The 144,179-nt window shown below is 42.1% G+C and overlaps 1 protein-coding gene and 1 long non-coding RNA gene across 8 annotated transcripts; one reads left to right on the top strand and one right to left on the bottom strand.

Annotated features, from left to right (window-relative positions):
• Positions 1-54,521: 54,521 nt before the first annotated feature.
• LOC148033559 (uncharacterized) lies at positions 54,522-129,322 on the top strand. Of its 7 annotated transcripts, none has more exons than XR_015691318.1 (4): positions 54,571-55,132; positions 56,937-57,065; positions 120,991-121,079; positions 124,278-125,175. It is a non-coding gene; the product is annotated as an uncharacterized LOC148033559 (long non-coding RNA). The 7 variants fall into 7 exon arrangements; XR_015691317.1 differs by lacking the exon at positions 124,278-125,175 and adding an exon at positions 121,243-124,245 and having other exon boundaries at positions 54,572-55,132; XR_015691322.1 differs by lacking the exons at positions 56,937-57,065; positions 124,278-125,175 and adding an exon at positions 129,074-129,322 and having other exon boundaries at positions 54,589-55,132.
• Positions 55,465-56,964, bottom strand: LOC148033560 (uncharacterized). The gene is made up of 7 exons (XM_087680929.1): positions 56,912-56,964; positions 56,688-56,782; positions 56,455-56,616; positions 56,115-56,292; positions 55,907-56,028; positions 55,648-55,780; positions 55,465-55,568 (listed from the first exon to the last, which is right to left on the bottom strand). Exons 1-7 carry the CDS (start codon positions 56,949-56,951, stop codon positions 55,465-55,467), a joined length of 834 nt encoding a protein of 277 aa, XP_087537055.1. The 5' UTR covers positions 56,952-56,964.
• Positions 129,323-144,179: the final 14,857 nt, after the last annotated feature.

Here is a 144,179-nt window from a genome sequence, read left to right as displayed (position 1 = left end):
ACATCATCATCAAAACGAATAACGAGAACGATGACCTAGAGTTACGTCTTACCCAATTTACGCTGTTTTAGGGGAACGGAATGGAACTATGCCTTATGGCAGAGAGGTTGAGCTTTGCATCCCTCTCGTTTCCCATTCTCCTTGAACCAAGTGTAGCGTGAATCCGCTTCGGACCTGGCGTTTCTGCGTAAAGTAGTTCGCTCGGGTCTGATGCTAGTTACTGTTAGCTAATGACCAAACAGGAAAACCCTAATTCCGGTCGATCCTAAGTGGGAAACGGCCAGGATACTTTCGCTACGTGGCAGACGCAGGAAGACCTAGATCGCAAAACCCGTACATTCCATGGGAGTGCCGGGCGGAGTTTTCTAGACATCCTTTCCGATGGACTGCTAAGGCGTGTCCTGGATGATACTAGGGGACACGTTACAAGTTGGTATCAGAGCCGACCAACAACGGAATTGTTTTTATGAGATCTCAATAAAATGAAGTAAAGAAATTGTTGCTATCCAAACATTTTCTCATCTTCAAATGCTGTCTTGCAGAACTATGAAGCGTGGAACAAGTTTTTGGTATTTCCGGTCATGTTTATGACTGCAATGCATTCTTCGCTTTATAGACAAAGAATTGGGATGATGAACATCCTGGAGCAGATTTATAATCCATCACCTTTATACATAGAACGAAGATGGACGGGGTCTTCAGGAATCTACTATATAGCCGCCCACCGGTTTGCTTTTATCTACAGACCAACCTAAAGAGGATCAAGTGGTTGGAAGACTTGAAAGTCGTGAAGCTGTTCATTTTTGTGGAAGCTCACGTAAATTCGACTTTACATATTCAAGGTCGGAGGGTTGAAATGAACTCATATGTATATGAGGAAGTAACCCGTGTAATCCCAGCCGACAGGATTAAAGTGTTGGGCCGCCATGAGAAGTATGGATTCTGACGGAAAGGGTATCCTGAACTTCCAATGAACTATCTATTCCTAAAGATCCATGACCCAAAACCCTACTATTACACAGTTCCTGTAGATAAATGCAATACAACGTTGTTCTCCCCAAACTGAATGTAATGATTGGATTATCATCACACGAAACGTTGTATAAGGCTATGCCCATGTAAATACAAATAAAGACTTCTTTTTATCAATATCTGGTTGTGCATAAGAGTTGTTAAAAAGTTAAGTAGCTACATTGTTTACGAGATAGTTGAACTAAAAATGAAAGATAAGCTAACGTCGATTATCATATAATAACGTTAAGAAAACTTTTAACCAGGCATAACCCCAGGTACAGGCTCCAAATTCGCCTCCTACATCAAGTACTGCTGTGACCCAAGAGAAGAAGTTTCTCCTCAAGCAGATAAAGCCACCCGAGTTTGACGGGAGAGGCAAATTCATCCAGTCTGATGCTGAAATTTGGATTGAATCCATGGAGGATTACTTTGAAGCAGTTGGTACTGCACCTACCAATCAGGTCATGCTCGCCAAGTTAAAACTCACCGGCGAAGCCAGACTTTGGTGGAAGCAATGGTGCAGGGATCAAGGGATTTCAGAGGGTTCCATTACCTCGGAGAAGTTGAAGAAAGTCGTGCAAGGAAGATATTTACCACCTGCATATCATACATAGAAAATGAATGAGTTCTACGAGCTAAAATAGCTAGGACTCACTCTTGACGCATACTACTCTAAATTCGTCTCACTTTTAAAGTATGCGCCACAGATGGACATGACGCAGCAGGTGTCCAAAATGACCTCCTATTAAGAGGAGGTTCATGCAAAGAATGCATATTTAGAATCGGAAATGTTACAATTAGCATAGGACTATTGACCATCATTAATTCATTATTTCTTTGTTTTGTGTATGATTCATTCATAGTCATTACTTTGACAAATCATAGGCCAATAACTTTACAAAAGGCGCTATGTTTCTATAACTAATGTCAACCAAAGTACAAAAGGCTCACTCTCTTTCTTTGTCTCTGTGTGTCTCTCTTATCTCTCTAGAAATGTTAGTGATGTTAAGTCCAAAGATTCCACTTCAGATTCAAGCGACCGCTACTCCATCTTCATCAAAGAAGGAGAACCCTAAGGGCTAGTCACACTTCTTCTCTTTTAAATGCTTTACTTTCCTTGCAATCTCAAGTGTACCAAGAGTTGTAGTGGATGAGTATGTTGGTGGTCCTTTCATTGCAATGGTGATGGAGTGGTATATCACTACAAGGATATGAGGCTATAGCGATGGGCCTTAGCAATGACAAATAGCGGCGTCGCTATTTGCATTGCAATTGCGACACTAATAGCGATGGTAGCCAGAGCAAAAATGCGGACCAAAACCCGAGCGTGTCATTTTTCGCGCATTCACGAAAGAGAGAGCGAGAGGGAGAGCGACCATCTTCCTGAGAGGGAGAGAAAGAGAAAAAGAAGGCTTCTCACCGCCATCGTGTCATTGCTTCCCGCCGGCGCCGTTCGTGAAGAAGAGGAGGAGGTGTATGGAGGGTGAAGAGGAGCCGCCGTCGCGAAGAGGAGCCGCCAAACCCTTTTTTGAGTATTTACGGCGAGTGCATTGTCCATTCTTGCTTTGCTTTTGTGTTTTCTCTCTGTCTCTCTCTCTCTCTCTCTCTTACTTGTTTTTGGTATAATTCTTGTATATTGAGAGAGGGAGAGGAAATGAGAGAGAAAGAGAGGGAGAGGGGGAGGGGGAGGGGGAGGGAAAGAAAATGAGAGAGGGAGAGAGAGTTTTCTCTCTCTCTTTTACTTGTTTTTGGTGTAATCCGTGTATTGAGAGAGGAAGAGGAAATGAGAGAGAAAGAGAGGGAGAGGGAGGGAGAGAAAATGAGACAGAGAGAGAGGGAGAGGGAGGGAGAGAGAGAGAGAAAGAGAGGGAGAGGGAGAGGGAGAGGGGGAGGGAGAGAAAATGAGAGAGGGAGAGGAAGTTTTCTCTTTCTCTTTTACTTGTTTTTGATATAATTTGTGCGTATTGAGAAAGGGAGAGGAAATGAGAGAAAGAAAGGGAGAGGGAGAGGGAGGGAGAGGAAATAGGAGAGGGAGGGAGAGGAAATGAGAGAGGGAGGAAATGGGAAAGGAAGAGGGAGGGAGAGGGAGAGGGAGGGAGAGAGAAAGAGAGGGGGAGGGAGAAGAAATGAGAGAGGTAGAGGAGATAGAAAAAAATGAGAGAAGGAGAGGAGAGGGAAAAAGAGAGAAAAGATGTTAAACATAATAGGGAAAGAGAGAAAGAGATGGTGAGGGTGAGTGTGAGGGAGGGAGAGGAAATGAGAGAGAGAGAGGAAGAGAGAAAAGGAAATGAGAGAGGGAGAGGAGAGACAAAAAGAAATGAGAGAGAGAGAGAGAGAGGAAGAGAGCAAAAGGAAATGAGAGAGGGAGAGGAGAGAGAAAAAATGAGAGAAGGAGAGGAGAGAGAAAAAGAGAGAAAAGATGTTAAACATAATAGAGAAAAAGAGAAAGAGAGGGTGAGGGAGGGAGAGGAAATGAGAGAGGGAGAGGAGAGAGAAAAAGTGAGAAAAATCATTAAACCTAATAGGGAAAGAGAGAAAGAGAGGGTGACGGTGAGGGTGAGGGAGGGAGAGGAAATGAGAGGGAGAGAAAGAGAAAAAAGAAAATGAGAGAGGGAGAGGAGAGAGAAAAAAATGAGAGAGGGAGAGGAGAGAGAAAAAGAGAGAAAAATCATTAATCCTAATAGGGAAAGAGAGAAAGAGAGTGTGAGGGTGAGGGAGGGAGAGGAAATGAGAGAGGGAGAGAAAAAGAGAAAAGGAAATGAGAGAGGGAGAGAAAGAGAGAAAAGGAAATAAGACCTTACAATAAGCTCATCCTAGGCTCATAGGGGTTAGGCCGATCCTCAACAAATCTAAGGGATATATGGCTAGAGAACCCTAGCACACTTGTGCCTCCTAGCATAATGTTCTTCCTACAAAGAGACCTCTCCTACATGGGGCTTGTCCTAGCCTCCACCATGCTCAAACTATCCCCTTGGTGAAGGGATCTAGCCACTAACCTTGGGGGAGGTTTAGTGTGTAACCAAATATCCACCTATGAGGGCACAATAACTTTTGTAGAAGTATAAAATGACGGCAATCAACCTTTCAGTTAGAAAAACATTCATTTTTCATAACATAAATCCAAAAATAGCTTTGGATATTTCATAAAAATCAATTTCTTCTTAAAAAGACAAATACAAAAAACTAAAACAGCATCATTCATATGCTTCACAAAAACTAAAACAACATCACCACAAGATCTCTTAGAAAACTCATCTTCAACTATCAATTTTAATTTAAAAATATAATATAAAATCACTTACAAGGAAGGATACTCTTTTATCATTAATCCTCTTTCATCCTTAGAATAGTCTTATAAATAAATTTCTGCTCTAACAAGCATATATTTGAGCATAATAACTATTTTAAGGTTTTCCATGAGTAGTAGTAGTATATATGCAACCATCAAGCTAGAGATCATGCTTTGGTATCTGTGGAGATCCTAATCTCATGCCCTCATAGAGATTGTAGTGTGCAATAGTGTGGAGAGAAGGTTGGTGAGTTATAAATAGTAAAGGGAAATTCTATTGACGATGGAGAGAAGATGAGGTGAATCACCAATTCTATTCTTAGTGAGTGCAACCTACCCATAGTATGGCATCCATGATCGATTGAAATCAGTAAGACTTTGAAATCCTACCTCGAGTATTATAACTATTGTTTTGTGGTGGATTTTCTTGCCATAGTTCATGGTCAATTTGTGCTTGTGTTCTGAATGATGTGTTGGCTATGGGTGTCAAATGCTCTAGTCGGATTTCTCTCTCTTTCTCCTCTCTCTTCTCTCAACCCTTCTCTCTCCCTCAATCTTCCCTATTTCTCTCTTTGTATACTCTCCCTAAATCCTTCTCTCTCCCCCTATCTCTTTTCTCTCTCTCTATCTCTCTTTCTCTTTCTACCTCTCTCACTTTTCTCCTCTTCTTCTCTAACTTTACTCTCTCCCTAACTCTTGTCTCTATCTTCATCTCTATATAAGTAGTCATAGTCATGGTCGTGGTCGTGGTCGTGGTTGTGGCCGTGGTCGTGGTCTTTGTGGTGGTGGTGGTCGTGGTCGTGGTCGTGATCGTAGTCGTGGTCATAGTCGTAGTCGTAGTCGTGGTCATGGTCGTGGTCGTGGTCATGGTCGTTGTCATGGTCATGGTCGTGGTTGTGGTTATAGTCGTGGTTGTGGTTGTGGTCGTGGTCGTGGTCGTGGTCATGGTCATGGTCGTGGTCGTGGTCGTGGTCGTGGTCGTGGTCGTGGTCGTGGTCGTGGTCATGGTCATGGTCTATATAAGTAGTCATAGTCATAGTCGTCGTCGTCGTCGTGGTTGTGGTTGTGGTCGTGGTCGTGGTCATGGTCGTGGTCCTAGTCGTAGTCATAGTCGTGGTCATGGTCGTGGTCATGGTCATGGTCATGGTTGTGGTCGTGGTCATGGTTGTGGTCATGGTCGTAGTCATGGTCATGGTCGTCGTGGTCATCGTCGTGGTTGTGGTCGTGGTCGTGGTCGTGGTCGTGGTCGTGGTCGTGGTCGTGGTCATGGTCGTGGTCGTGGTCGTGGTCGTGGTCGTGGTCGTGGTTGTGGTCGTGGTCGTGGTCGTGGTCGTAGTCGTAGTCATGGTCCTAGTCGTGGTCGTGGTCGTGGTCGTAGTCGTAGTCATGGTCCTAGTCGTGGTCGTGGTCATGGTCATGGTCCTAGTCCTGGTCATGGTCATGGTCGTGGCCATGGTTGTGGTCATGGTCATAGTCCTGGTCGTGGTCGTCGTGGTCGTGGTCATGGTTGTGGTTGTGGTCGTGGTCGTGGTCGTATTCGTGGTCATGGTCATAGTCATGGTTGTAGTCATAGTCGTGGTCATAGTCGTAGTCGTAGTCGTGGTTGTCGTAGTCATAGTCGTAGTCATAGTCGTGGTCATGGTCATAGTCATAGTCATATTCATGGTCGTGGTCGTAGTCATAGTGGTAGTCGTGGTCGTAGTCATAGTTGTAGTCATGGTCATGGTTGTGGTCGTTATAGTCGTAGTCACAGTCATGGTCATGGTCGTGGTCTTCATCGTAGTCGTGGTCGTGGTCTTCATTGTAGTCGTAGCCGTGATCGTTAAAGAAAATAAGAGAGGGGGAGGAAGAGAAAAAAAAAGAAGGAACGAGAGAGAGGGAGAGGAAATACATACAGCATAATAAAGAAAGAGAAAAAGAGAGAGAGATGGAAGGAGAGGAGAACAATTTAAGAAAGAAAAAAAGAATGATAACAAAAACAAATTGTTTGTCTTAACATAGACAAAATGGAAAATGATGAAGGTCTTGTTGTTCAAGATCTTGAGGCATATCTTAATCAGTATGTCCCATGTCCTTGCTCTCAATGCAAGTTGGCAATTAGAGGAAAACATCGATTGTCTATAAAACACATATGACGCTTCGGTGAGTTTCAATTTGAGATCATTGATGAGGTGATTGCGGATTTTCAGCAAACGGTATGAAAAGTTTATATCAATCATGCATTGTACTCGCAAGCTAATTGAATACTATATACAAGAAGATTGGGTGTGGCTGGCAAATTTTCTATCCAAGGAGGTGACGTCTCGTCCCAAGGAGAAGTGCACCCTTTGCGACCAACTAGAAGAGTTCATGGGCGTGCGATGGATGGAGTGCTTGAGTCAATCCACCACTTGCAAGGCACTACCCAATCTATACCGTCATTGCCAGAGGAGACAGGCAGCCTTCCAGACCTACATACAATCTTGGAGCCTTAGATGGAGGCAATCATCTATGCATTGATTCCCATGGATGTCGAGACTTCTGATCTGCTTAGTGAGGAAGCATCCATACCATTATATGATGGGTGCCGAGTATCTTCCTTGAATACACTGCTTGCACTCCTAGGTGTGCAAGCAAAATATGGGTGGAGCGATGTGAGTGTGACGGAGCTGTTCAGGTACCTTGTACATATGCTTTGTTGATTTATTTTCAGTACTATTATTAAAAATATTTGTGATTTTTCAAGGTATTTTATGATTTTTTTCAAGTTATTAAAATATCATATATTTCCACCTGTAAATACCATACCTGAGTCTCGTGATGATGCACGACATGTTTTACGAAAGCTTGGCATGGACTACAACAGCATCCATGTATGTATCAATGATTGCATACTCTTTCGAGGAGAATACGAGACTATGAGACATTTCTAAAGTGTGGTGCTCACAGGTATCGATAAGACTTGCAAGGGCAAACCATCCCTCAAAAATTTCTCAGATACTTTTCGCTTATCCCCCGCATAGACCACATGTTTTGTATGTCTGGTATGGCGAGCTTGACAACGTGGCATGCGTAGAATAGGTCCACAGATGGAGTTCAGCAAATTCACGCACATGGAGCCACATTGACTCTACCTTCCCTGGCTTTGTCCGAGAGCCAAGGAATCTTCGGCTCAGTCTTGCAATGGATGGCGTGAACCCATTCGGTGTACGCTCAACTTCTTACAGTGTGTAGCCTATAGTCCTTGTCAACTACAATATCCCTCCATGGCTTTTTACGAAGAAAGGACATCTCATCCTTTGCTTACTCGTCCCCAACTGCTACACAGTCAAAAATATGGACGTGTATCTTCGTCCATTAGTTGATGAGCTTAAGATTTTGTGGGAGGGGGTCACTATGCAAGATATGAGCAAGCGTGATGGTCAACAGTACGCCAATATTCGAGCCATTCTCATGTGGACGATGCATGACTTTCCGGGATTCGAAGAGTGCTCAAGTAAATAGGCTTCCGTTCTCATTGGTAATATCTATATTTTATCTCGTTCAAGTTTTTATTCACTGGATAGAGGTGTTGGAATAGGTCTCCTTACCTCAGGTTATCATGCATGTCCATTGTGCGGGCCAGAGTTAGACTCCCTAAGGTCAGGAACCATGAAGAAGATGGTATATCAAGGATACGATGCTTTCTTGTCAGAGGGTCATGAACTCAGGGAAGTTTTTCTTGGATGACCTCTAACACGTATGAATGCCGCAAGCTGGTACGAGGTGAAAATGGTCCACGCGGAGTCACATCCAAACGGAATACGACGGTTCTCAGTTTTCTACGAGTTGCCATATTGGACCCACTTAGAGATCAACCACTTGTTGGATCCCATGCATATTTTCAAGAATGTGGGCAGCTTGCTATGGGACCACATCATAGGAAAGAGAGACACTATAGGGGCGCGAATGGATTTGAAGGAGGTAGGCAAGATGGAGACGCTTTGGCCACAGTCGAGTGTTGATGGTCGCGTGCAGCTATCTCGCGCTTCTTGGATTTTGTCCAGTAAAGAACAGCGCATTGTGAAGCAAGCAGTCAAGTCTATCCACACTCCGACGGGTATGATGCGTTCTCTCAGGTCTACATTTTCTAAAGACGACCAATTATCAGGGCTAAATCCCATGACTGGCATAAGATATGTTAGGTTTGTACTACGAATGGATTGTAATTGGCGTGCGCATTTTGCTATTTGGAGTGTAGCCATTGTTCATAATGCTTTCTCATTTGTGGCAATTTGTACTACCGATCGCGATTGCATGATACCTTACTCCAGAAATACATAGGGCCATTTACAGGTTGTCAACTTTGGTGCAATGAATCTCACAGAAGGAGATTAAGATGTCCTCTATTGAATCCGCGAGGCGGGGAGTAGTGGAGACGGTCTGTCTCTTTGAGAAATACGTGCCTACGAGCATGCTCATGATATAAATCCACCTTCTTGTACATCTTGTAGATGAAGTGGAGATTGCTGGACCTGTCCATACGCGATGGATGTTCTTCTTGGAGTGCTTCATGAAAACCCTGAAAGGATATGTGCGATAACAAGCTCGGCCAGAAGGTAGCATGGCTGAAGGTCTGTTGGTGTTTAAGGCGCTAGTGCATATTTCACAATGGCTACCAATGGTGGATCCAGACAGCAAAATGCTGTGGTCACTGAAGGACGATGATAGACTGACTAGAGATGTGGTGGTTGGAAATGGGATAGAAAAAAGAATGGATGCTGCAATGGAGGAGAACGTGAATCGCTTTTGTATATTGCAGCATGCCTCTATGGAGACATGGCTCGCCGAGTATCAGATCGCTAAGCAAGATCGAGAGGAAGCGCGATCTAAATTTCGACATAGTACGCGCCATTGACCAATTCGATATCCCGAGGGCATGGAGGAGATGTCGTGGTTCATGTCAACGCGATGGTTGCATGGAGCATTGAGCACAGCATCTCGCAAAGGGGCAGAGGTCTCAATGGAGGAGTGCGAATTCTTGAGGGGATGTAGTCCAAAGGTGATGACGTGTTTAGGATTTTTTCATATCTATATTTTATATGCAACAACTAATTTGAGTATTTCAATGTACAGTACAAAATATATAGTGTAGCATGGTTGCGCAGATGGCATTTTCGCGTGGAGCATATTGACAAAATGCACTCCACAATGGACTGTGGTATCATGGCAAGGTTCGAGCAAGAGAGCCGACGACGAGCAACGGATCCAAACACGGTTATAGATGAGATGGAGTATTTTGGAAACTTGCAAAGTATTGTTACGGTGGATTACTGTAGCTTCTCCAAGATACTATTTGATGTGCAGTGGTTCAAAGTGGTACTTGAAGGAGCTCGAGCAACAATTCTAACGAGGTCCATCTTGATTTCTCAAAATAGATTCCGAAAAAAATGGACGAATTTGCACGACACCTTTGTGTTGTCGGCCCATTGTGAACAGGTGCATGAACTCATTTGTTTGTTAATTATATTACGGCATGGTACATGTCACAATAGTTTAATCTCTCTTGTACATGTTTGTGAGCAGGTAATCTTCTATCCAAACCCATGATAACCTCGATGGTGGTATGTTATACTTTCAGCTCCTGGAAGGTCAAGAGTATATGATCAAAGCGATATTCTGAGCATAGATAAGGACAATATGCAAATAGAGGGGTCAATATTGTAAGGGGTGGAGACCACCGAAAGCTTGGAGCATGTAGAGGAGCCAGCATCAGCTAACAATGATGGAAATATAGGAGTCCAAGAATTCTTTGAGAATGAGATAGACTCATCCTTTTGTGGTGACATGTCTATCGACCTTCCAGTGTATGCGGAGTTGTGTTAAGAGATTGACATGGGACCATAGAATACTTCATACTTGGAGCATCCACTTACTCAATTCGTTGACTAATCGCTTATAAGGGTACATAAGATATGCATTTTAAGTGAGATCATTTTTTAAGGATTTATATTACCGTGCTTTGTCGGCTAACCGGGACCACCCAATCGTAGGACGGACCCATGGCCCATCCTCCGCACTTTCCTCGGTTTTTTTTAGTTATGTAATTATCTAACACATTAATTTGACATATAACAATCAGCTTCTTTAATTAACCTTGTTAAGCACTGGTTCCTTCACGTAATCTTATCACGTGACATAGAAAAACAACATCAAGCAAGTTCTTTTAACATTTCATCATTTTATCTTTGAAATATAAGGAGTTCCGCTCGTAGGCTTGTCCATAATCTGCCCAAAGGCTAACCAGTAATCTCCAGGGATCACTATTTCAAGCTTCCGCCCGTCAACTAGTATGCGGGCCTCGAGATCCAATCCCGAGTCACGTTAGCCTCTTGTGCAGGACCCGGAAGGCGAGGGATTTACGGCCAGAGCCCCCCTGGCACCCAAGCGTCCTCCTACTCCAAGTAGAGCTTAACGGAAAGACCTCTCGCAGCGGGTTCGGTCCACGTTCTCGGCGCGGTCAACAACCCTCTTGGTTAGGGTCAGGCAGGCAGTCGGGGGTAACTGAAGCTGCCTCTCCCTTCAGGCCTTTCAACCTGAAGTATAGGTACTCATTTAATTTGTAATTCATAATTCAAACAGATCCCTAAAATCTCTAGCAAGCACAAACATTTCCATTAATCAACCCAGTTGTATGGCAAACCGCTAAGGAAGTGTTCTTTCCTTTTTGAGTGTATCAGCACTCGTTCCCAAGGTGTCTTGTAAATTGGCAAGATCCTTTTACATTCCGGTGTTAGGGCATACCCAACTTGGTTAACCCTAAAGTGCTTTAGATATGCTGGTTTCCGGTTTACAACTTTCCTTATTTAGAAGGATATCCAAAAATACGTCTTGTTGCAAGATAACTTGCGTAAGGATCTGCCGTCCTTGATGACAGTTTTTCCATTTTCTCCTTGTGAATCAATCACAAGACTAAATGATTTCATACATGTTGCGCAAGTCCTGCGATGGAATAATCTGTTTAGATTCTTTAAGTTGACGTATGTCAGGCCTAGGGTTTCTTCATTTAAGAACCTTAGGGACAAACCCTAGTTTCTTATATTTATGAATTTATTGTCCCTACGGTAAGGAAAGTAGTCAAGTGTTTAGGATATGAATGTTTCTATGTTTAGATTGGTTTAGTTAACTTTTGGAAGGTAATATTAATCGTCTTGTCACGGTTTTACTATCCTTGTGACAATTTACTTTCCCAATCAATACAGTTTAATTTGGCATATAGCATAATGCCAAGGTGATACAAAGAGCGACAATACTCTTTGGGACAAAAAGGCCTAGCTGTGAAATTGGTGTATACACACTTTATTAGTCCCAAGTCCTCAAATAGCAAGGGAAAAGTGTTAATAGAGTGTCATCCAGCAATCCCCTTTTACATTTTCTTTCCAAATGAGTTCGTATATCTAATTTTTATACTTGTTAATTCCTAACATTTAACTTTCGTTTTCTTTAAAGATGAACTCATGCCAAATAACAACAATTTCCTTGCTAAGATGTGCAACTAGCAAAGATAACTCCCTAGTAATTTGAGCATCGAAAGAAACCTTTCTTGAATTTAGCCATTTACCATGAATCGTTGCGAAAGGAATAAGACTAATGGTGCAAGATATAATTTCTACACTTTAGGAATATATTACTATAGTAAATGGTTAATCTTGCTTGTAATTTTATAATGCTTGATGCAATTTGAAGAAAGCTAAATTCTATACATCGTCATTCCTAAGCTAAATTCCTTTGTTACAAATAACTCGAACAAATATATCCTATCCTTAACTTTTTTCCTTTGCATGATCGACTTAAAACCGAATTAAAACCAAGAGAAAAAAAACCTGGTTTTGGGGTGAGATATCCACATGGATACCGGGAGATGACCCTCCCGCAGCTACACCTTGGACTTTCTTAGAAAGCATCGTAGATGTCGTCTTTCCGTCGTGGAAGTAGCTTTACAATTCCTTTTGAAATTCCACCATGACTCCCTTTTGCAATAACTTGCACCATCCGTCGAAAGTAGTTTTAGAAGGCTTCTTCCTTGAAGTAGGGAATTCGGAAGGGGGTGATTCACAATCTTTTGCGGATAAGACCCATTAAAGCCATAGGAGGGGCTTAATGGCCTTGTAAAACTCGCACAAACAAGGAATAAAATAAAAGTGTGGAATCCCTTGCGAGGGTTTTTGAGTGGGAAAGGGAGGTGTTAAAAAGACCCTCAACACTCTCTTTCCTTTTACAAGTGGGGGAAAACAAAAAAACAAAGCCCCAAGGGTATTTTGCATGGGGAAAGGAAAGGGCTAAGGGGGAGCCCTTAGGGGGGATTTGAGATACGGGGGAGGGAAATAAGGCCCTTTAAGGGAGAACTTACAACAACAAAAAACTATAGGGAAAAAGCTTTTGAGGGGGTGGAAAAAGGGGCCTAGGGGTTTAAAACATGGGGGGGGGGGGGGGGGGGGGGGGGGGCGAAGTAGCTTTAAAGACTATAGGTAAGGGCCTAAGGACCCTTAGGGAAAATTTCGAGGGAGGGGGGTTTCAAGAGCACAAAGGAAGGGGGGGTTAAGAGAAATTTTAAAACACGGGGAAGGGGGTTTCAAGAGCCACAGGAAGGGGGGGCTTGGAAGGTTTTAAGACACGGGGGGGGGGGGGGGGGGGGGGGGGGGGGAAGGGGCTTTATCGCACCCACATGAACAAGAGCCTACAAGGGCAATTTATGGGGGGAAAGATGTAATATAAAGGCTTAAATAGGCCACATGAAGGGGGGCCTATTAAGGGCTTTAGAAGCTTCCCCAAGAAGCTTCTAAAGCTTCTGGGGGCCACATGGGAGGAAGGAAATAATGAATCAACGGCCGCGTGCTAAACGGACCGGGGCGGACTGCGACAGTAGATGGCGATGTGGTGGAGGGCAGATGTCGGCGTGATGATTGGCAGTGGCGACTTTCCTCCTCCCTCACGACCACACAGCAGCAACATCTCCACTCTTTACCTCTCGATGGCAGAGTATCCTCTCAGCCTGCACCCTCTGTAGCTCTCTTCTCACACGGCTCAGCCCTCCTTTAAATAGTGGAGGGGAGGGGGATCTTTTCTCCCGGCGTGTCATCACGCATGGTCCCCCTCCCTCCATAAGGCTCCACCAAGGAGCTTATAGCTCCTTCTATTCCCCTCCCCCTCCAGCTCGTCAATCGGCTGGAGGGATAAGGGGGGAATTAAAAAAATTTCCATAAAACCCATTCATTTCTTTAACGCGGAATATTACATTCTCTCCCCCTTGGAGGAATCGAGATGTCCTCATCTCGAGATAAACTGGGGATATTGATGGTTGAGAGAGCTTTCATCTATCCAAGTGGCATCCTCTTCGGGATAATCTTTCCACTGGACAAGGCATTCTTTCAAGGTTCTAGATCTTAACTGTCTTTCCCTAACATCTAAGATCCTTTCTGGCCTTAGTTCAAGGACTCCTTGACTAGACATTACAATTTGTTGGTCATCAAGTACATGATTAGGATTGGGTACATATTTTTTCAATAGGCTGATATGGAATACATTGTGAACCTTTAGGTTGTCAGGGAGTTGCAATCTATAAGCATTGGGTCCTAGGCATTTGAGGATTTTATACGGCCCACAATACCTTGGACTTAGCTTCTTGCATTCTCCTAGGGATAGAGAACTCTTTTTAGGGCGTACCCGAATGAAGACCATGTCTCCTTCTTCGAAGACTCTTTCTTGACGTTTCAAATCTGCATATGCCTTTTGTCTATCCTTGGCCCCTTGTATGTCTTGTCTTATTGACCTTATTTGATCATCCATGTCCTCCAACATTTGTCTTGAAGCTTCAACTCTTAGGGTTGGATCAGAAAAGTTTAGGGGACTTCGACAATCATGACCATACAATGCCTGGAAAGGGGTCATTTGAATGCTCTGCTGGTAAGAAGCATTGTAGGCAAATTCAACCAAAGGCAAGTATTGAATCCACCTCTTAGGTTCTCGACAGCAGTATGCCCTAAGCATATCCTCGATGACTTGATTTACTCGCTCTGTTTGGCCATCTGTTTGGGGATGGTAGGCAGTGCTAAAACAGAGTTGAGTCCCAATAGCTTCAAAGATAGCTCTCCAGAAGTGTGATGTGAAGAGAGAATCTCGATCGCTAATGATTCTTCTAGGTAACCCATGTAGCTTGAATATCTCCTTGATAAACAATCTTGCAATGTCGGAGGCTTTATAGTTTGTCTTTACTGGAATCAGGTGTGCAACCTTGGTAAGCATGTCAACCACAACCATAATGGAATTGTATCCTCCTTGGACTTGGGGTAAGCCCACAACAAAATCCATACTGATGAATTCCCATTTCATTTGGGGAATGTCAAGCGGTTGCAGTTTCCCTGGCATCATGATATGTTCGGCTTTGATACGTTGGCAAGACAAACACACAGTGACATACTTGAGAACGTCACCTTTAAGCCTCTCCCAATGATAGCTCTTCCTAACTGCATTAAGAGTTTTAGCATAGCCAGGATGTCCTGAAAAAGGAGAATCATGAGCTTCCCATAATATCTTCTGCTTAAGTGACTGGCTTGCTGGTATACACAGCCTTGTTCTGTAGTAGACAAGTCCATTATCAATGGAAAATTCCTGATACTTAGCTTGCAACTTCTGATTCTGCTCCTTGGTAGATATTTCCTTTATCATTGTTTGGTAGGCCAAATCATGGCATGCTTCCTCTCTAGCTAGTTCAAGTATAGGGTTGTTTGGCATAGATACCTTTGTAGCCAGAGATCTGGCCGTTGATGGATTCTGCAAGATTAGGGAATTTAGGAATGCCTTGCGACTGAGTGCATCGACAACTACATTCTCTTTCCCTGGTCGGTACTTGATTTCAAAATCATATTCCTCCAATACTTCAATCCACCGACGTTGTCTCATGTTGAGCTCGTTCTGGGTAAAAATCCATTTCAGACTCTTATGATCGGTTACTAGAGTAAACTTGTTACCCAATAGGTAGTGTCTCCAAAGCTTTAGAGCATGGATGACAGCTAGTAATTCCAGATCATGCGTGGCATAATTCTTTTCAGGCTAACCGGGACCACCCAACCGTAGGACGGATCCATGGCCCATCCTCCGCACTTTCCTCGGTTTTTTTTAGTTATGTAATTATCTAACACATTAATTTGACATATAACAATCAGCTTCTTTAATTAACCTTGTTAAGCACCGGTTCTTCACGTAATCTTATCACGTGACATAGAAAAATAACATCAAGCAAGTTCTTTTAACATTTCATCATTTTATCTTTGAAATACAAGGAGTTCCGCTCGTAGGCTTGTCCATAATCTGCCCGAAGGCTAACCAGTAATCTCCAGGGATCACTATTCCAAGCTTCTGCCCGTCAACTAGTATGCGGGCCTCGAGATCCAATCCCGAGTCATGTTAGCCTCTTGTGCAGGACCCGGAAGGCGAGGGATTTACGGCCAGAGCCCCCCCTGGCACCCAAGCGTTCTCCTACTCCAAGTAGAGCTTAACGGAAAGACCTCTCGCGGCGGGTTCAGCCCACGTTCCCGGCGCGGTCAACAACCCTCTTGGTTAGGGTCAGGCAGGCAGTCGAGGGTAACTGAAGCTGCCTCTCCCAACAGGCCTTTCAACCTGAAGTATAGGTACTCATTTAATTTGTAATTCATAATTCAAACAGAGCCCTAAAATCTCTAGCAAGCACAAACATTTCCATTAATCAACCCAGTTGTATGGCAAACCGCTAAGGAAGTGTTCTTTCCTTTTTGAGTGTATCAGCACTCGTTCCCAAGGTGTCTTGTAAATTGGCAAGATCCTTTTACATTCCGGTGTTAGGGCATACCCAACTTGGTTAACCCTAAAGTGCTTTAGATATGCTAGTTTCCGGTTTACAACTTTCCTTATTTAGAAGGAATCCAAAAATGCGTCTTGTTGCAAGATAACTTGTGTAAGGATCTGCCATCCTTGATGAGGGTTTTTCCCTTTTCTCCTTGTGAATCAATCACAAGACTAAATGATTTCATACATGTTGCGCAAGCTTCCTGAGAGGGAGAGAAAGAGAAAAAGAAGGCTTCTCACCGCCACCGCTGCCATTGCTTCCCGCCGCCGCCATTCTTGAAGAAGAGGAGGAGGTGTATGGAGGGTGAAGAGGAGCCGCCAAACCCTTTTTTGAGTCTTTACGGTGAGTGCATTGTCCATTCTTGTTTACTTTTTTGTTTTCTCTTTCTCTCTCTCTTTTACTTGTTTTTTGTATAATTCTTGTATATTGAGAGAGGGAGAGGAAATGAGAGAGAAATAAAGGGAGAGGGAGAGAAAATGAGAGAGGGAGAGGGAGAGGGAGGAAATGGGAGAGAAAGGGAGAGAGAAAGACAGGGAGAGGGGGAGGGGGAGGGGGAGGGGGAGGGGGAGGGAAAGAAAATGAGAGAGGGAGAGGGAGTTGTCTCTCTCTCTTTTACTTGTTTTTGGTATAATCCGTGTATTGAGAGAGGGAGAGGAAATGAGAGAGAAAGAGAGGGAGAGGGAGGGAGAGGAAATGAGAGAGGGAGAGGGAGAGGGAGGGAGAGAGAGAGAAAGAGAGGGAGAGGGAGAGGGGGAGGGGAAGGGAGAGAAAATGAGAGAGGGAGAGGAAGTTTTCTCTCTCTTTTACTTGTTTTTGATATAATTTGTGTGTATTGAGAAAGGGAGAGGAAATGAGAGAAAGAAAGGGAGAGGGAGAGGAAATGGGAGAGGGAGGGAGAGGAAATGAGAGAGGGAGGAAATGGGAAAGGAAGAGGGAGGGAGAGGGAGAGGGAGGGAGAGAGAAAGAGAGGGGGAGGGAGAAGAAATGAGAGAGGTAGAGGAGAGAAAAAAATGAGAGAAGGAGAGGAGAGGGAAAAAGAGAGAAAAGATGTTAAACATAATAGGGAAAGAGAGAAAGAGATGGTGAGGGTGAGGGTGAGGGAGGGAGAGGAAATGAGAGAGAGAGAGAGAGAGGAAGAGAGAAAAGGAAATGAGAGAGGGAGAGGAGAGACAAAAAGAAATGAGAGAGGGAGAGGAGAGAGAAAAAGGGAGGAAAAACATTAAACATAATAGGGGAAGAGAGAAAGAGAGGGTGAGGGTGAGGGAGGGAGAAGAAATGAGAGAGGGAGAGGAATAGAGCAAAAGGAAATGAGAGAGGGAGAGGAGAGAGAAAAAAAGAGAGAAGGAGAGGAGAGAGAAAAGATGTTAAACATAATAGAGAAAGAGAGAAAGAGAGGGTGAGGGAGGGAGAGGAAATGAGAGAGAGAGAGAGAGAGGAGAGAGAAAAAGTGAGAAAAATCATTAAACCTAATAGGAAAAGAGAGAAAGAGAGGGTGAGGGTGAGGGTGAGGGAGGGAGAGAAAGAGAGAAAAGAAAATGAGAGGGGGAAAGGAGAGAGAAAAAAATGAGAGAGGGAGAGGAGAGAGAAAAAGAGTGAAAAATCATTAATCCTAATAGGGAAAGAGAGAAAGAGAGTGTGAGGGTGAGGGAGGGAGAGGAAATGAGAGAGGGAGAGAAAGAGAGAAAAGGAAATAAGACCTTACAATAAGCTCATCCTAGGCTCATAGGGGTTAGGCCGATCCTCAACAAATCTAAGGGATATATGGCTAGAGAACCCTAGCACACTTGTGCCTCCTAGCATAATGTTCTTCCTACAAAGAGACCTCTCCTACATGGGGCTTGTCCTAGTCTCCACCATGCTCAAACTATCCCCTTGGTGAAGGGATCTAGCTACTAACCTTGGGGGAGGTTTAGTGTGTAACCAAATATCCACCTATGAGGGCACAATAACTTTTGTAGAAGTATAAAATGATGGCAATCAACCTTTCAGTTAGAAAAACATTCATTTTTCATAACGTAAATCCAAAAATAACTTTGGATATTCCATAAAAATCAATTTCTTCTTAAAAAGACAAACAAAAAACTAAAACAGCATCATTCATATGCTTCGCAAAAACTAAAACAACATCACCACAAGATCTCTTAGGAAACTCATCTTCAATTATCAATTTTAATTTAAAAATACAAAATAAAATCACTTACAAGGAAGGATACTCTTTTATCATTAACCCTCTTTCATCCTTAGAATAGTCTTATAAACAAATTTCTGCTCTAACAAGCATATATTTGAGCATAATAACTATTTTAAGGTTTTCCATGAGTAGTAGTAGTATATATGCAACCATCAAGCTAGAGATCATGCTTTGGTATCTGTGGAGATCCTAATCTCATGCCCTCATAGAGATTGTAGTGTGCAATAGTGTGGAGAGAAGGTGGGTGAGTTATAAATAGTAAAGGGAAATTCTATTGACGATGGAGAGAAGATGAGGTGAATCACCAATTCTATTCTTAGTGAGTGCAACCTACCCATAGTATGGCATCCATGATCGATTGAAATCAGTAAGACTTTGAAATCCTACTTCAAGTATTATAACTATATGTTTTGTGGTGGATTTTCTTGCCGTAGTTCATGGTCAATTTGTGCTTGTGTTCTCAACGATGTGTTGGCTATGGGTGTCAAATGCTCTAGTCGGATTTCTCTCTCTTTCTCCTCTCTCTTCTCTCAACCCTTCTCTCTCCCTCAATCTTCCCTCTTTCTCTCTTCGTATACTCTTCCTAAATCCTTCTCTCTCCCCCTATCTTTTTCTCTCTCTCTATCTCTCTTTCTATTTCTACCTCTCTCACTTTTCTCCTCTTCTTCTCTAACTTTACTCTCTCCCTAACTCTTGTCTCTCTCTTCATCTCTATATAAGTAGTCATAGTCATAGTCATAGTCGTGGTCGTGGTCGTGGTTGTGGTCGTGGTGGTGGTGGTTATAGTCGTAGTTCTGGTCCTAGTCGTAGTCATGGTCATGGTCGTGGTCGTGGTCGTGGTCGTGGTCGTGGTCGTGGTCGTGGTCGTAGTCGTGGTCGTGGTCGTGGTCGTGGTCGTGGTCGTGGTCGTGGTCGTGGTCGTGGTCGTGGTCTATATAAGCAGTCATAGTCATAGTCATGGTCATCATTGTAGTTATGGTTGTGGTCGTGGTCGTGGTCGTGGTCCTAGTCATAGTCGTGGTCCTATTCATAGTCATGGTCATGGTTGTGCTCGTGGTCATGGTCATGGTCGTGGTCGTAGTCATGGTTGTGGTCATGGTCATAGTCGTGGTCTTGGTCATTGTGGTCGTGGTCGTGGTCGTCGTCGTGGTTGTGATTGTGGTCGTGGTCGTGGTCATGGTCGTAGTCGTAGTCGTGGTCGTAGTCGTGGTCGTAGTTGTGGTCGTGGTCGTGGTCATGGTCGTAGTCATGGTCATGGTCATGGTCGTGGTCATGGTTGTGGTCATGGTCGTAGTCTTGGTCGTGGTCGTCGTGGTCATGGTCGTGGTTGTGGTTGTGGTCGTGGTCGTGGTCGTGGTCGTGGTCGTATTCGTGGTCATGGTCATAGTCATGGTTGTAGTCGCAGTCATGGTCGTAGTCGTAGTCGTAGTCGTGGTCATGGTCGTGGTTGTCGTAGTCGTAGTCGTAGTCATAGTCGTGGTTGTGGTCATAGTCGTAGTCATATTCATGGTCGTGGTCGTAGTCATAGTCGTAGTCGTCGTTGTAGTCATGGTCGAGGTCGTGGTCGTTATAGTCGTAGTCACAGTCATGGTCGTGGTCGTGGTCTTCATCGTGGTCGTGGTCGTGGTCTTTATTGTAGTCGTAGCCGTGATCGTTAAAGAAAATAAGAGAGGGGGAGGAAGAGAAAAAAGAAGAAGGAACGAGAGAGAGGGAGAGGAAATACATACAGCATAATAAAGAAAGAGAAAAAGAGAGAGAGATGGAAGGAGAGGAGAACAATTTAAGAAAGAAAAAAAGAATGATAACAAAAACAAATTATTTGTCTTAACATAGACAAAATGGAAAATGATGAAGGTCTTGTTGTTCAAGATCGTGAGGCGTATCTTAATCAGTATGTCCCATGTCCTTGCTCTCAATGCAAGTTGGCAATTAGATTCAAATATCGATTGTCTATAAAACACGTATGACGCTTCGGTGAGTTTTAATTTGAGATCATTGATCAGGTGATTGCGAATTTTCAGCAAACGGTATGAAAAGTTTATATCAATCATGCATTGTACTCGCAAGCTAATTGAATACTATATGCAAGAAGATTGGGTGTGGCTGGCAAATTTTCTATCCAGGGAGGTGACGTCTCGTCCCAAGGAGAAGTGCACCCTTTGCGACCAATTAGAAGAGTTCATGGGCATGCGATGGATGGAGTGCATGAGCCAATCCACCACTTGCAAGGCACTACCCAATCTATACTGTCATTGCCAGAGGAGACAGGCAGCCTTCCAGATCTACCTACAATCTTGGAGCCTAAGATGGAGGCAATCATCAATGCATTGATTCCCATGGATGTCGAGACTTCTGATCTGCTTAGTGAGAAAGCATCCATACCATTATATGATGGGTGTAGAGTATCTTCCTTGAATACACTGCTTGCACTCCTAAGTGTGTAAGCAAAATATGGGTGGAGCGATGCGAGTGTGACGGAGCTGTTCAAGTACCTTGTACATACGCTTTGTTGATTTATTCTCAGCACTATTATTAAAAACATTTGTGATTTTTCAAGGTATTTTATGATTTTTTTCAAGTTATTAAAATATCATATATTACCACCTATAAATACCATAATTGAGTCTCGTGATGATGCACGACATGTTTTACAAAAGCTTGGCATGGACTACAACAGCATCCATGTATGTATCAATGATTGCATACTGTTTCGAGGAGAATACGAGACTATGGAGACATGTCCAAAGTGTGGTACTCACATGTATCGATTTGCGACCAATTAGAAGAGTTCATGGGCATGCGATGGATGGAGTGCATGAGCCAATCCACCACTTGCAAGGCACTACCTAATCTATATTGTCATTGCCAGAGGAGACATGCAGCCTTCCAGACCTACCTACAATCTTGGAGTATCAGATGGAGGTAATCATCGATGCATTGATTCCCATGGATGTCGAGACTTCTGATCTGCTTAGTGAGGAAGCATCCATACCATTATATGATGGGTGCCGAGTATCTTCCTTGAATACACTGCTTGTACTTCTAAGTGTGCAAGCAAAATACGGGTGGAGCAATGCGAGTGTGACAGAGCTGTTCAGGTACCTTGTACATATGCTTCATTGATTTATTTTCAGCACTATTATTAAAAATATTTGTGATTTTTCAAGGTATTTTATGATTTTTTTCAAGTTATTAAAATATCATATATTACCACCTGTAAATACCATACCTAAGTCTCGTGATGATGCACGACATGTTTTACGAAAGCTTGGCATGGACTACAATAGCATCCATGTATGTTTCAATGATTGCATACTGTTTGGAAGAGAATACGAGACTATGGAGACATGTCCAAAGTGTGGTGCTCACAGGTATCGATAAGACTTGCAAGGGCAAACCATCCCTCAAAAATTTCTCAGATACTTTTCGCTTATCCCCCGCATAGACCACATGTTTCGTATGTTCGGTATGGCGAGCTTGACAATGTGGCATGTGCAGAATAGGTCCACCGATGGAGTTTAGCAAATTCACGCACATGGAGCCACATTGACTCTACCTTCCCTGGCTTTGTTCGAGAGCCAAGGAATCTTCGACTCAGTCTTGCAATGGATGGCCTGAACCCATTCGGTCTATGCTCAACTTCTTACAGTGTGTGGCCTATAGTCCTTGTCAACTACAATATCCCTCCATGGCTTTTTACGAAGAAAGGACATCTCATCCTTTGCTTACTCATCCCCAACTGCTACACAGTCAAAAATATGGACGTGTATCTTTGTCCATTAGTCGATGAGCTTAAAATTTTGTGGGAGGAGGGGGTCACTGTGCAAGATATGAGCAAGCGTGATGGTCGACGGTACGCCAATATTCGAGCCATTCTCATGTGGACGATGCATGACTTTCTGGGATTCGAAGAGTGCTCAAGTAAATAGGCTTCCGTTCTCGTTGGTAATATCTATATTTTATCTCGTTCAAGTTTTTATTCACTGGATAGAGGTGTTGGAATAGGTTTGGTTACCTCAGGTTATCATGCATGTCCATTGTGCGGGCCACAGTTAGACTCCCGAAGGTCATGAACCATGAAGAAGATGGTATATCAAGGATACGCTGCTTTCTTGTCAGAGGGTCATGAACTCAAGGAAGTTTTTCTTGGATGACCTCCAACACGTATGAATGCCGCAAGTTGGTACGAGGTGAAAATGGTCCACGCGGAGTCACATCCAAATGGAATACGGCGGTTCTCAGTTTTCTACGAGTTGCCACGACACAACATATATGCACGTGCTTTTAGGTCAGTGGGTTTGCAATTGCAAAATAATCCCGTGCAAGAACTAAGAATGAGTATTTTTGGTATTCAAAGAACCAGTAAACAATACTCTGCTCCTGCAGCAACTGAGGTTGCAGCTATCATGCCAGGGCAGGGTGACGAGGGTACTATTGATCGTCGGGATATTCATGTTTACACCCGGGGTGGTCGATATTGTTTAGGTGCGAAAGAGAAGAAGTTGCGAGACAAGTCAAAGAATTATTGGACATGGGATTCATTGAGCCTAGTACTTCGCCGTATGCTTCCCCTATGTTATTGGTCAAAAAGAAGGATGGATCTTTCAGGATGTGCATAGATTACAGGGATCTTAATAAGATCACCGTGAAGAACATGTACCCTATTCCGTGCATAGATGACTTGCTGGATGAGCTCAAGGGGGCTAAGTACTTTACAAAGATAGATTTGAGGTCAGTCTATCACCAGATCTGCATGAGGGTAGGGGATGAAGTCAAAACACCGTTTCAGACTGATAGGGGGCTTTACCATTTCTTGGTCATGCCTTTTGGGTTAACTAATGCGCAGGCCACCTTTCAGAGTTTAAAGAAAAAAATACTTCAGCCCTTTCTTTTCAGATTTGTGATGGTCTTCTTTGATGACATCCTCATCTATAGTAGATCACTGAGGGATCACCTTTGGCATATGAAGCAGGTGTTTGATGTATTGAGACAGCACATGCTTTTTGTCAAAGAAACAAAATGTTCTTTCATGCAGACGGAGGTGGAATACTTGGGGCACATCGTTAGTGAAGATGGAATTAGGGCTGATCCTAAGAAAGTGCAATGTATTAAAGACTGGCCCACACCTGCAAATACCGTCTCTCATCATTCTATCGCAGATTCATTAGGCATTATGCCACTATTGCAGCTCCCATTTGCTGTGGGGTATATCTACACGTGAACTGTCTCTTTATCCCATGAGATCTCAGAAAATCACTGAACTCATTCGAGAGGTACTCTCCCCCTCCATCTGACCTCAAGCACTTTACTTTCAAGCATGTTTCTCTTTCAACTACAGCCTTGAAAGTTCTAAAGTGCTCAAACACTTCACTCTTTTCCTTCATAAAATATAACCATAGCTTTCTAGAACAATCATCAATGAACATGACAAAGTATGAACTGCCTCCAAGAGATACATTTTGTGTAGGCCCCCAAATGTCTGTATGCACAACATCAAGGATATTTCCGCTTACATCTCTGTCATGTGAAAAGGGTTTTCTTGCCTACTTACCAAACTGACATGCTTCGCATACCTTATGAAATTCTGCAACTCTAAATGTAGGCAAACCTGCACCCTTTGGACTACATTAATTTCAGCCTTTGTACATTTGTATGTCCAATGTGTTTATGCCAAATTTCAATATCTGCAACAACACCTTTTCCTTTAGTGTACATAGCAGCATTCATAGTAGAAATTCGAGCATCCAGAGTAAACATACGTCCATCTCTACTTCCCTTTGCTACCAACCTGTTGTCATTAAAGTCTTCTACAAAGCAGCCCTTTGCATTAAATCTGACTTGCAGCCCTTGCTCTACCATTTGACCAACCGACACCAAGTTCTTTGTAATAGATGGCACATGTAATACATCTGAAAGACTCTTTGTCTTACCATCATGCAAGGACAAGGGAACTTTTCCAATGTGTGAAATTGGGTGGCATGAATCATCACCCGTCTACACGTAACCAGTATTTTGCAAATCCTGCATCTCTTCAAACCATTCTGCATGGTTGATCATATGATTGGATGCACCTGAATCAATATACCAAACATCATCATGTGTTCCCTTTCCTGTAACAGCATTCAGCATATGCTGCATAACAAACAGACATTCATTTTTGTCTTCATTCTGCCGTGAAGATGATGCATAGTTTCCTTGCTGCAACTTACCACTGTGAATATCATCTTTCTTAGCATAACATTGAGCTACAATATGACCTGTTTTGCCACAGTAGTGACACACAATACCAGAGTTGTTAGAGCCTCTGTTCTGCCATCCACCTCTTCCTCTAAAGCTCCCCCTGCCTCTAAAGTTACCACGACCTCCTGAAACATACATATCTCCAAATTGCTGTTTCAATCTGTTTTGCTGGTTGTCACTACCACGTCCTGTACCACGGCCTCTTGAAGAGAACCTGCCACATCTCCTTCCTGAACTGGAGTAGAAAGCTTGAATCTGTTCACCACTTCTTTCAGATGTCTCACTTTGCATGTTGATCTCTTCAGTGATCATAAGGGAGACCAACTCGTCGAAATCTGGAAATGGCTTTCTGACATATACGGAAGTTACAAAAGACTTCCAAGCCTTTTCATTGTTAAGTCCACCCAAGGTAGACGACACCAAATCATCATCATCGGGCATTGCATCAATCGCTACCAATGCATCTGCAATGCTCCTTACCTTCAGTGCATACTCATTGATAGACATCTTCCCTTTCTTCAATGTATTCAACTCTTGCTTGAGTTGAATCTTTCGTGCCTTTGTATTTACAGAAAACATACTTTCAAGTATGGTCCAAGCTGCATATGAATTCTCTGCATTTCTAATATGTCCCAACATATTATTGTCAATTACTGTAGACATCCAATACATGACCTTCTTGTCTTTTGCATTCCATTCCTTCCGTGCCTTTGTCTCTTCTTCAGTTGGAGGATCACTCACCTCCGGCTCCTTTTCTTCACCTGAAACAAACTCGTAGAGGCTTTTTCCAATAAGGAAGTTCGTGACATGGAACTTTCATGAAGGGTAGTTATTCTTGTCGAGCTTCTCAATGATGGGGCTTCCACTATTCTCTGCCGTTATCACAAAACTAATACCAAACAGTAAGCAAATCTTCTGCAACCCTCGACTTGTAGTGCACAACAATACACCAGACAGCCTTTTTCACTGTCTGCTCAACAATACATGCAATCTGCAACCTGCTTGTAGATAAACCTTACATTTTCTTCCTGCAAACACCTCAATAATTACAGATTCGCAATTTGTAACATGTGCACCCACTTTCGGTCAAAAAAATCGAAATCACAGTGTACCCTGAAACTGTTGTCCACAACCTTGCGGCTCTAAAACGGGGCCTGAAACAGCCTCAAATGCCCAAAATAACTGCGGGCAAACCCTAAAGGGCTTATCTGCAAAATACACAATGCTGTTTCCGCATACCAAATCTCACTGCAATATGAGATTTTTGCTTTGCCTTGCTTCCGATGCCTCCACAGGCACTATCCAAGAGAGAGAGTGGAAGAATGGGAGAGCTTCTTACCCGTTGCTTGCTTACTCGAACCTTGCTTCTTCTCCTTGACTTCAACCTTCGAAATCAGCCTCTCTCAATGGCGCGGCTGTGATACCATGTCAAGAATCGCGTGGTGGGGGGACTTGCTCAAGATGCTGCACCGAACACACACAGAATGCACAAGGAGAAGCTCACTCAAGAGACAAGAAGAGAGATGGAGGCCAAAACGTTTTCTTGCTGGTTTCTTCTTCTTCTACCACACTCTTTACAATGTATACAAAGTATAGATAAGATACAACATAAAGAAAAATGGCCTACTAAGTCAAACAATCATAACCGACTACACTAGTCGACTGGCACTATAACTATGCCAGCTATGAATAGGTGTAACAACCTGAATATAATAAGTAATAAGTCAGTGGCCATGTGAGAGTCATAATGACCACCGACGTGCTAAGTATAGACGTGTGGACCCATCTAACCAGGCGGTCCATCATCAATGTCCGCATGTGTTGAGCTTGTCATCTCAACATGATGATGTTGAAGTGTTATGGAGTGTAAATAAAAGGTTGCAGATGTGTCAGTAGCCATGAAGAGTGTCACGGCTTCCCAACTTTGAAATGCATATAGATTGTTATTAAATTAAACGTGTAAGTACTCGATTGTATCATTTTATGATGAATCTTTCGTGCATAATTTGAAAAATGGTTTCAAATGATTGAATATAATTTCTAGTACTTGAAAACTCAAAATTCTTGATTGGTTCTTGCTATTTGTATAATTAAAATGAAAATTGAGAAAACCCGCAATGTGAGAATTGTGGGATTTTGGAAAATTTGAGAGTTTTATGAGTTTTCATGATTCTTTTAGTATTCATATGGGATCATATGAAGTATAATGCTGGTTCTTGGTTTATGCAAGCTCTATATGTTTGAAAATTAAAAAACCATTAATAAGTACTAAAATAATTAATAAATAAAAAATAATTTATGCACAAAAAAATTATAGATATGTTTGTGAACATATGATGGGGCTAGGGCATGAGGTTTAGCCTAATTTTATCTCCATTATTTATGTTAAAGTACATATTTGTTATTTTTTATATACAAACAATATATAAAAAATACTCTTTACATCTACTAATGAAGGCAAAACCATAAATGGTAGGGAGAAAGGGTTGTGGGGAATTAAGAATCCATATACGTGGTATCATGAGAATCACTTTGTGGAAACCACTTTGCATTTGCATTCTATACACGTGGTATCATGAGAATCACCTCCTCAATGCATAACACTTGTTTACAAATATTCGACCCAATTTGAATGCGAGGTTCTCTAAGCTGTAGGTTTAGATGGTCATTTTCTTGGGGCTGATTTGATAAGGATTGAATTATCTCCTAAAACGAATATCAAAAGAGAGGGCTATATTTTCATGTGCTCTATGTTGGAATGGCACAACCTGGGGCTATCCTTGGGGTGTAGGAGAGCCGTAGTGGAGCCATAACAATTAGCTAGGGGTTACTCCCTATGTATGTGTGATACAAGGTGCTAGACATCGTTATGTTTGGGAAGTCCAATTGCTTGGAGTCAGGAAGGGCATCACATTAGACTGCGCTTTAGAAATAGTACCTACAATTGCATTCTTTGGTTAAATCTATTCATAATGGAAATGTGCTCCTGGTTGAGAGATTGTGGGATTGTTTGGGTGAGTTTAGGAGGTGGCTAGAGCCTTAGAGCTAGTATTGGGTCCATTTTTGGTCCCAACACACTTAATGTAGGATAATGATTATGCTAAGGGAAAAGACTCTTGCTTAGCACTATAAGTATATGTGTTTTTTCTTCAAGCATCTTAGGATTTTCAGTAGAAGGTTATTGGGACCAACCAACAGTGGCTCTAGGGCTCTAGCTAGGCCTCCTTTACTCATCCAAAAAACCCCATAGTCTCATACCCAAGAACATATAGACATTATGAATTGATTTATTTAAAAAACACATTTGTAGATATAATATCTAGATTGTAGTTCAACGTGATGCACTTCTCGACTCCAATCAAAGAGAGTACCCAATCATATATGTGGATAATACCTCGTAATATAAACAAATGGAGCACCCCATAGCTTATCCCTGTGGCCCCACAATGGCTCTTCTACACTCTAGGGATCGGCCCCAGGATGTGCCATCTCAACATATAACACATATGCACAAAGTCCACTCTTCATAATATTTATTCCAAAAGATAATATATTCCTTACCAAATCAGTGCCCAAGGAAATGATTATACCTAACCTATAGTATAGGGAGTCTCACACTCATCGTTGGTCAATAGTTTGAAACAAAGTGCTATGCATCCAGGAGATAGTTCTCTTTATACCATGTCAACGCAATGCAATGTAAAATGGATGACTTTGAGTGCACCAATATTTTACTTAAACAAAATCAACATTGTGGATGTGCTCAAACATTTTTTTCGTGATTTTCTTTCACTAACAATTTTGCAGCGATTATAAGGTAGTGCTTAGAAGACTACTCCATGCCAATGTATATTTTAAAATAACATCAAAACCTATATGAAAAGTGGAACAAATAAATTATATTTTGAACCATATTCAACACATAAAACCCTCCCTCCCTATCATATAGGATTTTGCTTGTGATGAGTACGTTAAGAGGTGTTTCCATGTACATTTCTTCATAATAGAAGCAATAAATACACACTCAAACATATAAATGGGAATAAGATGAAGCAAATTCTCATACCCTAGCTCCAATATACTTATACAAATATAGCCCTATTTTTTATAATTTTTTACGTGTGATATCTAATTTTTTCTCAATTAAAACTTCTTTTTCTCTATTTTTATAATTATTTATAATTAACATTAAATTTTTTAGATTTTTTAATATAAACAACTTATTAAGAATACTAAGATTCATTATTACTTCTCATTTCTCTCCATGGGAACACAATTTGCCATGATAAAACTCATAAAATTGATGATTTAACATAAAATCATACTATTGTGTGTTCCCACTGATTCAGATGATGATTACATACTTGCAGCTTCTTCATGCAATGCCTTATAGACTTTTGAGATACATTCTATGTATGCGAAGTGTTGGCTCTTGGATTTGGGTGCATCCTTTCATGTGACACCCTGTAGAGATTGGTTTTATACCTATGGTACCATGTCTGGTTCTGTGCATCTTGGTGATGACATGTCTCTTGACATTGTGGGCATTGGAGATGTTAGGCTGCAGTTTCCTTTTGGCAGTTCTTTTGTTTTGCATGATGTATGCCATGTACCTGCGTTGACTCGCATCCTTATGTCAGCTGAACAACTTGATGATGTAGGGTATTTTGTGTCTTTTGGAGACTCTGCATGGAAGATTACTCATGGCAGGCTTGTACTTGCAAGTGGTGCCAAGTTTGGCAGCCTCTATCCCTTACTTATATCTAGAGCTACATTGGATAATGTTTTGTCTGTGGGTTCTATTCCCCATGTATCCCTTTGGCATGCTCGTTTGGGACATATGTCTGTTAAATGAATGAAAATGCTCCGTGCTTTGCAGTATCTTCCGCCTTTTGACTCTTCACATTTTGATCCTTGTGATCATTGTTTGTATGGCAGGAAGACTAGAAATATGCATAAAAAGTCTGGTAAGAAATGCATGGGTGAGCCCTTAGCTCTTGTGCACTCAGATGTATGTGGTTAAACGCATGAATAGGACCATTTAGGAAAGGGTCCGTAGTATGCTTAGCCAGGCTGGCTTACCGCAACACTTTTGGGCTAAGGCAGTTACTACTATAGTGTATCTCATTAATAGGTCACCTAGCAGTGGCATTGACTTTTAGGTTGCAGAGGAGGTATGGGTAGGCAAGCCCCCCTCTTATGATCATTTGTGTGTCTTTAGATGTGAGGCATTCTGCCATGTGCCCAAGGACAAACCCAATAAGCTGGATCCTAAACGTGTCAAATGCATTTTCATTGGCTATGGAGATGCAGGAGAGATGGGTTATTGTCTATGGGATCTGTAGGTGCGAAAAGTGATCCAGAACCATGATGTCTTCTTTCATGAGGACAAAATGCATATGCAGCCTGATAAAGTGGTTAAGGTATGCATAGTTATCTTTCAGGAGGAGCCACTTGCTCCTGTTCAACCCGCTCCACGGCCAACTAGACAATGTGCAACATCACCTGATGCTCATGGCCCAGATGCTAGACATGCTGATGTTAGACAGGATGCCAGTCAGATAGTAGAGCCTGGGTTGAGGCATTCTACTAGAGATAGACGACCTCCTAACCGTTTTGCACCCTCTATGGATTATGTACTAGTTACAGATGTAGGAGAGACTCTCACTTATGCTGAGGCTATGCACAGGGGTGATTGTCACTCTTGGGAGAGGGCTATGCAGTCTGAGTTTGACTCATTGCATAAGAATCAGACTTGGGATTTGGTTTCCTTGCCTCAAGGTGAGAAGGCTTTGACATGCAAGTGAGTGTACAAGCTGAAAAGTACCCCTGGACACCCTCAGTTGGCATACAATGCTCGATTGGTTGCTAAGGGTTTTAAGCAAGAGCATGGTGTTGACTTTGATGAATTCTTTTCTCCTGTGGTCAAGATGACCACCCTACGCTTAGTCTTGGCCTTGGTTGCACAGCTTGACCTGGACTTGTATCAGATGGATGTCAAGATGACTTTTCTACATGGGGATTTGCATGATGAGATTTACATGGAGTAGCCTAAGGGCTTTGCAGACCCTGGTAGGACCACCTAGTGTGCAAGCTAAAGAAGATTCTATATGGCTTGAAGCATGCACCTAGGGAATGGTACCATAAGTTTGATGCATTCATGTAGTCACAGGGCTACAGCCGCAGTGCCATGGATTTGTGCTTGTACACGAAGAAAGCCCGTGACGGTTCTTTACTGATTTTGGTACTCTATGTGGATGACATGCTTTTAGCAGGGACAGCTCATGAGGAGATAGATGCTCTTAAGGCTCAACTCAAGAAGAGCTTTGAGATGAAAGATCTGGGACATGCCTCTCATATACTTGGTATGCACATTACATGTGATCCATCTCAGGGACTACTCTATTTGTCACAGAGGGAGTACATTCATAAAGTCCTTGAGCGCTTCCGCATGTAGGATGTTAAGCCTATTGGCTATCCATTACCTTCTCATGTGAAGGTTTCACAGGCCAATTGTCCACAAATAGATGAACAGAGGGTTGAGATGGCCAAGATTCCCTATGCATCAGCCGTGGGCAGTCTTATGTATGCTATGATAGCCACCCATCCAGATATTGCTTTTGTAGCTGGGGTTGTGGCACGTTATATGGCTACACCTGGCAAGAAACATTGGGATGTCGTGAAGGGTATCATGAGGTACCTGAAGGGCACAACAGATAGTGTCTTTGTTATGGCAGCCAAGATATATGAGTCGTGGGGTACATTGACTCTGATTATGTAGGACATGCAGATAGTAGGAATTCCACTTCTGGCTATGTGTTCACTTATGCTGGAGGGGCTATCTCTTGGATGTCTAGGCCGCAGAAGTGTATGACCCTTTCTACTACAGAGGCCGAGTATATTGTAGCCACAAAGGCTTGCAAGGAGGCTATCTTATTAGGCTGTTTGCTTGCAGACCTTGGTATGATAGATGCTATGCCTACACTGCATTCAGATTCTATGAATGCCATTCAGTTGGCCAAGAATCTAGTCTTCCATGCGAAGATGAAACATATTGAGGTGAGGTATCACTTCATTCGTGAGGTCATTGAGGATAGGTCTGTTGACCTTGTCAAGATTCTAATTGAGTAGAATCCTATAGACTTGCTCACGAAGAGCCTCACTACTGAGCGCTTTGTCTTCCTCAGGGGATTGATGGGCATTGGATGAGATGGCATCTTTTTCCTCATCCTGTTGTACATGTGTACATGTTGTACTGTCTTTTCTTTTTTCTCTCTCACTAGGGCAGATTCGCCTTTAAGTGGGAGGTTGTTGGGGGTAAAGGCGCCTCCATCTAGCCGCTTGTGTATTACTACACTGACAGTACCCGCCACTGCACACTACAGGTGGTGGACGCCTGTCACAGTCACTTATTCTTTATTCTTTTAGTGACAGTTTGAATAAAGGAAGGCCTGGCCACACATTGTGGTTGTTGGAGTTCCCACTTTTGTGTGTCTCTCTCTCTTGGCTCTTGCTCTCCATCCGCCATAGCTCTCACCGCCAAGATACTTCCTCATGGGTTCCACTTCTCTTTCAAAGGATTCTATGACCTTATTTAAAAGGTGTGTCCCACGGTTGGACACCAGTTCTCTAGGTGGACCAAAATGGCAAAAAATTGTTCCATCATAAGACTAGTAGTTCTCTTGGCATTGTCCTTCATTGTAGCTCAAGATTTAGACCATTTTGTAAAGTAGTTTGTCACCACAATGATATAATGCTTCTATGTAGTAGATGAAGGATGCACATGTCCAACAAATCAATACCCCACTTCTCAAAGGGAAAAGCCACAAGAATAGGATTAAGCAATCGTTTAGTTTCATGTCTCAAACAGACATCACAATGTTTAATATAGGCAAAAGCATCTTGAAAAACCATATGTCACCAATAGTTAGCATGTAAAGCTTTTTGGGTGGTGAGCCATCGAATAAAATGGCCTCCACATATTGAATCATGACATTCCTCTAGAAGAAATGATATCTCATCACGTACCACACAATGATGATAAGTCTCATTCACATCTTTCCTATATAAGACATCTGGTATTATTAAAAAGCAAAGTACTTGCTACTTAATATTACTCTTCTCAAATTTAAAAAGAGTTTTTGCTAGGTTTCTTGTTGATAGATAATGCATGATAGATGCATACCATGATCGAATATAGGCTACATCAATTTTATATAAGTCCTCGCAGTCACACTAATATCAGCCCACTCTTCCTTAGGCTCACCAAAAGCTACTAGATACTCTACGATACCCTACAACTTTGGTGGCTTGCTCCTAATCTCATAGTTAAACTTCTACAAAGAGATCAATCACTTGGCTAGGTGATTAGGGGGTTAAAGCTTATTCAGTAATAAGCACAATCTCTTTGCCTTGGTGAAAAACACCATGTTCTCATAAAGAATATAGTGTTTGAACTTCTTGGTGATGAACACCATAGCTAAGCACACCTTCTCCAAATAGATGTAACAAAATTCTGAAACTCCCAACTTCCAGCTTGCAAATGCAATAGGATGATGAAGTTGTGCCTCCCAAATTTGGCATAGGAAACAACTAATACTATGCCTTATCACATCCGTGAATATATAGAAAATCTCATATCTTTTTGGAGCTTTTAAAATTGCCGCTTTAGATAATTCAAAAACATGGTTGTGAGATGAAAGATTCATCAAGGGCTATGAAAGTTCAGCCAATGCACTAATGAATCGATGATAGTACCCCATGGATGAAAAAAAATCGTGAACTTCCTTGGGCAAGTGGGTAGGCTTGCCCCACAATAACAACCACCTTTTTAGGGTCAATGGCAATACCAATCGCACTCACAACATGACCCAATATCAAACCATAAGGCACCCTAAATATACACTTTCGAGGATTCAACTCTATGCAACACTCACGACATCACTCGAAGCATGCATGTAGAACAATCAATTGTCTATGATAGGCCATGGTAGCTACCCCCAAATTGTCTATGAAAATTGTTTACTGCAGCACAGAGGAACGGAAAATGGAGCAGAAGTGCGGGAAAAATGGAAGAAGGAGATAACCAAAAAGGCAAAGGACAAAGGAAGGAAAAGGCGCCTTAGATGGAGGTCAGACCCTGAAAATTTGAATGACGGTGTCACTTTGAGAAAAGAAAAGAGTAAAAGCATGCCATTAAATATGAAGGCGCTCCCGAATCCTTGTAAAAAGAGCGCCGGGCTCACTCCTGTGAAAATTGTATGCATTAGTGGGAATGGCATAAGTTAGAACAGTGGGGAATAGGAAAAGAGGGCCTAGGCTAATGGCCGGCCATGTAAAAAGTGGGGATGACCGTCCAAAAAGTAGGGCGTGTATATAAAGTTCAAAAGTGAATGAGAAGTTCATTCTTGTGGGTGGCTAAAGCTTCTTCTTCTTCTTCCTCTCTTGTTTCTTGCATTCTTGCTTGTGCTTGAGTGAGGGAGTGTGGGAGTGTGAGGGAGTGAGGGATCGTGGAGAAGAAGCTCCTCATCTTCTCTCTTCATCTTCTCTTCTTCCCTTCTCTTCTCTTCTCTTGCGCGGCTATGGAGGATGGAGCTTGACGGAGGGGACTTGAGGTTACTTGAGCTTGCCACAAGGATCATGGAGCTATCGGAGTGCAAGAGAGAGAAGGGAACTCAATTGAGCATCAAGGTAAGCTCACTACACCCGTAAAGTAGGCATTGCGCGTCGGTTATGTGAGAGGTAGCCATGGCCGCTCGGCTTGAAACTCTTGATCAATAAGCTGTCCATAGGTCTCGGGGTAGAGCTTCGTAGCTCCACTCCATTTTGGTTCCATTGCCGAGATTGACGGAATTGAGTCTTGAGTGCCGTGTACATCAAATTGAGCAAAGAAGTAGGGTTTGCAGCCTGAACTAGTGCTCGAGATAGTTAGGAGATTTAGGAGGTTTTAATCCCTAGAGCAAGTAAGTATTTTGATTTGTTGTTGAATATTAGAGTAGGACCATCGATCTCTATCTCTATTTTTTATTTCTATTGCATTAGGTTAAGATTAGGATAGGAAAATAAGGAAAATAGAAGGGTTTTGCTGCTGCTGGAGATAGGAAATAGGGGCACAGATTGAGACTTCTAGCTGAAAGAGTGTGCGGGATTAATTCCTGAGTTTACAACAGCCTAGGATGGGGTAATAAGGGGCCCAGGGAGCCAGGGAACACCACATGTGACATTCTGCCTTCTGAGAAGAGAGAGAGCTTGAGAGCCAGGGAGAGAGCAAGAGAGAGAGAGAGCTGTAGGGAGATCGCAAAGTGTTGGTCGATTCGAGCGCCACATTGCTTCTAGGTATGCCAGGCAGTTCCCTCTATTGATTTGCATCTATTTGGAAGGCATGACACGATTCGGTGGAGTAGACGTTGACCTTGAGGCATCCCGCGCAACCTGCGGGCCATCATCCACGCCGTCAGACCAGCCCCCGTTCGAGTTCCAGAATAGGATTGCCCGATTTCTAGAGTCAGACCGTCCGACTTCGAAAATCGGACCACTTTTCTGATCTGATCTTCGGAATCGGACCAGCTCGAAAATCAAACCACTTTTTCGATCCGATTGCCAGAATCGGACCAGCTCGTCCGATTGCTAGAATTGGACCCGGTGTCAAAGTCGGACCACGTGTCCTAGTCTCGGACTTGGTCCACTCGACCCATTGCAGTAGTCGAACCTCCCCCATCTGACTAGGGAAGTCAGACCTAAGTAAAATTTGACCACCTTGTCCGAGTCCCAGGATCGGACCAGCCCGTTTGATTCCCAGAATCAGACCAGTCCGTCTGATTCCCAGAATCGGACCAATTCACCAGAATTTTAATAGTAGGTTTTTAAACCTGTCCCACAGTCCTGGCCACCTTGGTCACATCTCTAATCCCCTAGGGAACCCAGTTTAACCTCAGAAGCTAGAGGCCAGACAGGATAACCGAAGATTCACCCCAAACAACTAGACACTGGAGCAGACCAAATTTGGAATTTGATGTGACGTTCGGCGACCAGCCAACCAACCAACCCTAAAGCAGAATAGAGAATGTAGCAAGGTCTTTCAGTAAAACTTTAGATCAGACAGAACATGCGCTTAGAACCACATCAGGCTACGAACGTGAGGGGTAGAGTGGAGTCTGCATTGAGCATTTCATGCATCCTCACCTCACCTTTTGATTTCATTACCTAAGGTGCACTACAAGGAAATGAAAAGCCTATTTTTGCATTGAGCACTAGAAAGCACGAAGCAGAAGTTGTGGATAAGATTGATGATTGCTTCCAATAACAAGGAGCTCATCAAGAAACATAATAACATCAAGGAACCCACTACTAGGAGAAGATCCCAAAACGTAGCTGGCTACTAGAAAGCCCCATCAGTAGGACCCTAAGAGGACATGAAGATTCGGAAGGTGACAACATAGAGGATTGGACGCTGCCGGAGTTACTCAAATTGATCGATGACCTTGTGGAGCTGGAAGTGGGGGCAATGTCAGGATCACAAGGCGGATAAGGAGAGGACTGACTGGACTTGGGAGAATTCCTAGTCATAGTGCAGGAGTTAGTCAATGAGTATGACTTGTTGACTAGGACGGTAGTTCAGGGTAGGCCAGTAGAGGAAGTAGTAGCAACCCTAGAAGAGGAAAGAAAGGCGATCAGAAGGGTGCTAGAGAGCATGATTGCCTATAACCACGAGCAAAAGGCTAGGAAACTCCAACAAGATATAGACATGTACGAGGCCCGTGCTAGCCCTAGCTGGAGCAGCCAAAGCAGGACCAAATGCAGAGAGAGAGCAAGTAGTAGAGGCTGACTTATCATTGAGTGAACTTGTAGCCAGGCGGCTCATGGACAACACGTCCGCTGAGCAGAGCACAATAGCCTTAGCCACAGCATTACTCTCGGGATTAGGGGTCATGCAAGGGGCAATCTAGGATCCCTGTTGTAGCAAAGCAACTAGACAAGTATGAACCTAGCAATGACCCATATAGCTTTGTGGAGCAGTTCAAACAAGTCTGCGAAGCAAACGGTCTCACGGACCTTGCACAACACTCTCAAGCCTTTAGGCTGTGTTTAGGTGATAAGGGGAGAATTTGGTACACTAGTCTAGATGCAGCCGAGCGCACAAACTTTGCGCATCTTAAAGACAATTTTATCAAGAGGTTCTCTGAGGCAAGGTACTCTGACAACCTCATCGTCCGGTTGATGAATGTCAGTCAGAGGGAAAAGGAAGACGTAAGAGACTATGTCACTCATGTGCATAGCCTCTTCAAGAGGATCCCAACCAATGAGCGACCTAACGAAGAGGCTATGTCTACCGTGTTTATAAATGGAATCCAAAGCAAGGAGCTTTACAAGGCCTTGGCTAGTAACTCCACCCTACTCCTCTCTCCTCCTCAGCAGCACCTGTGAAACCACCAACAGCGGCCCTCGCTCCTCCCGCCTCGGCTTCCTCCACCCAAGAGAAAACCAGCAAGTTGCCATTTTCAGAAGAAGAGCATGTAAAATATGGCCTTTCTATGGAAACAAGGGCCTTTAACCAGTTCAAGTTCAAGCATGTCTTGAACTTGGAGGATGTTGCCATGGAGGAACAAGCAGTAAAGCACATTGTCGAACAATGCCATCTACAAAAGTACATGGAGGCAGTTGGCCAAGCCATCGACTACAAGAAGTGCATAGAGTTCCTCTGAACCTTTGATAGGAACCACGGCACCGTGACAGTGCAGGGAAGAGAAGAAACCCGCCAAGTCCAGATCAAGTTAACCCTAGAGTTGGTGGAGAAAGCATTGGTCCTAGCTAATAAGGTGGAAAGGCAACTGAAGAAAGGTGTGTATGCCATGTTAGGAATGGACAAGGTGATGGTCCACACAAATGATAGCATCAGCTTGGCAGACATCCCCGACCCTGAAATCCAGCTCCAGGCCAAAATGATGCACGCATTGTTCTCCAGCCATAGGTACAATTCAATAATGAGCCCAATCAACATGCCTATGCTAGAGAGCATTGCAGTAAGATCCCTTGAAATAGTGAACCTAAATGGTTTTGTGTGGAAGACCATTGAGTCTTCAACAAAAGCATTGGCAACAGGAGGAAGACTTGCAGGAGGAGAGCCCCTTGCTACCAAGGTGAAAAGAAAAGTATCATCTTCAAAGGCCTCTACCATCAGATTTAGTGGAGTTTTGACAACTATAATAAGGGAAGCATTGAGGGAAGGACAAGATGAAGAAGAAGGAATTGGAGAAACACTAGAGAGGTCACCTCCCCACCACAAACATCTCCAGTGAAAGGACAGTTAGTGATGACAAGGAAGGAGAACGAGAAATGCAAAGTGGCCAATGAAAACCCAAAAAACCATAGAAGAAGGATTCGCAAGAGAAGATCGAGAAGGAAAGTAGGAATAAAGAAAAAGTAGACTTACAAAAAGCTAAAAGAGAGTCTAAGAAGGAAGAGGAAGAGATGAAGAAGAAAGGAAAGGAGAAGTCAGAGAGGTTGAAGGAAGAATCAAGAAAATCTAAGGAGGAGAGAAAAAGGAAGGCAGCTGAAGAAGAGGAAGAGTTGAAAAGGAAGGAAGATGAAGACATGGCTCTAGCAATACATCTATCTATAGAGTAGCTATGCAGCCTGGATGAGTTGGGTGCTATGAGCCCATCTAGAGATGAAAGCCCAATCTCAAGCACACAAGTGCCAGAGATCATGCAACCCGCGATGAAAGAAGGCAAGGGCAAGGCCCTAATCGATTCCACCCCTACTCTCATAGTGCACGCCACTCCCACAATCATATCCACACCAAGCTTCACGGCCAAAGTGGATGCTAGCAACCTCGTGGCTTGGGTATAGTACTTCATTAATAAGGAAATGGCCCAAGGAATGAGAGAGGGTACCCCCATAATAGGAACTAAAAGACCGGCAGTAGAGCAGATGCCGAGTCTAGGCAGGATCCCAAGAGACAGAAGGGGGAAACCTCCACGACCTCCATTCCCACGACAAAGCTGCCACCTATAGACTAAGATGAATGCGTCAAGGAGCTCCTCTCACAACAATTGGAGAAGGCAAAGGAAGATAAGAAGACGGTAGTGGCTGAACTAGGGGCAGAAAAGGAGGCTATGGCTGCATCCCACAATTAGAGAAAACTCATCAAGTAGCCATGTGTCAAAGGGAGATAAGTGAGCTAAAGGAGCAATTGCAAGCCAAGGATGAAGCAGAAACCGATTGGCATGCAAGGCCAGATGAAGATACTCAAGTCCTAGTGAGCCTGAGATGCCATAATGACGAGCTCGTTGGGCTCTATGAAGACCTACAAGGGGAGATGGAAAAAGTCCATAAAGCCATAGAAGAGTTAGAGGAGGCAAGAGAGGAAAGGGCACGTAGGTACCGAGAAGAGATAGATAATTTGAGAAAATAGGCAACCTCGGAGCAAGAGAAGCAACAGAGGCTGAAAAGAGAGATTGAAGATCAAGTGTAGAGGTTGATGATATTGGCTCAAAGGCAAGGAGAAAGCCTTGAGGATATGAAGAAGAGAGTGGAGGACTGGGCGAACCATAATGAGAGAAGAGTCAAAACTTTGGCTCACCATCTAGCTTAGGTAAAAAAGGACAAAGTGCTAGTTGAGAGTAGAGTAGAGGCCGCCCAAGTGAGTTTCGAAGCCCAACAACACACCTTCCTGAACACACTACTGAATGTCACTCAAACAGAGGAAGGGGAGGTCATTGACTCCATAAAGAAGAAGCTAGGGATTGCACACATGGGCCTGAGAGCAGGCATGCAGATGCCAACACAACCCGTGGGTGTTAGCCTTGGCCTTGAGGAGCAACAAAACTATCTATTGCAAGCAGGCTTGACCCCACAAGAAGTCAATGCATTAGGGTTCACTGAGGGGGCACAACAGGAAGACCAGAGGAGAAGAGGCTAGCACAAGCTTTGACATGGGATGTCACGAAGAAGAACTTGTCCCACAGCCTCCTTTCCCACTCCCAGGAGAACAACAGTAATAAGTAGACACCTCTGCTAAAAGAAAAGCAGAGCTTAAGAGGAAGAGACAATGGATGGTGGAGCAAGCAAAGCAAAGATTGAATGCCAAGCCAGAAGTGGTGCCAACCCCGCCTATCCCACCAAGCCAAGACAACTACCTATCAAGCTTTAATGCTGAACTTGTGATATGGGAGCAATAGGAGATCGCTAGGTTCGACTTTAATTTCTGATTCCCCGCCAACTTGCGTAGAGTAATGCTAGTGAAGGTGGTGGAAGAGGTGATTAATGTTGGAAGTAGGCTAGGAGACAAATGGATCTCACAAGAGAGTAGAATCCCACCCTATGGGGGACTGAGGATGCAAATTTTTAACAAGATAAAGTGAAGGGCTATGAGTGCCAACCCACATGGAGGAGGCACATTTTTTATGTAAATATAGATGCCTAGATGGCTTTTTGTAGCACCCTACCCTTCAAGAGGAATAACCCTACCTTCATGCCATATCTGAGAAGGGTAGGAGTGGATTTCAACCCAACCATCCACAGCCAATACAACTTTCCATGAATCTGTAATACCAATGCTACTAAACCCGAAGAGGCCCTCATTTTCATGCCAGAGGACCTATATGATTCAATAGCCCACTTCATTGATGAATTCTCTTTATGTCCTATCCCACCTTCATCACGACCTGTAATTATCTTAGATTGCTTATGATACTACTTAAACATGATGCCATGCCACAAGAGCATCGCCTTACACCTCTCTTTTTTGATCCCAATGGAATAGACAGCTATGCCATGGCAAGATTGATGATGTGAGTTGCTCTACTTCCTTCATTTTGCTTAGTCCTCTTGGAAGATATGAATGATGGCCACTTCACATGCATTGCAATCATCAATTTCTTTCCACTACCACTCTCCAAGTATGCCTAAACCTCAAACGGTACATGCAGACTAGCAATTCCTTAGTAAATCTCGTGAGTCCCCAACTCCACCCTCTCTCAACACAAATGACAAAGATTAGCTCTTGTCATGACTATGTAATTCAAAAACAAAAAGAGAATAAAAATGAAAAGAGAAGGAAATCATAAGAGAAAGCAGTTAGCTCCACATTGGCCACAACCAGTGCAATTAGGGGTCCTCAAGTTAGAAACATTTTGTGGCTTCGGTCGGCTGGCTTCAGCCGTCCTTAACCCCCTAGCCCATTTTGATTCCCCACTTCATACTTATTAGGGCACCTCAAGGGTAGGACTTTTAGACCTCTCTCCTTAAGTAGTGCATCGCACGTACAATGATGCACAAACTGGGTCCTCAAGTGTGGGACAACACCCACACTTACCTATGTTCGACCCAACTCCCACTTCCACTAGCACGAGCACAATGCACCATAAGGTAAGGTAGACACTCCCCATAAGTAGCACACTTCTCCTCTTTTCAGGTAAATACAAATGTTGCAAACCACCAACATTGAAGGCCCCGCCATTTACTCTATATACCCTCGACCTTCAACAACGCAACCATTTGTCAAAGCTTCTTACTTAGTGGTAATCCACACAAGGTCCCACCATCAACTCGAGAACCACCCTTCACAAAACCAAGCCCTTATCAACTAAGACCCGCAAGTGCCATGGGACTGAACTCATCTGGGAGGGGGGAAATGTTAACCTCAATTCGAGACAGAGAAGAAAGAAGTCAAGAATGCAGATGCAATGGAAGAAGCAAGATGGAGAACATCCAAAAGCACAAGGTCGGCCTCAAAAATCAAGTTAAAGGAAAAGGTGCATTTTTAAATGCAAGGCACCCCTAAAACTTTTGTAAAAGAGCGCCATGCTCCCTCTTGTGTAGATTGTAAAAGGTAGACATGCATAGATAAAGAGATAGGGCAAATAGAAGGGAATGGGAAAAGATGACCTTGCCATAGTGGCCAGCCATATAAAAAAGGGGATGGTGCCCAATGGATTTAAGACATGTATAAAAGCCAAAAAGTGAATAGAGAAGCTCATTCTTTGGTGCATAGAAAAGTGGACTCATCTTCTTCTCTTCTTTCCTTCTCCTTCTTGCTTGATCGTGTGTGCTTGACAAAGGGAGTGTAAGAGTGTGAGGGAGTGAGTGTGTGAGTGTGTGAGGGTGAGGGATCTTGGAGGTGAAACTCTCCATCACCTCTTCTCTTCTTCCCTTCTCTTCTCTTCTCTTGTCTCGCATGCGGCTATGGAGGATGGAGCTTGGAGGTGGAGGCTCGAGGATGCTTGAGATCGCATCTCGAATCATGGAGCTATCGGTGTGCTTAAGGGAGGAGGCAACTCATTTGGGCATTGAGGTAAGCTCACTACACCCCGGTAGGATCAAAGATGCGTCGACTAGGTAAGAGACAACCATAGGTATTTACTTGAAATGCTTGAACAATAAGCAGTCGGTGGGTCTTGGCGGTTGAGCGTGAGCTCACCTCTACAACTGGAGTCATCATTGTTCCAAAAAGAATTAATAATCTAGCCACTATCCATGCTAAAAATTCTAGAACGAGTCATTGATAAAATCTAATAATCCTATTAGGTATTCAAAAATGCATTGAGACTATAGCCTACCTATAGAAGTAACACTACAAGGAAATGGGCAAATAGCAATGGCTGTTTGCGACGAAAAATAGCAGTGTCACTATTTGTGTTGCTAACAACAATGCAAATAGCAACACCGTTTTTGAGAAAAAAAAATGTCGAAAACCCGAGTGTGACATTTGCTGCAAACAATTTCAAGAGAGAGTGAAAGAGAGAGCAAGAGAGATCGTGGCTTAGAGAGGGAGAGGGAGAGGGGGAGAAAGGGGGAAAGACAGAGAAGAAGAGCTTACCGCTGCTGCCATCTACCACTGTATGCAAAGAAGAGGGAGAAGTGCACAAGAGAGAAATAAGGCACATCGCGAAGAGGAGACGAAGAATCCATCCTTGAGTCTTTGCGGTAGGTACATTGCCTCTTCCTGCTTTATTCTTGTGTTTTCTCTTTTCTTTTATTTGTTTTTCTTTGTAATGAGATGCATTGAAAGAGAAAGAGAGAAAAGGAGAAGAAGGAAGGAAAAAAAAAGAGAAAATGAGAGAGAGAAAAAAGAGGAAAGATAACAAAGAAAGAGAGAGAGAAACGGAGGGAGAGAGGAGAATGAGTGAGAGAAAAGAGGGGGCAGAGAGAAACAAAGAGAGAGGCAAGAAAAAAAGAAAAAGAGAGAAAGAAAGAGAGGGGAGAGAAAAAAAATGGAGAGTGAAGGGAGAGGTGGATAAAAGGGTGAGGTAAATAGAGGAATGAGAGTGAAAAAAAAAAAGAGAGAGCTAGAAAGAGAAGAGGAGAAAAAAGGACAGAAAGAAGGAGAAAAAGAGAGATAGAGAAAACAACAAATAGAGTGAGAAGGAGAGAGAAAAACAGAAATAGCGAGAGAATTAGAGAGAACAAAATGGTAGAAAAATAAAGGCAAAGGGAAAAGAGAGGCAGAAAGAGGGGTGGGAAGAGAGTGTCTTTCAATGTCCTGTTTTATGATTTTTTATTTTCTATCTTTGATTTTGATTGTAACAAGATGCGTCGAGTGTGAGTGGAGAGGAAACGAGAGAAACATAGAGAAAAGAAGGGGGGGAAAGAAAAGAGATAAGAAACATTCATAGAGAGAGAGGGGGAGAGAGAAATAAAGAAGAATGAAGGAAATCAATAAAAAAAAGAGAAAGAGAAAGAGAATGTGAAAGGTGGAAAGATATAAATAAGGAGGAAGGGAGGCAAAAAAAAGGGATGAGAGAGAGAGAGAGAGAGAGAGAGAAAGAAAGAAAGTTATATTAACGTCTTCTAAAGACCAAAACTGGCCTATGAGACAAACTGTGATACAACTGATGAGGTCCAGCTATCCAAAATAAAAGTGCTGAATGAAAAGCTAAAAACTGGAAACTGAAAATACGGTGCTGTGAGTGTGATAAGTGTCGTATATGTGTCTGTGCGTATGTAGCTCTGGTACTCCAGATAATGGCTACAAAAGGGGAACAAATGTCGGCTGTGATAGGGGAACAAATGTCGGTTGTGATAAAGTGGTGCGATGTGTATATGTAACAGATGCAGGGAGATATACTATCCTGGGATGTAGTAGCAGTCGTCGAAGTCGCTAATAGCAAGTGATCCCTCCTGGATGCAGGATGTGGTACATCGGCGATGGAGAAAGAGCAAATTGGAGATCTGAGATCCAATGTGTCGAGTGTCGTCGGATCTCAGTCTGCTGTCGATGTAGATCAAGAATCCTCCGGATCTCCTGTCGGTGTGGCTGTGGGGTTCGAAACACCCGGATCCTCGTGCGGCGTCGGGTACGCTGGTCCTCAGCCTGCTGTAGTGTGAGCCCGGAGGTCTGGCTGGAGGCTGGTATAGTAGCTCTCACTCTGTCTATCTGAAAGAACTGTGTAATAGTCATCTGGGTGGGCCCCTCTCTGACTGGGACCCGCTGTGTGCTCTGCTCTCTGATGTGCCATGCCTCTCCCAGAAAACGGCCAAATGATCTCTGATCCATATCAGTCATACATCCCTGAAGTGAGCTGCTCAATGTGTATCTAGATCTCAACTTTGAGTATGACGGGCATCTGAGAACAAAATGCTCCTCACTCTCCACCTCTGATCTGCAAAGGGGGCGTATCCTCTCCTCCCGTGGGATGCCACTGGCTCTGCCACTCTCAATCATAAGCTGATGTGATGATACCCTGAGCTGTCCAATAAGAACTCTCAATCGATGTGGCATATAGATCTGCATATATCTCGGAATCTCTATGAATCCCTGCTCTGATATGCTCAAGAACTGTGTATAATAATGTGCCATCTTCGATGGCAGTGGCTGTGCAGGGCTGACCCATGTCCTCTGTATATAAATATGCCATATCTCCTGTCTGATAACTCTGTTCCTCTCAGAGAGAGAGAGGGTGTAAGTGGGAGCCTGAGTATCATATAGAAGAGGTGGGAGTCTATCAATGTCCAGCCCATGTCTGTCAAACCAAGCTCTAGTCTGTGCATACCATGATGTGGTATCCCCCGCTCGAGCCATCTCCTGAGATGCCATATATGCTCTATATGCAATGCGATCTCTGTCCATATCCTAAAATCTGTGTAGGAAGCAGATTGTCTGAAATAATGCCTCGACTAGCATGGGCGGTGTGGCAAGCTCTGCTCGCACAATGTCATGTGGGATTGAGGCCTTGCTGCGAATCAATCTAGATATCATGATCACTTGAGGTCTCTCCATCAATGTCCATACATAATCGGCAAGGCCTGGCCCCCATATAACTGCTCCATGCATCAGTGCTGGAGTGACTAGAGTATCAAAGAGCCACCCCTTGGTGCGGGGCTCCTGGAAATGTGCCTGATAACACTGTCACTCCATAAGAGCCAATGCTGAGTATCCTCTAGTGAGGCGATCACGAGCTGCCTGTGTCATTGAGAAAGTCCCTGAAGCTGCTGTAAAGGTGACTCCCAAATATACATATGATCCAGTGACCTCAATACTCCCTCCTGCTGCCATGAAAATACTCTGTCTGCGTATCTGAGCTGATGTATGGAATATAAGAACCTTGGTTTTACCAAGGTTCACTGTCATGCCTCTCTGTATGCAAAAATCATCCAATGCTAATAAATGCTGCTGTAATCCCTGAGCTGAGTCTCCAACACAATGTCATCTGCATATAGTAAGATATGAACTGTGGCTCCACTGAGATCTATACCTCCACTGGCTCGCTGTTGAATAAACTCTGCTATCTCATTAATGTATGGCCCAAATAGAATCGGTGAGAGTGGGCATCCTTGTTTCACACCAATGGTGCTCACAAGGGGATCTGATATACCTCCCGGACATCTGACTCTCCCAATAACCCGCTCATATAGTGCATAAATACCCCACATCATGTCATCATCCACCCCCAGATCAAGTAGGCGTCTGAAAAGCCTCTCTCTCGGAACCATGTCAAAGGCTTTGCGGAAATCCACAAAGCAACAGTACAATCTCTGTTTCTTCACTCGTGTCTGGTCGATCAGACAACGGAGAGAGAGAGAGAGAGAGAGATAAAAAGGGTATAGATAAAGACAGAGGGACATGGAGAGAAAAGGAACGAATAAAGAGAGATGGAGGGAGGCAAACAAATAAAGGGAACGAGAGAGAAAGAGGAGTAGAGATTAAAATGAAGGAAGATCATAAATGAGGGTAACAAAAACCTATTGTTTGTTGTAAGATAGAGCAAATGGAGAATGATGATGGTCATGATGTTTAAGATCGTGAGGCATATCTTAATCAGTGTGTCGTCCCGTGTCCTTGCTCTCAATGCAAGCTGGCAATTAGATGAAAGTGTAACTTGTCTATAGAACATGTACGATGCTTTGACGAGTTCCAATCGGAGATCATTGATTAGGCGATCTCAAACTTTGAGTAAATAGTAAGAAAAGTGTGTATCCATCATGCCTTACATTCACAAAGTAATTGAATATCATATACAAAAACATTAGACATGCCCGTAAAATTTATACATGGAGGTGATGCCGCATCCCAAGGAGAACTACACATATTGCAACCAGTTAAAAGAATTCATGGGCGTGCGATGGATGGAGTGTTGCAAGGCACAACTCAATCTACACCCTTGATACCAAAGAAGACAGTTTGCCTTTCGGACCTTCCTCCAATCTTGAAGCCTGAGATGGAGGCAATGATCAATGCATTGATGCCCATGGATGTCAAGTCATCTAATTTGCTAAGAGAGGAAGCATCCATACCATTATATGATGGGTGCCGAGTATCTCATCTGAAGACATTGCTTGCGCTCTTAAGTGTGCAAGCAAAATATAGGTGGAGCGATGCGAGTGTGATCGAGTTGTTTAGGTACATTCTACATACGCTCCGTTGATCTTTTTGACTCCATTATAAAAACCACTTGTTGTACTTTTTCAAAGTGTTTTATGATTTTTTTTCAAGTTGCTAAAGTATCATATATTACCACTTGGAAACACAATGCCTGAGTCTCGTGATGATACGTGACTGGTATTACGAAAGATTGGCATGGAGGACTACAACGTCATCCATGTATGTGTCAACGATTACATATTGTTTCGAGTAGACTACAAGACTATGGAGACATGTCCAAAGTGTGGTGCTCACAAGTATCGACAAGACTTGCAAGGGCAAACCATCCCTCAGAAAGTTCTTAGACACATTCCACTTATATCGCATATATATAACATGTTTTGTACGTCAAGCATGGAGAGTTCAACAATGTGGCATGCACAGAATAGATCCACAGATGGAGTCCAATGAATATCAATGAATTCATTTGCATGGAGCTACATTGACTCTACCTTTTCACGCTTTGCAGGAGAGCCAAGGAATCTTCGGCTCGGTTTTGCTATGGATGGCGTGAACCCATTTGGTCTTCACTCAACTTCTTACAATGTGTGGCCTGTAGTCCTTGTTAACTACAACATCCGCCATGGCTTTCTACAAAGAAAGGACACATGATCCTTATCTTGCTCATCCCTAAGCACTACAAAGTCAAGAATATTGAAGTCTATCTCTGTCCATTAGTTGATGAGCTCAAGATTTTGTGGGAGGAGGGGGTCACCATGGAAGATATGAGCAAGCGCAATGGTTGATAGTCCGCCAATATACGAGGCATTTTCATGTGGACCATGCATGACTATTCGGGATTCAAGAAGCACTCATGTAAGTAGGCTTCCATTCTCGTTGGTGATATCTAACATAGCGCATTCAAGTTTGTGTTGACTAAACAGGGGTGTTGGTATAGGTCTAGTTACCTCAGGTTATCATGCATGTCCATTGTGTGGGCCACAGTTAGACTCATGAAGGTCATGAACCATGAAGAAGATGGTATATCAATGACACACTGCTTTCTTGCTGGAGGGTCATGAACTAAGGGGGGTTTTCTTGGACGACCTCCAACACAAATGAACACCCAAAGCTGGTATGAGTTGAAAATAGTCCACATGGAGTCACACTCAAACAAAATGCGACGATTCTCAATTTTCTACGAGTTGCCGTATTGGACTCACTTACAGATCAACCATTTGTTGGATCCCATCTATATTTTCAAGAATGTGGGTAGCTTATTATGAAACCACATCACTAAAAGGAGAGACACTGTAGGGGCAGGAATGGATTTGAAGGAGGTAGGCAAGATGGAGGTGCTTTGGCCACAGTCGAAGAGCATTGATGGTCACTTGCAACTACCTCGTGCTCCTTAGGTCCTGTCCACTAAAGAAGAGCACGGATTATCATGTCTATCCGCACCTCGACATGTATGATATGTTCCCTTAGATCCGCTTTCTCTAAAGACGACCAACTATCAGGGCTAAAATTCCATGATTGGCATAAGATATATTAGGTTTGTATTGGCCTCGATTGTAAGTAGCTTGCGTATTTGCTATTTAGTGTCTAGTCCATGTTCGTAATGCTTCTTCATTTGTGACAGTTTGTACTATTGATCGTGATCGTGGAGTGCCTCACTCCAAAAATACACAAGGTAATTTATAAGTTGTCAAATTTAGTGTAATGGATCTCACAAAAGGAGATCAAGACATCTTCTATTGAATCTGCAAGGCAGAGAGTAGTGGAGACGATCTGTCTCTTTGAGAAGTACCTATCCACCAGCATGCTCATGATATAAACTCACCTCCTGGTGCATCTTGTAGATGAAGTGGAGATTGTGGGACCCATCCATATGCGATGGATGTTCTTCTTGGAGTGCTTCATGAAAATCCTGAAGGGCTTTGTGCGACAATGAGCTCAGCCAGAAGTTAGCATGGCTAAAGGTCGGCTAGTGTCAGAGGTGTTAATATATATTTCACAATGGCTATCGATGGTGGATTCAAACAATAGTATGCTATGGTGCTGAAGGACGATGACAGACTAACCAGAGATGCGGTGGTTGAAAATAGGGTAGAAAAATGGATAGATGTTGCAATGGAGAAGAAAGTGAATCATTTTTGTATGTTATATCATGCATCTGTGGAGAAGTGGCTCTCCAGGTACAAGCAGGCCAAGAAAGATCAGGAAGAAGTACGATCAGAATTTCGATGCAGTAGTATATGCCATTGATCGATTCGACATCCTAAGGGCGTAGGAGGAGATGCCACGATTTATGTCTATGCATTAGTTACATGGAGCTTTGATCGCAGCTTCTCACGAAGGAATAGAGGTCTACTAAGGAGCGGGAATTCTCGAGGGGATGCAGTCCAAATGTGACTGCATGTTTTATAAGATATCGTATCTAGATTTTATATGCGATAACTAATCTAACCGTTTCAATGCACAATACAAAATCTATAGTGCGACATGGTCACATGTGCGATATTTTCGCGCTGAGCGCATCGACAAAATGCGCTCCACGATGGATTGTGGTGTCATGGCAAAGTTTGAGCAAGAGAGCTGACAATAGGCCATGGATCCAAACATCGTTATAAATGAGATGCAGTATTTTGGAAACTTGCAAAGTGTTATCTTAGTGGATTATTGTAGCTTCTCCATGATCATATTCAATGTATAGTGGTTCAATGTGGTATTGGAAGGAGCTAGGGCAACCATTCAATGAGGTCCATCTAAATTTCTGAAAATAGATTCCAATAAAAGATGGATGGATTTGTACGACACGTTTGTCTTGCTGGCCCATTGTAAACAAGTGCATGATCTATTTTTAAATTTTTTTTCACAACACGGAATAGTCACAAATGTTGATTCACTATTGTATATGATATTGAACATGTAATTTTCTATCCAAACCCTCGACAATCTCAATGATGGTATGTTGTATTGTTAGCTCCTTGGAGCATGAGTGTATGATGAAAGCAATGTTCCTAGCATATAGACGAGGAGAGTATGTAAGTGGAGGGGTCGATATTGCAGAGGGTGGAGGTCGAAGAGGACTTGGAGTGTGTAGAGGAGGCAAACACAGATAAGGATGACTGAAAGACAAGAGGCTAGAAATTATTTGAGAACGAAGTGAACTCCTCCTTCTATGGTGACCTATCTATAGACCTTCCAGTGTATGTGGAGTTGTGCTAGGAGATTGACATGAGACCATAGGCTAGGTCATACTTACTGCATCCGCCTACTCGATTCGTTGATGAATTGCTTTTAAGGGTACTTTAGAATATGCATTTTATTTAGCATCATTTTTTTAGAGTTATATTACTGTGATTTACTTAAATCTTTATATTAATTATGCTAACATTATTTTTTGTCTGTGTGCAGGTTACCTTTGATGATATTTGGAGAGCAGAATGAGTCAAGGAATGAGCAACGAGGAGTTGGAGGAGATATTCGCACATATGTCTCCAGATTAGATGGCCCGATTTAGGGATATGGCAGACCAAGAGCTATCTCGGGCACCATTAGGACGTTCCATGAGATCTATTTCAACACGCTTTGACGCTTTGGTTTCCATAGACGAGGTTGATGCTCTAAACTGGGCCCGGATGGAGAGAGCAGTTCTGGGGGGTGCTGCAAAGATATGGATGTTGTAAGCATGCGGTGGTTTCGGATAGGGATGCTACTCCTTGCTCTCGTACATGTTTTAGAGAGGGTGGCTCAAGTGGGTATTGCGGAGGTACCAATGTAGTGTTTTCGTCTCATCGTTCTAATGGATACTTATCACCTCCAGGATTTGTCACATCTGTAGGGACATCTACTCCAGTGACTCCCCATCCGCAGGTGGCACCCCTATGGGTGCCACTCTGAGAGATACTACCCCCGTGGGTACACCAGATATATAGGGGTCTCCTGGTTATGCCCAAGAGCGTAGTCGTAGGGGTATGGATACATTGTAGATGACAGGATAGATGTTGTGATCATGAATGATGAGGGGTGATGTCTCGCATGAGAGAGTTGTGCCAATAAGTTTTTAGGCACAACGTCTTGGACCATTGGAAGAATATATTCAAGGGGAGCAAGGACTATATAGTGGCATCCTTACACGAGGAGTTTCTGGTACCTACTGCGATAGACTGATTTTCCACTGGGTGGATGATGGAGTGTATGTGTGCATACATGTCACATAGACAATTGGACGCATTCAAGGCACTCAAGAGTGGCAGCTTAAAAGCGCGAGTGGCTAGACGCAGATGATTAGCGAAAACTTAGGAAGGAGGCTACAAATTCTCCAGGACGTTGGCGACAGCACAATGGGAGGCAGCGAGGGCACAATTGGAGGTAGGGGTCGTGCATCATCTGGGGAGTGGCAGCCATAGGACTTATCTAGAGAACTTTGTAAGTTTTTCTTTTATTCTTTTCGCTTTCTTATTTATAATATCACTTGGACTAACAATCGTGTTTCTAACAATTGTATTCTGTTTTCTTTGCAGCATTCCATCACAAACCGCGATCCTACTGACTTGGAGACTCGATATGTAGAGAGCTACGATCTCATTGCACTCATCGATAGACTATACGCAATCGATGGCCTAGTAAGTCAATCATCTTTCTTGTCCATAGTTACTATTTTTTTTAAATGCATTATGTATGGTGAACTGAAGTATAGTTGTTCATTTTGTAGAGTGCGTCCGATGCTCCTTTGTGTCATGAGAGATGAGCTTTTTGATGTCGAGGATTTGTAGCTCACAGTTGGATTCGTGGAGCGTACATCCTCTTCTCTTTTGGTCCCATGATCTGTGCAGGCATCTTCCATGTACTATTCCTTAGATGTACTTATCACTCTTTGTATAAAATCGTATCTTGCGATAATTATAGATAGAATTTTCATGTTTGTTTTGGCTCTCCTCTCTCTCCATGGTTCCATGTAATGTCATGAGTTTTCATCACTAATCTTACACTTATTTTATGAATTATCACTGTTGTGGGTTCAAGTATATTTTGAGCTCATCTTGACAACCATTGTGTACCCAATATGTAATACTTTTGTAGAATATTATACATCACATGGTGCTATATGTGGCAAGGCAGCTTGCTACCCTGTCACAATTTTTTTAAATTTGTAACCATTGCTATTAGTGTTACTATTTTCTCTGCACGCGTCGCTATTGTCGTCATTATCCATGTCGCAAAATGTCACTATTTGCGTGTCGCAAATGCAACTCAAACAGTGATGCAAATAACGATGGTTTCTGCGACGATTTTGTAGAGACGTTATACGACGCTTTTAGCGATGGGGACAAATTTTTTTATGAACATTTGCATCGCTTTGAATGTCGATACGAGGCATGTATCTTATAGTGTAATACAATCGTGGTTTGATAGATTCTATCGTTAGACTCACTTATAAAGATAGCTCTATTATGACTTCCAATTGAAAAAGAGAAGACTAAAAATGTTGAAAAGCATCCAAAGTGTAATTCAATTTCAAGATTTATATTCAACTTGTTGGATATATCTTCTCATTTGTAAATTTATAATCCATTCCATACTACTTTATTGAAACCTTTCCTATAACTTCATTTGTTAAAGATCCACCATTGTTTGAGAAATACATAAAAATTTTGATACTTGACAATTATTAACCATGACTAGTTGACAACTAGAATTGGAAATAAGGATTGTAGGTATCTAGTGAAATATAAAAATCATTTTGTTGAAGGATCTTGGTCGATTCAAAAGTAAGTGCTAACTACGACTTATGTCCATCAAATAAATGCCTACAACTCACAATCATATTAAATATATCCTAGGGCACATATTCACTCCATGAGGTAGCATTTTGTGTAAAATCTATGGAATCTCATTTTCATAGGAAAGTATAGATTTACCACATGAGGCAGCATTAGCATGTGATTGGCCACTCTAGCATTTTTCTTTCTTTTATCAATTGTGGAAACATTTTTTAAAAAACCCCTCAAAAACGTTATGAAATTATTAAATTTACAATATTTTACCACAATTCACTATGAAAATATGATATTTTATATGGATTTTATCTATTTGCCATAAGATTTGTGATTTGTTATACATAGCATCGCATGTGACATCGGTCGCATTATGCTTGGTAAATAGGTAGAAGGATACTAAAATATTTTGTATTGTAGTGAGTAGATTATTAGACAGAGTTATGTGGACTAAAATTTTTGTAGAAGTGCATTTTATGGATAGGAATTAATTATGATTCAATGCTTTATAGCGTGGAATTAATATATTTTTATGCTTCTCTTAGTGCAAGGAAATTACAAGTGCTCATGCACAATTTATTTGTTTGGACATAATTATTTTGTAAGGCCTAAGAGGCTTGACTATTATTTTTGTAAACCTTAGTTTAGGTGTATTTACTAGGAGTTAGAATTATTGAAGCAAAAGCATGGCATTCATGTAAGAAAAGCAAAGGCCCAAAAAGAGGATGCTTTTCAATGTTATTTTCGAGTACAAACTCTTAACACAATTATAAATACATGCATGGAAGAGGTGTTTATCCATACATGGGGCACAGGAGGCTGATTATACCCTATCTTGTGTAGTACATGCTTTTCTCACTTATCTTATCTATTGTTATTTGTGTTTCTTTCAATTTTGAGTTAATGATTTGTTGTTGTATGGTGAAGATGCTCAATGCCCCAAATTAGTGATGAATTTAGGAATACTTTTGGATGTATCTTCATTCAAAAGTAATGAGATGGCATCTTCTGATTGGTGGAAGAGGGAGTCAAACTTCTCATAGAATCATGGCATTAAAGCTTTTCTCTCGTGGTCATAGATAATCACATTTATGTAGATGTTTTTTAGAACATAGAAATCCATATCGAGAACCATGGGAAAGGTATGAAGTAAATAAGATCGTCAATACAAATGCCATGGTGCCAACTATGTGGTTGTAATGCCCATTTTCTATGAATATGAAAAAATTAAGGGTAGGTCCAATATCTTATGCCTTTTTTAAGTTGCTCAATGAAGTACATCCCTATGTAGTATGTACTAAGCTTGAAATGGGTTTGGAAAGTTGAAGCAATAGGATGCGTGTAGGATGCTTCCAATCTTACATGAATGAAAAACACACCAAATATTTTAGGAAGCGTTTTATTATGGCTAATTTGGCACATTTTAAAGTTGCTCAATATGAGTGCTATATGTGTGCCACAACATTTTCTTGCAAATCAAATCATGAAGTGGCATGGCGTGTTGTGCAATGGTGAAATGGATCCAAAAGTATGGTGTGAAATGCTTCACAATGAGATGAATGTGTGTATGACTAAATGTGCACATCATTATGAAATATGAAGCATGTAACACTTTGTAATGAATTAGAGTCTTGCCACGTGTTTAGCCACTACTTGCATTTGAAAGTAAAGATAACTATAATTTTAGTAAGTAGGAGAGAAAAAGGGCACGCCACACAAAGAGAATTTGACCTATTTGACATCTAAAATGTATGGCAGGTCTACATGTGGCTGTACTCTTTATTGAGAGTGAAGCAAAGTTATCCATAACCCAAACTAGCAAAGGGCTTGCTACAATAGCTACTCAATCTATTAGAGAGCTTATGACAGAACACATCTATATTGCAAATGAGTAGCTAGTTCACTTGGTAAGTTGAAGTTAAAACGTTAGGGTTTGATGGACGTCCACCCTGTCCAAGGGTCTCCAATTCGTCCAACGAATGGCAAAATAATACGAAACTTTTCATTGGATTGGCAACTTCGAAATTTGCCAATCTATAAGGAAGTGTAAAGACTTTGGGTAAATGTCTATGGATGGGCAATAATAAGGAATACATGTCCAAAGTCGAAAGCAATTCCAAATATACAACATCATATAACAAGAAAATGATACATTAGTTGTAATTGCATTGGATATGTCTCTCACGTTATTTGCTTCATATAATAATATGCCATCAAGCAACAGGAACATCAATACAAACTATATCTGCTGAACACTTTCAACTGTTATAATTGTGGTTTACATTTTTTTGTTATATGCTTATGTGTATAACTATAATAGTATGAAAAACATAAATTTTCAATGATTATCAATGGATTGACAAGGATCAAATTTGTCATGCTAGTGAGAATCGCAACCATGGCCGCATGTCAAATACTAATGCTTTGTGACATCGTCCAGCTACGCCAACAACGGTAGGCCCGACCGAGCACGGTGTCCCACGTGCTCTTATACTGCTTTTGTCTTTTTTCTACCTGGGGAACCCGTCTACATCTGGGCTCCTTGGCGCAGAGCAATGTTTCCATAGGGCTCCGCCTGTTCCACTCGGATGAACTGGTTTGATGCCAGAACTACACGATAACAGAAGAGTGAATGAGGACAGGACAACATAACAACTGAAGAAGATACCGGGGATGACTAATATGAGGTGTACCACAGATGTGGTAGAAAAGCTTGGCGGCCTGCGTTCTGTCGAGGCCGATGGTGAGGGCATCTGAGGAAATGTCGTCTTCCGGCTGCTGGCTGTATTGCTCCCTCAGATACCTGATCAAGAGCGACCGCAGTTAGTTTACTAGTTGCGATGGACTAGGGCAGCTGAATAGACATGTCTCACCGAAGTATGGATGAGCTAAGTCTGTCAATCGGTTGCAACTGTGGACGAAGAGGTTCCTGAGACGGCCCTGTTTCCTGCAGCTCTGCATGGAGCCTACTGTTAGGGTTTGTCACCATATCCTTCTCACATATATTTATTTGCTTCTTTCTTTGTGAGAGAATTACATTCAAGAATTCACAAAATTTGTACGGTTTAGGATTTCAATGATTAAGTTTGGGTTTCTCACCAAACTGGCTAAGAGTGGCTGCTAGAAGGCCTCCATCTGTAACTGCATTATAATCTGGAGCGATGGTCTCTTTTAAGTAATCCTCTGGCAGCAGCTCCAAGTTAGGTGATAACCCTTCCGTACTGTGTGATCTCCTTTTCCTGATTGGAAACACAAGCAATGACAGGTTACAGACTCGTCTCTCCTGCATTTGTTCTACCTATCGTTGGTTTACCTTGTCCCATTCCTTGGGAAGTCTGGTTCTCTGTCTAGTGAAAGACGCCCTGATCCAGGGGTTATCAATCCAAGTGAATTCTTTGACTTTCCACTTTGGCCTGCTAAGCAACAAGCTATAAGTTTGGTTTTCTGCTGTTCTTTGCGCATCTAAAAATTCAAAGTTACAAGTTGACACACCTGAAAGCATGGGTGTCAGGCCCAATCGGTTAATCAAAAAGTCATCTTGGTTAGTACGATCAGGTGTATGGAGTGCAGATCTCAGCTTCTCAATAGATCCATACTCTTTATATTTCGGTCCTTGCATTCTGCCCTGCGCGTAAGGAAGATAAGTCAAAGCTTTGCATTTCTAACGTTTGGCCAAGTGGCTGATAATGATATAGTGTTGTCATTTCAGCACTGTTTGATACTCTCATGTTGTGGTGAGGAATGCACTTACAACTTCCATATCATCAACATTTTCCAGTTCAGGCAGATTAGTATCTTGGAAGTTTTGATCTTGATCATCCCTGCCCTCATTTGGGTGTCCAAATGATAGTCTTCTTGCTTGCTTGGGTGGTTCTACAATCATGTTGAAACAGCAATAAGATATAGTCTAGTATTTTTCCTGATTTGGATTCTAAGTCTGAACCTCAGTGCTACCTTACCAGATGAATCAGTTTCTGCAGATGGTGTTCTTTTTCTTTTATCCATCTTCATATTCCATAGCTGTAGCAGTGGGGGTGCCCAAGTTGATTCAATGCCAGATTTTACACTCCGGGACAATGAGGATGATGGAAAGAGGAATAGCTTTTCAGTAATTTCATATTTCTGAACTTTACAGCCCTGAGAAAAACATTTCGTAAACTGCAACGTTACTGTGGACAATAGTAATCTGATAATATATGCAAGCTTCATTGCAGTGTCTTCATGCAACATTGCAAATACAGCTCAATGCTGCCCAGGTTTTTTGGTACAAAATGGACCTTTGCCTTATTGATAGTTTACCTTTGTTCCATTTTGAGTAGACTTTCTAATGTCATCAGCCTCTCTCAGCCATGTATTGAATATTTGAGCTGGGATTTCAGTAAAGTCCATATCTAGTAGTGCTTTCTGTCTAGTTCTCCTGCGATTTCTTGCCTTATGTTTCTGGGTCCATATTGAAATGCACTTGACCAAGTAAATTTCTCTGCTGTAAAACATGAGTGAATAGTGAGGTTGAGATGTGTCAAGAAACTCACTGTTCCTCTATCTACAGCTTCAGTCTGAGCTGCTTCTGCAGTGCTTTGTTGTACCTCTTCATCCAAGGCAACATGAATTTCCGGGGGCATCTCATCTGTGCATTCAAAGCAAGATGGACCCACCATGTGCTTCATAATTCATTTTTCTGTAACTCACTTTTATTGAAACTGAAAATTCAAGCACTATGTCCAAATTGACAAGAGCCTAGAATCCTGTCAACAACCTTGAATTTGCAACTCTGGACACAGGTCTTCCATGATCATGTCATTTGGTGGTGGGATACGGTCATCGTTGTCGCCCCTACACAGAGCTTTCTTGTCAGTTGATTGAGGGATGGAAATTTACCAAGCTTTTAGCTGTGTAAATCCTCGTCAAAGGTTTGAGCTTACCCAACAACTTCTTCAGGTTGTAAGAGGTCTTCTTGGATAGTGATTTTTTCTTGATCAACTTGAACACGAAAACTTATCTTGTAAATGCTATTAAAGGCACAATAAATATAATAATTCTGACATATTGCGTTCTACTGGGCTGAATATAGATCCAGCAGGATTGAGCATAGATACCTTGAAATTGAAAGGTTTCTGGACTTTGATGCTCATGATGTGCTTTTGGGAGAAAAATGAAATCTTCGTTCTGCAAGATAGTACCTTAACTATGTCAGGTCAAGGAGTTTAGATTTTTACACATCAAGGTTATTAAAAAAATTGTTGGGTAAATTTCCTGATTATAGAAGCTGTTACTGGCTTTTAGAATCAGTCACAAGATGACCTGTTCCTAGTTGAATTTTCTAAAGAGACTGATACTATGCAGTGTTATCTTTATAGAGAAACCTTAAACAACAAGATCTGCAAACAAATACACATTTCTTTTGGGAGTTAACTTGGAAACCCAAGACACATTGGAGTGAAGGCTTGATAAGAAACATTGACTGGTAAAAAGGCGCAAATCTGCAACTGCCATCTGGCACAACTCATCTTGGTGCCATAGCTTATATCGTGTGTATAATTTGATGATCTCTGTACAGTAGATTGACAAAAGCAGGGTCTCAAATTTGTTGGAACTATATTGGACCACCAGAACACATGAAAAACATGGATTAAAATATGACATTGATTGATGAATGATGTGGATTTGCAAGTGCTCTGTTTAAATTCCACTTCACCAAAAAGGATGTTGAATGCAGTTGCTTGTTTTTAACCTGTTTTCATTGCCTTCTCTTATCATTTGTGAGCATAATGAAGGGTTTGTTTCATACATGGAGCTGTCAAGAGAGAGATTGCACTAATTTACTGTTCTTGTTCTGCTTCATTTCTTCTTCATCTTCTTGTAATGGATGTGCCACATTAGCTCTTTTTATTGCCATTTATGGTCTGCTTATTTTCAAGTGCATTGCTGTAATCAGTCCAGTTTTCTGCAAAAATGTACCCTTCATGGTCATATATGTACATGACAACGTACTGCTTTATATGTACACTCAGCTTTATTGTTCTGAAGTGTACCAGGCTCCAATTTAGAGGCATCTTGCTTCTCCAGCTCTAGCGGGGGGGGGGGGGGGTGTTCTCTTTCTAGTTTGTGAAGTCATGATGAATCTTACATCTTGAAAAGACCCAAATTATTCTTTGGGAGAAGGAGGTGGGGTTATCAAAGCACGATTGAAAGGCTGCCTAGCTGGCTGACTTAGGTGGGCTTGAAATCATTCAGATCTCAGCCACCTCTTTGATTAAGAGTATTTCTTCAGAGAGATGTCTTACTTCTTGAGATCTCCTGGGGGAGTCCTCTTTCCAATTTGTATATTTGAATTTGTATAATCCTGTGATTCTTATCATTTCAGAAGATCTAGATTGTTTTTCAAGTAGAAGGAGATGGATTAGTCACTGGCTACAAAGCGTGATGCAAATTCTACCCACCAAGATGAAGCAAATCTCAATCACTTTTCCAATAGAGGAAAATTTGAGAGTGTCCAACAATGTGCAATTTTAGTAGTTAGATTAGCATGACAAAGTCTTCCTTTAGGTAGTTATCTCTACCTGTCCTCGATGAGAGGCTATAGCCTACAGTATGCGACTCTCATAAGATGAACAATAGAAAGCACTAGATGCCATTGTACTTGGCAACTTGCAAGCAATTGGAGACTCAATAGCTTCTATAATTTGCTAGCAGTAGTAGCTAGTAGAAGACTAGATGAGTAGTAGTTTGTGGGAATGTGTACTCAAGGACAAGTTGGAGTCTCGGTGGGGGAGCGAGTGAAACACTTGGTGTTAAGGTATGCTAGGGTTTGCTCGGAGAAAACACAGAATCTATGAACACGACTAAAACAAAATAACTTAGACAAAAATGCAAAGACGCAAATAGAGAAGAAAGATAACTTAGAAGCAAATGAATGAATGGTGTAAATGAATGAAGGTGTGTACAAGATGCTCAAAGGTAGAGCTGTCCAACAATTGAAGACTCTCATGGGAGTGGTTTGAGGGAGTAGTTGGAGAGTGATGTTCATTAGAGATGGATCTCGAGGGATGTGGCCATGTCACGTGGATGTGTACTTTTAATGCTTAGCTTCAGCATTATTAAGTTGCGCACATGTGAAGTGTAAGTCAGTTAAGTCATGTTGATGGTCTAAGTACCCGAAGTGAGTAGTAGGTGACACTGGTAATACTTTATTCGTAGAAAGTTATGTTGGACAGATACTTGTGGGTGCGTGATGTTAGTTTGGGTCTAGGCCATTAATTGGACCATCAGATGTCGAGTGATGACATTAAGGGGCTAGGCATTAACTATATAAATTAATACTAGTCCAAGGCCAATTAAGATTGGGGCAATTAAAGATGCTAGTGTCAACAAACAGTTGGAAACGCAGCAATAGAGAGAGCACTAGATGGCTAGGTGGTAGCAGGATGTAGGTTGCTAGTAGCTAAAGGAGATGTGGCAGTTAAACTTGCAAAAATGGGATATAGTAAGTGGGTTGGGCAGAATCGTATTTATATTCGTGGATTGTCCCAAAGTTTGGGTGTTTGCTTATGGAGTAAAAAACTTTGGTAGTCTTTGAGTTTTGGGGTTGTCTTAAGGAGCTAATGAAGACTTATTGTGTAATGTATCTGGTTTAGCTTAACACCCCCTCGCAAGCCCAAAACTAGAACTAGGAAGGGATTGCAAGCATAGCTCACCTTGTGTTTTTACCTTGAGATGTCTTACTCCAAAGTAGCCAAATCAATGGGGCATTGGTCAATGGGTGCATGTTGGTTGCTCAAGAACCTACCAATGCTATAAAGGTAATGGTTATCTTACCTTAGGAGTCCAAAGGGCCATTGTAGAGAGGTCAAAACATTGTACAAAATGTGCTCGTCAGCTGCGGTCCACCTGGACTTGCAAAGATGATGCAAAACCAATTTGAACTTTTTTATTTGGATTGATTTATTGTGCCAACCACTTGTCCAAGGTGTTGATGACAAAGAGGAAAAAATGGTGAAGAGATATGGAGGAATGGTGGTAAAAGAATTGTCGGTATGAACAACTGAGGATTGGCTCAAGGGTGCTGTGCATAATGAGATGCATAGACGAATGCTACATGATGAGAAGGTGCATGCAGCAAGATGCCACTTGGATAGTGTTCCTCGTGGGGAAATTGTTCACTTGGCCAAGCGCCCAAAGATGATGGTGATTGTGCAATGCAAAAGGTGAGTATGTAGGGAAGGGAGATTAATGTTGAAGACAAATACCGAAAACTTGTAGATGGAAATGAAGGATAGGATTCCCCTCTCAACCATGGATGTTGATGTTGAAGGAAGGAGAGGAACTTGATGCCAATCTTCATGTGGTGTTGAGAACCATGAAGAAGGATGAAGATAAAGCACCCCAGTTGGAGGAGCTAGGGAGAAGTAGCCGCTGTGGTAGCATTAAGAGATGCTGAAAGATCTGCATTGGGAGGTGAAACCTCCACGTTGGTAGAAGAGCAAGTCTCAAATTAGAACGAAACCACAAAGGAATGGAAAGCAACCCTTGTTTCCAGTTGAGGAAGAATTGGTGCAAACCTGCATGTGAGTTTTAGATTGAAATACAAAACCTAGCAAAAGAGATTAGAATTTGCATAACAAAATTTCATAGTGAGATGCTTTGGTGCAAAGTAAAACAAGAGTAAAGCTAAAATGAATGATGATGGACAAAGTAAAGGAATTTGGGAATGTAGTGGAAGACAAAGGAAGAACAACCCTAAAGCAAGTGGGCTCTAGACAGATTAGCATATGGGCTTGACTCATTAGCCTAAGGAACTAAAAGTTCTAAATTAAAGCTAGACAAGCTTAGAATACTTGAAGGGTGCTAGCTTAAGTGTTTGGGTATGAGATTAGATTTAATGCTTGAGCAGGCCGTTCGAAAGCTCGGGCAACTGAATGTGAATATTTAGTGCTGACTGGTCACTAAATATCAGTGAACCAGAATAGGATTTTTGCATGCAAGTTGAAAGTGTGAACTTCCATTTTCAGCTATTTCTTTTCATGAGTTGTTGCATGTAAACTAGAAGAGCCATTTTGGGCTGTATGCAAGCTTAGAAAGCATTTTGAAGTAGGGAAGGTCAATCATGGCTTTGTAGAACTGAGGATCATCGTTGAAGTTTGGCGGAACAGCAGTTAGACCTTCATGAGAGCATTTGGGTGCACGTCATCTTCTCTTTCACATCAACTTACTCTTTGGATTAGATCAGGGCTGTTTGCCATTTTCTCTCTCCTTTGGCATTGATTTGCTGATTTGGATTGGATTAAGGGTATGTACCATTTTCTCTCTTCTTTAGTGGCATCATTTTTGTTGAACAAAGCAAATTATGAAAAAAGATGGGGGAGAGAGAGGAAGCTTGAGTTCTTGCAAAACACAAAACACATAGAGAATGCACACAAGATAGGAAGCTGAAAACCTTAGTCTTTCTTTTTCTTCTTCTCCACTATAATAGCCTATAAGAATAGGAGAGAGTACAACATACAGAATATACAAGCGGTCGATAGTGTGAACATGCTAAGTAGAAAGATACCTAAATAGATATGCCATAGCTTGGATAGGTGGACTAATTGATGTCTAGTTGTAAAGTATCATTGGAATAATATGTTGATGCATGTACTAACCATGTTAGTGATATGAATGCAGAAATAGTCACCCAGGTACATGAGTGTTAGCTCATTTGAGCTTGACATCTCAACACTCCCCCTTAAGCTTAACTCCATGATTTGTACTCCAAGTAAGCTTCAAAATTGTCGAAGCTTTTTTGCTCATCAAGCTTTAGTAAAGATATTTGCAACTTGCTCCTGTGTGCTCACATATATGAGATCGATGCCACTTGCCAAGACTCGCTTTCTGATGAAATGGTAATGAATCTCAATGTGTTTCATGTGAGCATAAAATACTAGGTTGCTTGTCAACTGTATGTTGCTCATATTGTCATAATTATAGTCACAAGTGATGGGGGATGGGGACGGCTGAAAATAGGGGATAGGAAATGGGGGACCGGGATGGCATTAAAAACATTCAGAATATACTTAAAAATTAATAAATTTTTAACTTTACATTTGTCCAAAATGTGCAACATCAAAGTAACATACAAAAGTGTAACTTTAACACTAATTTACAAAAATAACTGTTAACAATGAGCACAATACAAATAGCTCAGGGGACCATCCCCCAAGGCAAGTGCGAAGCTCATTAATTTTTAAATTTAATAATACAGTAAAAATAAGTTGTAGAGAATGCTAAGTACATAATTTTTAATGTCATGACTCATTTGGCAAGTTAACATTGATAATGAAATTTCAATGAGTACAAAATTGAAAGATATAAAAGCGGGACGTGAGTTAAGTAGAAGTCTACTTTGATAAATTCAAAATGTCAAATGACAAAAAGAGTCTAGAATATTGCAAATCAAAATGACATATCATAAATGCCAAGGCCCAATATGCATGGAAGTTGGAGCAAAGACAAATCAAAATGGGCCATCAATCATGCCATGGCTGCAAGCATCACTGAAAAACCTCCTCGTCACGATGATCATTCTCATCCTCATCTTGATGGTGCTCCTCTAGCTCTTTTGTCTGCTGCACTTTCCACTCTACAAAAGGAACTACTTTTGCAATCATTTCTACCATGCATATGTAAGTTGGCACTCACAAAAACCCATAGTTACCTGGAATGGGTAATGGGACCCGACACTCACAAAAACCCATAGTTACTTGGAATGAGTAATGGGACCCCCTGGAATGGAGGGAGTGTCCAAGGGCAGGGAATGGGAACGAGGGGAACAACACATATCTTAAGTGCCCCCAATATGCCTTGCATAACCCAAATTACCCCAATAGCCCCCTGATCTGGGTTTTTTACAACCCGGATTATTACCACAAAATTTGGCCAAAGCCCCTATCTAGAGCTTACCATATTACTTTGGGTTTACTCTTTAAGCACTAGGTATGTTACATTGCTTCTCGATTATGATAACTCTAGCAAATGGGGGGAACAAGTTCTTAGGAGGCATGTCAATGTAAAGGGTAAAAGGGATGGTTATCTTAGTGAAGATGAAAATGGATTACACCTAGGAGTTGAGTGAATGCATAGATTTTTTCAAAGGACTAGCCTCCAACTACACATGGGCTCCGTCTGCATCACTAAGATTTGGAATCTATCACTCTCATTAGAGGACACCTCACCCTAGCACACAAGTCAATATCCACATCATGGTGTCATTTGGATCTTGCACAAAAGCTTACAAGCATGGATCCCTTTTGTCACATGCTTATATGTATTTATATACATATGGGAGACTAAAGTCAAAGCAGCTTTTAGAAGCCGTTTTTTATAATCTCAATAACTCCCAAGGAAAAGCGTATTTCAAGAAAATTCCTGCGATACCCGATCGGTTTCGACCTGGTCTACAAAGTTGCAGAAGAAACTTTTTTCAAATTCCTCACGGATTTGAAGTTACGAAGGCGCAGACTGTTGGCTACATGCAATTTTCTTCTCTCTTTCACCACACCAACTTTCCACTCTATCCTTCTTGTAAATATCCCTCTCTTCTCATCTTCTCATTCCATGTAGCATAATGGCAAGCTTCTTCTACCTCTTCTCCTCTTGTCTCCCTCTCCTCTCATCTCTCTCTCTTATATTCCAATATGGTGTCTAGTACATATATTCTCTCTTGTAAATTTGTGTCTTGATTCTCTTGATTCTCTTTGAGAAAAGGGATGTCCTAGCCCATCCTCCCTTTGGCTAGGTGGTGCACCTCTTTAGTTCTCTTAGTGGGATTGGAGGTTGGATGGGTAAGAGGCAACCCGTTCATTATTTCAGCCCTCACCCCCCAATGCTAGAAATCGCCCAAATTGCCTTAAATGCCTCGATATTGACTCAAATTGCTCTCAATGCCCCAAAAATGCCACAGATTTTCAAATTCCCCGAATGTCCCTCTAATTGCCCCAATATTCCTCAATGCTCCAAATTGACCCAAATGTCCCAAAATTGACTGATTACCCCCATAGCTCCAAATTACCTTGAATTGCCCCAAATGCCCCAATTATCCCAATTTCCCTTGAAATTAGACAATATAAATGGATGATTACGTTGGAATAGAGGATATAATAATGCATCAAATTTGAACTTCACATGGACTCATGATTGGCTTGTGGCTTGTTCTTGACACTTTGAATCTTCAACCCGAGAGAGAGAGAGAGAGAGAGAGAGAGAGAGAGAGAGAGAGATTAGTTTTACGAAAAAAAGAGAGAGATTAGTGCGTGCACGTTAGGCAATGGAGATGGGTGAACGTGTGGTAGAAGGAGTGTGACACAAGCAAGAAGAAAAAACTAGAAAAATGTCAAATTTTGGTTAGCAGGCCTGTAATGGCCTTTCCAAACAGGGAATGGCAGGGGGAACGACAACGAACGTTCCCTGGTGGTTTCAACTCCTTGGAGGGTTTGAAATGCGTTAGGCCATTTCTACAGGCCGGTACGGCCGTTCCCTGTTTCAATGCAAAAACCAAATCATTTGCCTTTTGTGTGCCAAGGCGATTCCTTTTTTCATGCGATATGGCTATAGGAGCTCCACAATTGCTCCAAACAAGATGAACTAATTGCTTGACTAAGTACGTGAATGGCCAAATCTTGTAGGTCAAATCGATCAGTACCAAAATCCTCCCACCGTAATGCTGCCTTTGCTCCAATCTTAAAACGGTCCACAAGTGCATTTGGACAGCCAAAAGAGCCCTCTAGCTTTCTATACTGCGCTAGCTGATTTCTAAATTTTCTCCTCGTATTAACATCATTCACCATTCTCTTTGGGATAGCCCTCTCTTTGTCTTTCATTTGATCACTACCTTGAAACTTTGGATCCAACACAAATGCTACTGCATGCAAGGGGGAATAGTAGAAATTGTTGGGAATAAAGGGTCACCGTGCCTTTTACGGTGTTCAGGCGTGCACGCACCCTTACACATATACTTTATACATATTATCAAAACCTTAAGTGGTACACTTCGTCATTGTACCCTCACAGTGAGTGTCGTGCTCTCTTTCCTCACTCTCTATCTGCACTCACTCCCTCTCTCACTGTGCATATCTTAGCTGGACTGTCTCGATCCTTGCATACTCGTCAATAAACTGGTATCAGAGCGCAAGTAGTGTACGCCTCTAAGGCAAGTTAGGTGTGAGCTGGACAGCTAATAGGCTGATCAAAGTGCATGTTTCTCATGCGAAGTAGGCAGTCGGGAGTAGGTCGACATTGTTAGCATAGTATTTGTCAGCTCATGTGTGAGTCTGAGCTTGATCTGGGCTGGGCATTTTTATTAGGTATTTTAGGTTTTTTCTGGTGTGGCATTTTATGCCAGTGGAGCATTTTTATGCATGAGTCGGCCAGTATTAATGCTGTCCGACCAGCATTATTGCTCCCCACTTTTTCAGCCTATTTATACTCAGTGCTCCTCCTTAGTCAGTATCATCATCTTCACCATCTGCAGACTCTGTGGAGAGAGGAGCCAGAGCTAGAGCCAGTGCCAGTGCTAGTGCCCACACAGCCAGTGACTCACTGTTGTATGCGATTGTCTCGTGTTCAGATATATGGATTCCATTTCCCGTGCATACATCTGAGTTCTCATCTGTATCGTGTTCTTTTCTTTTCTTTTCTCTTTTTGTCTTGTGTTTCAGCAGTTTATTTCAGCACATGTTTATGCTTCCACCGCTGCTCCACTTCTGACATGGTATCAGTTTTCAGGATGTGTGTTTCTGCTGTGTTTTATTGCTGATTTCAGGACTGTTTTGTACCCTTGCTGATCAGGCGACTGCTGTCGCAGCCAGGCGACCTATTTTGGGGCTGTTTTCAGCCTGCGTTTTTTGCAGTTTTGTTATCGCCTGCTGCCTACGCATCCTCTGCTGCCTGCGTTTTTCATCTGCAGCTGCTGGCGACAGTTTTCTACTTGTTTTTCTCCAGTTTACAGCCTGCGTTTTGCTGATTCAGCATCTCTTGTGGTTGGGTGACTGTTACTTCAGGCCGTTTTTGCTGTTTTTGGCAGATTTTGACTGATTTTTTGACTTTCTGCACAGATTTTGTCTTCTATTGATTAGACTTTGGGTTATATTGCATGTGAACTCTCATTTTCTGCAGCCTGTGCTTGTGTTTTGGCTGTGTTTCCTCTCTCAATTCCGTCTCTTCTCTACTTCTCTTCTTATCCTCTCCATATGGCTCCTCCGTGCACTTCCACTGATGATAAGTTACATGGACCTGATTATCTCACATGGAGTGTTGTCATGAAAGCTTGGTTTGTGCAGAAGCGGTTATGGTACATCGTTTGTGGAGCTATTGCTCGACCTCTCCGTCCTTTTCCTCTTCTTGAAGACTTTGATGAGGACAACCATGAGGAAGCGGTGCTCACATGGGACTCGGACGATGCTCGTGCTTACTCGGCGTTGCTTCGGTGTATTTCTAAAGCGGTCTTACCGGCGGTTACCTCGTGTAGGATATCTCCTGAAGTATGGCAGAAGTTGCAGCAGATGTACGAGGCGACCTTCCACCATGCGGGCAATCACACTTTATGGCCAGCTCCAGCAGATGAAGTTTGAGCCGAAAGATACTATTCAGTCTTTTCTTCTTCGTGATACATAGGTACAGGACCAGCTTCGGCACATGCAATCTGCTCTTCCCGAGGCGCATCTCGTTGGGACGGTCCTCTACAAGCTCCCCCCGGAGTTTGATGGAGTGGCCAATGCTTTGCGGGCGCAGACATCATCGACTCCTGTCAGTTTTACACATATGATCTCGATGCTTCTTGAGCATGAGACATCCTTGAGATTACAGGGGCGGCTTCCGGCACATTATGGAGGCGAGGCTTATGTAGCTTCAGAGAGGGGTGATGGGAAGAAGAAGTCGAAGGCCCGGTGTTACCACTGTGGCAAGAAGGGACATTTGCGGGAGGACTGCAAGACGTTAACGGCTTTCAGGAAGAAGGAGCAGAAGACGAAGCGGGATGTTGACTCTACCGATGAGTCCTCTCCTTCATCAGACTCCGACTCAGATCCTCCGACCAAAGTGAAGTCCAAGGCGCGGAAGGGATCCTCTTCTTCGGATTGCGGGAAGGGCTTGGTGCCCCCTTCCTCGGCTGCTTTCTAGTGGTGGTGATGAGGTCATCCCTCACGACTCTCTTGTGCCAGAGAGGGAGTGTGAGTGGGTGTTCAGATGGGGCAGCGGTGCCTCATCTATACTTTTATACAGGTGCACAGGTTCCAGAGAGGGACGTCCCTGACGCATTGACTTCAGTCTGGCGGACTCAAATCCTGGAGTTGGGATTGACATCCAGGTTCATGATGAGCTGGTTATCTGACAGAGAGCGGGAGGCTTTCGTCTGGAGCTCACATGAGGGGACACTTTGGCGGTCTGGCCAAAGGCGGGGAATCCATGGTCACCTATGTTCAGGGGCATTTTTGACAGGATGGTCTTGTATGCTACTGCGAGACATTGGTGATGGACACAGAGACATGCTATGATCTTCTCTATTTTCAGGTGTTTGGTACGATCGACATCAACATCACGTTCTCTCCGAGGCACCTTGGTGGTGGCTTGATCACCCACTGCTTGGGTATCCATGGTTCTACTTGGTGGTTCTATGTTGTATAGTTTTTGATCCCTTTTCATTGTACTATTGTATTGTATCAGATCACCCATGATCTGAGAGAGGGTGTTAGCAGAGTATTTGTCAGCTCATGTGTGAGTCTGAGCTTGATCTGGGCTGGGCATTTTTATTAGGTATTTTAGGTTTTTTCTGGTGTGGCATTTTATGCCAGTGGAGCATTTTTATGCACCAGTCGGCCAGCATTAATGCTGTTCGACCAGCATTATTGCTCCCCACTTTTTCAGTCTATTTATACTCAGTGCTCCTCCTTAGTCAGTATCATCATCTTCACCATCTGCAGACTCTGTGGAGAGAGGAGCCAGAGCCAGTACCAGTGCCCACACAGCCAGTGACTCACTGTTGTATGTGACTGTCTCGTGTTCAGATATATGGATTCCATTTCCCGTGCATACATCTGAGTTCTCATCTATATCATGTTCTTTTCTTTTCTTTTCTCTTTTTGTCTTGTGTTTCAGCAGTTTATTTCAGCACATGTTTATGCTTCCACCGCTGCTCCACTTCTGACAGACATGATTGGTCAGGTAGCTCATGAGTAGGCAACTGCCTGATGAAGGCAGTCAACACGCACATGACCAACGGGCGTAGATCTCGGGCTGGTCAATCGACACGCCAGCTGCAACCAAGCAAGCCTAGTGAGTAGGCCCTTGATAGATGAAGTGATGGGTGCAGGTCCAACAGGGCATGAGGGCCACGATTGGCGCAAGTGAAGGTGCACGGTCAACGTTTCGACAATTTTGAATTTTCGTCATTTTTTAAATTTATCTCATGCAATTTATTCCTTCCTAGTGACGGGCGTTTGCATGTCCATGCATAGTGTGCAATTTTGACCCAAAAAATTGGGGCTTTTCCTGGAGTTGGGGATTTTGATGTGGGACAAGACAATGTGACTCAAAAATTGCAAATTTGGTGCACATTTGCTCGAGAAATTTGGGGCTTTTCGCATTAGTGAATTTTTTTCAATTTTATTGAAACTTGTGAACACAAGACCCAAGAAAATTGGGGCTTTTGCAGAATTTCGTCAATTTGTGCAAGAATTGCCTGGTATATGCACTTAGGTACATGTATTGATGCAATTTGGGCAGATTTCCTTTTGAAAATTTGGGGCTTTTGACCGAAATTGTCAAATTTGTGCCCGAGAATGCATTTGGAGCAGAAATTGCAGCAGAAATTTGGGGATTTCACATATAATTGGTGCATTGGCCTATAAATCTGGCTGTAATTGATTGTGGAGTGCAGTAGCAGATATTCTTTAATTCTGGAAATCAATTTGCAGATCTAAGATTTCTGCAATTTCTTGATTTTCACTGCTGGTTGGTACTTGCAGTGTACCGTGGTCATTTGTGTGACATTTGGGCTTGCATTTGCTGACTTTTGAGTCAATTTAGTGCTGCAATCCATGGCTGGAAACAGTGACAGCAACAACCTTTTGCACATCAAGAAGCTTGAGGGTGCACACAATTTTGCAATATGGCGAAAATTGTGCTACAATGTCTTGGTGCATAAGAAACAGGTGAATCCCATAAAAGCGAAGGGAATAAGACCAGTAGGTATGGAACAAGAAGAGTGGGATGATTTGGACGAGTTTGCACACTCTACCATAGAGCTCTCAATGTCAGACATCTTGCTCTTTAACATTGAGAACCTGAATTCTGCATATGCAATGTGGCAAAGACTCGAAGAGTTGTATGCTTAGAAAAGTGCAGCCCGCAAGGTTTATTGGCTGAAAAAGTTGATGGACCTTCACATGAAGGAAGGTACAACCATGTTTGTACATTTGAATGAGTTCAACGGAATTTTCAGTCATTTGATTGCTTTGGATTTCCACATTGATGATGAGTTCAAGGCTACTTTCTTGCAATGTACTTTGCTTGAAAGTTGGGATCCTTTCAGTTCAGCTTTGAGTAACTCAAATGCTCAACTGTTATATTCTGATGTGGAGAGTTCTTTACTGATGGATGAATTCAACAAGCAAAATAATTCAGCAAACAAGTCTTCTAATGCATTGCACACTAGGGGCAGATTTCGGCAAAAGGGCAATGTTAAAAATAGAGCATTTAGCAAGTCTCATGGCAAAAATGTGGAGTGTCATCATTGTGGCAAGAAAGGATACTATGAACAGGATTGTTTGCAATTGAAGAAAGAGAAAGACAAAAGCAAAAACACTAAAGATAGCAAGGCTGAGAAAAAGGACATCCAACTTGCAAAGAAAAGTAGTTTAAAAATAGAGGAGGTAAATGTAGTCACTCAAGAGAGTGACATTGATGGTGGTGTACTTGCTTCTTCTTTGAGTGCACATGTATTGATTGTAGACTCTGATGATGACATGCACACTTGGATACTTGATTTAGGTGTGTCTTTTCATGTTACACGACATCATGAGTGGTTTTCTGACTACAATGGTGGTGCACATGGTGTTGTTCACTTGGGACATAACTATGCATGTAGAATCGTAGGGTATTGGCAGTGTAAAATTGGAATTTCAGCATGGCTCCGTGTTTGTTTTGCATAATGTGAGGCATGTATCTCAGCTCAAGAAGAGCTTGATAAGCACAAGGTAGCTAGATGATGAAGGCTATCACACCACCTTTGGGGATAGCAAATGGAAAATTTGTAAGGGCTTTCCCATTGTTGCCAAGGGCTCCAAAAGGGATACTTTGTATCCTTTGCATATATCTAGCGTGCACGACGCCATAACTGAGTAGCCAAGTGTTTCTTTGTGGCATAGCTGGTTGGGACACATGAGTCAAATTGGAATGAAAGTGCTTTCTCGTTTGGGTTATTTTGCCGCCTTTGAGGTATGCTAATTTTGAACAATGTAATCATTGTATTTATGGTAAGCATGCTCAAATAAAACATAAAAATTCTTTCTCTAAAGTCTTCACCCTTAGAGTTGGTACATTCAGATGTATGTTAGATGCCAGGGTTATTTGTAGGGAGAAATAAGTATTTCATTACTTTTGTTGATGATGCCACACACAAAGTATGGGTTTATCCATCTGTCGTAAAGATGAGGCCTTGGATAAATTTAAAAAATTATTGGCACTCGTTGAAAATCAAGCCAGCAAGACATTAAAGTGTCTTTGCTCTAACGATGGTGATGAATATGTGTTCAAAGCCTTTGAGGACTTTTATGACAGCAAAGGGATTAAAAGGGAGCTCATCGCCCCTCACAATCCACCCCAAAATGGTATTGTAGAGCATATGAACCGGATCATTTAAGATAGGGTCCGTACAATGCTATCACATGTTGCTTTACCACATGGATTTTGGAAAGAGGTTGTTATGACAGCCTTACACTTGATTAAGTATGCTCACTTTAGAGTGTTTGGTTACGAGGCATTTGTGCACATTCGCAAAGAAGAATGTAGCAAACTTAAGCCAAAGTCCTATAAATGTATTTTCCTAGGATATGGTGATGAAGGTGAAATGGGGTATAGGTTATGGGATTCGGAAAATAGAAAAATTGTACGTAGCAATGATGTTATCTTTTGGGAAGATCACATGCACAAACAACTTGAAAAGATTGAGGAAGTCAGAAGGGTTGTATTCAGGGAAGATGTATCGATAGGACAACAAAGGATGCTTGATAGCAGATAATACCTGCTCTAAATGTCCATGAAAATGTGGGAAATATTGCTGAAAATGATCAACAAGATATTGCCTATGATGTGTCACAAATTTAGCAAAAACAGATGCTTGTGGAACAACCAAAACCAGTTGTATAACATGTTGAACTTGCAGAACAACAAGCTGTTAATGCAGATTCTCGATCGTTGGGTCCATAGGTCAACCAAAATACAAAGATTGCCAGGTAGGTTTGTTCTTAGTGTCAATTATGTGGCTGATTATGTCATGTTGATAGAGTGTGGTGAGCCATTATACTTCCAAGAAGCAATGGATAGAAAAGATAGTAAGAAATGGCATAAGGCTATGCAGTTAGAGATGGAATCTCTCATGAAAAATGACACTTGGGATTTGGTGCATTTGCCTAAAGGGTAGAAAGTGCTACCATGCAAATGGGTTTACAAAATGAAAGTCACTTTTGGTTCTTTGTTGGGTGTAAAGGCCCTTTCACTACTCGTGTATATATTTACTTGTACATGTGAACACACCCTTGTGGGTGTAAGTGTACCATATCCCAATTATAAATACATTATTTTATTCTTTGTGTGTACCACATTGGTACACACCCATCTCGAGTCTCCACTCCTTGTACACTTGCTACTGCTGAATACACCTCCTTTGTTGACACTGGTACACACCCATCTCGAGTCTCCACACTCTTTGCACACTCTCTCCTCCCATCTCGAGTCTCCACTCTATGTACACTCGCTACTGCTGAATACACCTCCTTTGTTGACACTGGTACACACCCATCTCGAGTCTCCACTCTCTTTGTACACTCTCTAATGCTGAATACACCTCCTTTAGGCTTTGTTGCGCACACTACCTAGGTACTTCCGCTCACCCTTCAAACTGGTATCAGAGTTGTAGCAAGAGTGCTCGCACGGAGTCATCGTCGGCTTGTCATTGTTCAGCCTGTTCAAGAGTCAGTCGTTTCGACCAATCTACAGTTAAATGATTGCAGATGGCAGTTGGCGTGAGCTGCAGGTTAGTTATGACAGTGTCTTTTGGTGTCAGTTTGCCCCTAGGACCATTAATTGGCCATTAAGTGTCAGTGGTGACACTAGGGACTAGGCATTAATTAATGGATTAATGCTTGTCCAAGGGTTAATTAATGCATGGGACCACTTTGGGTTGCAAATGGCCTAGCCAATTAATTTTTGGATGGGCAATGTTAATTTTTTGGGCATGGATTAAGGGTTGAATTAATTTTCAGAATTAATTAATTTTGAAAATTAATTAAATGACTGGAAATTGTTGAAAATGGATTAAGAAAGCTGCCACTTGGCAAAACTTTCCCATGCAAGTGGGGGAAAGGCTAAATAGGGTTGAAGGGAGAGGGAAATCTCGTTTTTTCATTTTGGAGCTGTTGGAACGAGGTGTTGGACTGTGGCTGCCAGATTTTGGGGCCATTTCCCAGCCATTGGAGACTATTTTGGTGATGGAGATTGCATATTCTTGACCTTGGGAAGTTGGCAATTGCTGCTGATGCACTTTCTCCTGAAGATCACAGTCTCTGATGCTCCTATTTTGTTGGTGCATCTGTTTGGGGTTGGTACAGCAGGGCAGCAGCTGATTTTGATTAGTTCTTCGCGACAAATCTCAAAATTTTCTCTCTTTACAGCATTCTCTCATTTGCTTCAGCCTATGCTCAGCCATTCTCAGCAATTCTCAGCCATTTGGAGGAGATTTCAGCCATTTTTGGTGGGCTGATCTGTAATTTCTGCAGTGAACCCTAATTTACAGCAAAAATTAGGGTTTAGCAGCTACCTTGGGATCCGTGCCAGAGATCAAAGGCTCAAGAGACTGAAATCAGCAGTTGATAATTGAAGATTATCAAGGGATTTCAGGAGCTAGCCCGTCCCGAATTGATTTGGGGCAGCATTTGGCCAGCCAAGGGTCAAATTGGAGAAAAAGTCCTGGGTGAATCAGGGAGCAAATGACCCAAAAGGCTTGCTGGTCATTTATGACAGCAAGAGCAATTGGTTAGCAGGAGGAGATTGAAGAATCTCGATTTGTACTCGTTCCAATTGAATGAAAGCTAAAGAAATACCGCAAGGGGCTGTTTGGGGTGTGAGAGTACGCAACGAAAGAAGAAACACGAACACAGAGGGAGAGAGAGAGAAAGCAGAAAATGAAGGAAGAAAATCTGCACTGACTGAAATGAATGCTGAATACACTGAAATACATTGAAATGGATTGATCAGTCCCTGCACGCAGCCCGTGTTGAGATATCGAGCTCCACTCGTGATACGCCAGGGTGACCGTTGTGCATTTATGTCACCGACGTGTCAGTTGCAGATGCGGTTGGTACACCGCCCATGAATAATAGCTACATGATAGCTATCCTTATCTACTCTAGTTCGTGGCTCAGTTAGTATGCCACCTTAGTTAGTTGAGTTTGGTTTGAGAAGTGGAATAAGGATGCTAAGAAGCCATGCCTTTCAGCCGAATTAGATGGCGATCAGCTCTAAGTGTAACTTCTCCCAAGTCTTACCGACATTGATGATAAAAATACCATCAGAACGCCTTTACCACACGTATCGCTCCATCTGAAAGTCACAATTCTTGGTGCTGAGATGCACATCAGCGGCGAGCATGAGCTGGATGTCGGATTCCTTCTGAGAGAGCACAATGGTGGCAGTCGTGGCAGCATCTTACGAGCAATCTTGGTTTGTCAAAGAGACGATCTGCACACCATGTCAAGATTGTGGGAGAGAAGGAAGGAGTCTCACTTGAAGCTTTCTTGCTTGCACAATGGGGGAGCAAGGAGCTCAAGAAAGCAAGCCAAGCTCGCGGTGTTCTGGTAAGAGGAGCAGTGTTGCTTTCATTTTCTGTCTTTGGGAGCAAATCTCTGCAGGTAGCACAGTCGGGAATTGCAAGAGTGCATTGTCTCAGGTTGAGACGCCCTTCGCAGTGAAGCAAGAGGGCAGTATATGCTGCGGGCGAGGGCTTTAGCCCTCGGCGACCTTGTTTTTTTGATTTGAGGCCATTTCGGGGCCTGTTTTGGAGGCGGAAGTTTTCTGCACGCACTCAGGAAAAGGCCCAGTTTTATGCTGTGCAGCCACTGCTCTACAGGTCGGTGAAAAGTTACTGTAGAAATTGCATCGTATGCTTGTGCGCAGAGACGTTGGGAGTTACAGAATCATCCCTGTTGCCTGTTGATGCAAAATCGTCACTAGGAAGTGACTGTGTGGTCAAATACCACTTTCGCCAGTTTTGCAGATTTGCCCTTGTGAGGGTGAAGCTGTGTTTTTTGCAGTATTCTGTAATGGCGTCTGATTCTCTTTCACAGATTGTAACTGAAAAGCTTGACAAGAACAACTTCCAAGCATGGAAGTTTAGAATGACAGCAGAAGTTTGAGATGAAGGATTTGGGAGAGCTGCGTTATTTCTTGGGCATTGAGGTGATTAGATCACCAAGTGGGATACAGCTCTTGCAGAGGCAGTATGGATTGGACATGCTGTCCAAATATGGGATGACAGGCTGTAAGTCTATTTCAGTTCCTTTGGAGCAGAATGTGAAGCTGAGCGCAGATACAGGTGAGCTTCTGGAAGACCCTACTATGTACAGACGCATAGTAGGAAGTTTGATTTATATGACTATTACCAGGCCAGATTTGAGCTATGCTGTTGGATTGGTAAGTCAGTTTATGCAGGCTCCAAGGAAACCGCATTTGGATGCGGCTAGACGCATACTCAGGTATGTGAAGTCCACATTGCAGTATGGACTATTTTATGAGACGGGGGTTCAGATACAGTTACATGGATACAATGATGCTGATTGGGCTGGTAGTATTTTTGATAGACGATCTACCAGTGGATATGTGTTCTCTTTTGGGAGTGCTGCAGTCACTTGGAGCAGCAAGAAACAGCCTACAGTTGCCTTGTCGAGCACAGAGGCCGAGTACAGGGGTGCAGCAATGGCTGCATGTGAGGTAGATTGGTTGCATAAGCTACTTTATGATATGCATCAGTCTACAGATGGGCCAGTTGTCATTTATTGTGATAACATGAGCAGTATACACTTGGCAAATAACCCAGTCTATCATGCTAGAACAAAGCACATTGAGGTGCATTATCACTATGCGCGGGAGAGGGTTTTACTAGGTCTTATTGATCTAGTTTATGTCAGCACAGAGGATCAGGTAGCTGACATATTCACGAAGGCATTGGGCGCAGAGAAGCTGCGCAAGTTCAGAGACCTGCTTGGTGTGCAGGAATTGGGATTGAGCTCGAGGGGGAGTGTTGAGATATCGAGCTCCACTCGTGATACGCCAGGGTGACCGTTGTGCATTTATGTCACCGACGTGTCAGTTGCAGATGCGGTTGGTACACCGCCCATGAATAATAGCTACATGATAGCTATCCTTATCTACTCTAGTTCGTGGCTCAGTTAGTATGCCACCTTAGTTAGTTGAGTTTGGTTTGAGACCCATATATAGGGTTCTTCTATTTCTTTGTACTAGAGTTTTTTTGGCTTACACAACTAAGAAGAGGAAAACTGTTTTCAGCCTCCATCTCTGTGTGTATTCCCCCATTGTGCAAGCAAGAAAGCTTCAAGTGAGACTCCTTCCTTCTCTCCCACAATCTTGACAGCCCGAAGCGTCAGTGAGGGCACCAGATCAGGCTGATTATGACGGCAGCACCGAAGACGGAGGAAGATGACGGAGTCGGAGTGTGCACCTGCCAAAGAAGGAGGGAAGATGATAATACAACTGACTGCCAAGTGGACTGATCAGTCCCTGCACGCAGCCCGAAGCGTTAGTGAGGGCACCAGATCAGGCTGATGATGACGGCAGCACCGAAGACGGAGGAAGATGACGGAGTCGGAGTGTGCACCTGCCAAAGAAGGAGGGAAGATGATAATACAACTGACTGCCAAGTGGAAAATGGCTATAAATAGCCAAAAAACCCAAAAACTGGCCGACCTGAAATTTGAGGCCATAAATATGTTCGACCAGCATTTAATGCTGGTAAAAATGCCAGGAATGCTTAGAAAAATCCCGCAAAGGGTGGACAATGTCCGGCAGGTGAGGCAGGCTGAAGAATGCAGAAACTGCCCCAGGAAATGCACATAAAATCCCGATTGGAGGAGAAAATGCACTGAAATGCAATAAACTGAGTGCTCTAAAATGAGCTACCTTCTCCGTCAAAACAAGTGATAGACAAGTTAGAGCTCCTAAAGTCCTTGTCTGACTCAGTCTGAGGCTCACAGGCAGGAGATGACAAGGCATGACAAACATGACTGCTAACATGGGACTGGTACAGCAGGGCAGCAGCTGATTTTGATCAGTTCTTCGCGACAAATCTCAGAATTTTCTCTCTTTACAGCATTGTCTCATCTCCTTTAGCCTATGCTCAACCATTCTCAGCAATTCTCAGCCATTTGGAGGAGATTTCAGCCATTTTTTGGTGGGCTGATCTGTAATTTCTGCAGTAAACCCTAATTTACAGCAGAAATTAGGGTTTAGCAGCCACCTTGGGATCTGTGCCAGAGATTGAAGGCTCAAGGGACTGAAATCAGCAGCCGATAATTGAAGATTATCAAGGGATTTCAGGAGCCAGCCCATCTCGAATTGATTTGGGGCAGCATTTGGCCAGCCAAGGGTCAAATTGGAGAAGACATCCTGGGTGAATCAAGGGGCAAATGACCCAAAAGGTGTGCTGGTCATTTATGACAGCAAGAGCAATTGGTTAGCAGGAGGAGATTGAAGAATCTCGAGTTGTACTCCTTCCAATTGAATGAAAGCTAAATAAATACTGCAAGGGGCATCAATTTTGGGGCGAGCAGGGTGTCTACTGTCCAAGGATGTTATGGTAAAGTGTGCATTTCATTTTATGTGCATTTATTTATTGCTGTAATTAAGTGCTTAATCAGGTTAAACCACCCTATTCCGAGAAGGAAGGCTGGTTTTAGTGGGCGTGTGGGAAAGAAGTCTAATCGGTGAATTTGCTGCAGGTTATTGCTGTTCGAAGGGGAGGAAGGCTGCGTTTGAGGCCTTTCATTGCAGATTTTACTTTTTCATCACCTCTGGCGGGTGAAGAAGGTTTGGGCAGTGGAGAAACCAGCCCTAGAAGGCTGCGTTTACACGGTCAAAGGGGGCTGATTTTGCGTTTGTGAAGGTATTGCAGGTTAACATGTCTATGGAGACTGATTTGGAGTTCTAGGCGATAATGGACAGGAAGGTGCATGTCCTACCAGCTCTTCCATTAGATCAAAAGCTTGATGGTGACAATTACTGCATCTGGTGGGTGATGATGTTGGCCATTTTGGAGTCTTATGATTTAGCGGAACTGGTGATGGAGGAGATTAACAGGCCCTTGGTGAGGGATGAGTCCAAACTCTCTTCCAATACTTGTGTGGAGTTGACCAAGGCCCAATCTCATTGGGATAAACTGAATGCCAGGATTTGATCTTTTTTGTTTCTATCTTGCACCACAGCCGTGATAGCTCACATCGAGTACTTGACGGTGGCTCGTGAGATATGGTTGGAGCTCAATCAGATGTACAATTGGATGACCCTGATGAAGAGGGTTTCTTTGGAGGTGCAGATGCGGACCTTGTTCGTGAATAAGTCTTTTTCGCTTTGGGAACACATTAACAAGCTTCGGCAGTTTCAGATGTACGTTCAAAATGCGAGGAAGCCTATTTTCTTCGAAGACATGGCGATTACATTACTGTCCCAGTTGCCGCCACGATTCGGTACTTTTTATTCCGCCCTTATTGCCTCAGGGTGGGAGTCGACTCTTCGGTGGGAAGAGTTGGTTCCTATGGTCTTGGACCAAGAGGAACAATTGAAGGGAGAGAATGCTTTCAAATTAGAGGCATTGGTTGGTCAAGCCTCTCAGAAGAAGGGGAAGAACCAAAAGAAGAAGGAGGAGGACAATAAATCCAAGAAGGACAAGGAGAAGGAATCGACTTGCCATATTTGTGGTAAGACCAGTCAACTGGAAGAAGGATTGCCCTGATAAAGACAAGAAGGGCACGAAGGATTCTAGAGTGGTGGCTGCACCCTCATCAGTTGCTTTTCTACACTTAGCAGTCATTGAGGACTCTACATCGAAGACTTCTAGCAATGATAGCTCCCCAGGCTCGAGAGTGGATTGTGGACAGTGGTGCCTCTTGGCACATGACTCCTTCTTTCGACAGGCTTGGGGTATCATTTGCTTTTGGTCCATAAGATTTATGCTCTTGGTCTCTTGGTGGAGTTTGACAGTGATACTGTTCGCATCCTTGATCGTGGATCAAGGAAGGTTCTCTTTGTAGGGTATGAGGAGGATGGCATCTACAAGTTGAAGTCTTCCCTAGCTCTTACCTCTCTTCTTCTTACTTCTCAGACACAGTCCGAGCTATGGCGTGCTCGGTTTGGCCACTTGGACTACGAGTACCTTCGGAAGGCGTCGCGAGTGTCGTTTTTCCAAGATTGCCGGACATAGTGGTGAGCCATTAGCTATGTGTCTCTTGCATACGTGGGAAACTGCATCGGGATGTGATTCCCAATAAAGCTTCTAGGCGGTCTACTTCACCCATGGAGCTTGTATCTACGGATCTTTGTGGCCTGATGAGGACCGAGTCCTTGAAGGGGAGCTTGTACTTCATGTTGATCGTAGATGACTACAGTAGGATGACTTAGGTCTATTTCTTGACTTTGAAGTCGGAGGCTTTCTCTCACTTCAAGGATTGGCTTCTCTTTGAGGAGAACCGTTCTGGCCGGCAAGTGAAGACCTTGCGTTTAGACAAGGGAGGTGAATTTATGTCTAATAAGTTTGCTTGTTTTTGTGTAGATAGGAGCATTCACTAGGAGTTTGCTAACACGAACACTCCCCAAGAGAATGGCATTTTGGAGCGGAAGAACTGAAGTGTGATCGAGATGGCGCACACCATGATGGAGCACTGACAGACACCTCAATTTTTGTGGGCCGAGGCAGTGGCTACTGCAGTTCACATCCTCAATCAATCTGCCACTTCGGCCGTTGACAGGATGACACCTTTTGAGGGTTACTTCGGGACTAAGCCTGATGTCTCTTATTTCGAGATCTTTGGGTGTGACGCTTATGTGTACATTCCAAAGACGTAGTGTGACAAGTTCGAGGCGGTTTCTTGGCGACAGGTTTTTGTTGGCTACAGCTCTCAGTCCCAAGGTTATCGTTTGTTAGATCCCATCAAGCGGGATGTCTATACGAGCCGAGACGTGCGGTTTGTGGAAGTTCCGGCCATAGAGAGGGGTGAGGAGTACTCCATCCTTGGAGATTCAGGGGAGAGTTGGGCTCCTGAGACAGTTCCTTTGGAGCTAGAGTCTCTTGATGTAGATTCTTCTTCTGATTCAGAGTCTTCTCTTCCATCGGCCATCCCCGAGGAGCTTCCGCCGGTGGATGTTCCTGAGGCTTTAGCAGATGGAGAGTGATGGGGAGAGGTTCGTCCTCCTCCTCGTTGGGCCCATGACACACTTCGAGATTCAGGGATTGAGGGGGTACCTGAGGAGTGGAAACCGGAGGATGGACCACGGGGGTCACGGAGGAATCAGACACATTCTTCGGAGCTTGTTTGCTCCAACTCTTGTTTGTTGACCCGTGTTATACAGGATTGTGAGCCCACTTCTGTGAAGGAGGCTTTGCAGTCTGACCATTGGTGAAAGGCCATGGAAGCCAAGTTGGAGGCTATTGAGAATGGCACTTGGTCTCTTGTGCCTCGTCCCTCTCACAAGAAGGTGATTGGTGTCAAGTGGGTCTTCAAGACCAAGTACCTTAGCGATGGTTCTTTGGACAAGCATAAGGCTCGCCTTGTTGCTAAAGGTTTTGCTCAGTGCCCAGGCATTGATTTCCATGATATTTTTGCCCCCATTGCTCATACGGCGACTATTCGAGCTGTTCTTGCCTTGGTTGGCCATAGGCGATGGCCTGTCTATTAGTTGGATGTAAAGTCAGCCTTTCTGAATGATGACTTGTAGGAGGAGATCCAGGTTGAGCAGCCTACTGGATTTGGATCCTCAGATGGGAAAGTTTACAGGTTGAAGAAGGCCTTGTATGGCCTCAAGCAGGGTCCGCGTGCATGGAACGAGAAGATTGACTCGTTTCTTCAGTCGAAGTTGGGATATCGGCGCTCCAAGGCCGATCCGCAGCTTTATGTGCACACTTCGGAGGTTGGTCGTGTATTGTTTGTGTTGTATGTTGATGATTTGATTCTGACAGGGGATCATGCACAGAAGGTTTGAGAGACCAAGACAGCTTTACATCAGGCATTCGAGATGATGGATTTGGGGCTTCTCCATTTCTTCTTGGGTCACGAGATTTATCAATCTCAGAGGGGGATTTTCATCTCTCAGCAGAGGTACATTCAGGAGCTCTTGGTGACTTTTGAGATGGAGATTTGTCGGCCCATTACTACTCCTATGGATCCGATTTGGAAGGCCACCACTTCATACTCAGATTCTCCCAAGATGGATGCTTCACGCTACCGTCAGTTGATTGGATCCTTGATTTGTCTTCTCAACACCTGTGTTGATCTTTGTTTTGTTGTGGGTCTTTTGGCAGGGTTCATGACTGAACCCCAATAGGTGCATTGGCAGGCTGCCCTGAGGATCCTTCAATATTTGAGGGGGACCTTTGACTTAGGGATTTCTTATCCCGCAGGTACAGATGCTTCCGATCTAGTTCTTGCAGGGCGACTGTTTTACCTTGGATACAGGTGTTATCTCTTGGAGTAGCAAGAAGCAGCCCATGGTAGCTCGTAGCCCTTTCTTCTATTGAGGCGGAGTATCGGGTTGCGTCTTCCACCACATGTGAGGTTGTGTGGCTTCGGAGATTGTTGGAGGAGCTTGGTTGCCCCCAGACTCGTCCTACTCTTCTGCGGTGCGACAATGAGAGTTGCATTGCCTTGGTACGAATCCTATATTCCATGCCCGGACGAAACACATTGAGATCGAGTATCACTTCATTCGGAAGAAGCTTCTGGATGGGACCATTGATGTGGAATATTGCAAGATGGGGATAATCTTTCAGATTTGTTTACGAAGGCGCTTCCCCAAGCTCTTCTTCGGTAGCATTCCAGATCCCTCAGTCTTTTGACCCGTCCAGGATCTGAGAGGGGGTGTTAGACAGTCATTTCCTGGACAGTCGTACAGCAGAGGACATGTCAGTAGTCGGACAGTTTACTGTCTGCGCAGGCAGCGTACAGGCGCCATGTGGCACAGCAGGTACATGCGCCACTTTTTATGGGTAGTTGAAAAGATTCTGCATTTTTTGAGGTGCAGTTGGCTGCATTTAATGCAGCCGACCTGCTGCTGTGATTCCTTTTTTCTTGGCTATTTATAGCCAGCCCCTGTGGCACACTCAGTCAGTTATTCACTCATTTCAGATTCTGGTCTTGAGATCTGTTGGCTGAGACAGCGGGCTGACGGAGATCGAGGTCATCAAGTCGGAGACATATGTAGATATTTCCTTTCTGCACTCTTATACAGCATACTATACTGCAGGTTTTCTGCGTTTACACTGTCTCCTTTTCTCTCTCTCTCTCTCTCTCTCCTCTTTGTGTTCACTCTCTCTCAGTGTTTGTCCTACGCTTTTGCATCGCTGCACTTTGACTGCTAATGTGTTTGCTCGTTTTTTGTGCAGATAGGGGCATTCACCAGGAGTTTGCTAATACCAACACTCCTCAAGAGAATGGCATTTTGGAGCGGAAGAATCGAAGTGTGATTGAGATGACATGCACCATGATGGAGCACCGACAATCACCTCAGCTTCTGTGGGCCAAGGCAATGGCTACTGCAGTGCACATTCTAAATCGATCCCCCACTTCGGCCGTTGATAGGATGACACCTTTTGAGGCTTATTTCAAGATCTTTGGGTGTGACACCTATGTGCACATCCCGAAGACGCAATGTGACAAATTTGAGGTGGCTTTCCGATGACAGGTCTTTGTTGGCTACAACTCCCAATCCCAAGGTTATCGCTTATATGATCTCGTAAAGCGGAATGTCTACACGAGCCAAGATGTGCGGTTCGTGGAAGTTCCGGCCACAGAGGGGGGTACGGAGCACCTTGTACTTGGAGATCCAGGGGAGAGTTGGGCTCTTGAGGCAGTTTTTTTGGAGCCAGAGCCTCTTGATGGAGATTCTTCTTTAGATTCGGAGTCTTCTTGTCTACCGGCTACCTCAGTGGAGATCTTGCCGGTGGATCTACCCGAGTCGTTAGTAGATGGGGAGCGTTGAGGAGAGATCCGGCCTCCTCCTTGTTGGGCCCATGACACACTATGATTCAGGGATCGAGGGGGTCCCTGAGGAGCGGGAACCGCAGGATGGACCGCGGAGATCACGGAGGCACGAGACACATTCTATGGAGCTTGTTTGGTCTAACTATTGTTTGATATCCCATGTTATGCAGGATAGAGAGCCTACATTAGTGAAGGAGGCTTTACAGTTTGATCATTGGCAGAAGGCGATGGAAGCCAAGTTGGAGGCTATTGAACGGAATGGCACTTGGTTCCTTGTGCCTTGTCCCTCTTATAAGAAGGTGATTGGTGTCAAATGGGTCTTCAAGACCAAGTATCATAGTGGTGGCTCGTTGGACAAGCACAAGGCTTGTCTTGTGGCTAAAGGTTTTGCACAATGCCCAGGTGTTGATTTCCACGATACTTATGCCCCTACTGCTCGCATGGCAATTATTTGTGCTGTTCTTGCCTTGGCTCGTCATAGGAGATGGCTTGTTTTTCAGTTGGATGTGAAGTTGGCCTTCTTGAATGGTGATTTGAAGGAGGAGATCTATGTAGAGCAGCCTCCTGGATTTGGTTCCTGAGATGGGAAGGTTTACAGGTTAAAGAAGGCCTTGTATGGCCTGAAGTAGGCTCCGCGTGCTTGGAATGAGAAGATTGATTCGTTTCTCTAGGTCAAGTTGGGATATCGGCACTCTAGGGCCAATCTGTAGCTTTATGTGCACACTTCTGAGGGAGGTTGTGTGTTGTTTTTTTTGTATGTTGATGACTTGATTGTTGCAGGTGATCATACCTAGACGGTTGACAAGACGAAGGCTGCCCTACATCAGAAGTTCGAGATGATAGATTTAGGACTTCTCCACTTTTTGGGCCATGAGATTTATCAGTCTCAGAGGGGGATTTTCCTCTCTCAACAGAGATATGTATAGGAGCTCTTGGTGTCTTTTGAGATGGAGGATTGTCGGTCCATTTCTACTCCTATGGATTCGAACTGGAAGGCCAATTCACACGCAGATTCTCCTTTGGTGGATACTACTCGCTACCTCAGCTGATTGGCTCCTCAACACATGGGTTGACCTATGTTTTGCTATAGGTCTCTTGTCTGGGTTCATGAGTGCAACTCAACAGCTGCATTGTCAGTTGCTCAAAGGATACTTCGGTTTTTGAGGGGGACCTTTGACCTCGGGATTTTCTATCCAGCAGGCATAGGTGCTTCTGATCCTGTTCTTGCAGGTTGGAGTGATTCAAATTGGGCTGGCGATGTGGATCAAAGGTGGTCTACTACAGGTTATTGTTTCACCTTGGGTGCTGGTGCTATCTCTTGGAGTAGCAAGAACAGCCCTATCTTCGATTGAGGCAGAGTATCGGGTTGTGTCTTATACTACATGTGAGACTGTGTGGCTTCGGCGGTTGTTGGAGGAGCTTGGCTGCCCCCAGACTTGTCCTACTATCTTGCAATGCGACAATGAGAGTTGCTTTGTTGTGGCAGGGAATCCTGTATTCCATGCTCGGACGAAGCACGTAGGGATCCAGTATAACTTCATCGGGGAAAAGCTTCTGGATGCAACCATTGATGTGGAGTATTGTAAGATTGAAGACAATCTTGTAGATTTGTTTACGAAGGCACTTTCCCAGGCTTGGCTTCATCGACATTCCAGATTCCTACATGTGTTGCCTTGTTGAGGATCTGAGAGGGGGTGTTGAGCGTCATCTCCTGCCATGTCAACAGTGCCACGTGGTTGCAGTTGGATTGTCCAACTGCAGTTGCAGCCGACCTGGTTATTTCAGGTATTTTTCAAGCATTTCTTTCAGCCTTTATAAGGCTAAGTTTCTGGCAGACTTCTATACTTGTATTTGACAGATTTCAGCCTGTTGGTGATGGAGACAGCACTTGGGGCTGACGGAGATTGAGGTCCTTAAGGTGGAGACATACGCAAATATTCTCTTTGCACATGTGTATAATTCTGCATCCTTATACATCATTCTTCACTGCAGATTTTCTGCGTTTCACTATCTCTTTCTCTCTCTCACTTCTCTCTGTGTTCACTCTTTGTCACAGTCATTCGCTTCTGCATTGCTTCGCTTTGACACTTTGGGCACCTATCCCTTTTTTACATGATCGGCCATTTTAGCCTAGGTTCTTATACATCATTCTTCACTGCAGATTTTTTGTGTTTCACTGTTTCTTTCTCTCTCTCTCTTCTCTCTCTGTTCACTCGTCACGGTCATTTGCTTCCGCATTGCTTCACTTTGACACTTAGGACACCCATCCCTTTTTTACTGATGACTGACCATTTTAGCCTAGGTCATCTTTTCCTATTTCCTTTCTATTTACATTGTGCCTTCATCCATGCTTGTCTACATTTACAAATTACACAAGAGGGAGCCTGGCGCTCTTTTACAAAAATTTAGAGTATGCCTTTGCATTTAAAATGGGCCTTTTTTCTTTTGCACTTGCTTTGAACTTTTGAGGTTATCCTTGCGCTTTTGGCTTTTTTTTCTCCTATTTCTTCAGTGGAGGTGCCTTTTTCCGCTTTGACCTGTGTCTTTTTAATTTTCTTTTTGCTTTTTTGCATTGGGATTAACATTCTCTCCCTCCTAGCCAAGTGTTAGTCCCATGGCACTTGTTGATGAGGGCTCAGGTGGTTGAAGGGTTGCCATGTGGGTCGACGATGGGGCTTCGTGGAGATTGGGCATGGTGAAGAAGAATCACAAAATGGATGTGAGGTTGTGGAGACCGAGAGTAGATTGAGTGGGTGACGCGGGCCTTTGAAGTCGGTGGTTGGTCGTAGATTGTTGAATGTACTTGAAAAGGAAAAGGGAGTGCGCTACCTAGGTGGTGTGCCTACCTCATCGTGCAGTGTGGGGTGTCCATGTTAGTGAGACTGGAAGTTGGGTCGAGGAACCTTAGGGAAGCCAGTTGTATTGTCCCATACTTGAGGATCTAGTTTGTGTATAAAGGGAGGTGTTGTGGGTGGGGAGATAAGTCTAACCGTAGGTGAGCACAAACTCTCTAGGTGTGTCCTGGCCTTGATGTGCCCTAAGTGTGAAGTGGAGGGACGGGGAGGGCTAGGGGGTTAGTAGGCCTAGAGCCGGCCGATTGAGGCCACTAGACGCACCTAACTTGAGAACCCCTAGATGCAGTGTTTATAATACTCTGATGTTGCATGAGAAAGCTTCTTGTTCCTTTCCTTTTGCTTCATGTGGAATTTCTCTCTCTCTCTCTCTTTTTTTTTTTTTTGAGATACATTGGGAGGGAGCATGCTAGACATAATCCTGTTGCTCTTCAGTAGTTACATTTCGAAGGGGTCTAAGAGATTTGCTAAGGAATGCATGGCTTTGCATGTAGCCCTTTTGGTTAATTCTTACATTGAGAGGGGTAGTAGATAGGAGAGGGTGATTAAACTTTGAGAACTAGCTGTCACTCATGTCTTCCAAAAGGATCATGCAAAAAGCTGGCAAGAGAGCAGCCCTTAACATCAGGTGGGTCATTGCACAGCTGTCTATCCCTGCATTGATATTAAAATAGAGGGGTGGTAGAAGCTCTTCTTGGGCTACAAGTTTTTGTTTTAGTAGGATTCACAAGAGGCGGAGGTAATTATAAGTGGTAAGGAAAGCGGTGTTGGGACATGTTGTGAGCTTGTCCAAGAAGTGAGTGATGGAGGATCGGAGGTCTTGTGCCCCAAAGGTTAGGCATTCTTCAGGGTTGGCGGCATTGACGTAGTAGATCAAAGGGAAGTCGTACCTGCCATGCTTTTCCCAGTCAAAATCCACATCGTGGTGCCTTGGGTAAGCCATGTAGTTGGGGTCATCCCTTTCGTATGGTATCATGTTACAAAAAGCCATCCATGCCTCAAAATTGTTATCCCAGATCTTTCGGCGCCATTTAGGTTGGGATTCGTAGCCTCTAACTTTTCTTGGCTTTTCCATGACCTTATCCTCCCAGTATTTTGCAAGCTCTCTTTTCCATAATGTGGGATTTTTAACCCTCTCGCCTAGCCACTGCTTCTGTAGCTTCTTTGAGAGTTGGATGGCTCCTTCAACCACTTGTGGAGGCAACACTTGATTTAGGGCAGAAGGGTAGAAGAATTCAAATTCAAATGACCTATATCCGTTCTTCCACAACTTCCAATGGTTCAATTCTTGTGCCCAATTGATAGGCAGTTGTTTGATTTAGGGCAGAAGGGTAGAAGAATTCAAATTCAAATGACCTATATCCGTTCTTTCACAACTTCCAATGGCTCAATTCTTGTGCCCAATTGATAGGCAGTTGTTCCTTAATTTGCAGCATCTAGACATCGGGCACTTCTTGTGGTCTGGTATTAAACTTGCTCCTCATGAGTTCAGCCAACTCCCTATGTTTTCTTTTGGCCTTGATCATTCTTTCTATGGTGGCAGGATCTTCTTCTTCTTGGCCTTTTGCTTTTGTTGATAGAGATGAGGTTGGGCTCTGTTCACCGGGCTATCCCTTGGTGTCATAAAGTTACTCAAAATCGGGCCCTTCTTGCCTTGGTGGTTCTCCTTGGGCTGTTGTGGTTGGCTGTTCTTAGTGCTCTTCCTCTCCAATTTCAAGCTGCTCTAACTCTTCACTCGAGAGCCCTGCTTGCATTAGAATTTGCCTTTGTTGCGTCAAGCTTGGGCTAGTGCTAGTTCTAGGGGTGTGCTCTTGGAGCCCATACTTTATGGCTCTCCTTAGATCTCCAGTTTTCTCTTTAGACCTTCCATGGAGTCCTCATCTCCAAGTTGAGTTACATGAAGCAGTGTGTTCAGGAAGGTGTGCTGCTGGACTTCTAGCCTTGCCTCCATTGCTTTGGCCTTTGCTTTTGTCACGATTCTCCCACTCTTTGCTAGGGCAAGGCGTTCGGCCATGTCTTTGACCCTTCCAAGATTCCTCTCTTCCCAGGCCTCGGCCTTCTTCTCCATCTTTCCCTAACTTTGGCTCAACTCTTGTGATAGAATTGTCACCACTTTCTTTTGTTCTCTCTAGATTGCTAACATCTTTTGCTTGTCTTGTTTGTGATGGTTTAGCTCATCTTTTAGTCGTTCCTGCTCTTGGAGGGTCCCAAGGAGTCCATTTTTCGCCTTTAGCAGCCTTTTAGTTGACACCTCGTCTTTCTGCGTCCTAGCCTCTTACAGTCCCTTTAGCAGTCGTTCCTTTTGCCATCCCTCCTTATGGAACTCTGCATAGGTCTGTGTCTTCACCCTTTTCAGTTCCTCGGTGAGCTCATCTCTGAGTTTCTTTAGTTGTTCAAGGTGCTCTTCCATGTCCTTTTGCCCTTGTATGAGGCTTGAAAAGTCCATTTCTACTCCCATTTCGCCCTCTACCTTCTCCACTTGGAGTTTCTTTGCACTCTCTTCTTCCTTCTCTACTTCCACTTTCTTCCTTGCTTCTAGTTCCTTCTTTAGATCATTCACCTGCCTCTGAAAGACGGTTATTTGCTTCATCTTCTCTAGCTGGTAGGCAACGAATGCATCCTTCTCAATCTCTAACTCTGCCATAGCGGTTTTCTTGTATTCCTTTATCTTTTCGAGTTGGCCTAGGAGCTCCTGTATACATATTTGTCGTACTTGGTTGTTGCTAGTATGGCTAATGGCATGGATGTTGTCGATGCTTTGACCTTGGACTTCTTTGGGTCTTTTCTAGATTTTACGTCCATTGCAGCAGGTCTCTTTGTTCCTATGACTGGGACTCTGCCACTTGGTGTCGGGCCAAGCTGCTTCACCGAGTTTAGCAGGTGGTGTTTAGCGGGCACTTGTGCGGTGGCTTGGTTTGGGGGCTTACGTGATGCGCAGGTTTTTGCTTGTGGAGCAATTAGGACATTGGGAGTGTTAGGTTGAGTTGGTTTAGGGGTAGCTGGTTGTGGTTTTGGTTGATAGACTCATTGAGGTTCTATGGGTTTGGTACTTTCTGGGTCAATTGGTTTCTCCTTCTTGGCTGGCTTACTGTTTTGTGGAGATGGGTTGGAGGGCCATGTTGGGAATAAAGGGCCATCGTGCCTTTTATATGTGCATGGGTGTGAACACACCCTTAGCACATTGTACTTTCATATATATATATATCCCCTTAGCACATTGTACTTTCATATATACATCTGTCTAAAACCTAAAGTGGTACACTCGTCATTGTACCAAAAAAGTGCTCACTCTCTACTCTGCTCTCTCTCTTTGTCTCTCATTGCGCGTAGGATAGTCTGCCTCGATCTCTGTGCCTAATCAATCCCTATAAATTGGTATCAGAGCTTCGGCTAAGGTGTTCGCGCTCCTCAGAGTCTGTGTTGGACATCTCTAGTGTTTCGCTCGCGCGAAATCTATAGGTCGCCACTGATTTCAGGCACGTGTGTGTGCTGCACTGTCAGTTGACAGTTTGGAAACCCAAAGTCTGCACAGGTGACCAGGTCTGAGACCACGCTGCAGACCAACGTCGACAAGGCAGCTAGGCGGCAGCTGTTCGTGACTGGCCAACTGCAGGTCGACGTTTTCACGAGGTGACGGGCGCGACAGCTGCGTGACTGGTGACGGGCGACGGGTGCATGACAGGCGAATAGGCGGCGTCTGTTGAGAAACACGGACTTAGAACTAGATCGGCTATGGTGGACGCAAGTCAAACACACGATACATTATCAGAATAAGGAATTGTAACTCAAGTGAATTAGGTTCCAAGATAGATTAGCTTGGACTCATAAACACAATCTTGAGTGAATCAAATTGATAGTGCCATTACATGAAATGAGTGTCAAGTACATGCCTTTATAGCTTTTTGGATAGTACCACTGTACCTCACTGTGCATATGGGATTTTGGACATCTCTTCTTAGAGCTTCTAGAGCATACATCTTTGTCATATCTCTCATACAAAGCCACTTATGGGCAAGCCTCTTTTGGGCACACATTCAGCCTCTATGGGCATACATCATTTGCTATTCTCAACACCCCCCCTCAAATGATGAGTCTCTACCCTTGCTGGTTTTTGCCCCCCCTTCATGTGAACATGGACCAGGAGACTAGCTCTTTGGCAGCCTAGTCAAGTTAAGGCTTGAAACTTTACATCTTGGTAGGGTTTTTACATCCACTATGGGAAGCATATCTACTCAAGGAATTCGAGATCCTCTGTGGGAGATTTTTGTAAAACATTTTTTTTTTTGTAGCAACAGAAAATATTTTCTTCATTCTTTTTGTTTTGTTGCTTCTTTGGAAACCTTTGATCTTCTTCGTCTTTTTGGACTTCTTTATCTTCATGCTCCTTGGCTTTTGTTGTGCTCCTTATCCCTTTTGTCAATGTGTGATACGTGCTTTTTACTCCAGTCTTCTTGACATGTTCTTTTCTGCTTCATGCTTTTACAAATGGATACACTGATTGGGTACATGGGCTTGGTTTGACAAACTTTCATATATTGAAGTTCAGGATACATGAATTTCTTGGATTTAATGGATAGACAATCACTGAAAGAGCTTGACATGGCAATGGATTTTGGAGAAGTGCAGGTGTGAATAAGTAAGTGTGGGAGAGAAAGGATGAGGTAGTGTGAATGGACTTTAAGGCTAGGGTTCTTTTTTTTTTCAACCTAAAGTTTAGACTTTAGGATGAAAGGAAAGAAGGATAACGTCGAGCAGTAGGTGACGAATATGGCGAGCTGCTCCAGTAGTCGCGGCACTATTTTTGGCGCAGGTCGCAGTTTTGCAGAGGTGCGCTCAGAACCGCCGCAAGTACGAGCACCTCCCTAAGCCTCGATCAAATCAAGCAGCAACTTCATCCAGGCATTGGCCTGTTCTTTGCAAGAACAGAGTATTGCACAGACGCTAACATGACAGAATCTTCATCGTTCAAGGCATACAAGTAGCTATTAGTTCGGTCGGAGAGGGAAGGCTCTAAGGAGGAGGAGGAGGATTTCGTTTTCTGCAGGGAAGATATGGCGGCTTCAGGGAGCTTGATGGGGCCGATTAGGTGCTTGTAAGGAGGGTGATGGAGGATATGACAACCAGTGGCGGCAGTGGATAGGAGTCCGCCTGGCACCTGTGCCTGTTGTCCAGCCCGTGCGTGCCTTCTGCGCAACATACGCATCCTCCAGCCAGTCTTCGTCCTCCTCTGACCTGTTCTCCCCTCGAAGCTTCCTCTCACAGGAGGAGCTCGAGCTTCACGAAGAAATATCTAGATTGGAAATGCATACAGATGCCTCGCTTAGGGCTAGAATGAATGTAGTGCCACAGAGAAATGGTAGCGAGTCCCCCCGAGCCACCTTTGTTTGGGCTTCAAGGTGCTGCTGTGAGTGAGCCACCTGGGGCAATCCTTCGAGGCCCTCAGATTTTTGGGTTTTGCCAATCAATCTTCAATTCCTTCCTCTCTATTTCTCTGTTAAAAAAAATAGCCCCTTCAATATAAACTCTAAACTGATCTTCTTGAGTAGCAGCACTTTCTTCCTTGAGCTCCTTCACCTTGTACAAGACAATGGATGTGTGGAAAGGAAATTGAGATGGAAATAGGATTTTGATGGCATGTACAAGGAGAAAAATCGAAATAGCAAGGATTTAAAGTATGCAGGGAATAAGTAAGATGCGCCCACTAGCTATCTAGCTCAGCCATGGCTCTGATACCATGTTGAGAAACACGGACCTAGAACTAGATCGGCTATGGTGGACGCAAGTCAAACACACGATACATTATCAGAATAAGGAATTGTAACTCAAGTGAATTAGGTTCCAAGATAGATTAGCTTGGACTCATAAACACAATCTTGAGTGAATCAAATTGATAGTGCCATTACATGAAATGAGTGTCAAGTACATGTCTTTATAGCTTTTTGGATAGTACCACTGTACCTCACTGTGCATATGGGATTTTGGACATCTCTTCTTAGAGCTTCTAGAGCATACATCTTTGTCATCTCTCTCATACAAAGCCACTTATGGGCAAGCCTCTTTTGGGCACACATTCAGCCTCTATGGGCATACATCATTTGCTATTCTTAACAACGTCAGCATCACGGCGCACGACTGATGGGTCAACGGATCCGTCATCAATTTTTTTTTCTTCAAAAGCCTTTGAAATTCCCCCCTCTAACCAAGGTGTTGGCACGTGCACGCACAGTGTGCAAATCTGCGTAGATTTAGGCCCAGAAATTTGGGGCTTTTCCCAGATTTGGGAAATTTGATGTAGGACACGCAAATCTGTTTCGGAAATTGCAGGAAATTGTGACATTCTGTCCCCAAGATTTGGGGCTTTTCATGTACATGCACAAATTGGGCTGAAATTAACCCAATTTCTTGACATTGAGGCACATTGGACCCTGTGCAATTTGGGGCTTTTGCAAATTGGGCAAAATTTGTGCAGCATTTGGTCATTTTATGTACATGCAGGTTGAATTCCGCGCAATTTGGACATCAACACTTGGTAAAATTTGGGGGTTTTGCGGAAATTACTTTATTTTGGCAAAATTGGACCGTCCTATGCATGACAGAGAAAATGCAGATGTGTGTTTGACGCTTTGAGCACAAAATTTTGGGGCTTTTGATCGTTCGTGTTAAATTTTATGCCCGTGGGTACATGTACAACAGAAATTGCAGCTGAAATTTTGGGATTCCTAATGTAATGTAATGCACATGCCCTTGGAACAGCTGTAATCAGTTGGATAATGCTGTAGCACATGGTTTGGTGCTCCTGAAAATTTAATTACAGATCTGAAATCTGTACTTCTGCGTGGTCATTTATTGCTGATTGGTACTTGTTTGTACCTTGGTCACTTGGGTAATAGTTTGGGTTGCATTTACTAGTTTTTTGGTCACATTTGGGCTGAAAATCATGGCTGGCAACAATGACAGCAGTAATCTGATGCACATAAAGAAGCTTGAAGGCGGATATAATTTTGCAGTTTGGCAAAAGCAGTGCTACAGTATCTTCTTATAAAAGAAGCAAGCAAAGCCGATCAAAACCAAAGGGGCAAAGCCCGCGGACATGGATCAGGATGATTGGGATGAGTTGAATGAGCTTGCACGCTCAACCATAGAGCTATCGATTTCTGATGCCTTGCTCTTCAACATTGAAGGTTTGCATTGTGCATATGCTATATGGACTAGATTGGAAGAACTGTATGCATAGAAGAGTGTTGCAAGCAAAATGTATTGGTTGAAAAAGCTTATGGATTTGCGTATGAAAGAGGGTACAGCAATGTCTACTCACTTGAGTGAGTTTAACTCCATTTTCAGCCAGCTGGTTGCCTTAAAGTTCATGATTGATGAGGAATTTAAGGCTACTTTCTTGCTTTGCACTCTATCAGAGAGGTGGAATACATTCAGGATTGCTATGAGCAATTCTAATGTGATCCTTTTGTATGGTGATGTAGAGAGTGCTCTACTTATGGAAGAGATGAATTAGCAGAACAATGCATCGAGTAAGTCTTCCAGTGCTTTGCATACTAGGGGCAGATCGCAACAAAAGGGCAAATATGATGGCAAGGGACGCAGTAAATCACGTGGCAAAAATGTTGAATGTCATCATTGTGGCAAGAAGGGTCACTTTAAACATGACTGCTATAAATGGAAGAAAGAGAAAGGAAAAGGCAAGAAGACAGATGATAGCAAGGACGAGAAGAAGGATAGTCAGCCTAACAAGAGCAATGTAAAAATTGATAAGGTGAATGTAGTCACTCATGACAGTGATAGTGGGAGTGATGTATTGTTTGTCTCTTCACACTTTGGTGCACATTCTTTACTTGCAGATACAGATGATGACATGCATACTTGGATTCTTGATTCAGGTGCTTCCTTTCATGTCACCCCTTATCGTGAGTGGTTTTCTGCCTATATAGGGGGTCGACATGGTGTTGTCCATCTTGGGGACAACTATGCATGTGAGATTGCAGGTATTGGCAGTGTGCAGTTACAGTTTCAGTATGGCTCTGTCTTTACACTTCAGCATGTACGGCATGTACCTCAGTTCAAGAAGAGCTTGATTAGCATAGGGCAGCTAGATGATGACGGTTTTCATACCACCTTTGGTGATGGAAAATGGAAGATCTGTAAGGGATCTAGAGTTATTGCCAGAGGTTGCAAGAGTGATACTTTGTATCCACTTCATGTATCTAGTGTGCGTGACCATGTTGTTGTTGTGACCGAGCAACCAAGCGTTTCTTTGTGGCATGGCCGGTTGGGACACATGAGTCAAACAAGAATGAAAGTGCTTTCTCGTTTGGGTTACTTGCCTTGTCTTTGTTATGCTGATTTTGAGCATTGTGATCATTGCATTTATGGCAAACATGCACAGACGTCGTATAAAAAGTCTCTTTCTTTGAAATCTTCTCCTCTAGAGTTGGTACATTCGGATGTATGTTAAACGCAAGGATTATCTTTAGGGGGGAAAGAAATATTTTGTCACCTTTGTCGATGATGCTACACGGAAAGTATGGGTTTACCCTATTCGTAGCAAGGATGAAGTGCTTGATAAGTTTAAAAATTTCTTGGCATTGGCTGAAAATTAGACAGATAAGATACTTAAGTGTCTTCGCTTTGACAATGGTGGGGAGTATGTGTCCAAGACCTTTCAAGCATTTTGTAATAGCAAAGGGATAAAGAGGGAGTTCACTGCCCCTCATAATTTGCCGCAAAATGGAGTTGTAGAGTGTATGAATCGAACCATACAAGATAAGGTCCGTACGATGCTGTCTCATGCTGCATTATCCCATGGTTTTTGGGCAGAGGCTGTTATGACGGTTGTATAAAGCCATACTGTTAGAGATGAAATCTCTTGAAAAAAATGGCACTTGGAACTTGGTGCAATTGCCTAAAGGGCAGAAAACCCTTCCATGCAAATGGGTTTACAAGATGAAAGGCACTTCTGGTTCCTTACCAAAGTACAAAGCAAGATTGGTTGCAAAAGGGTACAAGCAGGAGCATGGAATTGACTTTGATGAGATTTTCTCTTTGGTAGTCAAGATGACTACATTGAGAACTATTTTGGGCGCTTGGTTGCAGTTGAGGATATGGAGCTTATACAGATGGATGTAAAGACTACGTTTTTACATGGTGATCTGCATGAAGACATATATATGCAGCAGTGTGAAGGGTTTGTTGACCAAGGGAAGATAAAAATGGTATGTAAACTCAAAAGGAGTTTGTATGGGCTGAAACAAGCACCAAGAGAATGGTATCATAAGTTTGATACATTCATGCAGTCCCAAGGCTTTTATAGAAGTCAAGTGGATCACTGCTTGTACACCAAGAAGGCAGCAAATGACAACCTGATTATCTTGGTTTTGCTGATGGCTGGCAAGGATACTCATGCCTTGGACTCATTGAAGCAAAGTCTTCATGACAGCTTTGACATGAAGGATCTTGGTGATGTAAATCACATTCTTGGCATGCGAATACTCAGAGATAGATCGAAAGGCTTACTCTATCTATCTCAGTAGGAGTATATCTCCAAAGTTTTGTAGCGTTTCTGAAACCAACCTTTCTTCTTGGAATGGGTGGTGATAACTTGATTAAGAGTTAATTACAGCAATAAATAAATGCACATAAAATGAAATGCACACTTTACCATAACATTCTTGGACAGTAGACACCCTACCCTGTTGGCCCCAAAATTAATGCCCCTTGCGGTATTTCTTTAGCTTTCATTCAATTGGAAGGAGCACAACTTGAGATTCTTCAATCTTCTCCTGCTAACCAATTGCTCTTGGTGTTATAAATGACCAGCAAGCCTTTTGGGTCATTTGCCCCTTGATTCACCCAAGACTTCTTTTCCAATTTGACCATTGGTTAGCCAAATGCTGCCCCAAATTAATTCGGGATGGGTTGGCTCCTGAAATCCCTTGATAATCTTCAATTATTTGCTGCTGATTTCAGTCCCTTGAGCCTTCAATCTCTGGCACAAATCCCAAGGTGGCTGCTAAACCCTAATTTCTGCTGTAAATTAGGGTTTACTACAGAAATTACAGATCAGCCCACCAAAAAATGGCTGAAATGTCCTCCGAATGGCTGAAAATTGCTGAGAATGGTTGAGCATAGGCTGAAGGAGATGAGAGAATGCTGCAAAGAGAGAAAATTCTGGGATTTGTCACGAAGAACTGATCAAAATCAGCTGCTGCCCTGCTGTACCAGCCCCAAACGGATGCACCAACAACAATAGGAGCATCAGAGACTGTGATCTTCAGGAGAAAGTGCATCAGCAGCAATTGCCAGCTCCCCAAGGTCAAGAATTTGCAATCTCCATCACCAAAATGGTCTCCAATGGCTGGGAATTGGCCCCAAAAGCTGGCAGCAACAGTCCAACATCTCTTTTCAACAGCTCCAAAATGAAAAAACGAGATTTCTCTCTCCCTTCAGCCCTATTTAGTCTTTCCTCCACTTGCATGGGAAAGTTTTGCAAAGTGACAGTTTTCTTAATCCATTTTCAACAATTTTCAACCATTTAATTAATTTTCAGAATTAATTAATTCTGAAAATTAATTCGGCCCTTAATCCATGCCCAAAAAATTGACCTTGCCCATCCAAAAATTAATTGGCTAGGCCATTTGCAACCCAAAGTGGTCCCATGCATTAATCGACCCTTAGACAAGCATTAATCCATTAATTAATGTCTAGTCCCTAGTGTCACCACTAACACTTAATGGCCAATTAATGGTCCTAGGGGCACACTGATACCAAAATTCACCTAGAATCTAACAAGTGTAACTTGTTACAACTTTTTCCTTTGATACCCATCTTTTTCACAGGGTCTTTTGGCCTTCAACTGTGAAAAAGTAGCTTATACCTCACATGTGCATCTTTTAATTGCACATTTGATTAATCCTTTAATCAAATGTCAATTAAACATAAGCAAAGCATCAAATTTTCACGTCCTCGTGACAGTTTCAATATGGAGGGAGGAAAAACAATTGGGGTTCCATTGTCTCCATATGTGAAACTTAGTGCAGAGGACATCTCTACATCTGATGATGAGAAGGCTGAAATGGTCAAGGTACCTTATGCTTCAGTTGTTGGCAGTTTGATGTATGCTATGGTTGCTACATGTCCTGACATTGCCTTTGCAGTGGGAGTGGTTAGTAGATACATGGCAACCCCTGGCAAGAAGCATTGGGATGCAGTGAAAGGTATTATGAGATACCTCAAAGACACAAAGGAGTTGCGCATCTGCTTTGGAAAGCAGAAGACATCTGTTGTTGGCTTTTGCAAACTATGTTAGTCATGCGGACTGTAGAAACATTGCGAATGGTGAGGTGTATGCGGTGCGAGTCATAGTTAACATTGCAGTGTGCTTTTTTCTTGAATGCGCATCCTTGTAATGATTTCTTATTGGCGGCCTTAGTGTTAGGCAATACATAGAAGATCATAGGAAGGCTTTCAGTCTTGATAGAAACCACTACTTTGCACTTTCCTAGTAGTAAGTAGGATTGTCCCCCAAATAGGTTGAGTTTAGCGTTAGTAGGTTGCAGTTGAGGTTGACCAATGAGGATCCAATGATTGTGTGTAGGGATATTAAAGTTAGCTCCCTTGTCAATAAGTGCGTCAAAGGTGTGTATCTTGTGGGTAGTCACTTATATGCATAGGTAGGTAGGTGCTATTGCTTCCTCATCCTCGTCCTCTATCTTGGTGATGATGGCTACTCTTACGTTCACAGGCGGTTCTAGCATTGGAGGCTTGTGTAGCGGATATGTTTGGTAGTACTTCTTGAGGCGATTGCCATTGAAGAAGCCTACACCCTCTCCCTCGAGGGTCTCAACCTCTACTTTGCGAGTTCGACTAATATTGTTGACTTTGAAAGGCGCCAATCCTTTGAACTTTATCTTTTGCCCATGGTCCTTTATAGAGCATAGTAGCACTAGGTTGCCTAGCTCAAAGTCACGTTGTTTGACATGTTTGTCAAACCAGCTCTTGCGTCTTGCGTTTTCGTAGATTAGTGCATGGGTAGCTAGGAGTTGGGTCTTAGAAAGGTGTTCTAGCTCTACCAGGCGTTCCGTCCATGTCTTCTTTCCATCCCATCTCTCTTGCACTGACACTCTTAAGCTTGGAATGAAGAACTTTGCTGGTAGGATTGTTTCGGTTTCATAGGTTAGCTTGAATGGTGTTTGCCCTACTGTCGTCTTCTAGGCTATCCTGTAGGCCATAGCACTGCCATGAGTTTATTGTCCTAGTCACTACACGAGACAAATGCTATCTTAGTCAGGACATTCACTAGGATCTTATTTGTGGATTCCACCTGATCGTTAGCTTGAGAGTAATATGGTGACGATTTTCTATGGATGATCAAGAATATGGATAGTGAATGGGCAATCACTTCATTAATAAAGTGCGTGCCTTGATCACTAACTAGCTCAATGGGGTAGCCGAATTGCGAGATTACTTACTCCCAAAGGAACTTAGCCATGATCCTAGTGTCATTTTTCTTGGTGGCTCGAACTTCGGTCCATTTCGTGAGATAATTAGTTGCTACAATGATGTACTTCACCTGTGAGTACTACGTTGCAGGGTTGATTGGCCCAATAAAATTGAGCCCCCACTTTTCAAAGGGCTGTTGTGCTATTACCGAGGTCAACTCCATCTTGTCCTTATGGATGGATACTTTGTCCTTTGACATTCATTGCAATGCTTTGCGAACTTAGCAGTATTGCGGAATAGGGTGGGCGACCATAGCTGAGATTGCAATACCTTGCATGCTGTAGTGTCTCCGTTGAATTGTCCTCCAGTAATTCTACCATGTGCTTCAACAACAAGCATATCATGCATTTCGTGCTCATGCACATATCTTCGCAATAACCCATCCTATCCTAGTCTATAGAGTTGGTTGGCAATTAACTACTGTTGAATCTTAAGAATAAGACACTTTAGCCTAGTCTTCTCTATAGGTCTCTTAGGCAATCCATGTTCTAGGACTTGGACTATGTCATCTTCCAATATGGTGTTAAATCAGCCCTGGATAGGTCTCTCTTATTGGACATACTAAACAAGTGCGCATCAGGCAAGTTGTCTACAATGCGTTGTCCAATAGCTTCTCTTGTGGATATATGGGACATATGGTCTGCCATGTAATGCTCTACTTATCCTTGCGTACAACCATAGAGAAGTCAAATTCTAGAAGTAGAAGTAACCATCTCACTATATATCCGGTAGTGCAAGGTTTGTTTACTAGATAAAGCAAAGCTTGATGGTCAACAAAGAAGGTAAAGGGTGTAGCCAAAAGATAATGGTGAAACTTCTTTATAGCAAATACCATGGCTAGGCTTTCTCTCTCAGTTGTGGAGTAATTCATCTCTATATCTATGAGTTGTTTGCTAGGAAAGCTCACAGGATAATCAAGATTATGTTCACTAGGTTGGCACAAAGCAGTTGCCACAGTAAATTTCAAGGCATCAATGTGTGTGTGGAATGTTATGTTCCAATCTGGGGCTTGTAGGATCAGTGCGGTCATTAGAGCCTTTTTTAGTTCCTCGTAGGCGCTTGGTATTTCTTGGTCCACTTGAATACGATTAGCAATTTGTAAAGGGATCTAGCAATCAATGCATAGTTCAAAACGAATCGCCGATACAACCCTGTGCGTCCCAAGAAGGATTGAACTCCCTTATAGTTCGTGGGTGGTGGTAAATCGACAATGACTCTGACTTTGGAGAAGTCGGTGGCAATGCGGTTCTTAGACACCACGTGCCCTAGGATACATCCATGTTTTACCCAGAACTAGTATTTCGAGGGGTTTAAGGAGAGATTATACAACCTACACGGCTCAAAGACTGTGCAAACTTTATTTAGGCGTTCCCTCCAATTGGAGTAAACACATACATTGTTAACAAACACCTCCAATTCTTACCCAAGCATGTCTCTGAAGATGGCATACATTGTTGGGATGTAAAGGTCCTTTATTCACCTCTGTGTATTTTACATGTGAATGCACCCTTACGGGCCCTAAGTATAAATACATTTTATTCTTTGTGTACCAACACATTGTTGGTACACCCAAATCAGTTCGTCACTCTTACTCTCACTCTCACTCACCTGCTCACTTCCTCTGCTGCAAATCTTCATGCTTCCGCTACCCGCGCACTCCAACAATTGGTATTAGAGCTGCGGTTAAGGTGCTCGCGCTCCTTGGAGTCCGTGCGAGACATCTTCAGTGTTCGCTCGCGCGAAATACAGAGGTCGTTTTTGACCTGGCAGCTCACAGGAGTAGTCATGTCTGACCAGCGGGCTCACACAGGTCGTGCTTGACCAGGCGACCGCAGGTGACAGTTGGGATAGGTCGTTTTTCCATAAGGAGTGCAGGCGATGACCAGGCGAGGGCAGGCAATGACCAGGCGAGGGCGGCGACTGCAGGGGACAGCTCACGCAAGCAGGCGGCAGGTCAAAATTGTCAGGCGATAGCAGATTCATCAGGCGACGGGCTGACACAGGCAGGCGCAAGGCTGCGTGGCATCAGGCGACGGGCTGACGGGCAGGCGCAAGGTCAACGGCTGCAGATTCGACACATTTTTCTTCCAGAAAATTTTTAAATTTTTCTAAGGTTTATTGCAAGCAACCCCTTTGCCACTGACAGGAGTTCGCACGCGCAAGCACAGTTCTCAGATTTGGGCAAATTTGAGCCTGGAAATTTGGGGCTTTTCCCAGATTTGATGCTGTTTATGCTTGACAGTGACATCTGTGTCAGAAATTGCAGACATTGTGCACATTGACCTCAATTAAATTGGGGATTTTGCCAAATTTGTTGGAATTTTGCTCATCTGAGTAAAATTTCTTGGCATTGGACCAATAAAAATTAGGGCTTTTCATGTATTGATGTAATTTTGCTCAGCTGAGTCAGTTTGGCTGACACTTGCACACATTTGGACCTGGAAATTTGGGATTTTGTGCAGAATTTGATAAATTTCTGCATTATTTGCCTGTGCAGTGGCTGGTTTATGTAAAAACAGCAGAGGATTATTGCTGGTTATGCAAGAACAGCAGTGTATTTACTGATTTAGCTTGTGCTCTTGCAGTTCAGTGCATTTACACTTGTACTTATGATAAAAATGGCTGCAACTTCTTCCAGTTCTGACATTAAAAGTTTGATGGAAATCAAGCGATTTGATGGTCAGGGCTTTGATCTTTGGAAAGATCGTATGTAGGGCATACTGTTCTTAAAGAATTGTGAGGATGCTTTGCAAATGGATAAACCCGCACAAATGTCTGAGGCGGATTGGGCCAAAGTAAATAAAAAGGCTGTGGCTTATATAAAGATGGGTGTCACTGATGACATTTTGACAGACATTAAGGGTTTAGACACTGGTCATGCAATATGGGAGAAGTTGAAAACTACCTATGAGATCACCACACCTGTTAATCAGGTGCATTTAATGCGCAAGTTGGTGAATATGTGGCTGGATGAGTCCAAGCCTGCAGCTGAGCACTTGAGTGCATTTACTGGCATTTTAAATCAGCTCAAGGATGCAAGTTTGGATTTTGATGATAAGTTGAGGGCGATCTTTTTGATCATGACATTGCCTGACTCTTGGGAGACTTTGGTTGTTTCTCTCAGTAATAACCCCAATCTCACATATAATGGTGTGAGGGGTTCGATCTTGAATGAAGAAATTAGACGCAAGTCTAGTGGAGAAGGCAACAACTCAGCTTATAATGTTAGAGGTAGGGCTGAAAAGAAAAATGCAAATGTTGGACAGAGAAGCAGGAGCAAGAGCAAAGGAAAAGAAAAGAGTGATGTTACATGCTATCAGTGTGGTCAGAAGGGCCACAAGAAGCTTGATTGCAGGTATTACAAGAAGGAACAAGAGAGAAAGAAGAATGCAGGAGATAAAAAGAAGAAAGAGGAAAAGACAGATGCATCTGAGGCAGGCAAAGGTAAGGAAAAGGCCAATGTGGCCTCCAGTGTTGTCATAGAGGAGCTGTCGGATGCAGAGGCTGATGTATTATGTGCAGTGGATTATGATGCCCTTGTATGTCACATGCAGGATATGTAGATCACCAAGGCTGATGTGATTGATGCACTTTTGTCAGTTGATGATGGTGTCACTCAGACTTGGATTGTAGACTCTGGTGCCTCTTTCCATGTGACTCCATGCTTGGAGTGCTTTGCTACTTTTGATGCAGGCTGTTATGGCAAGGTTTACCTTGGAAATAATCATGCTTGCAGCATTGATGGGATTGGCACCATACACTTGTCTTTGGATAATGGGCAAGAACTTGTGTTGAAAGATGTCAGATATGTGCCTGGCATCAAGAAGAGTTTACTATCTGTTGGACAGCTTGACTTGCATGGTTACACCACACTGTTTGGTGGTGGTTTGTGGAAATTAAAAAGGGGTTCCATGCTGATTGCTAAAGGAACCAAGAAGGGCACTTTGTATTGTCTGCACTGTAAAGCTTTGAATGGCAAGTTTCTTGCAGTTGCTGAAATTGGCTGTCATTTGGCGTTATGGCATAAGAGATTAGGCCATATGAGCCAGAAAGGACTTGATGTCCTTACCTCTTTGAAGAGGGTTGATGGAAAAGGCTCTAAACTTGATTTTTGTAATGACTGTCAGTTTGGAAAGCAAATGAAAAATTCATTTTACTCTGGTGTCTCCCGTAAGTCAAATGTCTTGGACTTAGTGCATTCTGATGTATGTAGCATGCCTTTGAAATCGTTGGGTGGTGCTGCATACTTTGCCTCGTTTATTGATGATTGTTCCAGGAAGATTTGGGTTTATTTGTTGAAAAAGAAAAGTGAAGTGTTTGCTGTTTTTAAAACTTTTCATGCATTCGTGACCACTCAGACAGGTAGAAAGTTGAAATGCTTGAGAATTGATAATGGGGGTGAGTTCACATCTAATGAATTTAAGTCTTTTTGTGACTTGCATGGGATCAAGAGGGAGCTTACAGCCCCTTACAGCCCTTCTTCAAATGGTGTGGCTGAAAGATACAATAGGACCCTATGTGAGAGAGTGCGGTGATGCTGTCCACTGCTAATCTCCCTCATGAATTTTGGGGAGAGGCACTTAAAACCGCGGTTCACATTTGCAACCGCTCTCCAAACAGGTCCTTAAATAATGGCATCCCTGAGGAGGTTTGGTTTGGCAAATCGGCGTCATATGACCATTTACGAATATTTGGCTGTGATGCTTTTGTGCATGTTAGAAATGAGCTGAGGAATAAACTTGACCCGAAATCCACCAAAGGCATTTTCATGGGCTATGGTGGTGAGGGTGAATTTGGTTATAGAGTGTGGCTACCTCAGTCCAAGAAAATTGTTCGCAGCCGTAATGTTGTCTTTGCATTATGTGATGCTTACTGATGATGGTGAGCCTCTGACATATAAAGAGGCTAAGTCATGCAAATTCAGCAATAAGTGGGAGCTAGCTATGCAGGAAGAGATTAAATCTCTGTATGCTAATGATACTTGGGATCTTGTGTCGTTGCCCAAAGGAAGAAAGCCTCTTCCAAACAAATGGGTTTACAAAGTAAAGACAGTTGATGGGAAACCCAAGTACAAGGCAAGATTGGTTGCCAAAGGGTATGCACAGAAGGAAGGGATTGACTTCCAGGAGGTCTTCTCACCTGTCGTGAAGATGACCACACTACGTGTGCTTTTTGCTCTCACTGCTGTATTGGATTTAGAGCTGTACCAAATGGATGTGAAAACAACTTTTCTGCATGGTGACATTGATGAAGAGATCTACATGAAACAGCCCGAGGGTTTTGTAGTTCCTGGAAAAGAGCAGTTGGTATGTAAACTAAAACGCAGCTTATATGGGCTGAAACAAGCACCACGGCAGTGGTACAAAAAGTTTGACACCTTTATGCTCTCTCATGAGTTTACATGCAGCCATGCAGATCATTGCTTGTATATGAAAAAGGATATAGATGGCAGCCCTATCATACTTGTTTTATATGTGGATGATATGTTGCTAGCTGGGAAGAGAAAGGCTAGCTTGGATGCCCTCAAAGATCAGTTGAAATCAGCTTTTTCCATGAAAGATTTGGGGAATGCAGAGCATATATTGGGGCATGAGGATTCGTAGGGATAGAATGCAGAAATTGTTGTTCTTATCTCAAGAAAAGTACATTGAAAAAGTACTGGACAGATTTAACATGGCTGAAGCTAAGCCTCTCAGAGTACCCTTACCTCCATACCTTAAGCTTAGTAAAGCCAACAGCCCAAAAGATGACATGGAAGCCAATGCTATGAAGGGAGTCCCTTATGCATCAGCTTGTGGCTCTCTTATGTATGCTATGGTGGCTACTCGTCCAGACATTGCTCATGCAGTGGGAGTTGTCAGCAGGTTTATGTCAAATCTTGGCAAACCACATTGGGAGGTTGTCAAGTGTATTCTTAGATATTTGAAGGGTACACAAAGAAAGTGTATTTGCTATGGGCAGGGTGCACTTAATCTGCAGGGTTATTGTGATGCAGACATGGCAGGTGACTTAGACACTCGCAGGTCCACTAGCGGGTATGTCTTTACAGTTGCTGGAGGGGCCGTCTCTTGGTGCTCCAGGTTGCAGAACATCGTAGCACTGAGTACTACTGAAGCTGAATACATATCAGCTACTGAAGCTTCTAAGGAAGCTATATGGTTGAGCAGACTTGCAGAGGATCTCGGCATGTCTATAAGTACTCCAGTGTTGGGATGTGATAGCCAGAGTGCTGTGTATCTGGCTAAAAATGCCATGTATCATTCACGCACAAAGCACATTGATGTGCGATATCACTTTATCAGACAGATTTTGGAGGATGGTCTAATCACATTGACCAAGATCAAAACACAGGACAACCCTGTAGATGTTCTCACTAAAAGTCTAGGCAAGGCTCATCATGAGCATTGCATACGACTAGTGGGAGTTGGTTAAAGGTTCACTCCGGACCTTTAAGTGGGAGGTTGTTGGGATGTAAAGGTCCTTTATTCACCTCCGTGTATTTTACATGTGAATGCACCCTTACGGGCCCTAAGTATAAATACATTTTATTCTTTGTGTACCAACACATTGTTGGTACACCCAAATCAGTTCGTCACTCTTACTCTCACTCTCACTCACCTGCTCACTTCCTCTGTTGCAAATCTTCATGCTTCCGCTACCCGCACACTCCAACATACATGAGACGTTGAAAGGTAATTGGTGTATTCGTCAGCCCAAATGGCATGACTATGTAGGCAAACACACCCCATTCTGTCACAAACGTTGTCTTATGCCCATCATCGAGGTATATCTGCATCTGGTTATAACTTGAGAAGCCGTCCAGGAAACTGTAGGTCTCTTTTCCCACTACTCTTTCGAGCATGTGCTTCGTGTAGGGTAGGGGATAGTTCTCTCTCTTTGTCCTAGCATTGACTTTTTCATAGTTTAGGCACGCTCGAATTTTTCGGTTATTCTTAAAGACAATTACTATGGGCGATACCCAGTCAGTGTGCTCGATTTCGTAGATGAATCCGGCTTTCAATAGCTTATCTATCTTCTTCTTGATAGCGTGTGTGTGCTTTGGATTCATCGGGTATTGCTGCTGTTTAACTGGTGTTGTATCAGGAGTCATCGGGATGCTATGGGTTACGACCTTCAGATTGACTCCATTGAGTTCATCTAAGGACCACGCGAATACATCTATGTACTCTTGCAGGAGAGCGACAAGATCAGCCTCCTCTTGCTTAGTCAGGTTGTCAACTATGAACATTGGTCGAGGCTTTTCCCCTTTCCTTGCCAAGTTGACTTCCTTGACTTTAGTAGGCCCTTCTATCGGTTCATTTGTTTGTCCTTGCTTCTTGGATCTTAACAAGATCATTGCCTTATTGCCCTTTTTGAACTTCGTGAAGCGCTTAGGTAGGTCTTGGGGTTTCCGTTGTCCTTTGGCTTCCAACCCCTTTGGTTGCTTTCTTTTTTCCTCCATCAACCACCTACGCCTTAGGTGGATGGCATGACTCCTTTGGTGTGTTTGGTCTTAGGTGGTTGGGTATTTTTGGATCGCTCTCAAAGCTTACTTCCGACTCGGAGTTAAAATCACAATCTTCGCTAGGAGTTTCCCTTGGTGGCTGCAACTTTGAGGTTGATTCTGTTCTAAGGAGTGGTGTGGTACTTGGTTGAACTAATCCAGCTTGCTTGTAGTCTATTACTCCTAGGTGGTCCAACCAAGTACGATTGTATTCCGTTCTAATGACTTCTCTTTCGATCCTAAAGACATTGGCCTTCCGTGGCTTGGAGTCTACTTGTATCTCTTCAATTACTTGGCTGTCTGTGTCATACTCTATTGTCTCGGCCTCTTTTTCACTTTTCTCATTTGTAGAGTAGCAGTCTTCGTACTCGTCATTCGAATCGTTACCTTCTAACTACTCATAATCTCCTAGGTTTCTATTCTCAGCGCTCTTCTCATCCGTGATTAATGCCCAAGTGTACATTAGGTTCAAGTTGTGCACTTTGGCCTACCGCCACTTAGGCTTGTCCTTGAGATCCTTGAGGGGTTTGAGATTGGCAACTGGGTTACGTGCTAGCTCTCTTGTCAAGTATTCAAGGATTCCCTTGAGCTGGAGTTTGTTAGACGGAATGTGGAAAGGGACAGGTGTTGGTTGTTTGCTAGAGCTCCTAGCCATCATATAAAGTGGTACTGATGGTAGGGTCTTACCCTTCGGCAATTAAGTTGTTGTGGCTTTATGGAACTCATTGACTGTCCTTGTAGCTTGCTTATAATTCTCTTTGTGATCTGAGAAGGGCAGGTCAATGGTGGCTAGCACATGCATCCAATCCTGCTCGTCCTTGGGGCAAGGGATGTACTTCGTTAGTGGCCCGTAAGAATTCCTAACCTATGAGTCTCCTTTCAAGATAGTAGAGATGGCATCTAGGTTGAGATGGTATCTAGGTTGACTGGTGTGGTCTTCCAAGTATCCATCTTGGCTCTTACAGCGTCCGATTTGTTGCCTAAGAATATGAGATTGTTTTCCTTAATATTCTATCACTTGCGTGTTTCGCATCCAGGGTCAGCCTAGCAGGATGTCGTAGTCCACTCCCGTTATGACTATGAAATGCATTGAGAACTGGACTCTTGCTATCTTCAAGGGCTAATCTTTCAGTGCCCCAAATGGCCTTTCTTTCATTCCGTTGGTTAGTGTGACATTAAACCTTGCGGTCTCCACAAGTGGGTTACCCCGAGCCTGTAGGTCTGCATGGCTGAGTACACTGACTCCTACTATTGTGTCTATGATCTCCTTTCTTGTGGCGTCCCCTAATGCTATGACACATAGGATTGCATGCATTTCTGTGCCTTCTCAGAAAGCATTCACATGTAAGGACTTAGGCACTGAGTTTAGGGTCAAGCTAAGTAGAATCCACAAATTTGCTTTTATCCACAACCTACTTATTTAGGCAAAACATCACATGTACTGAACTTAGTACATAAGCATACCTTGAGAAACATCGGTAATGTTAGACAATATTTAAATACTATTTGTCATGCCCAACACTTTCGACCTCCTGTTTGCTAAATGATGAGGTTTACTAAGTTCGTGTACCTTACCAGATTCACACATGAGCAGCCTCCAACGCTTGAATGGAGGCAGAAATGTGCCCGGAACATGAATCCAACCACCGAGGAATAGGTGGGAAGCTTGTTACACTCCCTCGAACATTGCAAGTTCACAAAGACGGCTCATCAATTGGAGATTGTATGAGAGAGATCTCCCCCTAGTTGTCTCTGTACGTAGTATAGTATGTACTAATACGATTTCGTATGAAAAAATAGGGTAATTTTGGCCACACCTCCCCCAACCTCTTTTTTTTTCAAGCAACAATCTCCACACACACCCATCGTACGAAAGAATAGGGTACTTTTGGCTACACCTTCCCCCCCAAAAAGCCTCTCTCTCTCATGATCAAGCCGCTCCACACCCTCTTTCTCTCAAGCCTCTCTCTCTCTCTCATGATTAAGCTTCTCACACCCCTTTCTCTCTCTCTCTCTCTCTTCCAAGCCCACACTTCTCTTATGTGTATGATCATTTATGTATGATGCATCCAATTCCATCTATTTACTTGTAACTTGTATGTTGTAGCGCATATTGCGCATGATGCATATACCATAGAGGTTTTGGCATGCTACTCTCAAGTATTCATCTTACATACTCTAATAGCATCAGTTTTGGGGGAGAACAGAACAGTTTGCTGCTGTGTATTCTTTAGAGCTGGAAATTTGGACATGCAGGAAGTGGTTTCCGGCCATGCAAACACTAATAGCTCTGTATGCGGAATGGAGATGCATGATAGAGAGCAATCAGATCAATTTTGTCATGGAAAAGGCCACTAATTTGAGAGGAACAATTGGCATAGGCAAGGGAACAAAGCTGGACTGCTTTGGAAAAGTATGCATTAAGGATTCAGAGGTAAATTAAGGGATTGATTCACTACTTTGAATCAAGATTTACAAGGTGATTTGACAGATGCACAAATTGTGATTACTATAAATCGTATTTGGGCTAACAGTCATTGGCAAACATGAGCTTGGAACATATTACCAGCTGAGTATGAAGTTTTAAACTCCAAGTCAAGGGCTCTTTAGTAACAAAAAGAGACATTGCAAGGGGCGCAATATTTGGGGTCAACATGTGTCATCTTTTCTGGATTGAAGCATTCTAACTCCGCTATTTATGTGTTTTTTGTTTTGGATAGATGTGCTTGCTGCCCTTAAGTTCATGTAAAAGCAAAGCTTTGGTGAGCCCATATGCACCTTGTCATGGTGTTCTTTTGTAGCTTACGTGGTCTTTTCATCAATATACTTATCCAGCTTTGCTGTTTAATTACTCTTTGTAATGCTCATCCTATTCTCCGTGGTTTATCATCTGCTTTGTCTCTTTGTTGGTGCATTTGTGGCCTGCGGGCATTGTCTTGAGTGCCATCTATGGCTTTTCCATGAGCCTCAACAAGTGCTTTTGTTTGCCTCCTTAGCACTAAGTTTTCTTTGTTTCTTGTAGTTGTTTGCTGCAGCTTGGTGGTCAGCCATGTGGTTGATGGTGTTTCATTTGTGTGCAATCAATATTCATAATCATGGATTGGTTGGTTTAGTTTGGAGTCATGGGTCTAGCATGTTTGCCAGAGTTGCTGTGCTTTGTTACTTTCTGTGGTGAAGTTTTTGGTACACTTGGGATCAGTTTCAAGTTTTATGGTCAGACGTGGCCATCTAAATTAGATGACCCAATTCATCCTATGTAGCTGGCGATATAGATGTTTATCCATCTGATGGTTCATTTTGGATTTCCTTAGGGTTTTCTTAGCCTCAAACACTTGTACTAGACTTTGTATCTCTCATTTCAGCTCAAACCATTTGGCCGTTGCCCCCTTCCCTCTCCATCTTAGTCTTGTTACCACACTGTTTTTTGTGTGTCCATCAAGGTGCAAGTTTGTGATCCTTACCATGTGGGTAGTGGGTCAGAGTATATAACAGGATGGGGGCATCATAGGAATGCACAACTAAGGGAGTCTACTGTCTTTGTTTGAGTTGTGATTATTTTGCAGCATTGAAGGAATCATTATAGACTATTGGCAAGAAGCTAGGTAAACATTAAAATGACCAAGAGATACGAAGTGTTCATCCACTCATGATGCATTTATTATGTATATATGTTGATGAGTTGATATTTTTGGGCCTACATTCTGGGCATTTTGAGCATATCAAAATCAAAGATATGTAAATCAAAGAATTTAATGCTATTAACTGTAAGAGTCTAGTCCAGTGATTCCAAAAATTAAACTGCTTTTTGAATCTGAAGTCATTTGGTTCCCGCTTTTGGCCAAATCAGAAGATTTTCAAGAAAAGGGCTATTGCATTTGCAGAGTTACTTATTGGCCATGATCTGAGGAAGCAAGCTGTTTTCTTTCTAAGGATAGTTTACTGGGTTCTATGGTGGCTTTTATGGAAGATTTACCTTCATTGAGGTTGAGTCTAAGACATAGTTTTCTTGGGGGGAATCTTTCAGTCGGATGGTTTTTTTCCTTGCTTACATTGCATGAGAGTTCAGTATTGTCTCTTGAGAAGCCTGAGCCTCATGTTGCTTGTAATGCAGAGTGGGCCATTGCATTGTCTAAAGTCCCTACAGCAATCTTTTCTTCCCCATTATTTTTGATTGAGTCAATCAATAAAATGTAGCCAAAAGCATCAGTTATTTGTTGTTACGCTATCTTCGGCAAGTTATGTTTGCTGGAGAACAAAGAAATGAGGTCTCAATGGTGGCATAGTGACATGGGATGTGGATGGGGGGATAGGGCAGCATATGCAAATAGCATTTTATATTCACCAGATTGCATATCATATTTTGGGTGGATGGGGGTGTATGGATGTGGGTGTGCATGCATGCAGGTGAGCATGTGTGGGAGTGTGCACCATTTATAAGGTGCCACTGTTAGAGATTAAAGTTTTCTTTTGCAGATTTATATCTACAATTAGTTGTTACACTATGGTCCATCAACAATCACATAGTGTGTGCACGTGCACATGGAGTGGGTGTGTGTATGCATGCTTGCACAGTGTGTTCGTAAAAAGAGACATGCTATGTGTTTAAATCTCTTTGCTACAAAGTTTCGATCTAGAGGAGGATGCGAGAGGAAGAGAGTCTTTTAGTCCTCCATTCTACTATTATCTTTAAGAAGTCAGAATTCATCCCGGAGTTGAGGAGAAGTTCGTTCTTGTTTCTTAGTTCCATTGTAGTGGGCTGCTCCCAATATGACCAGTTACATAGAGCTATTAGGTGGCACACCTTGTGCAAATGTAGTGAGGCTATTGTGAAATGGTATCATTATTCTTTTGGCTTAAGAGCTCACCTCTGATTGGGCTGCGGACGGGAAAATATTGGCCCAGGGGTTGTTGGGGCAGCATCTCTACTTATGCAAGTTGATCCAGATTCCGTAGTCTTTATATAGACATCAGACTCTCCTAGCTTGTTTGGGCCAAGACATTCTCTTCTGTTGCCTTTTCCTCTCATGACCTTGCTGGTTGGACCAATAGCATCACCACTGTCATATTCATGATACTCGTGTTTTGCATTTACATTTGTGAATGACCTGTGGTGAAAGACTTGCAGAAAAACCTTACAACACCACCTATGAAGATCCATTTGACCATTTTTCTGCTATGACTGGCTCAAATTTAGAATCCATGTAAGAAAGGTTTAATAGTAATTTACTAGCACAACCAGCATTAAATACTGGTCGGTCAAAAGTGAGCCAGTCGTACCAGAAAAATGTGCACTTTCTTACATGGATTCTAAAAAAGTGAGCCAGTCATAGCACAACCAGCATTAAATGCTGGTCGGTCAGATTTGGGGAGTATTGGCTATTTATAGCCTATCCCTCTTCACTCTTCATTATCATTAGGTCATCTTCCTTCCTTTTGGTAGGTGCACACTCCAACTCCATTGTCTTCCTCCGTCTCCGGTGCTAGCATCATCATTGGCCTGATCTATTGCTCTCACCAATGATATGGGCTGCGTGCAGGGACCGATCAGTCCATCATCTTTGTATTAGCATTCTTCTTTAGTCAGTACAATGTTTTTCCCTCATCTTTTGCCTTCTGTGTGTGTGTGTGTGTGTGTTTCTACTTATCTTTGTGTTCATGTTTCTCTTCCATTGTGAACTCTCACATGGTATCATTGCCTAAGTGAGGACATAGTCAAGAGATTTCTTGCAAAAGAGTAGGTTTTTATCGTGGATGAGCAGCCCAGATTTCCAAAATGCAGATTTTCAGCTTGTGTTTATTGCGTTTATAGCTTGAATAGGTGGTCCATTGCCCTTTTTCACCCTGAGGTAGCTAGGCGGTAGTCTCCAAGGACAAGGCGGTAGCTTTTTTGCATTAGGCATCAACTTTTGCGTTTTGCCCAAAATGCAAATTTTTGTTTTTTTATAGATGTTAGTTTCTTAGTATAGACGTCATCATATTTTTGTAGGCGACAACGTCCTCAGCCTTGGCGACAACTTTTTGCTATGAGCGATAGTTTTTGTGTAGGTGATAGCCTCCTAGTGGCAAGCGATAGTTTTTTGTGTAGGTGATAGTCTCCTAGTGGGGCAGGCGACGATTGTTTTTTCTCTATCAAACACAACTTTTTGGGAGATTGCAAGTTCGAAGATGTCCTATCACTAGTTCTTTGCTGATTCGGAGGATGAGGTATCTATTCCTTTCTTTGAGAGATGGAGAGATTTTCGTGCTAGTTCATGTGACGATCGGAGGTCTCTTAGCCTGTTTGTACGGGATTCCTCTCTTTCTCGTTCTCTCCATGTCTCACAAAAGGCCCGTTCTACTGGCCTTTAAATGCCATTCATGGCACCCTCTATATAGGTGTTTGTACTTCTTGCCTAAAGAGGACCGACTTGATGGTTCTAACTACTGGCTCTGGTTGTGTAAAGTGGATTGTACCCTTGATACCTCCGATCTTTGGGAATTTGTTATCCACCCTATTCCCTGTTCGGTGGAGGATCCACCGTTGGATCTATTGAGAGTATAGGCATATAAACTCTCCTTATGCAGGAGTGGATAAGCGCAAGCAGGTGTGAATGGTCTTGAGGGGAAGGGAAAATCCTAACCCTAGTCAATTGGGGCTATATAAACAACCCATGGGTCTACATCAACTGACAGAGTGAGGTGACCCTAGTTGTACTCATAAGCAACTTTATAAGTAAGACATGTTCTTGTACTTTGTCTCTCCTCTCCCTCTTCTGCACACACTTCAATGTTGGCTTGCACTCTGACTTTTTGACATGGTACACTTATTGATAACTGTATGCACCAAGACTTGGTCACGGGATGTTAAAGTAGATGTCTGACTGGTGCTTTCTTCTTTATGATTCCTTTTTTCTTTATCCAAACAGGATTGGATGGTACTTGCCAATATAGGATTGGGAATATTAGTAAGAGTTGTTACAAGTGTGGGAAATAACTTTTTGATAGCTTTTAAAAGAATGACAATAGCATCCTCATCATGGATTGATGCTTGTAGTGAAGAAAGCTGTGCCATGAGGCCCTTCATATGAGAAATAAAATTTCCCAAGTCTTCTCCTTCTTTATATACCAAGTTGAAGAATTCAATCTTAAGGAAAATCTTAGTGTTTTTACTTTTAGCACCATATAGCTTTTCAAGCTCATCCCATTTCTCCTTGGCAGTGTAGAGTTGATCAACATGATGAATCAAGGATTTATCTAAGTGTAACATGATTATTGCTTGAGCGCGTTGATCATTCTCCACATCAGGAGGATTTGTAGAATCAATAGCTCTAGTCCCTTGAATGAGAGACCAATAATCTCTCTCCATCATTTTGTACTTAATGAGTACTTACCAGGGTGAAAATCTTTGCCTACAAATTTGAAAACAATGGTCGGCATAGGCTATAGGAAGGTCTTACTACTTGCTTAGTGCAAGTAGAGCCCATTGTACGAAAACAATGTAGATTTTACAATTAAAACTGCAAGGATGAGAATGGTTGAAAATCATATATATGGAATATTTCAAAATAGGACTTAGGTTAGGTGGTCCTTGCCTGTGACCAATCCTTTTTTATGTTTGATTGTTTTCCTTGGCTTTAGTGAAGTGAACTTAGACTGCACTTTTGGCTCCTCTTGATGATGTGGCTTTATTAGAGGAGTTCTTGGTGGAACAAGGCTGATCAATCAACTTTATACTATGGGATGAATCAGAGGAGAGTATAATAATACTCATTTCTTTGATTTACCAGCAGCAAACAGTAAGAAATACCAACTAAAAACATCAGTAGTGCTAAGAAGCACTTGTAGTAACTTTCATTCTTCTACTCAATAAAGATCGAACTTCACGAGCTTAGTAGTGTCCATGAAGTAAGAAAAACCTCTGCATTTAAGCTCCACAGGGCAGTAATTGATCCTAACAAAGGTTTTTTAGTGATTAGAATCAATGTTGATAATGCCCAAATTAAAAAATAAGTCAAACACCCAAGCTTGCAAACTTTTGGTTATGGTAGACTATGACCCATAGTTAAGGTTTTATCTGTAGCAGGCAGTAAGAAGAGAGTTAAGCGAAACCCTCTTAGGGAGAGATGGCCTACTACAGGGGCTACAAAAGCCCTATGATGACTGCTAGGATTACATCCCTTACAGTGCGTATTGTTGAACGAATTCTCTCGCTACCACAGACTACACTTGATCTGTGAAATGAATAATATTGGGCTGAGCACAACTGTACGTATTGTAGGGGGCGCAATTTGGGCGGCCATCATAGGGCTTTTGTAGCCCCTATAGCAGGCCATCTCCCCCTAAGAGGGTTTGTCTTAACTCTCTTTCTACTGTTTACTGCAGACAAAACCCTAACTGTGGGTCATAGTTTGCCATAGCCACAAGCTTGCAAGCTTGGGCGTTTGACTTATTTTTTAATTTGAGCATTATCAACACTGATTCTAATAATTGAAAAACCTTTGATAGGATCAATTACTACCTTGTGGAGCTCAAATGCAAAGGTTTTTCTCATCTCATGGACACTACTAAGCTCGTGAAGTTCGACCTTTATTATAAGTAGAAGAATGGAAGTTGCTACAAGTGCTTCTTAGCACTACTGATTTATTTAGCTGGTGTTTCTTACTGTTTGCTATTGGTAAATCAGAGAAATGAGTATTATTGTACTCTCCTTTGATTCATTCCATGGTATAGAGTTGATTGATCTGCCTTGTTCCACCAAGAACTCCTCTAATAAGCCACATCATCAAGAGGAGCCACAAGTGCAGTCTAAGTTTACTTCACTAAAGCCAAGGAAAACAATCAAACATAAAAAGGGTTGGTATAGAGTTGATTGATCAGCCTTGTTCCACCAAGAACTCCTCTAATAAGCCACATCATCAAGAGGAGCCTATCCCATGATATAGAGTGATTGATCAGTCTTGTTCCACCAAGAACTCCTCTAATAAGCCACATCATCAAGAGGAGCCAGAAGTGCAGTCTAAGTTTACTGCACTAAAGCCAAGGAAAACAATCAAACATAAAAAAAGGGTTGGTCAAAGGCAAGGACCACCTAACCTAAGTCCTATTTTGAAATACTCCACTATGATTTTCAACCATTTTCATCCTTGCAGTTTTAATTGTAAAATCTACATTGTTTTCGTTTTTGCATTAGTGGCCCTTTGTAAAGGATTAGACACTGCTACTTGCTACTTGCACTAAGCAAGTAGCAAGACCTTTCTAGGGCCTTAGCCTATGCCAACCTTCATCCTCAAATTCGTAAATTTGATGGCAAAGACTTTCATCCCTTGTAAGTACTTATTAAGTATAAAATGATGGAGAGAGGTTATTGGTCTCTCATTCAAGGAACTAGAGCTATTGATTTTACAGATCCTTTTGATGTGAAGGATGATCAACGTGCTCAAGCAATAATCATGTTACATTTAGATGAAATCATGTTACACTTGGATGAATCCTTGATTCATTATGTTGATCAGCTCTTCACTGCCAAGGAGAAATGGGATGAGCTTGAAAAGCTCTATGGTGCTATAGGTAAAAACGCTAAGATTTTTCTTAAGATTGAATTCTTCAGCTTGGTATATAAAGAAGGAGAAGACTTGGGAAAATTTATTTCTCATATGAAAGACCTCATGACATAACTTTCTTCAATGTAAGAACCAATCCATGATGAGGATGCTATTGCCATTCTTTTAAAAGCTGTCAAAAAGGTCTTTCGCACACATGTAATAACTCTTACTAATATATCCAATCCTACCTTGGCAAGTACCATCCAATCTTTTGTTTGGATGAAGAAAAAAGGAATCACAAAGAAGGAAGCACCATACAGACATCTACTTCAACATCCAGTGACCAAGTTGTGGTGTATACAGCTGTCAATAAGTGTACTTTTTGTAGGAAGAAAGGGCATATTGTAAACAATTGTTGGAAAAAATACCTTAAAAAATGAAATGTATAAATGTAAGAAGATAGGACATATTACCAGTAAATGTCCTAACCGTCTTGAAGTACCTAAATTGGAGGCCAATTTTGTCTTCCAATCCACTGATGATCGACTTTTGAGTCCTGTATCCTTTCTGCCTATAACCGTCCTTGTAGCCCGATCTATAAAGGCATCTTATTTTGGGTTAAGGAAGGTCATTCTCTTATACTTTGTATTCCAATGCCACTTGGCATTGAGGGGGGGGTGTTGAGAGTATAGGCATATAAACTCTCCTTATGCAGGAGTGGATAAGGGCAAATGTGTGAATGGTCCTAAGGGGAAGGGAAAACCCTAATCCTAGCTAGTTGGGGCTATATAAACAACCCATGGGTCTACATCAACTGATAGAGGGAGGTGACCCTAGTTGTACTCATAAGCAACTTTATAAGTTCTTGTACTTTGTGCCTCCTTTCTCTCTTGTGCACACACTTCAATGTTGGCTTGCACTCTATTTCTTCACAAGATCATCAATGGATCGTGCAGCCTTATGGGATCGTCTCAACTCTAGAGCTTGATCTTTCCTCTTTATGAGCTTATAGAATTTTGTCCTAGTGCATGTGCGTAGGTCGCAGAAAAAGCAACCGAAGTGTGGACAAAGCTTGCTTGTTTGTACCATCGGAAGACATTTGCCCATTGGATTACTCTTGAAAAGAAATTATGGATGCTTGCTATTGATGATTCTCCTTCATGGAAGGATTATATCAACAGGTTGAAGGACATGGGGATGAGCTTGCGTCCCTTGGTAGGATGATCTCTTGAGAGGATATAGCTACGATTCTTTCGACTGAGTTGCCATCTCCGTGATTTGATATCTTCTACACTAGCCTTTTTACATTGAGGACCCATGAGAAGCTTCTATGGGAGAAACTTGCCCCGCTTGTTTTGGAGCATGAGGAGTGCGCCAAAGAGGTAGCCAAGGGATCCACCGCCACCAAAGCTTTTATTACAGGTTCGAGAGGGGTGATTAAGAAGAAAGGGAAGTCAAAGGCTAAAAGACAAGAGAGTTCTTTAGGCCCTAACTCCGACTCGAAGAAGCCTAGATGCCCATACTGTGGAAAGGGGATACATCTAAAGGAGAAATGTTGGAAGAAGTACCCTCACCTTTCTTTGGGAGCGAGGATGGAGCTAAAACGTCCGAGCCTTCTACCTCTACTTCAACAGTTATCAATTAGTCAGTGTTCATATTGTTGACTTGGAGGAGCCTTCTTCAGTGGTTGCCTCATCTTTTGAGAGTCCTTGGCTGGTTAATAATGGAGCTTCTAGTCATATGGCTCCACAAGGTGATTTGTTGTATGATCTATGTCCTCCTGAGGGTTTTGTCACTATTGATGACATTGTATTAGTTCCTATTTGTGGTGTTGGCACTTTGCCTTTGTTTCCCAACCGCACTTCGAGCTCCCTTTCACAAGCCCTTTATGTTCCAACGGCTTTCCTAACAGGTTGGTAGGAGAGCGGGCTTTATAAGCTGCATTTCCATTCTCTTATGTAGTGTCCATCGAGGTAATTGTCTATTGCTACATGCATTCTCGCTTGTGCACCATCTTTTCCATAGCATCCTTCCTATCCCCCACCCTCTCCTCTAGTGGTTCTCTTGTACCCCCACCCCTTCCAAAGGGGGACGATCTTGTTAGCAGATTAGTCAGCTCAGGGTGAGTTTGTGCTGCATAGGCTATGGCCTTTTTATAGTATTTTTTTTGGCATTTTCTGGTGCCCTTTTTGGGGCCAGGGAGCATTTTATACCTATATATTGTTGGGACTCCCCTTCTCTTCTGTACTTCAGCCATCATTTGTAGATTCTTTTGAGAAGAGAGGAGCCGGTGCTAGGATGCCCACACGGCCAGTGACTCACTATTGTATACTGTTGTCTCGTGTTCGATATGGATTCCGTTTCCCGGGCATACATCTGAGTTCTCATATGTATTTGTGTTTATTTTTTTTTTCTTGTCTTGTGTTTCAACAGTTTATTTCAACATGTTGTTTATGCTTCCATTGCTGCACCACTTCTGACATGGTATCAATTTTCAAGATTTATGTTTCTGTTGTGTTTTCTTGCTGATTTCATGACTGTTTTCCCTCTTGCTAGTCAGGTAGCTGCTGCTCCAATCAAGCAACCAGTTTTGCCTGCGTTTTTTGCTGACATCAGCATCCGTACAGCCTGCGCATCCATTTCAGCCTGCGTTTTGGTATTTCTACATCTCCTCTTGGCTGGGCGCTTACGTCATCAAGCCGTTTTTACTGTTTTTGACAGTTTTTGACTGATTTCTTGACTTTTTACAGTTGATTTTGGCTTATTTTGATCAGCTTTTGGGTTATACTGCATGTGAACTGTTGCTTTTTGCAGTCTATGCTCGTGGTTTGGCTGTGTTCTCTCTCCCAATCCCTTCTTTTCTCTACTTCTTTTCTAAATCCTCTCCAGATGGCTCCTCCATACACATCCACTGATGACAAGCTCCATGGCCTTGATTATTACATGTGGAGTGTGGTGATGAAGGCTTGGTTTATTCAGAAGTGGTTATGGTACGTGGTTAACAGAGCTGTGGCACGTCCTTGACAACCTTCTCAAGTTCCATCTGATTTTGATGAAGACAACCATGAGGAGGTAGTGCTTAAATGGGATTTAGATGATACCCGTGCTTATTCCGCCTTACTTCGATGCATTTCCAAAGAAGTCCTACCAGTGGTCACCTCTTGTACGACAGTTTCAGACGTATGGTCGAAGTTACAGTTGATGTGTGAGGCTCCTTCCACCATGTGGGCCGTTACTCTCTATGGCCCAGCTCCAACAACTGAAGTTTGAATCCAAAGATACGATTCAATCCTTTCTACTTTGTGTTACCCAACTCCAGGACTCGCTTCGCACTATGTAGTCTGCCTTATCAGAGGCCTATCTTGTTGGTACGGTACTCTACAAGCTTCCTCGGAAGTTCGATGGAGTGGCGAATTCTTGACGGGCGCAAACATCTACGACTCCTGTCAGTTTTCTTCACATGTCCTCCATGCTACTTGAGCATGAGGCTCTACTTTGCGACTACAGGGGAGGCTTTCGTCACATTATGGAGGTTCAGGTGAGGCTTTTGCAGCTTCAGAGAGGGGTTCAAAGATGAAGAAGTTGAAGGCCCAATGTTACCACTATGGCAAGAAATGTCATTTACGGAAGGAATGCAAAGAGTTAGCGGTTTCCAGGAAGAGAGAAGCAGAAGACGAAGCAGGATGTGGACTCCTCCGACGAGTCATCATTTGCCTCAGATTCCGATTATCCTCCAGCCAAGGCGAAGTCCAAGGCGTAGAAGAGATCCTCTTCTCTGGATCGAGGGAAGGGCTTAGTGGCCCCTTTCTCAGCTGCTTTCTAGTGGTGTTGATGCGGACATCCCTCACAACTCTCCAGTGCCAGAGAGGGAGTGTGAGAGGGTGGTGAGATGGGGTAGCCTTGCCTCATCTATATGTCTATACAGATGCACAGGATCCAGAGAGGGACTTCCCTGACGCATCGATTGAAGTCTGGTAGATACGTCCTGGAGCTAGGATTGCCATCCAGGTTCATGATGGGCTGGTTACTTGACAGAGAGCGGGAGGCTTTCGTCTGGAGCTCACATGAGGGGACACTTTGGTAGTTTTGGCAGAGGGCGGGGATTCCATGGTCACATGTTTAGAGACATGTTTGGCAGATTGGTCTCATATGTCCTGAGTGACATAGGTGACATAACACAGAGAGTTTATGCTCAGGATTAGTCAGCTCAGGGTGAGTTTGTGCTGCAGAGGTTATGGCCTTTTTATAGTATTTTTTTTGGCATTTTCTGATGCCCTTTTTAGGGCTAGGGAACATTTAATGCTGGCCGACTGCATTTAATGCTCCCCCCATTTTATACCTATATATTGTTGGGGCTCCGCTCCTCTTCTGTACATAAGCCATCATTTGTGGATTCTTCTGAGGAGAGAGGAGCCGGTGCCATGGTGCCCACACAGCCAGTGACTCACTACTGTATGCTGCTATCTCGTGTTCGATATGGATTCCGTTTCCTAGGCATACATCTGAGTTCTCATCTGTATTTGTGTTTTTTTTTTTCCCCTTGTCTTGTGTTTTAGCAGTTTATTTCAGCATGTTGTTTATGCTTCCATTGCTGTACCACTTCTGACACATCTCAGTGCTGTGGCTGTGGTTTTCCTCGCCCTAGTGTTTCAGAGGGGGACTTCCCAAGATCATGAGGAGCTTCTTCATCGGAAGTCTTCATCGACGGACTTCATTGACATTGGCATTCCTCTTGCCACCCTAGGATTCGTCTCTTCCTTGGCCCTTTGCCACATCTAGGATTTGAGAGGGGGTGTTAGCAATCATGTTTGTCATGCCATCTCTTGCTTGTGAGCATCAATCTGAGCCAGATGCGAACTCATTCTAGAGTGGTTATCGGGGTGCATTTCTTTTGTCTGTCGGGTTTTAGTGTGTTCATGGCCAGTTTCTGCATTTCGCAGGCTGTCCACACGTGCCGTTGGATTTTTTTTGTGCCACTTGTATTTTTTGGGTATTTTTACCAGCACGACCAGCATTAAATGCTGTTGGCAATTTTTTTGGCATCCTTATGGGGCAGGTCGGCCAGATTTGGGGGATTATTGGCTATTTATAGCCCGCCTGTCTCCACTCTTCATTATCATCAGGTCATCTTCCTTCCTTTTGGCAGGTGCACACTCCAACTCCATCATCTTCCTCTGTCTCTGGTGCAACTGTCGTCATCAGCTTGATCTGGTGCCCTCATTGATGCTAGGGGCTGCATGCAGGGACTGATCAGTCCATCATCATTGTATCAGCATTCTTCTTCAGCCAGTGCAGTATTCCTCCCTCATCTTCTGTGTTCTCTCTCTCTCTCTCTCTCTCTCTCTCTCTCTCTGTGTGCCTCTCTTTACGTTTGTGTTTCTCTTCCATTGCGTACTCTCACGGTCACTAGGATCCTATTTTCCATTCAACATTCATGCATCATGCCACACACCCAATCTTTGAGAGTCCAGCCTTTACAGAATTCTGGGAGCTTATAACACCGTAGATACATGGGCTCAAGAGCCACAAGTATGGATCTCCTATTGTGCCTTCCATATCAGGACTCCAGCTAAGGTGCATTGCCTAACATGAGATGCTTTCCTAGGCCTGTTGGTCTTCTGAAACAAGAAGATTGGTGGTTGTGCCATATTTATCCATTTACTACATCCTATTCCTTTTTGCTTGGAATTTGTTGTTCACCCTCAGTGTATTCAGATGCATGTTAAGTTTTTATTATCCAAAAAAATGAGAATCTGTAAAATAACACTTAACAGGTGCATATTAGATGCAAAAAGCTACTTTTCTTTCTGCAACTGAGCTGAGGCTTTCCATTGTGGTGCTAGAAATTTACAATGATCATGTTTTCAAAAACTTCAGTCCTTAGCTGCTTTAATAAACCACGTGAACCTTACCAATGCTGTTTCTCTGTCATATGATTTATGCAGCTGCAGCATCAGTTTCTCGGTGTCATTGTACTCCTCATCAAAGCCATACTCAATAGTTATGGCATCAAACCTGGATAAAAAGTTATCAGGTAAGTGTATGTGCGAGCCATATGCTCTATATGAGCAGAAAAACACACCTTACCTGGCTTGAGTTTTTTCCTTTGGGAGGGATGTTGTGCCTGGATCTTTAGTAGCTGTCACAAGTTTGATCTGGATCTGTGTATAGACATGAACATTGTCTACTTCTTGCAGAAGGTTCTCATAACAAGGTCATGAATCAAACAAGTCCAGATATCTAACCAGGAGATTGTTAACATCCTCTGCAAAACAGCACAGATAGAAAACATGTATTTGGTGGATGGTCAAAATGGTGAGAAAGGCTGATGGGAAGTCATATTTGCCACCAACTTTATAATGAAGTGATTAGAGGAAAAACCTGAAAAGAATCTCACTTTACGATCATAAATTAGCACGATGCCTCCTGCATGTTTATTGTAAGCATTATTTCTTTCTCAGAGCTATCACGCACAAGAGACGAGCTGAATTGTGGCAAAGTGCAGGTTAGAAATAATCTCGTAGATTTAGGGGAGAGTGTTGTACCCATAAGTATTCCAGAGAGACGGAGTGCTAGTGGTACCACTGGGTTTAAGATCTGCTCACTGTAACTCAAAAAAGAAGGCTGATATGCTAAGCTTTTGCATTTATCGACGACTTAGAAGCAACATTACACATTCTGATTTGTGTTAGGCTGTTGCATTCATTAAGTACTTAGAAACGACAATATACATTCCAACATTGTACGATGGAGGGCACTGGGGCGCTTTTATTACCAAATATCTGCTATGTCTATCTGCTCGGCTTTTCTTCTGTTTATTTTTGCATGCATAGTTGCTGCTATCCTGGAAAAGGTGCAAGAAAAGATTATGGGAATTCTCAAGAAAGTTGCTTGAAAACCTTGGTTGTACATGAGGAAGTAGAGGATCTGCTTCAATGTTTGTGCCTACTTATGCATTATCGACTTACTAGGAATTAACACGAACCAAATTAGTATACCAGAAAGTTTGGTTAACCCAATGGTTATATCCATCCCGACTTGAAGCTTACCAGATTTGGCCGAGAGGTCCTTTTCTGGATAGTAGCTGGTTGGAATAAAACATCTTTTGAAGCAGTTAAGTCAAAACATTGGAACTTATGCAGCCACCTGTACCGCAAATTCAATAAGACTTTCGATCAGCAAGGGAGAAAGAATGCATGTGACACGGTAGAGTAGGGAGCGTCTGCAAGGATATTTCGTGTTCCAGTTTCCAGGGAGACGATGGTTTCTGAAAGACCAAAAGGTTAAAGGACAAAAAGAGCCTGCAGAAAGAACGTGGAAGCAGAAAGGCTAGAGAAACTCTGTGAACTTAAGAATAAGACGCCTGTATAGAGAGAGAGAGAGAGAGAGAGAGAGAGAGAGATTGGAGCTTCAGCAGGTGATTGGATGAAATGAAGCGTTGCGTGGAAGAAATGTAGCTTTAGTTGTGTTGGCGATGGCTGGGAGATGAATGACTGAAGCTTGAAAGCTTTTCATGGCGGCTTTCATAACAGGAATGTACTAAGTTGCAGAAATGTACTAACCTTCTGTTTGTCTGAACGGGCAAGAAAATTAACGACCTGAGCTGCATACCATTCAAGCAATGGTGAGGAGTCGGAATGCACTACACACCTGCTGCTGGATAGATACAGGAACGCAGGTTCAGCGGTGGCTTCGCCTGCCTGCGGAGAAGACGCTCGCTGGTTTGAAGCAAGCAAGCCTTTCAGTGCAAGATGGACGACTACGACCTTAGGGGATTTTGTTCCGGGCCCTGGGGTCTAAAACAGTGTTCACGAAAAACCAAGGTTTAATGTTAAATGAATGTGGGAAAAAAACATTTAATTTGAGAAACTTATAGTTAAAAGTTTCTGAATCTGCTACCAGAAATGTTTTCTGACGTACAAGAACGGTCTAAAAGTTACTAAAACCACGAGTCCCTTAGACATATGAGTCCCTTAGAAGCGGGTGTGCATGTTTGTATTTATGTGTTGCAATCCATAGGAAAGACAAAAGCTAAAACCTCAACTACATTGGTAGAGTTCCTTAGTGTTAGTTGCATTTAATACGATTTCAATTTGTCTATAGGCTGCCCTAATATCAAAACATTCTCAAAAGTATAGTGAAAATGAAAACATTTGAGAAGTTAGTTTTAGCATTACTTTAGCATTACATTGCATATATTACACTCGTATTCATACAGTTGAGTTGCTACACAAAGTTACTCTTCTTATCAAAGAAAACCACCATAGAAAGTGAGTTTTTCAATGTTCTTCTACATCTCATTCTTGCATTTTCCTTGGAAATTATCATTGGATGGAAAAATTTGACATGGAGTGAGCATCCCCACATGAAGTACAAAGATTACTATACTTACATGAAGGCATACTTTTGATACTTTTTCGTGGAGTGAACATACCATTGTAAATTAGAAAAGCTAAAATCTTAAGGTTGTGTATCTCTAGTTTCCCCATAAGAGGTATTCCTTCAACAAATGATTATAAGTTCTTTTCTTTTTTGGTTTGAAATTTTTTACCTCATTATTGAATTATAGGTTTTAATTTTCACCACATTTTATAACAAAAAATATACATAGGTTCTTAATAGTCGTTTTTGGTAGGTGGGTTGGGAGGAGTATGAAGAAAGCATGCAACAATAACACATTTACTCAAAAATGGCGAGGGCTTGGCAAAATTTGACTAAACAACAATAAAGTTTGTAGTAGCTATGTGCCTTTGCTTGCTTAATTATGCTCCAAGGTGAATATATGATCTAGTGTGTAGAAATTATTGCTAAAGCTTGCATGTCTAGTGGCTTGGACAGCCTTCCTTTGGCTAAGGGACTAAGATTTGACTCAAGTTTATCTTAACCAACATATGCCCAACCATGGTGGTCATGCGATTACCAAGGCCCATGGGGTCACTTGATTTGTTTATAAGGGTAGGGGTGATGGGGTGTGTGGCTCCAAATGTCATGGAAGGCCTCTACGAGTGCCCTATTGAAGATAGATGGTAGAAATGGAGCTAGAGTGGTGCGGATGTGAAAGAAGTGATCCTTAAGTGTCTACATCTACTCTCTAATCCTCACTCCAATCTTCTCTATTGATATCATGTGTTTTTCGTTGTACCATAGACAAATGGATTCTAAAGAGGCTAAAGTTGTCATTTTGCATGCCATTTCCTCCATTGATTGGCAATGTTTCTTGTGTTTCTTGTAGGTTTCCTAAAGGATATCTATGGAGACCATGATGATAGGTGAGATCATATGGATTAGGAAGATAGGTGAGATCATATGGATTAGGAATGTGGGGATTGTCAAAGTGACAACCAAGATTTTGAAGATTGGTGTTTAGAAAGTTGTAATTGTGATGGTTGTTGCCTAGACCATCGAAATTGACACAATGATCGTGATGCACATTGTAGGATGGGGGGTTTATTTTCGATTACCATATTATCTTTTGCACCCTTATTAATCTTCCAAGGCTAGAAGTCTTGATCGATTATCTTGGCACCCTAGGTGTAGGTGTTTGTTCTATCCTCTCTATTAAGATAAAAAAAGTTGGATAGGATGAATTGTTGTCTATGGTCATAGAAAGTCTAGTACATCCTCAACACATTCGACCTTTGGGATTTCATGATAGTCCTTGTTCCTTAACCTATTGGGGATCCCAATGTTGGAGGAACTTGATTGCTATATGGGATTGAATCAACATAATAGAGCTCTCTCTTTTTGTTTTATGAGTTATGTAGATTTTGTGCTTCACGTAAGACACATTTGAGAGATTTGGAAGAGATTGGCATATCTTTATTAGGTCTAGATATTTGGGTACTGGATAATGTTCGAGTTGAAGCTTTGCAAACTATTTGTATGACGATTCCCCTTTCATGCATGACCACATCAACAAGATGGTGGAGATTCAAATGAGCTTGCATCACTTAGTAAGATCATGGCTTTGGAGGACCTTGCTATGACACTTCTCTCACTTCTTGCTCATTGAAGTATGATATGATCTACACCCCTTTTTCACCTCTCATATAGAGTATTACTATCATTTGGGAGGAGCTAGTCTTGGTGGTGCTTGAGAAGAATGAGTATCATAAGTAATTTGATTTTGGTGGAGCTAAATCATAGAGCAATGTCTTTGTGCTATCATCTTCAGGTAAAGGATAAGCCAAGTAGAAGGGAAGATGAAGTCCAACAAATGGGAGCCATCTTCAGACTTTGCTGTAGATTTAGCAAAGTTTCAAGTGTCTACATTGTGGCAGGACCTTGCACCTTGAGGAGAAGCCTTGGAAGAAATATCCTCACCTTCATTTGAGAGTGAAGGATGGAGCCACATCATCATAGCCTCTCTCTACCTCTCTTCTTCGTCTACCATTGCTATTGCTAATGACTCAATTTTCCTTTCCATTCATGAGATGGAGGTGCCTTCTTTGAAAGCCTCATTGCTTGAGGAGCCATGGCTAATCAATAATGGACCATTGAGTCATATAACTCCTTGAGGGGATTGACTCTAGGATCTCCATTTATTTGAGGGTACAACTATGGAGGTATGCTAGGGTTTGCAAAAGAAAACATAGAGTATATGACCATGATTGATACATAATGAACTTAATGTGCCTTGAGGATATTTGAGAGGGGTAGTTCTTTGGTATTTTGAGATCGCTAGATCATATGTTGGAATGATAATGACCAATAAAAACTATCTAGCGGTGATATTCAGCACTCTTGAGGAGATAATTGTGTTCAAGATCAATTGATCCGGCATGTAGAAGTGTTGTTGGTAGCATTGATCAATTGGTGGAAGCAACCATTGCTTTGGGCTGTGGTTGGTTTGTATTTGGAGGAGATGGTCGATTATTGTGGCAAGCATTAACCAAATTTGATGAGATAGGCCTATCTCTAGAGTAAGGCTTTTTCTTTCCCTTTGGATTTAAAGTTTATGACATAAAAGATTGATTGGATTCGCATTTGAAAGATTAATTCACATTAGTTTTTTTATAGGATTGTGATGTTTAACAATAAAATACATTTGATAGAGAAGGTTGCTTTGTTTAGAGTGCTTGGTGTAAGTGTTTGTGGTGTAGTTCCTTTGAATTATTGGATATATTATGCATACTGTGTTTATTGGGAGGCGTCGCTTGTACACAAGTGTGAGAAGCAAAGGTAATTGATCCACTGTGTGATGTTGAGTTATGGTCCTTGTGTTGTATCTTGTTTTTTTAAAAATGTTTTTGAGTTCTCATTGTTGAAAAGTAGTAATTGAGAGAGAAAACCATTGTTGGGTATTGTGTTTGTTGAAATAGATTGCTTTGCACTGGGCTATATGGATATTTTTCTTTGTTGTTCTATAAAGATGCCCTAATGAGTTGTATTTGTTGGCTTAAGTCATTGTCTGCTACTATTGACATTCCTTCATATTGTGGATTGTGTTCATATAGTTCATCACTCACTTATCATATTTCCTAGTATCCTTGTTGAGGAGTGCCATTTGACCTTGACTTTGGATGTTTGACTTGACCTTTGACCATAGAGATGGCCAACTCTTCTTCCTGAGTTTCATGGAACAAATTGCAAAGATCTGTAAAGGTTTTTGGAAAACTAGAGCTAAGTTCTTAGTCCATGGAGCAACAAACCCTACAAGAAGCTCTAGATACTTAAATACTAGTTGCAAGGAGAAGGGCATGATTGGATAAAACTATGAGCAATACTTGAGTTTATAAGATCTCTAAAGAGTTGAAATATGAGGCCACAATGACTACATTTCTAAGTAGATTCCAAAAGGGGGAAAGCTAGGTAAAGCTTTGGATAAGGATAGTCTTGTGAGAAAAGAGAGAAAATATTAGAGGACATTGCTAGAGAGTTTGAAAAGGCTTTGAGAGCAATGGAAGTCAATGTTGAGTGAAGGTGAATTAGCCCCAAGCATGTTGAACATAATTTACTTTTTGGAGAGGTTAAGGGAAAAGTGGAGAGCTAAAGTGGAGCTAAAGGGTCCAGAGACTTTTGAGAAGCAATGAGGTGGTAAAGTACCAAAAGAAAAAGATGAGAAAGAGAATAGAGTTGGGATTGATTAGAGCGCCGCCTATAAAACCACAAAAAATTTCAGTATATTGAGACATTAAAACTAGTCCACATGTGAGAATGATACATGTCAATCACATCCACCTTAAGAGAGGTCTTTCTTTTATTTGAGTCAAGGGGTGAGCCTACTTGTGAGGTGCCAAGAAAGGCCATTGAGAGAAGAAAATTCTAATGGTATTTGAAGAAAAGAGCAATGATTCTTGTAGAGTTGCCTTGAGACTATATATATTTCCATCACAAGAGAAGGGTGACCATGAAGGCGAGTGCTTGGCCTAATGAGAAGAACCATAGTGAAGAGTCCATAAGTGTGAGTTCCTATCCATTGAGCATTGACGATTCAGAATAATTGAAGAGTGGAGCGACTAGTGTCTTCTAACAGCTCAATGAATAAGAACGAGTATATAGACACTGTGACAAAACATGAGGGGGATAAAGATAAGTTTGCAATGGATAAAGATGACTAGGAGAGAGAGATGAGTTTAGGGGGAGGTGGGGAGTGCCAAGATAGTTTGGAAAGCTTTGATAATTGGAGTGTCTCAATAGCTTATTTGGAGTGTCTTGATAGCTTATTTGTTGAAGGAGAGAGTGTGATGTAAGAATGATTGAGGATAGTTCAAGTTCAAGGATTCTTATTTTTTAAGAGAAGAGAGCATTGAGAATGATTTTTTGGAATTTTTGGAAGTTGCCTTACATGAGTTACAAAAGAGAGAGGGCTTTCAATTTGGCTTAAGTGATTGAAACATTGAATTGTCCAAGAAAGTTGACATTATGATTGAAGTTGTTGAGAAAGGATTGGAAGAGGAGTTTAGATATCTTACTGATAACATTTTGAGAGACTTGGTATTTGGAGAGTCGAAAGATGTGGTTGTAAGCTCTAAATTGTTTAGCGAGAGTGCTTATGATCAAAACCTTGAATTGTCCAAGGAAGGTGATCTTAGGGTTGAAGTTGTTGAGAAGGGATTGGAAGAGGAGTCTAGATATCTAATTGATAAGATTTTGATAGGCTTGGTATTTGAAGAGTCGAAATATGAGGTTGAGAGTTTCAAATTATTGTTTACTGAGAGTGGTCGGGATGTGAGTATGTGTGAGTAGCATGAGGGTGTTGAGACAAGTGTTGTCCACTTGTTGAGTGTCTATTGTGATGGAATTGAGTGTCTAGTGATGGTATTGAGTTGTAGGAGTTGAGTTATGGGGTGTTAGAGATTGGTTTGGAGTCTTGGAGAGACTCTAGCTGTTGTGACAGAGTTTGGTGTTCCAAGTTGTGGAGTGACTTAGTTTGATGATGCGAGTGGTTGTGGTGTCGTTGAGAGTGAGTTGAAGTTGAAGAACCTTGCCTATTATGTCTCAATATGAGTTTTGTTGTTGGGTGTCATTGAGATAAATGTTGATTTTGGCAACAATATTGTGAACTCTTCATTGGAAGACTTTGAGATTTCCCTGTGTTCCTAGAGTTGATTGTTTTGAGCATGAGTTGGATTCACATTCAAATAGGTTAGATAGCCATGAACATAATACTTGGGTCAAGGAAGACTAGTTTCCCATTGAGGAAGTGGGGATTGAAAGCATTGTTTTAGAGACAATTTTTCTTGACATACAGATTTTTGAAGAACTAGACAGAATATATTTGGACCCGATACATGATTGATTGATAGATTTTTCATCATTTTATAATTATTGTTGTGCATAAATGCTTGTAGGCTAGTGAGAGGGCTAAATACCTTACAAATTTTCGTGATGATCAGAAATCCTCTAGGACTACTCATCTTAGTAGATAGTGATTATGTGTTTGTTGTAATGTGTGGTTTGCTTTGTGCTTTTGTAGCTTAGGAATTTTGTTCATATGCTAGATTTAGATTATTTCATAGATGTTTTGGTTTGAATTTATTTACACAAGTTAAATTTTATTGATTGAGAATATGTTTGCTATGTTAGGAAATCTTGGAACGACATCGGAGTAGCTAGACATCGTAAAGAATATGTAAAATTTTTAAGCATTTGATTTGCACATAACTGTAACTTGGATTCATGAGCACTCCAAAAACACATTTGTCAAATTGTTGCACATCGGGGTTGTCTCACTAGATTTCATTTACTTGTATGCCAAGGATTTGGGAGTATGCATGTATAATCTATCAATGAGCACTTGCATGGCACAAGGCCCCTTGTGGCGATGTGCGGTTAGATGCATGCAATATAAAGGTTGTGATATGTAAAATAACTATTGGGTTCGAATTTCAAATGTTCATTAATAGAGTTTGTGAAATACCTATTAGATGCATGCAATATAAAGTTTGTGGCCAGTATAGAAAAGATTGGAGGCAACAAAGGTACCGAATTGAAGCAATATGATTGGCAAAAATTGCATCAAAAATCAAGGGGTTACTCTTGGAGTCTTCTACTCAATCAATACCTTCAAACTGGTGCTCTACTTGTTGCTCTAGAAGTGAACCTTTGTCCCATAGTTAAAAGAAGAGAGATGATTACTGAGTAGTAAGGAGGGTTTCTTGGCATCCACCATGGCAACTTCAACCAAAATCTTGAAAGAAAGAGGAAAGAGAAAGCCTGTTTGAAAAGCAATTAGATTTCTAATCTTGACTAACTCTTTTTTTTCCATTTCATACCATTTTATCTCCAAAATGGCTTGTTTCTTGTCCACGACTTGCCATTTTGTCCATGATACTTCCAACTTTGTCTTCATGTACTCGAGTTAGCTTTGAGTAGGTTGTCCTTGGTCTTTGTACTTATCCACTTCCAAGTCGACACCTTGTCCTTGAGTAATTAGAATGTAACTAGTGTGTGAAGGAAATCTAGAGAAAGATTGAACCAAATGGATCAAAGACTAGTGCTTTGATAGCACTTGCCAAGAAGAGGGTTGAGAGAGAGAGAGAGAGAGAGAGAGAGAGAGAGAGAGAGTAACGAGGAGAGAGAGACTAAAAAGATAGGAAAGAAGAGAGAGAAGCCATGAAAGATATGAGCAAGGAGGTGAGATGAGAGACAATAATTGTATTGCTATAAGAGATGTCAAAAATTACATGTCTCACTCCTTTTATACCTATACCAGTGTGACAAGGTATTATCAATAATCTCTCACTAAAACATGTCTTCCCAACTTCTTATATATATTATAATATTTTATGTTAGCAATAAGCAAATACATTATGATATTTTATGTCAGTAACTCAATAAACTCTTAGATCTTATATATGTTCATACAAGAAAAAAGAATTATGACTAAAAAAATCACAAATAAATAATCTTTCACTTTTTTTCTCTTTTTTTCCTCCCTCTCAACATAAATATGAACACGACACACAATAATATGAAAATAAATTTAATTCACACAAACACTATACACGTATAAATTAATATACATACAATAGATGAAAATTTTCAAGCAGCTTACCTTAATGCAACAATATTAATAGTATTATTAATATTTAATACAAAAAACATTTCATATATATCCTTATATTGTAATGTGCAAGAGTGGAGAGAGAGAATGAGACCAATTTGAGCATGCCCCACCAGGTTGGGAGTAGGTAGCTCTTCTTATACTCATAGCAAGTAGTTACATAGTGGTTTATATCAAGATCATAATGCACTTCACACCCATAATACACATATCCTTCCTTAAGGGGAAAAAAACATACATATTTTTTACTATTGAACTGAGAATAGACTAGAAATAGAAATATCTTAAGAATGCCATGAGACTTCCAATGCCTCATGTCAGGGGAAGGTCTTTACATCATAAGGGTTGAAATGAGTTGACTTGGACTTGATTGAGGGAATGAGATGGCTCGATCAACTTGTTTGACCAAAAGGGCTTGATCAACTTGTTTGACTAAAAGAGTTGACAGCATGTCGAATAGAATGATATAAAGTGGATTGGCTATGTTCACTCATGCACAATAAAGTAGAGTGGCTATGCTCACTCATGCACATCATAGGAAGGCATGTAATACATCCCAATATGGAACCTATGCATAAGGTCGCTATCCCATTCATTTTCCATTCAAGATAGGGCTAGTAAGCTCAGTGTGTTTGAAGCTCCTCACTCTTTGAGACATACATCCTTTCTTTGGAAAAGGGTTCAATGTGGGTAGTGGCTTCTTATTCGATAATAGTTAATGCATTGCTTATGCCAATGTCTTAAAAAATTGTCATCCTATGAAAAGCAGTTCATGCACTACCTATGCCAATGTCTTTAAAAATTATGTCATCCTATGGCTTGTTTTCATGACCTTGTGAAAGTTTCATTTGAATATGATAAAATCATATTCACAAAACATATACCATTGCATGTAATTGACTACATCAGAATATGATAGAAAAATGTAGGTGCAATCACCATTAAAATCATTTATAGATGTTGAACTCTCACAATGCATGTCAGGACAACCCATTTGAGAAGCATCTTCTTTAGTACTTAAAACTGTAATTGTAGCATCAGATTGAGTAGCAAATGTCATATATGCTAATTGAAGAGCTATCAATCAATAATTTGAGAGTTCTCGAGTCTACAAAGATTGGCTAATGTCGAATGAAGACTTTGACCAGAATGATCCTTTCAGTCCGAGAGTTCTTGCCTACTGTGAGGCATTAGCTATAAAGGTCCTCTCACATTGGGACTAGGATGCATATATTCTTGACAAAAGTACAACAATCGGGCTTTTTTGTCTCTTTTGTTAGGCCAAGGAAGACATGTAAGTCATCTCGATCTCCTTTTGGGGGGCTGCATAGAATTGAGAGGTGTGGCTTGTCTTCTTCTTCGCCTTGTCTTTGAGAGATTCACCTTTGCTTAGATGTTAAAGATACCGGTAAAGGTGGTGCTTAGAATGGAAGCTCCATGACATGAGCTATCTGAGACAATGACATCCACTTCAATGGTAGGGTTGTCATGAGTGTCAAAGCCTTCATGGGAAAGATGGTCACTATGTAGGTATGTCAAAGCTCCCATCATGAGCTACACCAAGCAACACGAAGCGATTGCACTAGCTTACATTCTGTTAGATGAATCATGTGGCTAGGAATCTTCCAAAGTTTTTTGATGAGCATCTAGGGGGGGATGGAGAGGAGGGTTTGCCTTCAAGCCTATATCGAGCCAACATACCATGGCTAGCTACTATGGAGAGAACAAGGGATTTAAGAAAATCAAAAAAGAATCCTTAACTACCTTGCCGTCTCTACCAATGTAACAAGAAAGGAGAGAGAAGTGAGTGTCCCGCCTTGGGAGCAGGCAGCTCTTCTTATACTCATAGTAGGTAGTTACATAGGGATTCACACCAATAAGACCATAACACATAGCACACCCATAACACATGTCGCAATGTTAAATTCCAAATCAATTAATAAAAATTGAAAAAGATTATGCACATTGCCATTAAAAATAGTTCAATAAAATATATCTAATAAATAATAAAAGATACATATTTCTAAAAAATTATTAAGCTAATCAATCAATAAGAAATTTTAACTTATTAATATTAAAAAGAAATGCCTACATGCTCTCTCTCTCTCTCTCTCTCGTTAATTTTTGTCCAAATACCTAAAAAAAGGCAAATATCAAATATTAAAATATTAAATATAAAATCAATCAAATTATAGCTCTCTCTCTCTCTCTCTCTCTCTCTCTCTCCTCTCTCTCTACACACCTCTTTTCATGGATGAAATGCAAACAGAGAAACAACTTCCAGGATTTGCAGTTAAAAAATGTTTCAAATTAAGAAACCTTATCTTTTAGAACTTCAAATACACTCACACTTTCCTTGAATCACCTTGAGAATGCAATTGAAAACTTATTATCCTACTCCTTATTACTTTCCTTCAATCACCTCAAGAATGGTCTTGCTCTAAAGAGCAAGATCAATAAAGTTTGCACCAAGTTATGTGTAGACTTTTGTCATATTCGTCTATTGGCACATCGGTCAGCTTCTCATTAGCACGGTTTGTTGCTACTATTGAGTTATTAGAAATTTGTCGACAATTTTTCACAATGTCAAGGCAAACATTCATTGACGTGATAGGCTGTGTGCTATCATGACTACTAGTACCATTGACTTTCACCTTGTACATCACATTTTTGCCTATCATGTTAGATATTTGCCTTGAACTGCATCGGCACTCTAGGCTCCAAAATCTTTTGTCAATCAACTAATCCAATGACATTGAGGCATATCAAATCTACCTATCCTTCTCTAGTAAAGGTCCTCGTCCTCCACTGGCCCAAATCCATACCCAACTATCGAAAATGAGAATGCCATGTACCACAAATTTTACAATATGAACCTAAAAGCACCACTTGTGAGAGTGCATAGTGGAAAGTGAATATGGAGTGAGAGAGAAGAGGCAGATAGAAAGAACATAGAATGAAGAAACAATGATCAATCTCTTTCAACCCCAACACAACTCTACATATTAGTATGGGCACTTGTAGGGAATCCTCCTCTTGCACTCTACCAACCCCTGTTGATCAAACATATGAACCCCCATCATGGTTGATTTTGAGGAAAAAATGACCTTTTAATTAGCGTTTACTAATGATGAGATTAGTAAATAGGCCAATGGGACATTGCCATGTGTGGTCTAATGTAACATTTGACTATTTACTAATTTGGCCAAATTTCTTCTAAAACCAACAAAAAGGTGAAAACGAGTCTCTAAACTTATCCTCACGAGGCAATTCGAACTAACTAATTTGTCCTTGACAATGATGCCACAATATTGTAAAGATAACCTAGGAATTATTCTAGCCTTCAAAATTCTTGAATGTTCTAGAATATGTAAGTAGACTTATTGCATTTTTCAAAAGTGACTGTATGTTCATGTTTATCAGCATATTTCTTATAATGGTCTTGAGCTTGCTTAATGTTTAAGTGTGCTACTTTTAGTATATCAAAATGATCTTGAAGAAAGTCCATGTTGGATTTTCTCATTGGCTAGTCTCACCATAACTAGTGATTGAGATTAAAATCTATATATAAGCATGATGTTAAAGTGTGGATCTAGAGTATGACAAGAGTTATGGAGGATGGAAGATGAAGACAAGACTCATGTTGACATAGACAGCATGAATCAAAAGGTGAGTTACTCTTGAGTAAATTGAAGACTCAAGTGCCAAGAAGCACTATTTGAGTATCGATAGATACTATGTCTTGAATGTTGATGCTTACGCTTCTCAAACCTTCCTCTTGTTGAAGTTTTTGATGGAGAAGTAAATTTGAGTGGTAATGACCTCAGTGTACCATAAATAATGAAAGAATGGGTTGGGAAATAAACTTGTAATTGAAGTGGCTATGGTATTTATTAGGGTTTGAGGTGCAAGCGATTGATTTTTTTGATGGTACAACATCTACGGCGGATAATTCGGTCACATATTTGATGGAGATGAAGCTTAGAAGCTACCCTTCAAATGCCCTATGACCAGAGGTGGAATCGCAATGTAGAGGTAGAGATCGAGCTGCACGAACTGATATAGGTGTAGAATTTCCAGTGACTACGAAGTTTTGTAATGCCGGAGCCAAGAAGCAACAATGTCCCACTATAATGTGCCAGTAGGAGTGCAAAGAGTTCAAGGATGTTTCTCCAGAAGAAATCTTTGAGAGATATAGTCTGTATGTGGAGATACAACTCCTCCAAGTCAGGTAGGTGCTACTGTCCATAGACACATATATGGTAGCAACTTTGAAAACAGGCAATGCTAATGCTATAGTTTCTCAAAGTCAATGATTGAGGTGCTAGGAAGGAACTCTCGAAGCAGGGGACCACTTCTCCTACAGGAAGTCCAAAGAAATTCGGCTTGTGGAGGAGATATAAAATTGACAAGGTACTGTTGGGTATGGCTGCCATGGAAGCTTTATTGAAGGTAGAGATGTAAATGAAGTTGGAGACGAGATCCAATACTCAACCTGAGTTGAGATGAGATGGAGATGAGCTAAGCTATGTTCGACTGGGTTGTGATACCATGTTAAAGTGTAGATTTAGAGCATGACAGGAGTTATGGAGGATGGGAGATGAAGACAAGACTCATGTTGACATAGACAAAGAGAGACTAACTGTTACACAAGTGAATTAGGTTCCAAGTTAGATTAGCTTGGACTCATAAACACAATCTTGTGTAGGACAATGAAAATGACAAAGATACTACTTGAAGGTACCAAGCATCATGATATTGTATTCATAATATGAAAGTGATAGTCAAGTACAATGCTTTATAGAAGTTGGGTTGTTCCACTCTCCTCACTGTGCATATGGGATTTAGGACAGCTCTTCCTGGAGCATACGCCATTTGTCATTTCTCAACACATGAATGGACTAAACCCTATAGTCATATGCTTAGCACTAATATAAGCAAACTATAATATTGGCAAATAATCTTTCCAATTAGATTGCTTTCTGAGGGAGAGAGAGAAATGAAGAGAGGCTCAAAGCAATGGATTATTTAGAAGCTTTTGTAGTTCTCTCCTTTTTAATATGTAATCATCTCATACTTGTCACTATTTTACTATCCCGATTTCTCTAAACTCAATCATGCAATATTTCTGTTCTATCTTGATCTTATTTCTTGTCAATACCTTAGCATTCATCTTTCATGGCTTGTTTTTCTAGTGCTTCTTCAAGACGGGGATCTAACTCCATATAGGCATGTGTGTGTGGTATAATACAAGAGAGGATTATTGTCAACATACAAGCTACAAGATTGGACAATAATGATTCCATCTTGTAAAGGTTCTCACAAAATTAATAAATGGAAAAGAGAAAATATAAGCTTTCATTGAAAGGAATGAATTCTAGGGTTCAAAATACATGATAAAAAATAATATGTAAGAATCCAACATGTGTAGATTACAAATGATATTTACTTGGCACCTTCCATGTAGCAACATATTTCTGTTCATTTATAAGACAATTAAATTTACTTTTCATAACATTATCTTCTGGTAGGACTCTTTAATTTAGTTTTTTAATGGTTATTTTAGAGAGTGGAGAGTAATTTTTAGTCTGTGTAGATGTGCTTATGTTAACCTCGGAATGACACGACGCAAAGAGACTTATGAAGGAATATAAAGAGACAACTCATTGGAAAAAGAAGACCAAGAAGCGCAAGAAAAAATCTAAAAATCAAGAATGAGACACGCAAGAAATAAAATGCATTTTAGCCCCTTGTAAAAGAGCGTTAGACTCCCTCCTATGCAAGTTGTAAATAAAAATGCATATGTAAAAGAGCCATGAGAATAGGATAAAGAATAGGAAATAAAGTGGTCATGGAAATGGGTTGTACCCAAGGGGAGAAGAGCATGTATAAAAGTCAAAAAGTGAATGGATAAGCTCATTCTTAGTGTATGTGCAAACTAACTCTCTTCTTGTTCTTACTCTTACTTCCCTCTTGTGCATGAGAGAGGGAGTGTGAGGGAGGGAGAGTGTGAGTGTATGAGAGTGAGGAACCATGGAGAAGCTCTTCTTCTCCTTTCTCTCTTTTCTTTTCTCGCATGTGCAGCTATGGAGGTTGGAACTTGGAGATGGATCTTGCTTGAGTGAGCACCTTAGATTGTAGAGCCATCAAAGGATTCGAGGAAGAGGACTACAATGATTGGATTCAACGGTAAGCTCACTACATCCTTGTGTGAGAGTGTGCACGACTATGTGAGAGGTAGCCATTCCCACTCGCTTGAAACACTTGACTTGATAAGCCATTTATAGGGTCTCAGTGGTTGCTGGCAATAGTGATGACATTTTGATTCTGTTGCCAGGATCAACGGATTCAAGCTTGAGTGCTTACACACCTCAAATCGAGTGACGAAGTAGGAGTTCATCTCCAAAACAGTGCTTGGTTTAAGTAGAAAGTGAGGAGTTGAAGGACGTTCAATCTTCTTTGCTTGATAGTTTAGGTATTGGAAGATTTAGGAGTGTTAGTTAGATTAGTGGTATGTTGTTTTTCATTAGTAGGATGCATTAAAGTTTGGGAAATAAGGAAAAAGAAAGGAAACGATAAGTCTTTGTAACAACTAGGAAACATGGGGAGTAGAGATAGAAAAAAAAGAGACTTTGAATATTTGGGAGGGAAACTAGATATTGAGGGAAGAAAGAAAAAGAGCATTAAAAGTAAAGAAAAGGGGGGGAAGAGATCATTTGAGTTGTGAGAGATTGAGAGAGAGGAGGTCAAGAGAGAGCAACATGCAAAGGAGTAGTAAAAATCCATGTGTTCTCGCCCTTGGTGGTTTTAGGTATGCTCAAGACTCTCCTTTCTGATGAGTGATAAATGAGAACAAGATCATAGTTAGGAATATGTGTGATTATGCGAATCATTGTCATTAAATTTTTGCCATTCGACATGTTTTTTTTCCACCGCTTGGATGGTGTCCCTAGGCCTCGGATGATTGAGTCACTTTAGTCCACTCAGACATCTCCCACTCGGACTCAGACGATCGAGTCACTTTGATCCACTCGGATAGCTCACTCTCGGACGATGTCTGAATAGTCCACTCGGACACATTTTTTTAGACTCGGATGAGCAACCCAAGTCAGTAGGTCAACCATTCGGATAGGCCACACCCACCACTCAGATGGTCGAATTCAGGACTCGGATGATCAAAGATCTACAACTTAGACATCCAAATTGAAAGATTACCAGGATAAGAACTATAAATAAGCTAATTCCCACAGAAAGCCATTAAACTGAAAATACAAGAAATAGACATAAAATGCCAAGAAACCATAGCCAAGGTGGCTAGGCATGAAATGGTATTACCAATGTTGGTTGAGAATCAAATGATGAATGGTTGCAGCAAGGTATGCACCCCAAGCTATGGTAGCCAAGAGTATTCACCCTCTTAGATGGTGGGAGGTTGAGACCTCAAACAAGTAATGCTGTATGATGGAAAAAAGATACTTCACATGTTACATCTCCACCTTTTATACTTAACCCTAGTCTACCCTAGACTAAGGCATTTATGCTTTATTACAAGCCATCCCGGCCTAAAAGAGCTTTGTCCTCAAAGCCAGAATTGGGACAATTTACAAGGGAAGATTACAAGGATAACTTTGTAAGTGATGAATCCATGCTGTAATGAAACTCCAAGTTGAAGAAGATCTCATATGTCAATGAAGTACAAGTATGAAATTTGAATATAATGCTGGAAATTGTCCAAAACAGGCTGCTAGACAAGAATGGTCACAACTTGAAGAAGAAATGTCCAATCACCATGTATGAGCTGTAGAAATGTTGAGAACAATCCCTAGTATCTAGCCATGCCATAAAAATCCAAGTTTGATGACAATAGAGCAATTATTTTTATGACAAAAATTTAATACAACAAGCTGTCTTATTCAGATATTACTTTGTTTCCTACAAAAGCCATGGAAAAGAATAAAGGTACGATGATGGTTTCCAAGTAGACTCCTCTATGGGCAAACCTCACCATTAAATAAGGTATTCTAGTAATGAATAGTTCCTTAAAACCTTTTCTCTTTTGCTAATAACCTTTTTAGGCTCATAAATGATAAGACCATCTTCATCCATGGGAGGTAACTCCTCTAGAACCTTTATGACTGGACCCACATATTTCTTAAGTTGGGAAACATGGAAGGTAGTTGAAGAGGGCAAATCAAGCTTGTATGCAAGCTTACCAACTCGTTTAAGGATTTGATAAGGCCCATAGTAACGATGAGTCAACTTATTATGACCGCCTTTGAGAGAAGCATACCTAGATTTAGGCACTTTGAGAAATACCCAATCTCCCTCTTCAAACTCCAAAGGTCTCCTCTTTTCATTAGTATAAACCTTCATAACATCTTGTGCCTTCCTAATGTTTTCCTTGCATTGATGCAAAAGAGCTTCAATTTTCTCAATTTCAGCCTCAGCTTGTGGATTCACATCTTCATCAAAAAGGAGTTAAGGTATTTGCACTTTGTATCCATAAAGCGCTTCAAATGGCGACATACCAATGCTCATATGATGAGTGTTATTATAATAGAATTCAGCAAGATGTAACCAATGATCCCACAAAGCTTGAGTGTCATGGCAAGAATGACGAAAATGGACTTCCAACCATTTATTGACACGCTCCATTTGGCCATCGGTTTGGGGATGATATATCATGCTAGGAGTCAAAATTGTTCCCATAGAAGTAAATCAACTCCTCCAAAAAATTTCCATGGACTTAGTATCATGATCAGACATTATTTTCAATGGCATACCATGAAGATTAAAAATACATTCCATGAACTGTTCAGCCACTTTCTTTGCTATAAATTAAGCATTCGTAGGGATGAAATGAGTTGATTTAGTCAACTGGTCCACCACCACATAAATTCTATTCCACCCATGCTTTGTTATAGGTAATCCCACAATAAAATCCTTTGTAATATTAGTCCACTTGCTTTGAGGAATAGGAAGTGGCTAAAGCAAACCACCAGGTAGAAGAGAGGAGTCTTTATTTTGTTGACACGGAAGACATTGTATAACATAATCCTTAACATCCCTCCAAATGCCCTTCCAATAGAAACTCTTATGGATATTGTCAAATGTTTTGGACAACCATTGGTATCACGCTAAAGGTGAAGAGTGCATCTCATGCAAGTTACGGTATTTGAAAGAAGATTGTGGTGTCAAGAATACTCTACTACGATACCATAAAAGACCACTATGCCATTTGAAACTTGGATACTCTTCCTCCTTTGCCTTGTTGAAATTCGTGCATCATCTTTGATGCTTGCTCATCAAGCAAATACTCCTCTTGAATGTATACTTATGCACTGTTGAAATAGTAGAAATGGAACATGCCCACATTCTTGCATCTGCCATCACATTATCTTTTCCTGCCATATAAGATATCTCAAAGTCATATCCTTGAAGAGTAGCTAACCATCTTCATTGCTTGGGAGATAAATTTGGTTGTGAAAGGAGTCATATCCTTGAAGAGTAGCTAACCATCTTCATTGCTTGGGAGATAAATTTGGTTGTGAAAGGAAGTATTTCAATACACGATGATCACTTTTGACCTTGAAATGACTGCCATGGATGTAATGATGCCACTTTTTGATAGCATGCAATATTGCTAACATTTCTTGCGCATAAACATGTAATTGATGCTCCTTGTCATCAAGCTTTCGGCTCTCATAAGCTATGAATCCATGATCTTGACATAAAACAACCCCAATTCCTCTTCCACTACAGCATTCGCACATATGATAAACTCCTTAGAGAAATCCGGGCATACAAGGATGGGTGCTGAAATTAGAAGAGATTTCAGCTAATTGAAACTTTGATCGGCGATGGAGTCCCAAAAAAAAAGCCTATTTTTTGAGTCTATTCATCAATGGAGCCACCACATGAGTATAATTCTTGATGAACCTTCTATAGAAGGATGATAACCCAAGGAATCCTGTCAAAGAGGTTGCATTCATAGGAGTAGGTCATTCTTTAACACATTCTACCTTATTGGGGTTCACTCTAATCCCTTGTTCTCCCAGAACATGACCTAAATATTCAACTTCATCTTCCATGAAAGAACACTTCGTCATCTTGGCAAAGAGCGTGTGTCTTTGTAATGTGTCAAAGATCTCTCTCATATGCTTCAAATGCTCACCCTTGGATTTGCTATAGATTAAGATATCATCAAAGAAAACAAGGACTGTTTTGAACAAGAAGGACTACAATATTTTATTCATGAGAGCTTGGAAAGTAGCGGGTGCATTGGAAAGCCCAAATGGCATAACCAAGAAGTGGTATAACCCTCTTTCAGTCCTAAAGGCTACTTTGAACTCATCTCCTTCCTTCATTCGAATTTGATGATAACCCGATCAAAGATCTATTTTGGTGAAGACCTTTGCATCTTTAAGCTCATCCAAAAGATCATCAATTTGGGGTATAGGATACCTATTCTTGACCGTTGACTTGTTCAAATCCCGATAATCAATACACATGCGAAATGATCCATCCTTCTTTTCGACTAAGAGCACGGGAGATGGAAATGGTGATTGACTTTGTTGAATTAAACCCATGTGCAGCAATTCTTTGACTTGTTGCTCTACTTCTTCCCTTTCAAACTTGGACAAGCGATAGGGAGATTTGTTGATGGGTTTTGTGTTAAGCAACAAATCAATAGGATGGTCAACCTCTCACTTAGGAGGTAAAGATGATGGTGGCTGAAATAAATTCTTGTATTCCTCCAATAGCTCTTCCAATCTCGGATCCCTTTTCTTTGAAGAAGAAGATGGTTGATTTGTTGATTACCCTTCATCTACTTTTGCAAACAAAAGAGTGAAGATGCATGACTTGGCATTGATTTCTTTTCGCAATTTCTTCATGGAGATGATTCTATTTGTTTGTGGTCTATGCCTTTCAACTCTATGTGCTGTCCTTGCCAATTAAATCCCATTTGCATTTGCTCCAAGTCTAAGGTAAATTTGCCAAGTGTTTTAAGCCAATTACATCCAATGACAATGTCAATAGGATCATAGAATTCTGCATTGGTGGCATGCTTTTCTTCATGAATCTCTTCAACCATTGGGTATGCATCAACATGCAGTAAATTTCCCTCTTGATATTCTTCTTCTTCAACTTCCACTTTTTGAGTGATCACCATGTTGATATTTGAGTTCTTAGCTTTATACTTTAGCTTATGATATTGTGACCACTTCTCCCCACATTTGAAGCATAATCCTTTTGCATGCATTTCTCTAAGCTTGTCGTGAGGAAGGAGGTTGATGTTAGAACTATTTTGGGGTAGTTTAGGAGCATTTTCAGCTCTTGAAAAAGTACCTCTGCACATTTTTGAAAGTTTGCCCCTATTTCGATATAAAATTTTCACTCTATTTAGAGGCATAAAAAGTAGGAAATGTTGGCACTTTGCTGCTATAACTGTTTTGACTGTTATAACCTCTGTTTTCTTGCCTAAAAGAGTCTCTTGATTGACTAAAAACTTGCCCATACTTTGTAGGTTGATTGGAAATAGTATTGCCCATACTTCTTTGCTAGAGATTTCCTGCATCTCCTTTGTACTTCAAGGAGTATCTTTCAGCCAATTGTATGGCCTCATGTAATGTTTTTGGTTGTTGAGCTCCTACCTCTGATGATAGGGCAGGATCAAGACCAAAAATGTATTTATTCAGCTTAGCAAAATCTAAAATGCCTTCAACATACATGGAAAGATTCAAGTAAGTGTTAGAATAGTCTCTAACGGACATTCCTCTTTGAGCGCATGCATACCATCTTCTTTGAAGCCGTTCTTTTTCCAAAGGAGACACAAAGACATCAATCATTGCTTGCTTGAACTCCTCCCAAGAGTCAAAGTTTTGACCAATCTTATGTATGTAATGCCACCAAGCATGGGCGTAACCTTCAAGATGAAGAGCCGCGAAATAAATCCTGGCTTCTTCACTTCTAGGATAAAGGGTGAAGTATAACTCAAGCTTATTGAACCACTCCTCCCATTCCGAAGGTGAAGCATTATCTCATTTGAAATTAGTGATATTGATCTTTTCCTTATATTCTTTTTCATTGTAAGATGGCTGCCCATAAGAATGTTGTCTCCATGAATCTTTGTTCCATGAATTTTACCTAAAAGTAGGTGGTCCAAAATCATGAGATGAAGGTTGTCCATTTGAAACATGCTCTTGGTTTGGGATGTCATGAGCTAATCTTTGCTCATCATGCATTCCACCTTCATGAACTTGATTGTTGACTGCATTTCTTTTTTGTGCATTTGAGGGCTGATGTTAAAAATTATTGTAGAAGGGGTCACATCCATGATAATCATTATCCTATCGAGTGTTGTCTTGTTCCCTTTTATGTCTATGATTATCTTTTGGACTGCTAAACTGAGGCCTTGGGGTATGAATGCCATGAATTTGTGAAGGATGATGGTTGCCCCTCACTCTAGATGGTTCTCCCCTTTTAAAAGTGTGCATAACTGGCTGAGACTTCTCTTTGCTTGGATGGGATGGATTACCAACAAAGGGAATTACATGGGAGTCTTCAATAGTTTGAGGTTCTCTTTGTGGCTTGCTTCCAATTTTCTTTATGGTTGAGATGAGCTCTTGAAATAAAGATTTGTTGCTTTGCTGCAAATCAAAGATTCCTTGGTTTACTTGTGCCATCCCTTGCAACCAACCTTGATTCATATGTGTTAAGCCTTCATTCAAAGCCTTCAAATCCTTAGAAAGGCCTTCATTGACATGTCCAAACTCTTTTGACAGTAGGAGATAATCATTCCTTGCATGCTCTTCGTGTATGTCATGCTGTCCTTGATGTGTACTATAATCAATTCCAATGCTTAATTATTATTATTTGATCAACATTATGGGATTTAGTTGTGTAGTTTTGATCCTCTTGGAAGTCTTTGACACCATCATTCAATGCCTGAGTAATGGGATCTTTCTTCTTATTCCTGGCCATTAGGAGACAATGATGTAGTAGTAGACAATTTGTCACTTAATCCCTTGTTTCTCTCAAAATATAGCACTAATCCCAATGCTTAATAGCTCTATGGAAATATTATTATATGAAAATATATTATATTTCAAACGATATGGACTTGCATTGGATACTTTGGGTGGAACAATGTCAAATAGTGTCCCCATGTATGTTGTGCGGGTGCTGTCTCAACATACCAAGTGTCAGAAAAACAACAATAAATTGAGCTCCCGATGTCCCATCACCAAAATTTTTGATTCAAATTGGAGCTTAGGATCCCCTCTTCAAATGGAGCTATCAAGTTTCTAATTTGGATCAGGAAGAATTTTCTGTGATTGAATCTTCAGGTATGAATAGGAAATTCTTGTACCTTGTTCACCGCCTGTAAGTACTCTGTTTGACCCTGTAGGAATACCCTGCTATTTTATTTGTAAAAACTCTGTCCAGCACCTATAGGTACCCTGAAAATAGGAGATGCCTTGTACTAATGCCAAACTCTGATAATGGGGAATGTACCCGCACCTAAATTTGAGAATTGCATGGGCTCCGAGACAAGAGGGTTGTGAAAAGTTCCACGTCAAGCCGGGTTGTGCATCCCTTCAGGGTCTTAATCGGGAAGGGAGG

Source organism: Lygodium microphyllum, chromosome 7 (genome assembly GCF_053477565.2).
Source record: "Lygodium microphyllum isolate KBCC chromosome 7, Lygodium_microphyllum_v1.1.10, whole genome shotgun sequence".
In the NCBI taxonomy this organism is placed as follows: Eukaryota; Viridiplantae; Streptophyta; class Polypodiopsida; order Schizaeales; family Lygodiaceae; genus Lygodium; species Lygodium microphyllum.
This window is presented reverse-complemented; position numbering and strand designations above follow the sequence as displayed.

What these genes read in the sequence shown, in the direction of transcription:
- LOC148033560 (XM_087680929.1), bottom strand. Translation starts at nt 56,951, where the DNA reads ATGATCATGGAAGACCTGTGTCCAGAGTTGCAAATTCAAG. An exon ending in TCCAGAGTTGCAAATTCAAG is followed by an intron (nt 56,783 to 56,911) that starts GTTGTTGACAGG and finishes TTGAATGCACAG; the next exon opens with ATGAGATGCCCCCGGAAATT. An exon ending in CTACTCAAAATGGAACAAAG is followed by an intron (nt 56,293 to 56,454) that starts GTAAACTATCAA and finishes TGTTTTTCTCAG; the next exon opens with GGCTGTAAAGTTCAGAAATA.